This window comes from Cherax quadricarinatus, chromosome 35, assembly GCF_038502225.1.
Source record: "Cherax quadricarinatus isolate ZL_2023a chromosome 35, ASM3850222v1, whole genome shotgun sequence".
Lineage (NCBI taxonomy): Eukaryota > Metazoa > Arthropoda > Malacostraca > Decapoda > Parastacidae > Cherax > Cherax quadricarinatus.
Genome location: NC_091326.1, coordinates 32,352,230 through 32,496,408, shown reverse-complemented (window position 1 = coordinate 32,496,408; position 144,179 = coordinate 32,352,230). Strand labels below are relative to the sequence as shown.

Here is a 144,179-nt window from a genome sequence, read left to right as displayed (position 1 = left end):
TTATCCACACCAATAACCGTCTCTCAACATTTTCTAACACTTGCGGTCGCTGTTTCGTAATCACAGTTGCACCTTTTGCAAGAACAGCTTCCTTGATTGCTGTTTTCCTGCTCACTATAGTAGAGATGGTTGATTGGGGTTTACTATACAACCTGACCAGCTCCGACACATGCACTACACTTTCGTACTTTGCAATTATCTCTTTCTTCATTTCAATAGCCATTAGCACCCTTGGTCTCGAAGGGTTGGCACTAGAAGCTCTCTTGGGGCCCATGGTGACTTATTTTGCAGAAACAAGCACCAAAAACAGTGATAATATGGATAATATGGAATGTACCGAATGTATCCTTAGATGCACGCACACTGGCTGGCTTGTAAACACTGGCACACACGGGGCAGTTCAGGCCACACGTGGACATGTCTCGTAGGAATCGCATCGCATACCGGGTTTTGTAACAGGAACCGAGGCAAATTTTTTGCGATATAATGCATCGGCTACCGGATTTATCGGATACCGATAGCATCACGAACCGGGGGTCCACTGTACTTAGACTTCAATAAATTGGTGTGAGTTGTATCTTAAGGGAGGATCTAACTTCTCTTATCCTCAGGATCCTGAGTAAACCTGGGGCATTATCCTGGGTTAATGCAATTACGTATACAGTGGACCCCCGCATAGCGACCTTAATCCGTGCAAGAGGGCCGATTGTTATGCGAAATGTTCGGTATGCGAATGAATTTTCCCCATAAGAAATAATGGAAATCAAATTAATCCGTGCAAGACACCCAAAAGTATGAAAAAAAAAAATTTACCACATGAAATATACATTTTCCTACACACAAAGAGAAGGATACATGCACAATAGTAGAGTAGTACATGCACAATATATATTGTGCATGTACTACTCTACTAAATGAAGAATAAATGACACTTACCTTTATTGAAGATGCAGCAATGACTGATGAGACACTGTGTCCTGGGAGTGCCTTTTCCTCCTGAGTACTGTAGGTCCTGTTTGGCATTTTCTTCCAGAACAGGCCTTATCACACTGTGTATGCCACTACGATTCTTAAATCTCTCAAACCAACCTTTGCTGGCTTTAAATTCACCAATATGAGCACTAGTTCCAGGCATTTTTCCCTGTTCACCTGGGTGTTAGTCGACTGGTGTGGGTTGCATCCTGGGAGACAAGATTAAGGACCCCAATGGAAATAAGTTAGACAGTCTTCGATGACACTGACTTTTTTGGGTTATCCTGGGTGGCAAATCCTCTGGGGTTAATTGTTTCTTGGTATTCTCAATAAGCCACACCAACAACAGTGCTACAGCAGCAGCAGCAGCTGACGGTGGTACAGCAGCAACAGACGATGCTACAGCAGCAACAGACGATGCTACAGCAGCAGCAGACGATGCTACAGCAGCAGCAGACGATGCTACAGCAGCAGCAGACGATGCTACAGCAGCAGCAGCAGCTGACGGTGGTACAGCAGCAGCAGACGATGCTACAGCAGCAGCAGATGATGCTACAGCAGCAGCAGCAGCTGACGGTGGTACAGCAGCAACAGACGATGCTACAGCAGCAACAGCAGCAGCAGCAGACGGTGACAGTGCAGCAGCAGCTGACGGTGGTACAGCAGCAGCAGCTGACAGTGCAGCAGCAGCTGCAGCAGCAGCAGCTGTACCACCAATAGTAGCGATGGTTGATTGGGGTTTATTATACAACCTGGCCAGCTCGGAGACACGCACTCCACTTTCATACTTATCAATGATCTTTTTCTTCATCTCTATAGTAATTCTCACCCTTATTGCTGTAGGGTTGGCACTAGAAGCTTTCTTGGGGCCCATGGTCACTTATTTTCCAGAAAAAATCACCAAAAACACTGTAATAATACGAAATGTTCCGATTGTATGCTTGGATGTTACCGCGGAGGCTGGCTGGTAAACAATGCCACCGGCGGAACATGTGAGCGTGGCTCAGGCCGCACATTGGACGCGTCTCGGACGAAGGGCGGTGAGCGGGTTTTTGGGCGGTATGCGAGGCAAAATTTTTGCGATCGAAGCGAGCGGTATGCGGATTGTACGGTATGCGATGCGTGCGGTATGCGGGGGTCCACTGTAAATGGGGCCCTACTGTATACTGATATTGTCAGGAATTCCACTAATGGTTCAGTAGTGCTATTTCAGTTAGTTTGGTTTATCACAGGATAAGTTCTTGGCACTCTTGTTGGCTGGTATTATTACATTTGCTTCTTTTCCAGATAAAGGGAAGACTTGTGGCAAAAAAAGCAAAAAAGAAAAAGGGTAAGAAATCAGTTGGACAAGTTAGTAAGGATGTGACCCATGAAGAATGTGTTGACGAGAATCTTCCTTCAAGCCCAGTAGATAAAGATACAATACCCACTCAGATGAAGATGTGTTCTACAAAGAAAAATACTCTCTTGAAAACAAAAATTGCTGTTAAAAAAACACTTTCTCAGAGAAACAGTTCAGATTCAGCTGTTGCAGTTGAAATTGTTCCTAAGAATAAAGTTTTCTCTACTGATACATCTGAGCAAAATGAGGAGCAGACGATTAAGGAAAAATCTCCAATGAAGTGGAAGCTAAACAAGAATCAAGGCCAGGCAAATAAGCTGCTCAAAAAGGCGCTAGTGGTGTCACCCATAGTAACATCAGAATCTGTGAGTAAGACAATATCTGCTAAAAGAATTTTTGAAAATAGTTCTGAGACAGATCAGTCCAATAGCATGAGTGGTATAAATGATACTTACAGTGTGTCTCCATCATTAGGAACACCATTACAGACAGTAACTCGGAAGCCAAGAAAAAATCTTATGAAAATTAAAACTCCAAAGAGCACAATCCTGACGACAGATGATTTGGCTCAGAATCAGAATATCGAGACAAGGAATATTATTAGATTAACACAAGAGGAACAGTTATCGACACCTTGTAAGAAATCTAAAATTTCTTCAACAAGCAAAAAACCTAAAGCTAAACTTCAAAAGAGTAAAATTGTAAAGGAAACTACAGAAGAAACAGAGTTTGTGGATAAGTCTTGTCCAAAAATACTGGAAGTTTTGCAGTCTGCACAGGAAGTACAATTGACCACAAATGTCAAGGAAATTAAAACTCCAAAAAAGTCTAAAACTCATATAAAGAGAATATTTTCAGAAGTGACAAGTATTTCAGAGCCTGTTCAGACAGACAAGATTATACAAGTTGCACACTCACTGGGAGAGAGAGAGCAATTCTCAACTCGCAAGAAACTAAAAATCACAAAGAAAACATTGCCTTCAGAGGTAACAGTATACCAGGTTGCACATCCTATGCAAGCTCTTGAAGAGCAAAGTACACCAACTGAGGTAACACAGTTACACTCAGAACTGAAGAAATCCAAAACCCCTAAGAAGAGGAAAGTAGACCAGGTACCTGAGGAGCTAAGTGCACTGGTTGAAGTAAAACACTTAGACAATGAGCTGAAGAAAGCCAAAACTCCTAAGAAGGGCATAACTCCTAAGAATACCTCATCAAAAATAACACACAGCTCAGTTTATACTGAGCAGACACCCAAAACAAGAAGTGGAAAAATTGTGCAGACTCCCAAAATGTCAAGCTCTGGTGAGCCAGTGTGTAAGAAGAGAAAATTTGCAAAATTCACCGTTTTACAGAATGATGATGCATCTATGAAAATAAAGAAAAATGCAATTGCTACTCCTGTACATAGAATGCAACTCAAGCAAAAGTTTAAACCTAAAATACTCAAGAGTGCTTAGCTTAATTCTACTTAGTTATTCTAGTTACAATGCAGTTTACTTAAATGGTTGAAAATTGTTTTATTTTTTACTTCAGGACATACCTTCATTTACTAATCAGACTTTCAGTTGACAGTTATGGGTAAATTAGATTTTTATACATTGTACTTTCAAATATTTGTATGTATTACTTTAAAGAAAATTTTATATTCATTGGAGAAAGGTGAAAAATTTGGTTTTATGCCAGTAAGGTTAAATGTAGCAAGAGATGTATATCTCTGTATAGTACTACATACACGCAAGAATTTATTTTAGGATTAAATTATCCTTGACTGGTAATTTACAGGTTACATGAAACATTAATAACCATGCCTCTTCAAGGGGGGCTCCTTGGCGTGGTGAAGAGGCTCTTGGTCTGAGGAATTAGACCTATCGGTCTTCTTCCTCAGACCGAACCTAATTACCCCCCAATCTCCCCTCCCCTATCCCATCCTCCCCATCCTCCCCTTTTTCCTTTCCTCCTCCTCCTCCCCACCCCTCCCTTTTGCCCTTCCTCTTTTTGTCCTTTGGGATTTCTCCCACAGGCGCGCTAGTTCCTAGGTAGGGGAAAGGACACCGGGGTCCATCCCATTCCGTTGAGGTTTCTTGGCGGTGGCGTAGTTTGCCGTGGAATCTGGATTGCCTAGGGATGTCCCGATCCCTCTCCGGTATCCCGGAGTAGCTTTGGGTGTCTTTTGGGCGACGGGTGTATCTCTGGAAGCCACCTTTCGGATTCCGGGGGTGGTGGCTGAAGGAGGTATGCTTTGTGGCGGATATCCGGCCGCCCTCTCTTTTGTCCACCGAGGTAGCTCGGCAGATGTGAGGTTGCTATCCCAGATTGCTGGTTTACTGGCATGAAGGGTAGGGTATGGCACGGGTTCCATGCTGCATCTGCGCTACTAGCGGTGTCGAGTCCTCTTGGGCGCGGAGGGAGATTTCTGGCCCTTTCATTCCTCCTAGGAACTATCCCTCCCCGGTCCCCCCTTTTTTTTTCTTTTTTTTATTTTTATTTTCTTTTCTTCTTTCTTTTTTTTTCTTAAAAACAAAAAGAAAGAAGTAACCTAACCATGGCAGCCCTAGTCCATGAACCTGGTACCCCCGGGCCCCTTCTTGATACCGCACCCCGTTCTGACCCCGCCTCGTCTTTGGACCACTCTTCAGACATTCCTCATGCCTCTGTACCTATTGCCGGTGCTGTTTCCTCACCCGCTTCAGGTACTGAGGCCTCGACTGACTCCTTCGATTTATCAGACCTTCGCTCTCCTCTGACTATGCTTCCGGCCTCTCCCTCTACGGTGCGGCAATTTTCAAATCGCCGACCCGTTCCACGTCGGACCAACTCTGGTCCCACGCCTAAACGTCAACGACAATTACCTGCTGATGATACTTCTCCACCTTCACCTTCTCGTTCTTCTCAGAAACGATCGACACGTCCTTCACTACCTTTCCACGCTCAGTTTCAGACTGAACAGTGGACTAAATTCTTCACTTTACGACCAACTTCCTCTACTGCCTATCTTTCTGACCATAGTATTGGCAAGGCACTCCTACGCCATGTTGGTAAAGATATTTCTTTTCATGCTCTTAAGAGCGGTACGCGCATCATTACCGTACAGAATGCTACCCAGGCTCGTGAGCTCTCTCGTCTTTCCCATATAGATACTGTTCCTGTCACCCTTGAAAAACATCATTCCCTCAATTCTTGTAGTGGTACCGTTATTCTGCCCCATACCATAGTTCAACAAAATTTCCAGACATGTGGCACCGACATTCTAGAACAGCTGGAACTCCAAGATCTCCCAATCCTCAAGGTAGACACTTACGTTCTTCCTGCCCGTGGGCGGAGACGATACCCTAGCAATGTGGCTCGTTTAACTTTTGACAGCCGAGAACTCCCATCCTCCGTTTATATAGCAGGACATCGGTTACAAGTTCGAAAGGTGATCCCTACACCACAACAGTGTAGAAATTGCTGGCGATTTGGCCATCCAGCGAAATATTGCAGATCTATCGCCGAATGCCCAGTCTGTGGTGCCGATGACCATTCTAATACGTCTTGCAATCGATCTCCCTCTTGCCTTAACTGTCATGAGGCTCACCCTTCGTACTCTCGCCGTTGTCAGGTCTATTTAAACGAGCGGGAAATCCGTTACCTCAAAGAGACAGAAGGTCTCCCTTATGCCATGGCAGTTTCTCATCTCCGCCTCCAAGGGAGACTCCCACGTGTTTCTTATTCCCGTGTTTCAAAACGTCCCCCCACTTCTGGTATCCCATCTTCTACACCCACCTCTGTGGTTACCTCTCCCATAATCACTCCTGTATCTAATCCTTTTGCTGTCCTCGGCTCAGACGTCCCTACTTCAACGCCTCAGTCTAATCTCGCTTCTTCGAGTTCTCTCTTACAAGCCTCAGTATCGACGAGACCTCGTACGACACCTCTTCCCAATCGTCCCTCTACTTCTCAAAAGTCAAAAAAAGGTCCGGTAACACCTCCTACCCATCTTCCACCTCCTCATTTTACCCTCCCTGTCTCTGTCCCTAGTTCTTCCCCTCTCACTGGCTCAGTTACAAGTGCAGAGGTTCACCCTCCTCCTCGTAATGTACCTTCCTCCCCTGTTCCCTCCCAAGTTTCTTCCTCTTCTGCCACCTCCCAGGTTCCTGTCTCTTCTGTCCCCTGCCACGCTTCTCCAGTTCCCTCCACCCTTTCGCCCCCCCCTACCTTGGTACAGTCCAATACAGTTCCAATCTTTACTCATCCTCCCCCTACCATTCCCAATATTGTCTCCCATACGACATCTCTGAATTCCGAAACACTTGAAGCAATCTCTGAATATATTGCAGAGACCAAACCATCAATGGACACTGATCCACCTTCCGCTCTTTCTCTCTCCTCTGCTCCATCTGCGCAACTCCTTTCTTCACAGCGCACCGTTCCTTCGCTGCTTGAACATTTTCCACTGCCTCCGCATGTGGACTTTTCTAACCCTTCTAGTCCGTAGGAACCCTTACCTGCGGATTTCAAGTATCTTTATCATTGCCAATCATGGCCTTTTTACAGTGGAATATACGCGGCCTCAGGGGTAATCGGGGTGAGCTTCAGATGTTACTCTCCCAGTTTGCCCCTGTTGGTGTTTGCTTACAGGAACCAAAATTACACTCTGCTGTTATTTCTCACATCTCAGGCTATAATTTATTGTATTCTTCAGATCCTTTTCCTGATGGGACCTTTAATGAAAGTGCCCTTCTTCTCCGCACTGATATTCCGTACCATCAGCTATTTGTTCATACTTCGCTGCATTACACAGCAGCCCGTATCCACTTACATAGGTGGTATACGCTCTGTTCTTTATATCTCTCTCCTTCTCGGGCATTATCTATTCCGGATTTTGCCTTCCTTGTTTCGTCATTACCGCCACCGATTCTGTTACTTGGTGATTTTAATGCCCACCATTTCCTCTGGGGAGGGTCTCACTGTGATTCCCGTGGAATTCAGTTAGAGGCTTTTCTTGCCACCCACCCCCTCCATGTTTTAAATACAGGTACTCACACCCATTTTGATCCTCGGACTCATACTCTCTCTTGCATCGATCTCTCAGTTTGCTCTTCCTCCGCCGCATTAGACTTTACTTGGTCTGTTCTCCCGGACTTACATGACAGTGATCATTTCCCAATCATTCTTACTTCCCCTTCATATTCGCCACCTCTTCGCACCCCACGCTGGCAATTTAATCGGGCAAATTGGAACCTTTACTCACACCTGACTGTTTTTAAAGAGGTTCCTTCTTCGTCCTCCATCGATGAGCTTTTACACCTCTTCTCGTCCTCCGTTTTCACCGCAGCTTCTCATTCTATACCCCAAACTTCGGGCAGGCATTCTCAGAAATGCGTGCCTTGGTGGTCTCCTGCTTGTGCTCGTGCAGTACGTTTGAAACGCGCTGCATGGGGCAGGTACCGGTACAATAGAACCACAGAGCGACTCCTTGATTTTAAACAGAAGCGTGCGATCGCTCGCCGTGTCATCCGTGACGCTAAACGCACTTGCTGGCGAGATTATGTCTCCACCATCACCTCTGCTTCCTCTATGAGTGCAGTCTGGAAAAAAGTACGAAAACTGAGTGGTAAATATTCTCCTGACCCGGCTCCTGTTCTGCGGGTTGCCGGTGTTGATATAGCAAACCCACTAGATGTTGCCAATGAAATTGGCAATCATCTGGTCCGTATTTCTCAGGGACTCCATCTATGCCCCTCATTTCTTTCCTCAAAGTCTGCCAGAGAGTTAGCACCCTTGGACTTTTCTTCTCTCAGAGAAGAACAGTATAATGTGCCTTTTACACTTCAAGAACTGGAGGCAACACTCTCAGCTTGTCGATCATCGGCAGCTGGGCCCGACGACATTCATATTCGTATGCTACAACATTTACATCAGTCAGCCCTTGCAGTCCTATTACGCCTTTACAATCTTATTTGGTCACAAGGAGTTCTTCCACAGCTGTGGAAATCCGCCATTGTTCTCCCTTTCCGCAAACCAGGCACTACGGGACATGAAACCTCCCACTATCGTCCCATTGCTCTTACCAGTGCAGTTTGCAAAGTAATGGAACGTCTAGTAAATAGACGTTTAGTGTGGTATTTAGAGACACACAACAGTCTCTCCACTCGTCAATATGGCTTTCGTAAGGGACGTTCTACCATAGACCCCTTACTGCGCTTGGATACGTATGTTCGTAATGCCTTTGCGAATAACCACTCAGTTATTGCCATATTTTTTGACCTTGAGAAGGCATATGACACAACTTGGAGGTATAATATTTTAGCCCAAGCCCACTCCTTAGGCCTTCGAGGCAATCTACCATCCTTCCTTAAGAACTTTTTAACTGACAGGCATTTCCGTGTTCGGGTTAATAATGTGCTCTCCCCGGACTTTGTCCAAGCTGAAGGTGTCCCCCAGGGATGTGTTCTGAGCACAACACTTTTTCTCCTTGCTATTAATGATTTGGCCTCTAGTCTTCCATCAAATATTTGGTCATCACTCTATGTTGATGACTTCGCTATTGCCTGTGCAGGCGCTGACTGTCACCTCCTTACAGTTTCTCTCCAGCATGCAGTCGACCGTGTTTCCAATTGGGCCACCACACATGGGTTTAAATTTTCCAGCACTAAAACCCACCAAATCACTTTCACTAGACGCTCTGTCATCTCTGATCATCCTTTGTACCTCTATGGCTCACGTATCCCTGAACGTGATACAGTCAAGTTTCTGGGCCTCCTCTTTGATCGTAGGTTATCCTGGAAACCTCACATTACCTCTCTGAAGGCAACTTGTCACAGCCGGCTGAACCTTCTTAAAACCCTTGCTCATCTTTCGTGGGGAGCTGATCGTCGAACCCTCCTTCACCTACATTCCACCCTTATTTTATCGAAACTTGATTATGGTGACCAGATCTATTCAGCGGCATCTCCTGCTACTCTCTCTAGCCTTAACCCCATTCATCACCAAGGATTACGTTTATGCCTTGGTGCTTTTCGCTCTTCCCCTGTCGAAAGCCTCTATGCAGAAGCGAACGTTCCATCCTTATCCGATCGCCGTGATGCCCATTGCCTGCGCTACTATGTACGCTCTCATGATCTCCGCAATCCTTCCATTTATAGAATGGTCACTGATATTAGTAGACATTCTTTATTTGTTCGCCGCCCCTGCTTACTCCGTCCCTTCTCTCTTCGCCTTCATTCGCTCTTGTCTTCTCTTCAACTACCACCTTTCTATGTACATGTAGCATCTCACTTTTCCCTACCCCCCTGGGAAGTTCCAGCTGTTCGAGTCTGTTCTTTCTCCCTCCCTTGCTCGAAAGCCCAACTGTCTACGGTCGCTTCCCGCTCTCTTTTTCTTGACCACTTTCACTCTCATTCTCATGCCATTGCTGTGTACACAGATGGCTCTAAGTCTTCTGACGGCGTAGGATTCGCAGCAGTGTTTCCGGACAGCGTCGTACAAGGGCATTTACTATCTTCAGCTAGTATTTTTACTGCTGAATTATATGCCATCCTTACAGCACTTATCCGTATTGCATCTATGCCTGTGTCATCATTTGTGGTTGTCTCAGACTCCCTTAGTGCTTTACAGGCTATACAAAAATTTGATACACCTCACCCCTTAGTCCTCCGTATCCAACTTTGGCTACGCCGCATCTTTACTAAGCATAAAGATATTGTTTTTTGTTGGGTCCCTGGTCATGTTGACGTACAGGGCAATGAACAGGCAGACACTGCTGCGCGGTCAGCAGTACATGACCTACCAGTTTCTTATAGAGGTATTCCATGTACGGACTATTTTGCTGTAATATCTTCCCACCTTCACACCCGTTGGCAACAACGTTGGTCTACTATGCTCGGCAACAAACTTCAGTCTATTAAACCGAGTATAGGTTACTGGCCGTCTTCTTATCACCAGTGTCGAGGTTGGGAGACTACTCTCTCCCGTCTTCGCATTGGCCATACTCGTCTTACTCATGGATATCTCATGGAGAGGCGTCTTGCTCCTCTCTGTGAGAATTGCCAAGCTCCATTATCAGTCAGCCACATTCTGTTGGACTGCCCACTTTATCAACGAGCACGCAGAATTTACCTCTGTCGTCGTCTTCGCCCCGCTGCTCTCTCTTTACCTTCCCTTCTCGCTGATGGACCCACCTTTCATCCGGACTCTCTCATTGACTTTTTGACAACGACTGACTTACTTCACAAATTCTGATACTTTCAGCCCTTTCTACTTGTATCTCTTGCTACCCTCTACCCCCGTACTATCCCCTGCCCCGCTGTTTTCTGTAACCTGCTGATCATCCCCCCTCCCTTCTGCCATCCAATTCCCTTGCTTCCTTCCCTACCCTGCAGCGCTGTATAGCCCTTGTGGCTTAGCGCTTCTTTTTGATTATAATAATAATAATACCCCTCTCTTCCCCACTCCATCTCATTTCACCACCCTTCTCCTTGTTGGGATGTGATGGTTGGAGTTAAACACACTTGTTGGATGGTAACACTATATTGCAGAGTGTGAAAAGGGGGGAGCCCAGACTGCCTGTGTTGGTCATAGACCTAAGCACAGAGAACTGAGAGCGGGACAGCGCATCCCACGCACTCGTGCGGCATCACGTGACGTCACACATGCTAGTCACTGAGGCTACTGAAAGGGAGCCTAAATATATACATGGATGATACGATCTACAATATAGTACACAAGTTTACATATAGGGGAATTCAGTAGCTATACTGACATCCCCTCTTCAAGGGGGGCTCCTTGGCGTGGTGAAGAGGCTCTTGGTCTGAGGAATTAGACCTGTCGGTCTCCTTCCTCAGACCGAACCTAATTACCCCCCAATCCCCCGTTCCCTATCCCATCCTCCCCTTTTTCCTTTTGCCTGGAGCTTTGCAGTGTCTGCAATGGAAGACACTGTCATGCAGATTTGGGTGTCATCTGCAAAGGAAGACACAGTGCTGTGGCTGACTCAATTGTAATTGCACTAAGGTTTTATATAAGTTGTTTACAAGAATTAGAGTATAACTAGATTTAAATTGACAGGATAAAATACACAAATTAAGGTAGCAAAAGAATAATAAAAAAAAATGATAAAAATAAAAATGGCAATGACTTGATTATAATATGCTAGTAAGATGGTAGACAGGATAATATAAAAGTTGTAGTTGAAAATACTAGTTTAAAAAAGTATAGAATAAAATGGTCAATAAAAGAAGTTTACAATAAGTTTGATCAATATAGTTTAAAGCAAAATTGGGCAATTGAGTATTTCTTAAAGTGAAGTAGAATTATTGAGGACAAGTTATGGCTAGTTTATAATAAAATAAGATGGATCAGTGATGTGGTAAGTTGTAAAAAAAGGAGATAGATTCTGTAGATTTTAAACAAATTAACACTATGAGGTAGAATGGTCGTTGAATACAACAATGACAATCAAAAGTAGTTGGGGTATTAAAATTTTACTCAAATCTAATTTGCTCAACTTTACTTTAAAATTGAATGAATGGCACAGTGAGTTGTCAGACTGTGATGAGAGGTGGGAGTCCAGCCTGCCGTGTTCTGTCTGTTCCTATGTCTAAAAGCCAAGTGAGAGGGAGGCAGCTCGTCTCACTCGTTCGCTGCATCCCGTGACGTCATAGTCACAGGTCTAAGGTATCTTCTATATAAAGCACATGGATGGTACTATGATACTCAACTAATCTATATAACACATTTAAGGGGATCAGTAACTATGCTGACACAGGTACCTACTTACTGCTAAATGAATATTGGCAGCAGGTAACTAACACCCAGGTACCTACTTCTAGGTGCAGAGTAACAGCAGGTAGCTAACACCCAGGTACCTACTTACTGCTAGATGAATATTGACAGCAGGTAACTAACACCCAAGTACCTACAAACATCTCTACGACATAAAGTGTTGCTTATTCAGTTGAGTATTTTCCTTTGTGAGTGAGAGTTTCCTTCCTTACAGTATGACCTGACAATTTTTATTTACTTATGCAGATTAGTTAAGCATTTTCTTCCCATTTAAGCTTCTTGTGTCATTTTCTCTAATTTTTCTTGCCTTATGTCCTTGAGTAAGTTCCCTGAGAAGATGTCCCAGTCACTTTTGAATGTTCACTTAGTGTATCATGCCAGTCAAAGTCAATATGAATCAGTCCACAGTACCAATATTCCGTTACTGGCTGAAAGACAATACCTAGCCCATGAGCAATGTGTTTGTTCTCACAGCTTGTATATGAGATTTGTAAAAGTGCTGCGAAATGTGAAGTTCAGGTTAAGTTCCTATAGATTCGTTCATTACTTATTAACGTAGCCGAGCGGTCAGGCACTAGTAATACTGTCACTCCTGTCTGGACTCCAGCCACAATATCGTGCATGCAGGATAGTGTACAGTTACCTTGGGTTTCAGAGGAACCTCAGACAACCCTGGGTGCTGAGATTACTATCCTTGCGATGGCGACTTGTTCAAGTACTCGTTCCTTCCCAGGGGACGCTTTGAGAAAAACTTTACTTGCCACAAGCCATTGCAGAAAGACGTTTCTGTGGCTAGTGTACTCACTTGAGTGTTGTTCTTGTCCCTTGTGTCCCAGATGGTGATCCCATCCAAGTTGACAGAAATTTGTGCAGTGTAAAAAGTTATTTCTCGAGTAACTTTCACATGTTGTTAACGTTTGTAAGTGAAGTTTCTTTACAGTTGATACCTCATGCCATTGTGTGCGACTCAGATTGAATATCAGTATTGTTGACCGTGTTCATTTATTTTCCCCTGTGCTTGCAGTGAGAGTTAGTAGATTCGTTCTCCCTTGCTCATAATGCGTGTTATAGCGTTATTTTTTTCAACCAGGGAGAGTCATCCACTCCACCGAGTTTGTTCATTCCTCCACTAAGAAAGAACCGATCCCTTGTGTTCAGGTGTGATTCGATTCCTGCTCCAGGAAGATCTTATTCTGACTGTGAAGCCACCAGCACCCATTAGCGAATTTGTAATGAGCCAAGAATTACTGTATCAAACAGTCGAGTTGAGTACTCCTAGCAGAAGAGTTAGCAATTCCACAGTCACTAGTGAATGTTGCTGTATCTTTTGTAGATACTCGTTCAGACTGTCCTCAGTCAAGGCTTTATTCAAATTCAAATTCAAAGTTTATTCTCTATAAAGATTACAATGTTGAATTTACAGAATTTGGTTGTTGTGTGGTTTACATGTAGTTAAATAATGATTACAGAGTGTACCACTAGAACGCCTAGCATGGCTAGGCATTTCGGGCAGACTTAGTTTAATTCTTTATTTTAAAATATTACAAATTATGAGGTAAGTTGGTATTATGGCTAAGTGACTAAATACTAGTTTGTGAGTTTAGCAATGTGAATGCTTTTGTTTTGGCACAGTACATAGTTTCAGTATTGGAGTATCATAGGATTCATTATTTTAAGATTGAGATTAATATTTCTGTTTATGGTCAAATGGGTGAGTGAGTGTAAGTGTGAACCACCAGGTGGTATTCGTGTAGTTAGTTGATGGGGTGTATCAGGGAGATAAGATGTTTTCTAATGGTAGTTTTGAAGGTGATGAATGTGTCTGCAGTTCTAGAGTTCTCAGGTAGGGTGTTCCAGATTTTAGGGCCTTTGACATACATTGAATTTTTGTAAAGGTTTAGTCGGACACGGGGAATGTCGTAGAGATGTTTGTGTCTGGTGTTATGCCTGTGGGTTCTGTCACAACTATCAAGAAAGCGTTTTAGGTCAAGGTTGATATTGGAGTTTAAGGTCCTGTAGATGTAGATTGCACAGTAGTAAGTGTGGATGTACTGAACAGGGAGTAAGTTTAGATCTATGAAGAGTGGGGGGGGGTGTTGCCAGGGATGGGATTTAGTGATTATTCTTACTGCAGCTTTTTGTTGGGTTATTATTGGCTTTAGGTGTGTTGCTGCAGTTGATCCCCAAGCACAAATAGCATAGGTGAGGTATGGATAAATAAGTGAGTGGTATAGTGTGAGAAGGGCATTTTGCGGCACGTAGTATCGTATCTTGGAGAGGATCCCAACCGTTTTGGATACTTTTTTGGTTATGTGTTGGATATGGGTGCTGAAATTCAGGTTGTTGTCAAGGTATAGGCCTAGGAATTTGCCCTCATTATGTCTGGTAATTAGAGTGTTGTCGATCTTAATGTTAATTTGTGCATCTCCTGCTCTGCTACCAAACATAATATAGTAGGTTTTGTCAGTGTTAAGCGTAAGTTTATTGGCTGTCATCCAAGTCGATATTTTGATCAGCTCCTCGTTAACAATGGTGTTGAGGGTGGCAAGATTAGGGTGAGAGATGACATAAGTCGTGTCGTCAGCAAAGAGAATGGGTTTCAGGTGTTGGGATACGTTTGGAAGATCATTGATGTATATGAGGAAGAGCAGGGGACCAAGGACACTTCCCTGCGGAACTCCAGTATCAAGTGGCCGTGTTGTTGATGCTGTGTCTTTAATGGTGACATACTGATACCTATTAGTAAGGTAAGATTTGAAATAAGCAAGCGCATGGCCTCTTATACCGTAATGGTCAAGTTTGTGGAGTAGGATGTCGTGGTCTACTGTGTCAAAAGCTTTTCTTAGGTCAATAAAAATTCCTAGTGGATATTCCTTATTTTCCAATGCTGTGTAAAGCAGATCTAGCATTTTTATGATTGCATCATTAGTGCTTTTATTTTTCCTAAATCCAAATTGGCAGGGGTTGAGTATGTTTTGTGCTGTTATAAATGAATATAGTCTCCTGTGCACGAGTTTCTCAAAGATTTTGGATAGCAATGGTAAGTTTGATATTGGCCTATAGTTGTTTAAGTCTGTAGGGTCACCACCTTTATGTATTGGTGTAACCCTTGCCATCTTGAGTAGTTTCGGGAAGGTGCTAGTTTCTAGTGACTTGTTAAAAAGTAATGAAATAGCATGCGAAAGGATATGGGCCGCTCGCTTGTACAGTAATGGTGGGACATGAGACAGATTCCCTGAGTTATTTTTAAGTGACTTTATAATCTCGGTGACTTCCGAGGGCTCAGTTGGTGCAAGATAGAAGGAATTTGGGAAATTCCCATCTAGGTAGTCCCCGGCATGGGCATTGGTATGTGGGATTTTATTGGCGAGATTAGATCCTATGGTTGAGAAGAAGTCGTTTATCTTGTTAGCTGTGTCAGTGGGATGTAGTGGTGTTTCATTAGGTTTAGTTAGGACAATATTCTTGTTTTTTTCAGTTTGTGGGTCCCTAGAATCTGAGAGAGTGTTTTCCAGGTCTTTTTTATATCTCCTCTAGTGTCTGTGAATCTACTGGAGTAGTATAGTTGTTTGGCTTTCTTTATTACTTTGGTGAGAACTGATGAATAGTGTTTAAGAATATCTTTGTGTATTAAGCCCTGTCTATATTGCTTTTCATATTGGTGTTTCTTGTCAATGGATTTCAGAATGGTGCTGGTTAGCCATGGGCAACCAAGCCGTTTGTTTGTGATCTGTTTCGTTTTTATAGGACAATGTTTGTTGTATAGTCTAAGTAATTTGTTAAGAAAAATGTCTGTCCAGTCATCAATACCATTGGCCTTGGAGAATTCTGTAGGCCAGTCAACAGTCTCTAGGTCAGCTGTGAACTTCCTTATTGAGGCCTCGTCATGGAGTCTAAATGAGACTTTGTTGTATTCAAGTGGTGGTTTACTAATGTTTGTCAGGAGGAAGGTAGGGTAGTGGTCTGTAGTGCTATCTGTGATTATCCCTGATTTAAGGGGGGCTAGTATATTGGTCCATATGTGGTCTATTATGGTTGCACTTGTCTCAGTGAGCCTGGTTGGTTTAGTTATTGTTGGTATGAGAAGTGTGTTGTTCATATTGTTGATGAAATCAGTTACAGGCTGATCATCTAGTAAGCCAAGGTTGATGTTGAAGTCTCCAGCTAAGAGAAGGTGGTGCTTATTCATTTGTCTGTTTGTTATTAGTGACTTTAATTTCTCACTGAAATTTGGGATGTTTGTGTGAGGTATCCGGTAAATGGCACCGATTGTTATAGGTGTCTTAAGGTTTTTTACAGTAAAATTAGCAAAAATGTATTCCCCATATTCATCACTAAAGCAAGTGGTGCTAATACAAGATAATTGGTTAGAGTAATAGATTGCAATACCACCCCCAACTTGGTTTGGTCTGCAGTTGTGAATTGCTGTGTATCCTGGTAGAGGGTAGATATCTATTGTGTCCTGCTTAAGCCAGGTCTCAGTAAGAATAATGCAGGAGAAGGGTGTCTTTAGTGATTCAAGGAGTGCCAGGAGGTCATCATAGTGTTTGCTTAAGGACCTGATGTTGTAGTTAAGTACTGATAGACTTTTAGCATTGTTTAGGATAGTGCTGGCTTGTGATGCTGTGTAATAAAGGCAGTTACTTTCCAATAGGTTTTGATTGGGTGTCAGATTATGGAGGTTTAGATCAGGGTCAACGTGATCAATCATCTTCTAGGTTTAAATTATGGTTATTTATATCCTGAGTTGTGTGTTGAGTTCTAGTACTGATATCTGTAGTGGTGGGAAGTTTGGACAAGTATATAGCTAGAGTATTTTGGTCATATAGAGTATAGTCACTACTACACATAATGAAGTTGATGTTGTCTATGTGTTGTGCTGGAATGAACTAAAGTACAACTAGGTATAAACTAGTAATATAAAAATACAAATTAAAAATAGAACAAGACTCTCACTTGTAATTGCACTAAGGTCTAATATAATGACTTTTGTGGAGTCTATGTTTTGAGCTAGAATGAGCTATAGTACAACTAGATTTAATCTAATAATATAAAAATACAAATTAAAAATAGCACCAGTCTCTCACTAGTAATTGCACTATGGTCTAATATAAATTTGGTATTGACTATGTATTGAGCTATTGACTATAGTACAACTGAGTTTAATCTAATAATATAAAAAAGGCACAAGACTCTCAATTGTAATTGCACTAAGGTCTTATATAAGTTGTTTACAAGAATTAGAGTATAACTAGATTTAAATTGACAGGATAAAATATACAAGTTAAGGTAGCAAAAGAATAATAAAAAAAAAATGATAAAAATAAAAATGGCAATGACTTGGTTATAATATGCTAGTAAGATGGTAGACAGGATAATATAAAAGTTGTAGTTGAAAATACTAGTTTAAAAAAGTATAGAATAAAAATGGTCAATAAAAGAAGTTTACAATAAGTTTGATCAATATAGTTTAAAGCAAAATTGGGCAATAATAGGGATTTTAGAATAAAATTGGGCAATTGAGTATTTCTTAAAGTGAGGTAGAATTATTGAGGACAAGTTATGGCTAGTTTATAATAAAATAAGATGGAACAGTGATGTGGTAAGTTGTAAAAAAGGAGATAGATTCTGTAGATATTAAACACAATTAAGACTATGAGGTAGAATGGTCGTTGAATACAACAATGACAATCAAAAGTAGTTGGGGTATTAGAATTTTAGGGGGGCACAAATTTATGACAATATAACACTAACTGTGGACTGTGGGTATTATCTGCACTTTACTCTGATTCTGTTAGTCCAGCCTCACTTAGGAATGTTTTAATGTCATGTTCTGTGGAGATGAAGTATCTCTTCCCAGTGGGCTGTTTCCTAACTGCGATTTTTCCATCCCTCACAAAGCACTGGTGGATTTTTTGGGCATAGCGTAATTTTCTTAGCCGATAAAGAAGGTTTTGTCTTGTTTTGGTAAGGCACTCATTGACGTAAACATCAGTTTTCATAGAAATAGATGTTTTTAGTAGGTTGTTTCTTTGTAGGCTAGTTTGGAATTTTAACAGCACTGTTTTTTTACCTGCTTGGTAGCCCATCAGTTTGCAATCCTTTAGGTCATCACTACGTATGTTAAGGCGAAGGTGGTCCTTGATAAGCTGTAGGGTGGTCTCCATGCAGGTCTCTTGGGTGACTGTGGGTGGGAGATGTTTGCTGTTAACTACAACAGCGTCAGATAGCTGCTGTTGGTCATTATGGTCTTGGAAGTTGGTTATGACATTGGCAAGTTGTTGGTCCACTCTTGATCTTTCCTCTGTAATGTTGGTAGTAAGTAGGGTGACTTGGTCTTTTAGAGTGTTGATGGTGTCTAGGGACTGGGTGTGGGTGTTGCTTTGTTGTTCCAGAGTGTCTAGTTTATGTTCAAGAGCAGTGATCTTGTTGAGGTAATCTGCATTGCTAGCTTTTAGTTCCTGCATTTCTTGAGTTAGTTTGGTGATCGTTTGGTTCTGAATCGTAAGGAGTTTAGCTATTTCTGGGTCGGTGATCTTCTTGACATCAAATACTGGGAAGGAGTTATCTTGGACTGTGGCGGCGGCCATGTTTGTTGTTGTCTGTCGTGTGTTGTGGTGGTGCCGGTGGGTGATGAGGGTTGTGTCCTGGCTGGCAGTACAACAAGTTTTCCTCGTGTTATTACTGCTCTCACGTTTGATGTTAGGAGTCCTTAGCTGGTTACTGGATCTTCTTTTATTGCTCTGACCCTTGTCCATTGGCTGTGGCTTCGGGTGAATAGTAGGCGATGGGTGATGGATGAATGTTGTGGAGTATCACTTCAGTGGCAGCGGGGTAGGAGGTGGTAGTACGAGTCCTATTAGTTGGTAATTTGTGAACTTTTGGGTGATTTCTGCACTTGATTTATGTCATTCTGGGTATCCACACATGTTAGTGTTATGTGGGTCTTGATTAGGTCATCACTGGGCTGCTGGGAACCTCAGGTAGAAGTAAAAACAGAGGACAAGGTTCCTGTTACCGCTGCCGCTGCCACTGCCGTATCTCCTTAAGAACCCCTACGACACCTGGGTGTTAGTTACCTGCTGTCAATATTCATCTAGCAGTAAGTAGGTACCTGGGTGTTAGTTACCTTCTGTTACTCTGCACCTAGAAGTAAGTAGGCACCTGGGTGTTAGTTACCTGCTGTCAATCTTCATCTAGCAGTAAGTAGGTACCTGGGTGTTTCCTGCTGTCAATATTCATCTAGCAGTAAGTAGGTACCTGGGTGTTAGTTATATGCTGTCAATATTCATCTAGCAGTAAGTAGGTACCTGGGTGTCAGTTACCTGCTGTAACTCTGCACCTGGAAGTAAGTAGGTACCTGGGTGTTAGTTACCTGCTGTCAGTATTCATCTAGCAGTAAGTAGGTACCTGGGTGTTAGTTACCTGCTGTCACTCGTCACCTATCAGCAAGTAGGAACCTCTTTGTTAGTTACCTGCTTTCTCACTTAATCTAGCAGTAAGTAGGTACCTTTGTGTTAGTTACCTGCTGTTACTCTTCACGTAGCAGGAAGTAGGTACCTGAGAGTTAGCTGCTGTCACTCGTTACCTAGTAGTAAGTAGGTACCTGGGTGTTAGTTACCTACTGTTACTCTGCACCTAGAAGTAGGTACCTGGGTGTTAGTTACCTGCTGTTACTCTGCACCTGTAAGTAAGTAGGTACCTGGGTGTTAGTTACCCGCTGTAACTCTGCACCTGGAAGTAAGTAGGTACCTGGGTGTTAGTTACCTGCTGTCAATCTTCATCTAGCAGTAAGTAGATACCTGCGTGTTAGTTACCTGCTGTAACTCTGCAACTGGGAGTAGGTACCTGGGTGTTAGTTACCTGCTGTCAATCTTCATCTAGCAGTAAGTAGGTACCTGGGTGTTAGTTACCTGCTGTTACTCTGCACCTATAAGTAAGTAGGTACCTGGGTGTTAGTTACCTGCTGTCAATCTTCGACTACCAGTAAGTAGGTACCTGGGTGTTAGTTACCTGTTGTTACTCTGCACCTAGAAGTAGGTACCTGGGTGTTAGTTACCTGCTGTCACTTCACCTATCAGTAAGTAGGTACCTCAGTGTTAGTTATCTGCTTTCTCACTTAACCTAGCAGTAAGTAGGTACCTTTGTGTTAGTTACCTGCTGTTACTCTTCACGTAGCAGGAAGTAAGTACCTGAGTGTTAGTTAACTGCTGTAACTCTTTACCTAGTAGTAAGTAGGTACCTCTACATCACTTTTCAAATATCTGTAAGGAAGTATTTGCATGTTAGTTACATAATATCACTCTTCACCTAGCAGTAAGTAGGTACCTGGGTGTTAGTTACCTGCTGTCACTCGTCACCTAGTAGTAAGTAGGTACCTGGGTGTTAGTTACCTGCTGTCACTCGTCACCTAGTAGTAAGTAGGTACCTGGGTGTTAGTTACCTGCTGTCACTCTTCGCCTAGTAGTAAGTAGGCACCTGGGTGTTAGTTACCTGCTGTCACTCTTCACCTATCAGTAAGTAGGTGCCAATGTTTCAATCTTCACATAGCAGTAAGTCGCTGCCTATGTGTTAGTTATCTGCTGTCAATCTTCATCTAACATTAAGTAGGTACCTGGGTGTTAGTTATCTGCTGTCAATCTTTACCTTGTAGTAGGTAGGTAACTTAGTGTTAGTTACCTGCTGTCACTCTTCACCTAGTGGTAAGTATGTACCAGTGTTTAACTGGTATCAATGTTCACCTAGGGCCAGGTCACTAACAATGGCTCGAGCTGAAACAGCAGGGTCACAGTTTGTGGCCACTGGTATGGACATGTCACAGACTTGATGGTTGTAAAATAATTCTATAAAAAGTCTCATGGCTGATTGATACAGCGCTGGGCCTGCTACTCGTATAAACCACTGTTTGAATTCATTACTTGGGTTTAACAAGGTGCTGGAAACAATCTCTTAGAAGAGATTCTGGTCCATGTTGGCATGATAGTATCACGCAGTTGCTGTACATTTATCGGCTGCATATTCATGCTCCGAATCTCCCGTTCCACCACATTCCAAAGGTTTAAGTCAAATTTTGACCCTACCATTCGCATGTCGCAGCAGAAATCGCGATTCGTCAGATAAGGCGACGTTTTTCCAATCTTCTACTGTCCATTTTTGGCGAGCCTGAAAGTATGATCCCGGCACTAGTGGAAACGTTAGGAGGCCTGGTCACAGACCAGGCCGCGGGGGCGTTGACCCCCGGAACTCTCTCCAGGTAAACTCCAGGCAAACACTTTTTGCCCCAGTTCACATTAGTAGTTACCTGGGTAAAAGAACCCCAAGACTTACTGGGACATCCTGGGTTACTAACCGGGTTAATTATAATCCGAATAAATTCAGCTATATGCTTTATTTCTGTTGAGGTCTTTAATAAGCACAAGTAACTACTTTCACAGTACCATGGTAATAATCAGCTTACTGACGCCTGTCTCCATTAAAAAAAATTAATTCACATTTCTTATGAAATTTCAACGACTTAGTTCTTCCATCTTTTTATGATTATATTTTTAAGGTTTTATGTCAGCTCCCATGTGGTCTAGTGGCTAGGATACCTGGCTAGGATACCTGGCTAGGATGCCTGGCTAGGATACCTGGCTAGGATGCCTGGCTAGGATGTCTGGCTAGGATACCTGGCTAGGATGTCTGGCTAGGATGCCTGGCTAGGATACCTGGCTAGGATACCTGGCTAGGATACCTGGCTAGGATACCTGGCTAGGATACCTGGCTAGGATACCTGGCTAGGATGTCTGGCTAGGATGCCTGGCTAGGATACCTGGCTAGGATACCTGGCTAGGATACCTGGCTAGGATACCTGGCTAGGATACCTGGCTAGGATGCCTGGCTAGGATACCTGGCTAGGATGCCTGGCTAGGATACCTGGCTAGGATGCCTGGCTAGGATACCTGGCTAGGATGCCTGGCTAGGATACCTGGCTAGGATGCCTGGCTAGGATACCTGGCTAGGATGCCTGGCTAGGATGCCTGGCTAGGATACCTGGCTAGGATGCCTGGCTAGGATACCTGGCTAGGATGCCTGGCTAGGATGCCTGGCTAGGATGCCTGGCTAGGATACCTGGCTAGGATACCTGGCTAGGATGCCTGGCTAGGATGCCTGGCTAGGATACCTGGCTAGGATACCTGGCTAGGATGCCTGGCTAGGATACCTGGCTAGGATACCTGGCTAGGATACCTGGCTAGGATGCCTGGCTAGGATACCTGGCTAGGATGCCTGGCTAGGATACCTGGCTAGGATACCTGGCTAGGATACCTGGCTAGGATACCTGGCTAGGATACCTGGCTAGGATACCTGGCTAGGATACCTGGCTAGGATGCCTGGCTAGGATACCTGGCTAGGATGCCTGGCTAGGATGCCTGGCTAGGATGCCTGGCTAGGATACCTGGCTAGGATACCTGGCTAGGATACCTGGCTAGGATGCCTGGCTAGGATACCTGGCTAGGATGCCTGGCTAGGATACCTGGCTAGGATACCTGGCTAGGATACCTGGCTAGGATGCCTGGCTAGGATACCTGGCTAGGATACCTGGCTAGGATACCTGGCTAGGATACCTGGCTAGGATACCTGGCTAGGATACCTGGCTAGGATACCTGGCTAGGATGCCTGGCTAGGATACCTGGCTAGGATACCTGGCTAGGATACCTGGCTAGGATACCTGGCTAGGATACCTGGCTAGGATACCTGGCTAGGATGCCTGGCTAGGATGCCTGGCTAGGATGCCTGGCTAGGATACCTGGCTAGGATACCTGGCTAGGATACCTGGCTAGGATGCCTGGCTAGGATACCTGGCTAGGATACCTGGCTAGGATACCTGGCTAGGATACCTGGCTAGGATGCCTGGCTAGGATACCTGGCTAGGATACCTGGCTAGGATACCTGGCTAGGATGCCTGGCTAGGATACCTGGCTAGGATACCTGGCTTTCACCCAGGATGTCCGGGTTCGATTCCCGGCATGGGAATTAGTTTTGTGCAAGTTATCGCTAAAACTAGAGAAAATACATTAGAAATTTGTGCTTCTCTACACATATTAAGATTCACTTTACTTCCTAAAACTGTTAGTGATTAAAATTAAGGTATTTTTACCTAATTTTGCCACCGGTCATATGTTGATAGCTCAAGCATGTTTATATACTATAAAATACACACTAAATTTAATATTATGTATAAAATGTACACTGAAAACTGACTTGTCTCAGTTTGAACATGTTATAGCTGGGACCGATGTTTACTATGTGCTTCCCCTCAAGGAAGGTTCCTTGATGTTGGTGAGGGGCTTTTGATTTAGGGAATTAGATCTGTGCTCCAGTTCCCCAAATTAAGCCTGAATGCCTTCCACATCCCCCCCCCCAGGCGCTGTATAATCCTCCGGGTTTAGCGCTTCCCCCTTGATTATAATAATAATATAATTACTATGTGCTTCGAAAAATTAGTTCAAGAGATCTTCGGTATCACCCCCCCCCCCTTTTTTTTACCTGAATTGTTTATATTGTAAAACCTACCTTCCTTGTTAAGAAAAAAGGAGACCTTTCTTTTATACACACATTATATAATATATATATATATATATATATATATATATATATAGGGAGCCACCCCAACTATGCAGATCTGATGGCAGCCAGAAGCGTCCAGATGGTATCACCCTTCAAGCCTGGACAGATGGGAAGCAGGTGGTGTGGGACTATACATGTGCATCTACCTTGGCTGATACCTATCTCCAATACACCAGGGAGGAAGGAGGGGCAGCTGCCAGCTTCAGGGAGTCCCAAAAGTCTAGAAAATATGGAGAACTTGCCCATCATTATATGTTTGTTCCCATAGGCTCAGAGACCCTTGGCTCATGGGGAAAGAGTGCATCTAAATTCCTTAAGGAGCTGGGAAAAAGACTCATCAGGGTAACTAGGGATCCCAGGGCAGCTAGTTTTCTGTTCCAGCGGCTCAGTGCGGCTGTTCAAAGGGGTAATGCCTGCTGTATTTTGGGCACACGCCCCAGCTCTGAGGAGCTGGATGAGATTTTCACCTTATAATCGGTGATACACACGTAACAACATGTACCGTATATGACACCTTTATATCAATAATGTATCTCTTAAATCTTCTGTACCATATGATGTAATAAAATATTCCTATTAGTAAAAAAAAAATAAATATGAAAAGATGGGGTGGTAGGGGAAGTGGAATATTCAAACGGCTTCAGGAAGAAATCCAAATATTTTTCCTTGAAGCCTTTTTATCCACTTCTCCGAGGCTATGGGTCCCACAATTTACACCAGAGGTGGACCCCATCTATATATATATATATATATATATATATATAATATATATATATATATATATATATATATATATATATATATATATATATATATATATATATATATATATATATGCGCCAAGCAGATAAGCTGTTTGTGCGTTTTGACGGTTTGGAATGTGAATATAATGTATATAAAGGGATTCGGGAAAACAGGTGAGCTAGATTTGAGTTTTGAAGTTGTGAATATTAAGGTTTTGAATTGTAATATGCATGTACTTTTAGAAAGAGAACTAGGGTGTGTGATGATGAATGTAATTCTCCTCTGAGTTGGTGGGAAATATTACACAAATATTTAAAAACTTGCAACTTATAAGCGTGTCACTATGGACTATAGTAAGATGGAAACACGAATACACGCAATCCGAGAAAGGCATCCCTGTATTACATAAGCCCAGCCCCCTTATACCTCTCTGAATGCAAACAGAATAGTACAGAGTGCGGCATGGTTTATGATGCAATTCAGTATCAAATTTTGAAGCCAAACAGAAGCAGCAGTTCTAGTTATCTTCCAGACAAATATCCCAAAATTCACCAGCACTTAGTCTGAAGCCGCTCAGAAACTGTATTCTTAAATTATTGGCGTTGAAGGTTTGAAGCCGACAGAATGAGGCATTCATAAATTATAACATGCACACCTATCCTTCAATTTTTCCAAATTTCATAAGTAAAAACGTCAAAGTAACACTTACACAGCCCCAAAGCAATAAGAACATATCTCTAAGTAATTTCCACCAGCATTTAAGGTTTAAAACAAATCAAAAAAGATAAGTTGATGTTGTGGGCGAAGTGGCAGATGATGTTCAGTGCAGACGCGTACAAGGTTGTAATCCTAGAGCAAATAACTACAGTACTTATTAGATGAATAATGTAGATCTTAGTCAAAGTGAATGTGAAAAAGATATTGGAGTTCTGGTTAGCAGAAATTAAAAGACAAGACAACGGAGTATGTGCTCACAAAGAAGCTAATATTCTTGGCTTCATTTGCAGCGCTGTATAGCCCTTGTGGCTTAGCGCTTCTTTTTGATTATAATAATAATTGGCTTCATTTGAAGAAGTATAAATAAGGCCTAAGGTTACGAATGAACTTTATATATCTTTCCTGAGACTTCATTTAGATTATGCTGCTGAGTTCTGGTCTTCATATTAGAGGATGGTCATTAATTCACTCGAAAATATGCAGAGAAGAATAACGAAAATGATTTTATGTATTAGGAACTTACGAAAATGGGCTGAAAGCAATATATTTACGCTCTTTGGAAAAGTGTTGAATTAGGGAACATATTGATATAAATGGAAAACAGGAATAAATAAAGGAAATACAAATAACATGTTGAAAATATCTAACCAAGACAGGATCTGCAGCAATGGATTCAAGTTGGAGAAATTTAGGTCTCAGACCATGAGGACTGGTCTCAGACCGAGCCGCGGGGGCGTTGACCCCCCAAAACCCTCTCCAGGTAAACTCCAGATAACAGAAAGTAATGGTTTGGCAACAGAGTTGTAGATAAGTGGAACAAACATCGGGGTAGAGCAATGAAGCAAAAACTATGGGTAACTTGAAATATAGGTTGTCCTGGTATATGGGAAAGTAGACTTGCTGCAGTGTTCCTCGGTTCTTATGTATTTAATACTCAAGTATTGACTGTAGTCTGACAAAATAATAATTATTTATTCATATTAAACTGTTTTCATAAAGTTTATTGAAAATGTCTAACTTTCAGCACCCCAGAAAAACACTGATTTTTTAATGCATATAGTTAAAGTTAGTAAACGAAGTTATGACAAATTTTGGCAAGGTTAGTTATGGTGGAACAAAATGCATTACTAGTTACGTTTTCCTTGTGAGACAAGGGAAATGAGGAATAATCTTTAGGAGATATGGTGGTGGTGGTTTATTTGTTAGGAGATAGGCCTAGTGTCTACTAACACGACTCTTAGTTAAATGATGACCCAAAAACTAGTAAAGCATCCGCTGGCTGACGCCATCCAAAATACAAGGAACACGCCTAATAGCATATCCTAAATACCCTTGGCGAATATCCAGCACTTTGATGATCCGATTAGGATAAATGAATGCTCACAAAACTATATCCTTCGAACCGGATTCGAACCAGTGACCTATGGATTTCTGTTATATTGTTTCAACTACAGTCCACCGCTCTACCAACTGAGCTATCGAAGGAACTGAGACAGTAGGCTGTTCCAAAAATACTGCTCCAGCATGAATATTTTTAGAGTAAGAGGGCTAATGCAACTTCCTTGCAATATTGAAATTTTCCAACTCAGTAGAGTATGACAGGTAAATCATCAGGCTTTTAAAGATGTGTTAAGCAAACTTAGCTTAACAAAGTAGTCAGCCACCTGCGACAAGTGTTAAGAAAGCGTTTAAATTTATTTATGTTCACTATACATATGGCTCAAGATTATGATGTTTATATAGTGGTTGCTGTATAACCCTTGTGGCTTAGCGCTTCTTTTTGATTATAATAATAATATACAGTGGTTGCAATAAGAATAAAAAGTTATCAGATTCTACAAGGCAAAAATAACTTCAAATATATTATTTGCAGGCCCCTCCGAATACCCTACAGGAAAAAATAAACCTATATCCAAACTGAATATTTAGTAGCGTACAGATCATCCTGGGCCTGGGAGACGTATGGACGTGTCCCCTCAGACCTGAAGCTCATTTTCACCAACCAGTAAATATATAGAAAGTTAGGAGTTAGTGCACGGTTGTGGTTGTGGACTGCATCCTTGGGAAGGACCTGTAGTGCTCCAATAAATTAGTAAGCAATATCAAGTGACCCTGGCTTCAGTAGGCCATCTTAGGTTAAATCATCATAAAACATATATGAGTGCCAATACCATGTGTGTGCCTTTAAAGTGATTGCCCCGGTTCGCATCTGAGACACCTGGTTTGGATTGTTTCCTTACATTTGTTGTTTGTCCAGCAAGCAGTATGCAGGTACCTGGGTGTTAGTCGCCTTCTGTGGGTCGCATTTTGGGGTAAAAAGAATCAAAGGACCCCAAATGGAAATAAACTACAGAGTTTTCACCGCATTATCCTAGGTCAGGGGCCCGAGACTGTTCAACTGCCTCCCAGCATACATAAGGGGGATTACCAACAGACCCCTGGCAGTCTTCAAGCTGGCACTGGACAATCACCTAAAGTCAGTTCCTGATCAGCCGGGCTGTGGCTCGTACGTTGGTTTGCGTGCAGCCAGCAGCAACAGCCTGGTTGATCAGGGGCTGATCCACCAGGAGGTCTGGTCACAGACCGGGCCGCGGGGGGATGACCCCCGAAACTCTCTCCAGGTAAACTCCAGGTTACTAACCCGCCGGGTATAATCTACTTTATTTAAATTGTAAAAAATTAAGGTATGCCGAGTATTGATTGCCAAAATAAAAAGACTCTTTGAACATCAAATACATTATCGGAAATATAAATAATGAGGCCAATTCATACAAAAAATGATAAATTCTGAAAACTAATTGTATTTCTCTCGCCTTAAACTTAATAATAAGGTAAAAAACATCACATCCCGTGTTGTCTAGTGGCTAGGATACGCGGCTCTCACCCGCGAGGCCCGGGTTCGATTCCCGGCACGGGAAGCTGTTTTAAAATTGTGAAGCGAAATTTTTGGACAACTTCCAGATATGATTAATTAATTCAGATCTCGACGCAAGTGCAGATCTTCAGGCGTGAGATTAGGTAACTTCCAAAGATAGTTCATGAATAAAGGGGATCACCAACAACCTCAATAGGGAACTCGACAGGTTCTCCAAAATAGTTCCTAATCAACCGGGTTGTAGACTGCAGGAGGCAGGTACGAACAGTTTGATCGATCAAGACAGCAACCAGGACTCCTGGTCTGGAACCGGGCTGGGGGGGCGGTGACTTCCGGAATTCACTCCAGGTAAACAATGCATAAAGTGAACGATAGTAAGTGTGTACCAGCAGCTCACATTCTAGGGGGAAAAATGCAACGGCAGTAAGTTATACGAATGTTTACCTTCCTTGGGTTAACAACCCAAAGAATATATTTGTTTGTATTTATTTAGCAATAAATTTGATATTTGAAAAGTAGACGGAAGTCACCATAGCCTCGATGGCGCAGTAGGCAGCGCGTGAGTCTCATAATCTCAAGGTCGTGAGTTCGATCCTCACTCGTGGCAGGTATTTTTTTACCTAGTGTATATTTCCATTCTTGAGACGTGTTATACTCAAGAGTCAAACAACGCCAGAAAATGAGTAGGTTAACAGGTTTGTAGCAAGAGCAGGAAGCTCCAATACCTTCCATCAAGACCCAGTTATTCAAATACATATTCAGTATAAGAAAATGATCAATCAGCTTCTGGAAGAAACTCATTTTTCCTTGAGGTAGTTGTGTCCTCTTCTGTCAGATACAGCTTAGTTTAATTTAGTTTAATATGTTTATTATGCACCCCATACCCATCCTGTGGGCGGTAGTCAAAAGATTACAGAGGTACATAATTGGTCCAGGGACTGGACTCCAAAGTTTTGATAGCTGAGCAAGTTACAGAGGTAATGAACTCACAATTTACAAAGGTAATGAACTCACAATTTACAAAGGTAATGAACTCACAATTTACAAAGGTAATGAACTCCAGGTAAGTCTGGTCACAATCATGACAAGTTACAAAGGTATTTACAGATTACAGAGGTACGTAATGGGTCCAGGGACTGGGCCCCCAAAGTTTTGATAGCTGAACTAGGTACAAAGGTAATGAGCTCACAAGTTACAAAGGTAATGAATTCTGTAGAATGGTTACTTACGTTTATACTTTGGCTACAATCATGAACAAATTATAGAGTAATGAGCAATTCACACTTCCACACCCGGTCACAACTGTAATGAGTTATTGGTGCAAATATTGATTGTTGAGTCACACACACACACACACACACACACACACACTTTAGTTTAATATCTTTATGCACCCCATACCCATCCTGTGGGCGGTAGTCAAAAGATTACAAAGGTACATAATGGGTCCAGTGACTGGACCCCAAAGTTATGATAGCTGAACTAGTTACAAAGGTAATGAACTCCAGGTAGATCTGGTCACAATCATGGCAAGTTACAGAGGTAATGAATCAGCTTCACTCCTATACATGGTTACAGTCATGAACAAATTACAAAGTAATGAACCACTGATACGTCCACACCTGGTCACAATTGTAATGAGTTATAAATACAAATAATAAGTGGATCATACACCCACACTAGCGCGCGCGCACATACACACACGAGGGCGCACGCACGGACATGTGCACACGAGCGTACAAATATATGCATACACACAAGGACGCACACCCACACACACACACCCACACACACACACACACCAACACCCACACACACACCAACACCCACACACACACACCCTCACACACACCCACACACACACCCACACACACACCCACACACACACCCACACACACACACCCACACACGCACACACACACCCACACACGCACACACACACGCACACACGCACACACACACACCCACACACACACACACACACACACACACACACACACACACACACACACACACACACACACACACACACACACACACACACACACACACACCCTCACACACACACACCCTCACACACACACACACACACACACACACACACACACACACACACACACACCCTCACACAACCACACACACACACACTCACACACACACACCCATACACACACACACACACACACACACACACACACACAGCTACTGAGCAACAGCAATTACGCAGTACCAGCGGAGCTACAGAATAGTAGCAGTTACAATAGGACAGCTCAGCTACTGAGCAGCAGGATTTCCTTACAGTATGACAGTACAGTAGTGGACAAAACAGTGGACAAAACAATCAGCTAAACAAGACCTGAGGTTACGATCACTGAGCCAATTATAATACAGCAGTCCGTTAAAACATTATGACACACCTATCAAAAGTTATGAATACCATTAATGACACGTACACAAATTTTAGCATACCTGAAAATCTCCGCAGGCCTAATATACATTTTTATTTAAAAGTAACTACTGGCGTAACATTATTAGCTACTGCAATGTGTACGGATAGTAAATGTACTGTATCCATATATGAAGATACGTGCGGGACATGTAGATGTAAACATCACTAAATACTTACTCCTTACTGGGCTTCTTCAGGATTCCTCGAACCTGGGGCTCACCACGAGACTGGAACACAAATACAGATGACTAATACGATGATAATAATGCTAATAATAATGTAGCCTTGAGATACACTCCAGTCGATGTCAGGATCACACTTGTGGGTCTGATATAGGTCAATGTCTCATATATGCTTAAAATGCAAACTCGGATGTACTGGTTATCAATTTATATTACTGAATTCTGATATTTTCAATCAAGGGGGAAGCGCAAACCCGGAGGATTATACAGCGCCTGGGGAGGGGGGATGTGGAAGGCATTCAGGCTTAATTCGGGGAACTGGAGCACAGATTCAATTCCCTAAATCAAGAGCCCCTCACCAACATCAAGGAACCTTCCTTGAGGGGTGATATTTTCAAGCTTATCTTGACAAACTATGTTGAAAGTCTGTGGTACATCTGGTGCGTTGTAAACTATGTCCTAGCCATTAAAAACTTTATATCATCCCACTTATTGTGTGATTTTTTATGAAATGTCACTCTTGCAAACAAAGCAGTATGGACGAATTAGCAAGTTTTTATATACATCGAGTGGTATGTGTATATACATCGACAAACTAATTTAATCCCTATTTTAGGGATTAAAGTATTCTTTGACGTTAGTGTACAAGTGAATTGCTGCCTCAATGACCAACGTGTATTATTATTATTACGGGAGAGTGCTAAACTTGTAAGGATTATACAGTACCTGTGGGGGAGGGGGATATCGAAGGCATTCAGGTTCAATTCGAGGAACTGGAGCACAGATCCAATTCCCTAGATTAGTAGACGATCTGATTGAATCCTAACAAATTATATTAGCACGGTTACATCATTCCACATTTACAAAGCTTAATGGAATTTTTTTTTTTTTAGCAGTAAGGAAGGCGAAGGTACTTGAACCTACCTGAGAGAAGGTAGCAGGTGATGAAAGTGGTAGTGGTGCTGCCTGCGTAACTCCAGCGTCCCCTAGAATACCTGATAAGTTTATGTTTATATTCTGCTGGACGCCGCCAATCCCTGTTAAGCCAACATTCACGGCTGGATTCTTATCCCAAGCCCCGTAAGTTATATGAAACTTGCCTGGACTAATTTTGTGTGTGTTCCGAGTGTCGGAGGCTGGTAGTTGGTTGCCGCAAGAGGGATCAGATTCACCACCAGCTTGCTGTGGTTCATTTGGCTTCCTTGCAACAGGTTCTTGAACCCTGTGATACAGGGACTCTAGAGCCAACATCTCTTGTTGGCGACACCACTGAAACATCTCGATGTCTCGCCAGTCGTCATTATGCTGCCGTGGTTCTTTGGACGAGACTGAACCCATAGCGCCACAGCGAAGCTCCGTTGTTGGGACAGTTGGGGTAAAAATGTTGAGCTTATTGCGGGGCCTCCCGCACTGTGACTCTGTCCACTCCTTCGTAAGATGAGAGAATGGATCATTTTTATCTTGTGTGCTTCCAGTACACTGTCCAGAGTAAGAAACTGATGGCTTTATTCCAGCGACAGGTTTTAGGTGTGAAGAATTACTGGGGTTAGAGCTGCTCTCGCACATTTCTTGTTTTGATATGTCGAAGGGTAACTCATAGTCTTGTAAGGCACTCCAGTCTTTGTAATCAGAACCTTGCGAGTAAATCTTCATCTAGAGTTTGACTTGGGTAGTTCAATCTATGAAGTTGTTCTGGCATCACTTGATCTTCCAAGCTCTGATGCCGCCGACTCACCAAATTAACATTAGATTGGTGTAACTGCTGTACAAGGGCACTTCTTCCACTGTCAGAGTTTTCACCTGTTCGTCTTCATGATGCTGGAAATTAGGAAGACTGGTGTGTGGTAAGCAAGAGGATGTAACTTGGGGATAATTTAGTGTCTGGTACTCTTATGGTATTGAACCATAGCTGCGAAAGGGTATTGGTTCTTGATGTTTCTCTTGAAAACTTGCTTGCTCAGGTTTTGAGCTTTCATTGCTAAATATATACGAAGCCGTTTGGTTCTAATTATTTGCTAGACGTGGATAATGATTTTGAGAGGTAAATTCATGCGAGTCAAGAGGCTGTGGTAATCTTTGATTTCTTATGCTCTGCACAACAGATGTCTGCTGCGGCTTCTGATAAGTATATGGTGATGACATCCTCAGGGGCGTTTTTATTTGGCTGGTTTGAGGGAATGGCGGCATAGTCCCTTCGAAATCATTAGTTGGTTCAAATGGCAGTCGCACTGGTCTTTGGCCTTGATTGGCTTGTTGCCCTAAAGGTCTTATTGGGGTTTGGATGTGCCCGGCTTGGTTTTCTTGACTTACTGTTGGTCGACTAATCTGCCTTGTCTGTAGAGCTAGAGACTCTTGGTGTGTATTTGCCTGTGCTCTTGACAAATGTGTTGAACTCTGAGGCTGCTTTGTTCTCCGAAAGTCCTCACACATCTTTCGTCGTAATTACTTTCTGTTTCTGTTGATCGTATAAATCTTTGAGGCTGCATAGCTTTCACAGCTGAAGGGCTTGAGGGCTGATGGTACCGAAATGTTTGTATTCCTAAAGGTCGTAATGACTGGGTATCGTGCGTGATATGTGTTCCGAGGGAACTCACAGTTAGCTTATTCTGACTGTCCTCTTTTAATATAGGACTCAATAATCGGTTGTTATTATTTACAGAGGATTGTGAATGTCTTTGTGCTGCCTTGTGGTTCCGTCCTTTTGCCTGACACAAAAGCCTTTGTACTTCTCTACTTTGCATCCGTGATATGTTCTGTGTTCTTTGTTCAGACTCGGGTACTGCTGAAACTTGTTGTATTTGCTGCATTTGTTTAATTTCAGGTCGATGGTCAGTGGACCGCTGGCTAGATGGTTTATTTAGCTGGATTTTTGGCGGCAACTTGGTGTACGGTGGAGGCAGTTGATTATTTGGCTCTTGGTTCTGACTTTTTGTGTGCTTCTGTCGAAACTTAAACCTATTACAAGAAGTTGACAAATTCTCCGAAACTTCTGGATTTTCTGTTCATAATGGCTTACTGAATGTGCCTTCATATGTCTCCGTCGAAGCCTTGTTCTCGCCTGTATAGTTTTCTTTTTCTAACATGAAAATATCCATTTCGGGGGAATCATCTTGGTATTCCTCATCAAAATTACACCCATTTTCAAATTCATTCAGGACATCTTCATCGATCAATTTTTCTATCTGACACTGGTTATCCGCATACGTTGGACGAGGAATGCGTCCGTGGCTGTTGGTACTATCGTGAAACACTCGGTTATTAGCATTACCACAGCTTTTATTTTCACTAGTGTTGGCCTGGTTATAAGTTTCAGTAGCGTTATATTTCAGTATCTTTTGGACGACTTTTGGTTGGCGCAAGTTATCATTGGCATGGACTTGTAAGGTGCTGGACCGTATAGGAGTAGGTACGTGCATCAAGCGGGGACCACATGGGGAATACTTGAACTTTGAAAGACTTGTTGTTCCACCACTCTCGTTCATCTGATAGATATAAATCTGAATCAAAACAAGTGGGTAATAAACATAATTTTGTTAACTGTTTGAACATCAGTAAGCTATAACACAGACAACTTTCTAAGTTACAAGCATACAAAGAGTACATATGGGGATATGTATAATTTCACGTGTGCTGCCTACCTTGATCTTCTTAACAGATGTTTGAAGCAACTGGTTGCTTCTCTTACGGATCTCCTGTAACATCTCTGGCACTCCCACGGTGCTGTTGCTGCTACACTCCAGCCGGGAGCTGACACCAACCTTCCAGCAAGAATAACTGATGTATTTACATGCTTAAATATCTCTGTGATATATACACAAATAAAGTACGGTACTGCATATCACACCTACCTATATTTGTGAGCATTTTTTTTTAATCTATGACAAATTTCGCTTTGAATAAAAAGAGATCAAGCAATCACCTACAAAGAGCGTAAATGTTTTCTAAGTTCTTGTGAACTACGAGTTTTAACTACAGTAAACATTAAACAATGAATCCAAAAATTTCATCTACAACACTTCTTCCGTAGAAAAAGGAGCCAACTAGCCCATTCTTTGCAGGTCCGGTTCACACCCAACTTAACTTTATCACTCATTTACTGTGTGTAGAGACATGGAGACCCACCTTACAGCACTTGTGGGCACATGTGAGCTTATCAACACAGGTATGTAGGCAGGCACGCCAGCCCCCTTCATTCACTGCAACAGTGTTGTTCTTGCCACCACCCTCCCTGCCTCCTGCACCCTCATAACATGGAAAAATAAATGAAGGGGACGACTGCCTCACTTTAAAGAAATTTATACACAGGTAAAAAAGAAATGATATACGTACGTTCAATTATTTAAATATTAATTTTAAATTATTTAAAAAAAAAACTCATATGTGAAGTGCTAAAAAATGAGAAAGTTATTAATTAAACGCAACAGAGGTATCTGCAGTATATTATGTTACCGTAATGAAAGACTGATGATGCAGATTGAGGAACATATATCACTTATGAGAATAACATATAACAAATTTGTACACATTCCAACTTTTCATAGGTTAACCTTCACATCCTTATTAATATTATATTTCTCTCCTGTAAGGTATATATAAATAATATATACGACAATACGAAGACGCTTAACTGTACGCTGTAATGTTTCATGATTGGCTCAATATAGAGCCTACATATAGAGCAGGTCACTATGATACATCAAACCGGTCACCACTCATTATGACCTGTTTGGTTCATCCAGCTTTTGATTATTATTATAATCAAGGGGAAGCGCTAAACCCGTAGGATTATACAGCACCTGGGAGGATGTGGAAGGCATTCAGGCTTAATTCGGGGAAACTCCAGGTAAACAGATCCAATTCCCTAAATCAAGAGCCCCTCACCAACATCAAGGAACCTTCCCTGAGGGGATCCAGCGTTTAAACACTCGGCATCATCGCCAAACATATACAACAAACATAACTGTATACAACAAACATAACTGTCGACCTTATGTCGTGTTTATTCATGAGGAATGATACTTGTATATTGGTATCCATTACGGATCGACAGACTTCATAAATGACGAAATAATGAATATATGTAACATGGGATTTAACTTGAAGTACCCTAAACCTATCATTAATAAATCTTTGAAAACTGCAAATAATACATTCAGCAATCGAGAAGACACGGAACCAAATTCTAAAACTCGCCTGCCAATGTACCTCGTTTTCTTGCCCATTAAGTGTGTGTGTGTCGTAAAGAATATGTAAAACTGGTCAATTAGCAAGAACTCATTTTAAAATTAAGTCCTTTCTAAAATATTCTCGTATACGCTTAGATATTTTTTTATTTATGTTAATGTAAAAATTAATAATTTTGTACCAAAAGAACCTTAGAAAAATTACCTACCCTTATTAAAACAAGCGCAACTTAATTTAGCCTAATCCAACTAAATATATTTTAGATAAGTTTACAATAATTTAATAATAAACAAACGTAATGAAATGTAAATATATTTCATTATGTTTATTTATTATTATTATTCGCTAAGCTCAGAATGATTTTTTGCGAAATTATTACACACAAATTTTCGCTTGCCTTATTCGACAAGAGCATTGCTACTTAAGCCAACATCGCAAGTTTTACCTATTCGGCACGCTTTTGGCTTAAATAGCAATGCTCTTCTTGCCGAATAAGGCAAGCGATAATTTGTGTATGCAATAATTCTGAACCTAACGAAAAAAAATACATTGCAGGAGTGGCATCCCCCTTTAGGGCTGCCACTCTGCGCAGAGGGGAACTCCCATAAGTAGTGGGAAATATAAATACATGGGGGAGAAATGGGAAAAAAAATGCCTGGGGAAAACACGCGGAATATATTTTTAAAATGAGGAGCTCGGGCAAATACAGAGGGATTTTCAGTCCTTTGTAACTGTTTTTGATTGTCCCAACAGTGTCCAGATCCTGTGAAAAATACTAATTCAGCTTTCTGAAGTTGGTTATAAATGGTATGGTAATACTGACAAGCTATGCATAAAAAACACTTACGTACTGTTCAGGGCATTTATTAAGGTTAAAGTTCTGCTTTCAATAATAATTTTATAGATGATAAAGTTTATTATTTGCTGGTCAGAAATTTACTGCATGCTAGTGGGTTTCTTTGTTGTCTAACAATATTTTATTACATGTAAACTACATTATCTGCGTACTGTATAAAAAAATAAAGAATTTGAATTTTGAATTCTTATTAAATTACTTATTCTATACCAGGAATCTAAATAGTTATGTAAACTACTAAACGTAATTTTTTAATTCATTTTCAGTAATAAATGGGAAAGAGGAGACTGCAAATAGGGATAAATTGGGTAACCAGTAGTTCTTCAATTTATTAGATTTATCAGGCAACCCGATCCTTTGATGCCCATCCCTGCGTTCAAGTGTTGTACCTCAGTTAGAGGATGAACATCCTAACAGAGTCACGGGCAACTATAACCCAGCTTAAAAAAGAAGCGCTAAGCCACAAGGGCTATACAGCATTGCTCGGGAACTGGAGCACAGATCCAATTCCCTAAATCAAGAGCCCCTCACCAACATCAAGGAACCTTCCTTGAGGGGTAAGCAGCTGGAACTTATCACCATTGAACGTCATGTTGTTTTCCACTGCCCACTGGAAAACCCTGTTTATGTATTCCTGTACTTTTTCAGTGTCCTCTACCGTACTGACTTTCATGTTTATTTTAGTGTCATCTACAAATGATGATACAAAAGTGTGCCGGGTGTTTTTGTCTATGTCTGCTATGAGGATGAAGAACAGCAGAGGTGCCAGGACAGTGCCTTGGGGCACTGAGCTTTTGACCTCGCTGATGCTGGATCTTGCCCTGTTCACTACTACTTTTTGTGTTCTGTGTGTTAGGAAACCGAAAATCCAACTGTCTACCATCCCCGTAATGCCCAAGGCCTTCATTTTGTGCGCTATCACTCCACGATCACATTTGTCAAACGCCTTTGCAAATTTGTGTAAATCACATCTGCGTTTTGGTCGTCTTCCAGTGCCTAGTTAAAGATGGTTATTTTATTGTTTGCACTGAGTAATGTCTTTGCTTGGTCTGCTGTGTAGTAATTACAGTTCCTGTTTGATTCGTGTAATTCATTTAGCAAAAAGTTTACATCAGGATCTATGTCTGTAATCATAGGATGAGAGTAATTTTACAAATTAGATTTTCTGAGTAAAATAATATAAGATTTATATTGAATCTACAACTAGACTTATGAATAAGACTCCGTAACTATTCTAAAACTTGTAAAAATTTAAAAGAAAAAGGGATTATTACAGAATATTATTATTATTATAATAAAAAAGAAGCGCTAAGCCACAAGGGCTATACAGCTTATTACAGAATAGATAATTCAGTTATACAAATAAGCATCTAGTAGCACCTTAATTATCTTAACAAATGTGAGTTTATGAACTATGGTAGATATTTACAGCTAAAATAAAGGAGCTGGTGAATATAATAACGAAAGAATGTATTAAAAACAAAATCAGTAGCACCTGAGGTAGTCAATAGCACCTGGAGTATTTTAATAAATGTGACTATATGAACAAGAGGGAAAAAAAAATATTAAATCTCCTGAAAGTAGCCCTTTAATTGTTGTTAGAACTAGGAGTATAGCAATTACTGAATAAAGGGCCGTACGTATTGGTATATAAAGAATTATTTCAGGAGAAATGTAAAAAGGGACTAAATTATGTAGTGGTAAAACAACCTTTAAAAAATGCTTGCTACCACCTGCAGCTCACAAGACTGCCATCCCCACGAGCCCCTTTGGGGCAGGGCAGATGGCAGACCAGAGGCCTAGCTTCTCCCTACGAGCCCCGTGAGGGCGGGGAATGTGGCTAGGCCTGGGAACAGTTGATCCCAATGAGGGGGTACTTGTACCTCCTCCCATGGGAGACTTAAGTCTCGAGACACTCCCCAGATAGGGAGCCAAGGCCGGGTCACCACTACTTGGAAAAGACCCGGGCCGGGAGAATACCGGCGAATAAAAAAAAAAAAAAAAAAAAACTTCAAATAGATTGACACTATGATATGAAATTAATCTGAGAGTAGGATTTGCCTTATAGCATAAAGTTGGAGCAATTAATATCACTAAAGAAATATTATTTGAGGTAGTTGATACTAGCTAGTGGAAGATGGTACAAGGAATTGCACAGTAGTGTAGTAGGAACTTACACTAGTTTGTTATTTGTAGTTTGAGAGCGAAGGGAAAATTAGGTAAGATTATAGAAGAATTATAACAGTGCTTAAGTAGGAATAAATGATAATACAGATATTATTAAAGAGTATCTTATTAACAAGTAATAAATTGTGAAAGGGAAATCTGGGAAGATAACACAAATTGGGTCACACAAGGAACTGTGTGGGACACATGGGATAATGAGGTAGTAAATACTATCTAGGTGATAGTACAGGGATTAGTGTGGAAAATACTGTATATATTAGGGCATCAGGTGGCAAAAGGGAGATGGATGAGTAATAGGTTACGGATAACAGCGGGGCAGTGGATGGTGAAAGGGTAAAGGGCAGCAAGAGACTGAACTAGAAAGGGCTGAGGGGAGTGCGAAAAGTATCATCAGAGTTTGTGGAGTAAATCAGTCGTTGTCAAGAAGTCAATGAGAGAGTCAGGATTAAAGGAGGGTCCATCAGCAAGAAGGGAAGGTAAAGAGAGAGTAGTAGAACGAAGACGACGTTGGAGGTAAATTCTGCGTGCTCGTTGATAGAGAGGGCAGTCTAACAGAATGTGGCTAATCGATACTGGAACTTGACACTGCTCACAGAGAGGAACAGGGTGCCTCTCCATGAGATACCCATGAGTAAGACGAGTGTGGCCAATGCGAAGGCGGGAGAGAGTGGTCTCCCAACCTCGGCACTGATGACAAGAAGACGGCCAGTAACCTATGCTCGGTTTAATAGAATGAAGTTTGTTACCGAGCAGAGTTGACCAACGTTGTTGCCAACGGGTGCGAAGGTGGGTAGCTATTGCAGCAAAATAGTCCAGAAATGGAACACCTCTATAGGAAATTGGTAGGTCATGTACTGCTGACCGCGCAGCAGTGTCTGCCTGTTCATTGCCCTGTACGTCGACATGACCAGGGACCCAACAAAAAACAATATCTTTATGTTTGGTAGAGATACGGCGTAGCCAAAGTTGGATACGGAGAACTAGGGGATGAGATGTATCAAATTTTCGTATAGCCTGTAGAGCACTAAGGGAGTCTGAGACTACCACAAATGATGACACAGGCATAGATGCGATACGAATAAGTGCTGCAAGAATGGCATACAATTCAGCAGTAAAAATGCTAGCCGAAGATAGTAAATGCCCTCGTACGACGCTGTCCGGAAACACTGCTGCGAATCCGACGCCGTCTGAAGACTTAGAGCCATCTGTGTACACAGCGGTGGCATGAGAATGAGAGTGGAAGTGATCAAGAAAAAGAGAGCGGGAAGCCACCGTAGGCAGTTGAGCTTTCGAGCAAGGGAGTGAGAAAGAACAGACCCGAACAGCTGGAACTTCCCAGGGGGGTAGGGAAAAGTGAGATGCTACATGAACATATAAAGGTGGTAACTGAAGGGAAGACAAGAGTGAATGTAGGCGAAGAGAAAAGGGACGGAGCAAACAGGGGCGGCGAACGAATAAAGAATGTCTACTAATATCGGTGACCATTCTATAAATGGAAGGATTGTGGAGATCGTGAGAGCGTACATAGTAGCGAAGGCAATGGGCATCACGGCGATCAGACAAGGATGGAACATTCGCTTCTGTATAGAGGCTCTCAACAGGGGAAGAGCGAAAAGCACCAAGGCACAAACGTAATCCTTGGTGATGGATAGGGTTAAGGCTAGAGAGAGTAGCAGGAGAGGCCGCTGAATAAATCTGGTCACCATAATCGAGTTTCGATAAAACGAGGGCTGAATGTAGGCGAAGCAGAGTTCGACGATCAGCTCCCCAGGAAAGATGAGCAAGGGTTTTAAGAAGGTTTAGCCGGCTGTGACAAGTTGCCTTCAGAGAGGTAATGTGAGGTTTCCAGGATAACCGACGGTCAAAGAGAAGGCCTAGAAACCTGACTGTATCACGTTCGGGGATACGGGAGCCATAGAGATACAAAGGATGATCGGAGATGACAGAGCGTCTAGTGAAAGTAATTTGGTGAGTTTTGGTACTTGAAAATTTAAACCCATGTGTGGTGGCCCAAGTGGAAACACGGTCGACCGCATGCTGGAGAGAAACTGCAATAAGGTGACAGTCAGCGCCTGCACAAGCAATAGCGAAGTCATCAACATAGAGTGATGACCAAATATTGGGTGGAAGAACAGAGGCCAAATCATTTATAGCAAGGAGAAAAAGTGTTGTGCTTAGAACACATCCCTGAGGGACACCTTCAGCTTGGACGAAGTCCGGGGAAAGAACATTATTGACTCGAACACGGAAATGTCTGTCAGTTAAAAAGTTCTTAAGGAAGGATGGTAGATTGCCTCGGAGGCCTAAGGAGTGGGCCTGGGCCAAAATATTATACCTCCAAGTTGTGTCATATGCCTTCTCAAGGTCAAAAAATATGGCAATAACTGAGTGATTATTCGCAAAGGCATTACGAACATACGTATCCAAGCGTAGTAAGGGGTCTATGGTAGAACGACCCTTACGAAAGCCATATTGACTAGCGGAGAGACTGTTGTGTGTCTCTAAATACCACATTAAACGTCGATTTACGAGACGTTCCATCACTTTGCAAACTGCACTAGTAAGAGCGATGGGACGATAGTGGGAGGCATCATGTCCTGTAGTACCCGGTTTGCGGAAAGGGAGAACAATGGCAGATTTCCACAGCTGGGGAAGAACTCCTTGTGCCCAAATAAGATTGAAGAGGTGTAAGAGGACTACAAGGGCTGACCGATGTAAATGTTGTAACATACGAATATGAATGTCGTCAGGCCCAGCTGCCGATGATCGGCAAGCTGAGAGCGTTGCCTCCAGTTCTTGAAGTGTAAAAGGCACATTATACTGTTCTTCTCTGAGAGAAGAAAAGTCCAAGGGTACTAACTCTCTGGCAGAATTTGAGGAAAGAAACGAGGGGCATAGATGGAGCCCTCTGGAAATACGGACTAGATGTGTGCCAAGTTCAATGGCAACGTCGAGAGGGTTTGCTATATCAACACCAGCGACCCGTAGAACAGGAGCCGGGTCAGGAGAATATTTACCACTCAATTTCCTCACTTTTTTCCAGACTGCACTCATAGAAGAAGCAGAGGTGATGGTGGAAACATAGTCTCGCCAGCAAGTGCGTTTAGCTTCACGGATGACACGGCGAGCGATCGCACGCTTCTGCTTAAAATCAAGAAGTCTCTCAGCGGTTCTATTGTACCGGTACCTGCCCCATGCAGCACGTTTCAAACGTACTGCACGAGCACAAGCAGGAGACCACCAAGGCACGCACTTCTGAGAATGCCTGCCTGAGGTTTGGGGTATAGAATGAGAAGCTGCGGTATAAACTGACGTCGAGAAGAGGTGTAGGAGCTCATCAATGGAGGATGAAGAAGGAACCTCACTAAAAGCAGTGAGGTGTGAGTAAAGATCCCAATTTGCCCGATCAAATTGCCAGCGAGGGCTACGGAAAGGTGGTGAATAGGAAGGAGAAGTAAGAATGATTGGAAAATGATCGCTGTCATGTAAGTCCGGTAGAACAGACCAGGTGAAGTCTAGTGCAGTGGAGGAAGAGCAGACTGATAGATCGATGCAAGAGAGAGTATGAGTACGAGGATCAAAATGGGTGGGAGTACCCGTATTTAAAACATGGAGGGGGTGAGAGGCAAGAAAAGCCTCCAACTGAATGCCACGTGAGTCACAATGAGACCCCCCCCCCCCCCCCCCCCCCCCCCGAGGAAATGGTGGGCATTAAAATCACCAAGTAACAGAAGTGGTGGTGGTAAGGATGAAACAAGAAAGGCAAAGTCTGGGATAGAAAATGCTCGAGAAGGAGAGAGATATAAAGAACATATTGTAAACCACTTATTCAAGTGGATACGGGCTGCAGTGTAATGCAGCGAGGTATGGACAAATAGTTGACAGTACGGAATATCATTGCGTAGAAGAAGGGCACTTTCATTAAAGGTCCCATCTGAGAAAGGATCCGAAGAATACAATAAATTATAGCCTGAGATAGGTTGGAAAACAGCCGAGTGTAATTTTGGTTCTTGTAAGCAAGCACCAACAGGGGAAAACCTGGAAAGCAACATCTGAAGCTCACCCCGATTACCCCTGAGGCCGCGGATATTCCACTGTAAATAGGCCATGATTGGCAATGAAGAAAATACCAGGAATCCGTAGGTAAAGGCACCTACGGACTAGAGGGGTTAGAAAAGTCAACATGTATGGGAGACCATATTGGAGATAGAAGGAGGAGGGTTATTATAATCAAAAAGAAGCGCTAAGCCAAGCCACAAGGGCTATACAGCGCTGCAGGGTAGGGAAGGAAGCAAGGGAATTGGATGGCAGAAGGGAGGGGGGATGATCAGCAGGTTACAGAAAACAGCGGGGCAGGGGATAGTACGGGGGTAGAGGGTAGCAAGAGATACAAGTAGAAAGGGCTGAAAGTATCAGAATTTGTGAAGTAAGTCAGTCGTTGTCAAAAAGTCAATGAGAGAGTCCGGATGAAAGGTGGGTCCATCAGCGAGAAGGGAAGGTAAAGAGAGAGCAGCGGGGCGAAGACGACGACAGAGGTAAATTCTGCGTGCTCGTTGATAAAGTGGGCAGTCCAACAGAATGTGGCTGACTGATAATGGAGCTTGGCAATTCTCACAGAGAGGAGCAAGACGCCTCTCCATGAGATATCCATGAGTAAGACGAGTATGGCCAATGCGAAGACGGGAGAGAGTAGTCTCCCAACCTCGACACTGGTGATAAGAAGACGGCCAGTAACCTATACTCGGTTTAATAGACTGAAGTTTGTTGCCGAGCATAGTAGACCAACGTTGTTGCCAACGGGTGTGAAGGTGGGAAGATATTACAGCAAAATAGTCCGTACATGGAATACCTCTATAAGAAACTGGTAGGTCATGTACTGCTGACCGCGCAGCAGTGTCTGCCTGTTCATTGCCCTGTACGTCAACATGACCAGGGACCCAACAAAAAACAATATCTTTATGCTTAGTAAAGATGCGGCGTAGCCAAAGTTGGATACGGAGGACTAAGGGGTGAGGTGTATCAAATTTTTGTATAGCCTGTAAAGCACTAAGGGAGTCTGAGACAACCACAAATGATGACACAGGCATAGATGCAATACGGATAAGTGCTGTAAGGATGGCATATAATTCAGCAGTAAAAATACTAGCTGAAGATAGTAAATGCCCTTGTACGACGCTGTCCGGAAACACTGCTGCGAATCCTACGCCGTCAGAAGACTTAGAGCCATCTGTGTACACAGCAATGGCATGAGAATGAGAGTGAAAGTGGTCAAGAAAAAGAGAGCGGGAAGCGACCGTAGACAGTTGGGCTTTCGAGCAAGGGAGGGAGAAAGAACAGACTCGAACAGCTGGAACTTCCCAGGGGGGTAGGGAAAAGTGAGATGCTACATGTACATAGAAAGGTGGTAGTTGAAGAGAAGACAAGAGCGAATGAAGGCGAAGAGAGAAGGGACGGAGTAAGCAGGGGCGGCGAACAAATAAAGAATGTCTACTAATATCAGTGACCATTCTATAAATGGAAGGATTGCGGAGATCATGAGAGCGTACATAGTAGCGCAGGCAATGGGCATCACGGCGATCGGATAAGGATGGAACGTTCGCTTCTGCATAGAGGCTTTCGACAGGGGAAGAGCGAAAAGCACCAAGGCATAAACGTAATCCTTGGTGATGAATGGGGTTAAGGCTAGAGAGAGTAGCAGGAGATGCCGCTGAATAGATCTGGTCACCATAATCAAGTTTCGATAAAATAAGGGTGGAATGTAGGTGAAGGAGGGTTCGACGATCAGCTCCCCACGAAAGATGAGCAAGGGTTTTAAGAAGGTTCAGCCGGCTGTGACAAGTTGCCTTCAGAGAGGTAATGTGAGGTTTCCAGGATAACCTACGATCAAAGAGGAGGCCCAGAAACTTGACTGTATCACGTTCAGGGATACGTGAGCCATAGAGGTACAAAGGATGATCAGAGATGACAGAGCGTCTAGTGAAAGTGATTTGGTGGGTTTTAGTGCTGGAAAATTTAAACCCATGTGTGGTGGCCCAATTGGAAACACGGTCGACTGCATGCTGGAGAGAAACTGTAAGGAGGTGACAGTCAGCGCCTGCACAGGCAATAGCGAAGTCATCAACATAGAGTGATGACCAAATATTTGATGGAAGACTAGAGGCCAAATCATTAATAGCAAGGAGAAAAAGTGTTGTGCTCAGAACACATCCCTGGGGGACACCTTCAGCTTGGACAAAGTCCGGGGAGAGCACATTATTAACCCGAACACGGAAATGCCTGTCAGTTAAAAAGTTCTTAAGGAAGGATGGTAGATTGCCTCGAAGGCCTAAGGAGTGGGCTTGGGCTAAAATATTATACCTCCAAGTTGTGTCATATGCCTTCTCAAGGTCAAAAAATATGGCAATAACTGAGTGGTTATTCGCAAAGGCATTACGAACATACGTATCCAAGCGCAGTAAGGGGTCTATGGTAGAACGTCCCTTACGAAAGCCATATTGACGAGTGGAGAGACTGTTGTGTGTCTCTAAATACCACACTAAACGTCTATTTACTAGACGTTCCATTACTTTGCAAACTGCACTGGTAAGAGCAATGGGACGATAGTGGGAGGTTTCATGTCCCGTAGTGCCTGGTTTGCGGAAAGGGAGAACAATGGCGGATTTCCACAGCTGTGGAAGAACTCCTTGTGACCAAATAAGATTGTAAAGGCGTAATAGGACTGCAAGGGCTGACTGATGTAAATGTTGTAGCATACGAATATGAATGTCGTCGGGCCCAGCTGCCGATGATCGACAAGCTGAGAGTGTTGCCTCCAGTTCTTGAAGTGTAAAAGGCACATTATACTGTTCTTCTCTGAGAGAAGAAAAGTCCAAGGGTGCTAACTCTCTGGCAGACTTTGAGGAAAGAAATGAGGGGCATAGATGGAGTCCCTGAGAAATACGGACCAGATGATTGCCAATTTCATTGGCAACATCTAGTGGGTTTGCTATATCAACACCGGCAACCCGCAGAACAGGAGCCGGGTCAGGAGAATATTTACCACTCAGTTTTCGTACTTTTTTCCAGACTGCACTCATAGAGGAAGCAGAGGTGATGGTGGAGACATAATCTCGCCAGCAAGTGCGTTTAGCGTCACGGATGACACGGCGAGCGATCGCACGCTTCTGTTTAAAATCAAGGAGTCGCTCTGTGGTTCTATTGTACCGGTACCTGCCCCATGCAGCGCGTTTCAAACGTACTGCACGAGCACAAGCAGGAGACCACCAAGGCACGCATTTCTGAGAATGCCTGCCCGAAGTTTGGGGTATAGAATGAGAAGCTGCGGTGAAAACGGAGGACGAGAAGAGGTGTAAAAGCTCATCGATGGAGGACGAAGAAGGAACCTCTTTAAAAACAGTCAGGTGTGAGTAAAGGTTCCAATTTGCCCGATTAAATTGCCAGCGTGGGGTGCGAAGAGGTGGCGAATATGAAGGGGAAGTAAGAATGATTGGGAAATGATCACTGTCATGTAAGTCCGGGAGAACAGACCAAGTAAAGTCTAATGCGGCGGAGGAAGAGCAAACTGAGAGATCGATGCAAGAGAGAGTATGAGTCCGAGGATCAAAATGGGTGTGAGTACCTGTATTTAAAACATGGAGGGGGTGGGTGGCAAGAAAAGCCTCTAACTGAATTCCACGGGAATCACAGTGAGACCCTCCCCAGAGGAAATGGTGGGCATTAAAATCACCAAGTAACAGAATCGGTGGCGGTAATGACGAAACAAGGAAGGCAAAATCCGGAATAGATAATGCCCGAGAAGGAGAGAGATATAAAGAACAGAGCGTATACCACCTATGTAAGTGGATACGGGCTGCTGTGTAATGCAGCGAAGTATGAACAAATAGCTGATGGTACGGAATATCAGTGCGGAGAAGAAGGGCACTTTCATTAAAGGTCCCATCAGGAAAAGGATCTGAAGAATACAATAAATTATAGCCTGAGATGTGAGAAATAACAGCAGAGTGTAATTTTGGTTCCTGTAAGCAAACACCAACAGGGGCAAACTGGGAGAGTAACATCTGAAGCTCACCCCGATTACCCCTGAGGCCGCGTATATTCCACTGTAAAAAGGCCATGATTGGCAATGATAAAGATACTTGAAATCCGCAGGTAAGGGTTCCTACGGACTAGAAGGGTTAGAAAAGTCCACATGCGGAGGCAGTGGAAAATGTTCAAGCAGCGAAGGAACGGTGCGCTGTGAAGAAAGGAGTTGCGCAGATGGAGCAGAGGAGAGAGAAAGAGCGGAAGGTGGATCAGTGTCCATTGATGGTTTGGTCTCTGCAATATATTCAGAGATTGCTTCAAGTGTTTCGGAATTCAGAGATGTCGTATGGGAGACAATATTGGGAATGGTAGGGGGAGGATGAGTAAAGATTGGAACTGTATTGGACTGTACCAAGGTAGGGGGGGGCGAAAGGGTGGAGGGAACTGGAGAAGCGTGGCAGGGGACAGAAGAGACAGGAACCTGGGAGGTGGCAGAAGAGGAAGAAACTTGGGAGGGAACAGGGGAGGAAGGTACATTACGAGGAGGAGGGTGAACCTCTGCACTTGTAACTGAGCCAGTGAGAGGGGAAGAACTAGGGACAGAGACAGGGAGGGTAAAATGAGGAGGTGGAAGATGGGTAGGAGGTGTTACCGGACCTTTTTTTGACTTTTGAGAAGTAGAGGGACGATTGGGAAGAGGTGTCGTACGAGGTCTCGTCGATACTGAGGCTTGTAAGAGAGAACTCGAAGAAGCGAGATTAGACTGAGGCGTTGAAGTAGGGACGTCTGAGCCGAGGACAGCAAAAGGATTAGATACAGGAGTGATTATGGGAGAGGTAACCACAGAGGTGGGTGTAGAAGATGGGATACCAGAAGTGGGGGGACGTTTTGAAACACGGGAATAAGAAACACGTGGGAGTCTCCCTTGGAGGCGGAGATGAGAAACTGCCATGGCATAAGGGAGACCTTCTGTCTCTTTGAGGTAACGGATTTCCCGCTCGTTTAAATAGACCTGACAACGGCGAGAGTACGAAGGGTGAGCCTCATGACAGTTAAGGCAAGAGGGAGATCGATTGCAAGACGTATTAGAATGGTCATCGGCACCACAGACTGGGCATTCGGCGATAGATCTGCAATATTTCGCTGGATGGCCAAATCGCCAGCAATTTCTACACTGTTGTGGTGTAGGGATCACCTTTCGAACTTGTAACCGATGTCCTGCTATATAAACGGAGGATGGGAGTTCTCGGCTGTCAAAAGTTAAACGAGCCACATTGCTAGGGTATCGTCTCCGCCCACGGGCAGGAAGAACGTAAGTGTCTACCTTGAGGATTGGGAGATCTTGGAGTTCCAGCTGTTCTAGAATGTCGGTGCCACATGTCTGGAAATTTTGTTGAACTATGGTATGGGGCAGAATAACGGTACCACTACAAGAATTGAGGGAATGATGTTTTTCAAGGGTGACAGGAACAGTATCTATATGGGAAAGACGAGAGAGCTCACGAGCCTGGGTAGCATTCTGTACGGTAATGATGCGCGTACCGCTCTTAAGAGCATGAAAAGAAATATCTTTACCAACATGGCGTAGGAGTGCCTTGCCAATACTATGGTCAGAAAGATAGGCAGTAGAGGAAGTTGGTCGTAAAGTGAAGAATTTAGTCCACTGTTCAGTCTGAAACTGAGCGTGGAAAGGTAGTGAAGGACGTGTCGATCGTTTCTGAGAAGAACGAGAAGGTGAAGGTGGAGAAGTATCATCAGCAGGTAATTGTCGTTGACGTTTAGGCGTGGGACCAGAGTTGGTCCGACGTGGAACGGGTCGGCGATTTGAAAATTGCCGCACCGTAGAGGGAGAGGCCGGAAGCATAGTCAGAGGAGAGCGAAGGTCTGATAAATCGAAGGAGTCAGTCGAGGCCTCAGTACCTGAAGCGGGTGAGGAAACAGCACCGGCAATAGGTACAGAGGCATGAGGAATGTCTGAAGAGTGGTCCAAAGACGAGGCGGGGTCAGAACGGGGTGCGGTATCAAGAAGGGGCCCGGGGGTACCAGGTTCATGGACTAGGGCTGCCATGGTTAGGTTACTTCTTTCTTTTTGTTTTTAAGAAAAAAAAAGAAAGAAGAAAAGAAAATAAAAATAAAAAAAAGAAAAAAAAAGGGGGGACCGGGGAGGGATAGTTCCTAGGAGGAATGAAAGGGCCAGAAATCTCCCTCCGCGCCCAAGAGGACTCGACACCGCTAGTAGCGCAGATGCAGCATGGAACCCGTGCCATACCCTACCCTTCATGCCAGTAAACCAGCAATCTGGGATAGCAACCTCACATCTGCCGAGCTACCTCGGTGGACAAAAGAGAGGGCGGCCGGATATCCGCCACAAAGCATACCTCCTTCAGCCACCACCCCCGGAATCCGAAAGGTGGCTTCCAGAGATACACCCGTCGCCCAAAAGACACCCAAAGCTACTCCGGGATACCGGAGAGGGATCGGGACATCCCTAGGCAATCCAGATTCCACGGCAAACTACGCCACCGCCAAGAAACCTCAACGGAATGGGATGGACCCCGGTGTCCTTTCCCCTACCTAGGAACTAGCGCGCCTGTGGGAGAAATCCCAAAGGCAAAAAGAGGAAGGGCAAAAGGGAGGGGTGGGGAGGAGGAGGAGGAAAGGAAAAAGGGGAGGATGGGGAGGATGGGATAGGGGAGGGGAGATTGGGGGGTAATTAGGTTCGGTCTGAGGAAGAAGACCGACAGGTCTAATTCCTCAGACCAAGAGCCTCTTCACCACGCCAAGGAGCCCCCCTTGAAGAGGAATTTTGGTTCCTAAGGACCAGAAAACTGGGTTAGAAACCCCTGAGTCCACTGTAAATAGGCCATGATTGGCAGTGGAAAATACCAGTTCAGGTAAGCACCTACGGACTAGAGGGGTTAGAAAAGTCAACGGTGGTGGCATTGGAAAACGTTCAAGTAGCGAAGGAACGGAGCGTTGCGAAGAATGGAGTTGCGCAGATGGAGAGAGGAGAGAGAAGGAACAGGAGGTGGATCAGTGTCCATTGATCGTTTGGTCTCTGCAATATATTCAGAGATTGCTTCAAGTGTTTCGGAATTCAGAGATGTCGTATGGGAGACAATATTGGAGAATGGTAGGGGGAGGATGAGTAAAGATTGGAACTGTAATGGACTGTACCAAGGTAGGGGGGGGGGAAAAGGGTGGAGGGAACTGGAGAAGAAGTGGCAGGGGACAGAAGAGGCAGAAACCTGGGAGGTGGCAGAAGAGGAAGAAACTTGGGAGGGAACAGGGGAGGAAGGTACAGTACGAGGAGGAGGGTGAACCTCTACACTTGTAACAGAGCCAGTGAGAGGGGAAGAACCAGGTACAGAGACAGGGAAGGTAAAATGAGGAGGTGGAAGAAGGGTAGGAGGGGTTAAAGGACCTTTTTTTGACTTCTGAGAAGTAGAGGGACGATTGGGAGGAGGTGTCGTACGAGGTCTCGTCGATACTGAGGCTTGTGAGGGAGAACACGAAGAAGCGAGATCAGACTGAGGCGTTGAAGTAGGGACGTCTGAGCCGAGGACAGCAAAAGAATTAGATACAGGAGTGACTATGGGAGAGGTAACCACAGAGGAGGCTGCAGAAGATGGGATACCAGAAGTGGGGGGACGTTTTGAAACACGGGAATAAGAAACACGAGGTAGTCTCCCTTGGAGGCGGAGATGAGAAACTGCCATGGCATAAGGGAGACCTTCTGCCTCTTTGAGGTAACGGATTTTCCGCTCATTTAAGTAGACCTGGCAACGGCGAGAGTACGAAGGGTGAGCCTCATGACAATTAAGGCAAGAGGGAGGTCGATTGCAAGACGTATTAGAATGGTCATCGGCACCACAGACTGGGCATTCGGCGATAGATCTGCAATATTTCGCTGGATGGCCAAATCGCCAGCAATTTCTACACTGTTGCGGTGTAGGGATCACCTTTCGAACTTGTAACCGATGTCCTGCTACATAAACTGAGGATGGGAGTTCACGGCTGTCAAAAGTTAAACGAGCCACATTGCTAGGGTATCGTCTCCGCCCACGGGCAGGAAGAACATAAGTGTCTACCTTGAGGATTGGGAGATCTTGGAGTTCCAGCTGTTCAAGAATGTCATTGCCACATGTCTGGAAATTTTGTTGAACTATGGTATGGGGCAGAATGACAGTACCACTACAAGAATTGAGGGAATGATGTTTTTCAATAGTGACAGGAACAGTATCGATATGGGAAAGACGAGAAATATCATGAGCTTGGGTAGCATTCTGTACGGTGATGATGCGCGTACCGCTCTTAAGAGCATGAAAAGAAATATCTTTACCAACATGGCGTAGGAGTGCCTTGCCAATACTATGGTCGGAAAGATAGGCAGTAGAGGAAGTCGGTCATAAAGTGAAGAATTTAGTCCATTGTGCATTCTGAAACTGAGCGTGGAAAGGGAGTGCAGGACGTGTTGATCTTTTCTAAGAACGAGGTGGAGAAGTATCATCAGCAGGTAACTGTCGTTGGCGTTTAGGCGTGGGACCAGAGTTGGTCCGACGTGGAACGGGCTGGCGATTCGAAAATTGCCTCACCGCAGAGGGAGAGGCCGGAAGCATAGTCAAAGGAGAGCGGAGGTCAGATAAATCGAAGGAGTCAGTCGAGACCTCAGTATCTGAAGCGGGTGAGGAAACAGCACTGGCAAGAGGTACAGAGGCATGAGGAATGTCCGAAGAGTGGTCCAAAGACGAGGCGGGGTCAGAACGGGGTGCGGTATCAAGAAGGGGCCCGGGGGTAGCAGGTTCATGGACTAGGGCTGCCATGGTTAGGTTACTTCTTTCTTTTTGTTTTTAAGAAAAAAATAAAAAATAAAAATAAAATAAAAATAAAAAAAAGAATAAAAAAAAGGGGGACCGGGGCGGGCTAGTTCCTAGGAGGAATGAAAGGGCCAGAAATCTCCCTCCGCGCCCAAGAAGACCTAAGCACCGCAAGTAGCGCAGATGCAGCATGGAACCCGTGCCATACCCTACCCTTCATGCCAGTAAACCAGCAATCCGGGATAGCAACCTCACATCTGCCGAGCTGCCTCGGTGGACAAAAGAGAGGGCGGCCGGATATCCGCCACAAAGCATACCTCCTTCGGCCACCACCCCCGGAATCCGAAAGGTGCCTTCCAGAGATACACCCGTCGCCCGAAAGACACCCAAAGCCACTCCGGGATACCGGAGAGGGATCGGGACATCCCCAGGCAATCCAGATTCCACGGCAAACTACGCCACCGCCAAGAACCTCAACGGAATGGGATGGACCCCGGTACCCTTTCCCCTACCTAGGAACTAGCGTGCCTGCGGGAAAAATCCCAAAGGCCAAAAAGAGGAAGGGCAAAAGGGAGGGGTGGGGAGGAGGAGGAGGAAAGGAAAAAGGGGAGGATGGGATAGGGAAGGGGGGATTGGGGGGTAATTAGGTTCGGTCTGATGAAGAAGACCGACAGGTCTAATTCCTCAGACCAAGAGCCTCTTTACCACGCCAAGGAGCCCCCCTTGAAGAGAAGGTGAAGTAACTTAGATTCATGGTTTGTTATTGTTGCGGGGAGAGACATATTTTCAGCACGAAGATTCAAGTTATCCGCCATTAGGGTGGTGATGTAATTCTTTAGAGTGTCAGGATCATTAGTCATACCTGGGAGCATATCTGATGGGTTAAATCCTATGAAGGTAGTAGAGGTAGAGAGGGAGTCAGTCACGGTTGTTGTTGTTGTAGTCGAGTCGCCTTGGTTGGTGGGTGAGGGGGAGTCGGCCATGTTTGTTGTTGGTGATGCGTCTCTCTGGGTGGTGAGGGGGGTGGATGGGGCACCGGTGTCCTGCTGGATCGTCTTATGGAATAGTCGATTACTAGGTGCTGCCTTGTACTCAATGAATAGAAGAAATGGAGTTCTAAAGAAATAGCTGAGTTTGGTAGACTCGAACAATGGAATTGGCAGAAAATAGGGCTCGAAGTCGGCGAAATCGCCGATGCTTATATATCGCCAAGATCGCTAACTTCGCGGTAGCATAATTCCGTAAGTTTTGCACTTTTGGTGTCATTCCCATCGGGAAAAGATTCTCTATCATTTCAGAAGAATTTTTTTTTTTTTCCAAAAATTTTTCGACACCAGGAGACACTTCAGGATTTGGGGTTGCGACAATTGAAGGGTTAAACATAGAAATCATTCAAGGACAAACTGGACAGGGAGATTTTTATTTCTTACATTATAAGACAGCTTTCGACAAGGTTCCTCTGAAAGATACTAATCTCGAAACTAAAAACACAGCTGGCATAAAAGGCCAACTATGTATAACATGAGTAACAGTGAAGAGCATCCCTATGTAAGCCAGCAGGGCTTTAGCAGTTGTTCAGAGTGACAATAAACACCTGGTGGTGTATCATCAATTTGGAACTAAAATCTAAGTACACAAGCTTTTATGGGAAAATGCAAACAACGATGCTATATCACGTCGTCACTGGGAAATGTTACTAGTAAACCGCCACAAGGATACTTTTTTGTTCAGGTGTTTCAAATCTATAAAAGTGACCTACCAGAGAAAATTACAAAATATATGAGCATGTTAGATGATTTAAAAATTCTATGCAAGATGAGCAATAATGATTGTGGTATCCCTACAGAAAGACCTAGACAGACTGAATAAGTGGAGCAATAGATGAATAATAGAATTTAATGTAGATAAATACCATGCAACAGAAATGGGTTAAAGTAAAGATCAGGCCACACACACAATATAAGGTGCACAATAAAACACTGAAGGTGTCAAATGAAGAAAGGAATCTTAAAATTATCAATGACAAATGACTATCACCAGAAAAAAATTAGTGAGAAACTCCTATTCAAGCATTGGATATGTAACCTTTGCTGATACAAGGAACAAACATGATAACCAAAGTCAAGATTATATACAAAGATGAAAGTACTGAAAGGATAAAAACTTTCTAAGCCCTTTAGGGCATAACAAAAGGCCATAACTACAACCTAAGGGAGAAGGGCTGCCAAAATGATACCTCAAAGTTTTTCTTCACAGGACTGGAATGGAATGCTCTGTAAGCAAAGGTAGCAAGTACCATAACCACTGGAAACTTCAAAAGCTACAATACACAAGATACTGAAGATGGGACAGCAGCACTAGTGTAGCTCTGCTCCTGCAACTACAGAAAAATAATTACAGTACACATTTCTGGGATATACTCCAGAAGTACCCATTATCATTTGTGTGGCACATACTTATAATCATTTTACAAGTATCACAATACTGACCATCTCCACACTTGCATGAATTTCATATGGAAAAACCTAATCCCCAAATTCATCATATTCCAGAAGTCTGGAACCATGGTGAAAAATATAGTTACATTTACTGTTTTCCTCCATATATTACTAAATTTAAAAAGAAGAAATGCTTTGTGAAAGCATTTCTTTTTTGGGTCACCCTGCCTTGGTGGAAGACAGCTGGTTACAAAAAAAAAAAAAAAATTACTTTCTTGAACAAACTACACTCACCTAAGTGAGTGTATGTATAAAATTACTCAAAATTGTCACTGCCTTATTAATCTTAAGTTAGTCTTAAGTTTGCCTGAAATGCTCTGCATATTAAGGGGCTTTCTGCATGCACACCTAAATGTTATTCACCATTGTAACAAACATTGTATCATGCTGAAGTACAGTGGAAGCTCTGCTTGTGAGTGCATCCACGTGCGAGTTTTGCCAAATACGAGCAGTCAATGGGTCGATTTTTTTGCTTCCATATGCGAGCGAAATTTCTATAAGCAAGCAGACTTTAAGGGAGGTTCCTTGATGCTGGTGAGGGGCTCTTGCTCTTGTTCTAGGAAACTGGATCTCGTTTGCTGGACTATCTTACTGAAACTTGGACAATGTATGATGGAAAGATGCTTCTTAATGTACGCCAAAAATGAAAGAAATTGGAGAATAAATAATGGAGTTCACTTCTCAGCAATTAGCCACCCCTTAGCGGTATTTTCGTATGGTTTTTATCGTTGTATTCTCGTTTTTTGGTCTTATTTGATAGAATGGAAGATATGTTACAGAAATAGATATAATTTTGATTGCTTTCACTATGAAAACTACCTAGAAATTGGCATTTTAGTTGCCTCTTACAACACGCATGGCTTATGGAGGAAGTATTCTGTTCCACTTCCCCATGGAGATAACAGGAAATAAACAAGAACAAGAACTAGAAAGAAAATGCAGTTGACCCCCGGCTTACGATATTATTTCATACCAGAAGTATGTTCAGGTGCCATTACTGAACGAATTTGTTCCCATAAGGAATATTGTGAATTAGATTAGTCCATTTCAGACCCCCAAACATACACATACAAACGCACTTACATAATTGGTCGCATTGGGAGCTGATCGTAAAGCGGGGGTCCACTGTAGAAGACAACCCAGAATGTGGGGCAGAAGTTTGTGGTTATAGGAGGGTGGGTGCAGAAGGTAAGAGGAGTGATTGGTGGAATGATGAAGTAAAGGGTGTGATAAAAGAGAAAAAGTTAGCTTATGAGAGGTTTTTACAAAGCAGAAGTGTTATAAGAAGAGTAGAGTATATGGAGAGTAAAAGAAAGGTGAAGAGAGTGGTGAGTTACTATTGTCTTGGAATATATAGGAAGTATTTATATGTCCCAGCAATGTTTTGGATATGTGGAAGTATACAATAACGAGGAGGAGGAGGAGGAGGAGGAGGAGGAAGAGGAGGAGGAGGAGGAGGGGGAGGAGGAGGAGGAGGAGGGGGAGGAGGGGGAGGAGGAGGGGGAGGAGGGGGAGGAGGGGGAGGAGGGGGAGGAGGGGGAGGAGGAGGGGGAGGAGGAGGAGGGGGAGGAGGAGGGGGAGGCGGAGGAGGATGGGGAGGAGGACGGGGTGGAGGAGGAGGAATGGGAGGAGGAGGAGGAAGGGGAGGAGGAAGGGGAGGAGGAGGAAGGAAGGAGAGGAGGAGGAGGAAGGGGAGGAGGAGGAGGAGGGGGAGGTAGAGGAAGAGGAGGGGGAGGAGGAGGAGGAGGGGGAGGAGGAGGGGGAGGGGGAGGAGGAGTTGGGGGAGGAGGAGGAGGGGGAGGAGGAGGGGGGAGGAGGAGGAAGAGAATACCTAATAATAATAATAATAATAATAATAATAATAATAATAATAATAGGTAATAATAAGTTGCCTTGAAGCATGAAAAACCAAGTCCACCCCTGACAGTGACATGATACGATGAGACAACATCTGATAATTATTATTATTATAATCAAGGGGGAAGCGCTAAACCCAGAGGATTATACAGCGCCTGGGGGGGGGGGGATGTGGAAGGCATTCAGGCTTAATTCGGGGAACTGGAGCACAGATCCAATTCCCTAAATCAAGAGCCCCTCACCAACATCAAGGAACCTTCCTTGAGGGGAACATCTGATAAGAGCTGATGTTTGATGAGCATACACGAGGGTAGAAGGGGGGTGCAGCTGATAAGAAAAGATTAGAAGTGACGTTTGATGAGCATCGCCCTCACTTTGTTTTCACTGGTACACAAACATTTCTGTCTATTTGTCTGTCTGTCAAGCTCCCTGTCTGTCTATCCATCTAGCTCTCTGTCTCAGAGAGAGCCACAAGATTGCGTCATCACGTTTACTCACATCTTCAAGCAGAGTAAAGCAATTTGTCTGGATTATCTGGATTATCCTAGGTAATTTATACTACATTTTTATTTATTTATTATCACACTGGCCGATTCCCACCAAGGCAGGGTGGCCCGAAAAAGAAAAACTTTCACCATCATTCACTCCATCACTGTCTTGCCAGAAGGGTGCTTTACACTACAGTTTAAACTGCAACATTAACACCCCTCCTTCAGAGTGCAGGCACTGTACTTCCCATCTCCAGGACTCAAGTCCGGCCTGCCGGTTTCCCTGAACCCCTTCATACTACATGTAGTTGTATTTATGTGTACCTGTGAGACAGAGATAGACAGAGACAGACTGAAAGAGATGGACAGAGACAAAGGCAGAGTCAGATAGACAGACAGATGGACAGAGACAGATATAGACAGAAATAGACAGAGATCGACAGACCCTAAACATGGGGCTAATATCACTTTCCTCTTAATAGGGGAGTTAATATGACATTACATCAGTGAATCCTTGGTGTTTGCCGCACTGTTTGCTCTAGCTGGGGCTCAATTTAACTGGCGCTCCCACAAGGTACTAAGTGGTCCCAGATTTTTTTAATACTGAGCACACCGAGTGTTAAGACCCATTCTATGCTGACCAGGCATCTCAGACCAATCATGCCAGATTTGGTGGTAGGAAAATTAAAACATATACAGTGGACCCCCGCTTTACGATCAGTTCCCAATGCGACCAATTATGTAAGTGTATTTATGTAAGTGCGTTTGTACGTGTATGTTTGGGGGTCTGAAATGGACTAATCTAATTCACAATATTCCTTATGGGAACAAATTCGTTCAGTAATGGAACATGAACATACTTCTGGCATGAAATAATATTGTAAGCCGAGGGTCCATTGTATACATTTGGGGCGCTATGCGTAAGGAAGTACAGTGGACCCCCGGCATATGATATTAATCCGTTCCTGAGAGCTCATCGTATGCCGAAATTATCGTAAGGCGAATTAATTTTCCCCATAAGAAATAATGGAAATCAAATTAATCAGTGTAAGACACCCCAAAGTATGAAAAAAATTTTTTTACCACATGAAATATTAATTTTAATACACAAACTGAAGAAGACATCCACATGTACTAAGCTACTAAGAATAGAATACATGACACTTACCTTTAATGAAGATCTGGTGATGATTGATGGGATGGGAGGAGGGGAGAGTGTGGAAGTTGTTATTGTTTAGAAGGGGAATCCCCTTCCATTAGGACTTGAGGTAGCAAGTCCTTTTCTGGGGTTACTTCCCTTCTTCTTTTAATGCCACTAGGACCAGCTTGAGAGTCACTGGACCTCTGTCGCACAACATATCTGTCCATAGTGACCTGTACCTCCTGTTCCTTTAAAACTTAACTAAAATGGGCCATAACACTGTCATTGTACATGTTGCCAACATGGCTTGCAGTAGCTGTGTCGGAGTGATTTTCATCCGCAAAGGTTTGCAGTTCAACCCACTTTTCACACATTTCCTTAATCTTTGAAGAAGGCAACTTCCTCAATTTCTCTCTCCCCTCCTCTGAAGCAGTTTCCTCAGGTCTGGCCTCTTGCTGTTGAAGATGATCTTGCAGCTCTTCAGTGGTTAGTTCTTCATTGTCCTCCTCCACCAACTCTTCCACATCCTCCTCACTAACTTCCAACCCCAAGGACTTCCCCAGTGCCACAATGGATTCCATAACTGGTATACGCTTCTCAGGGTTAGCCTCAAACCCTTCAAAATCCCTTTTGTCTACACATTCTGGCCACAGTTTCATCCAAGCAGAGTTCAAGGTCCCCTTAGTCACTCCCTCCCAAGCCTTACCTATAAGGTTTACACAATTGAGGATATGAAAGTGATCTTTCCAAACTCTTCTAGAGCCTTATCACACTATGTATGCCACTACGATTCTTAAATCTTTCAAACCAACCTCTGCTGGCCTTAAATTCACTCACATTACCAATAATTGCAGGTGTTTTTTCAATTAAATCCTCATGCAACTTTCTAGCCTTTTCACATATGATCACTTGAGAGATGCTATCTCCTACTATCTGTTTTTCGTTTATCCACACCAATAACAGTCTCTCGACATTTTCTAACACTTGCGATCTCTGTTTCGAAAACAGACATGCACCTTTTGCAAGAACAGCTTCCTTAATTGCCGTTTTCTTGGCCACTATAGTAGCGATGGTTGATTGGGGTTTGGTACACAACCTGGCCAGCTCTGACACATGCACCCCACTTTCGTACTTTGCAATTATCTCTGTTTTCATTTCCATAATAATTAGCACTCTTTTCCCCGCAGGGTTGGCACTAGAAGCTTTCCTGGGGCCCATGGTGACTTAATTTGCAGAAAGAAGCACCAAAAACACTGATAATATGGAATGTACCGAATGTATGCTTAGATGCGACTGCACTGGCTGGCTTGTAAACACTGGCACGCATGGGGCAGCTGAGGCCACACGTGGGACGTGTCCTGGACGAATCACGTGTGGCGTGTTTTTTAACGTGTGGCGAGGCAAAATTTTTGCATTAAAATGTATCATATGCCGGATTTAACGTATGCCGATGCCATCTTATGCCGGTGGTCCACTGTATATATAAGTTTGGACCTTTTAGGGGTGGCCTGGTGGTTAACGCTCTCGCTTCACAAGGCGAGGGCCTGGGTTCGATTCCCAGCCAGAGTAGAAACATTGGGCGTGTTTCTTTCCACCTGTTGTCTATGTTCCCCATCAGTAAAATGGGTACCTGGGTGTTAGTCGACTGGTGTGGGTCGCATCCTGGGACACTGACCTAATTTGCCCAAGATGCTCAGCATAACAAGTGGCTTTCTATGTAGTAGTATGTCATTGTTGTCAGCTAAGACTGTAGTCACCATGGGCCCCAAGAAAGCTTCTAGTGCCAACCCTGTGGTAAAAAAGGTGAAAATTACTATGGAAATGAAGAAAGATAATTGCTAAGTATGAAAGTGGAGTGTGTGTCTTGGAGCTGGCCAGGTTGTATACCAAACCCCAATCAACCATCACTACTATCGTGGCCAACAAAACGGCAATCAAGGAAGCTGTTCTTGCAAAAGGTGCAAGTTTGTTTTCGAAACAGATCGCAGGTACTCAAAGATGTTGAGAGACTGTTATTGGTGTGGATAAACGAAAAACAGATAGCAGGAGATACCATCTCTCAAGCAATCATATGTGAAAAGGCTAGGAAGTTGCATGAGGATTTAATTAGAAAAATGCCTGCAACTAGTGGTGATGTGAGTGAATTTAAGGCCAGCAAAGGTTGGTTTGAGAGATTTAAGAATCGTAGTGGCATACATAGTGTGATAAGGCATGGTGAGGCTGCCAGTTCGGGCCAAAAAGCGGCTGAAAAATATGTGAAGGAATTCAAGGAGTACATAGACAGTGAAGAATGAAACCTGAACAAGTGTTTAATTGCGAAGAAACAGGCCTGTTATGGAAGACACTGCCAAGCAGGACCTACATTACTCAGGAGGAAAAGGCACTCCCAGGACATAAGCCTATGAAAGACAGGCTTACTCTTCTGATGTGTGCTAATGCTAGTGGTGATTGCAAAGTGAAGCCTTTATTGGTGTATCACTCTGAAACTCCCAGAGCATTCAGGCAAAACAATGTCCTCAAGGCTAATTTGTGTGTGATGTGGAGGGCAAACAGTAAGGCATGGGTCACTAGGGACTTTTTCTATGACTGGTTACACCATGCATTTGCCCCCACTGTGAAAAATTACCTCCTGGAAAATAAATTGGACCTTAAGTGCCTCCTGGTATTAGACAATGCTCCTGGTCATCCTTCAGACTTGGCAGAGTGACTTTCTGGGGACATGAGCTTCATTAAGGTCAAGTTTTTGCCTCCTAATACCACTCCTCTCCTGCAGCCCATGGACCAGCAGGTCATTTCAAACTTCAAAAAACTCTACACAAAAGCTATGTTTCAAAAGTGCTTTGAAGTGACCTCAGACACTCGATTGACTCTAAGAGAGTTTTGGAAAGATCACTTTAGTATCCTCAGTTGTGTAAACCTTATAGGTAAGGCTTGGGAGGGAGTGACTAAGAGGACCTTGAACTCTGCTTGGAAGAAACTGTGGCCAGAATGTGTAGACAAAAGGGATTTTGAAGGGTTTGAGGCTAACCCTGAGAAGCGTATGCCAGTTGTGGAATCAATTGTGGCATTGGGGAAGTCCTTGGGGTTGGAGGTTACTGGGGAGGATGTGGAAGAGTTGGTGGAGGAGGACAATGAAGAATTAACCACTGATGAGCTGCAAGATCATCTTCAACAGCAAGAGGCCAGACCCGAGAAAACTGCTTCAGAGGAGGGAAGAGAGAAATTGAAGTTGTTGTCTACTTCAAAGATTAAGGAAATGTGTGCAAAGTGGCTTGAAGTGCAAACCTTTATGGATGAAAATCACCCTCACACAGCTATTGCAAGCCGTGCTGGTGACTATTACAATGACAATGTTGTGAACCACTTTAGACAAATCATAAAGGAACGAGAGGTACAGAGCTCTATGGACAGATATGTTGTGCGACAGAGGTCCAGTGACTCTCAAGCTGGTCCTAGTGGCATTAAAAGAAGAAGGGAAGTAACCCCGGAAAAGGACTTGCTACCTCAAGTCCTAATGGAAGGGGATTCCCCTTCTAAACAATAACAACTTCCACACACTCCCCTCCTCCCATCCCATCAATCATCACCAGATCTTCATTAAAAGTAAGTGTCATGTATTCTATTGTTAGTAGAGTAGTAACTGTGCATGTCTTCTTCAGTTTGTGTGTATTAAAATTAATATTTCATGTTGTAAATTTTTTTTTTTTTTTCATAATTTGGGGTGTCTTGCACGGATTAATTTGATTTCCAATATTTCTTATGGGGAAAATAAATTCGCCTTATGATAATTTCAGCTTACACTGAGCTCTCAGGAACAGATTAATATCGTAAGGTGGAGGTCCACTGTACTCATTTACCGACGACTCGGACTCACAATGGGCTCCATGACCAGTATGCATACCTTTACCTTTGATATACCTTTGAAGAATTTCGAGAGTATATCTACTCTCTGAGCCCGGCCATGGGCCAGGCTCGTCTGGTGCTCGCCTGGCCAACCAGGCTGTTGCTGCTGGAGGCCCGCTGCTCCACATATCCATCACAGCCTGGTTGATCTGGTTGGTTTAGCTGATTTCCTCTATTCTGTTTAATACAATGTACAGTACATTACTGCATAAACATTTAAAAATATACCTGAAATGTTATAAATGGTGCAAAAGTGACATTAAAAAATATCAAAGATGGTTGAAACAAACCCACTACTATTATACTGACGTGGTCTTAGGAACAGAATTGCATCGTTCAGTGAGGAGAGGCTGTATTAGAAATTGGCTGTTCTGTAAATGCAGGTTGCATAGTAGTACGAGTAAATGTTTTGTATAGTGAGTAGGTTCAGGTGTTTGACGAGTGGGGGATTGTGTTGTCTAGCAGGATTAATACCCCAAGATAACCCAAGAAGCACAGCAAGGTGGCCAATTCCTGTTGGTTCTCTTAAGCCATCTACCCTAAGATGTGGCCCAAAACAGTTGATTATCTCCTAGATATTTGTATACTGCTACATGAACAGGAGCAGCAGGTGTAGGGCACTTGCCCATATGTCTCGCCTAGCCCAGATTCTAACCTGGCATCCTTTTGGCTGTGAAATAAAAGCTCTACTTTTTATTTCTTCTGGGAGACAGCTGTGTTAAAAAATAATAAAAGCTCTACCACTGAGTTAGAAGACACCCAAAGAACTATACCACCAAGAGAATAATCACCTCTTTTATGGTGTTCATGCTTGCCACTTTACTGCCTTTTTGTATAACTTTGTACAACTTCAGTACATACTCAGCTTTGCTTATCCAGAGAGGTATCATTACTCATCGTTAATGTGGAGAACAAAATCTATATTATTATGTGGAATTTCTTCACTAAGAAATACAGTTGTACTTTACAGTGGAGAAAAACAATTTAACATCTTTACAGAAAATATTTCAAATATGTTACTGTACAGTATCTGACATATTGAAAAAATAACAAATTAACCTTCACAGTCATTAATTCTTTGCATAAATTAAAATGAAATATACCAATAGTTCCTAGGTAGTAGGTTGGTAGACAGCAACCGCCCAGGGAGGTGCTACCGTTCTGTCAAGCGAGTGTAAAACGAAAGCCTGTGATTGTTTTACATGATGGTAGGATTGCTGGTGTCCTTTTTTCTGTCTCATAAACATGCAAGATTACAGGTACGTCTTGCTACTTCTATTTACACTTAGGTCACACTACACATACATGTACAAGCATATATATACATACCCCTCTGGGTTTCTTCTATTTTCTTTCTAGTTCTTGTTTATTCCCTCTTATCTCCATGGGGAAGAGGAACAGAATTCTTCCTCTGTAAGCCATGCGTGTCGTACAAGGCAACTAAAATGCCAGGAGCAAGGGGCTAGTAACCCCTTCTCCTATATATATTACTAAATTTAAAAGGAGAAACTTTCACTTTTCCTTTTGGGCCACCCTGCCTCGGTGAGATACGGCTGATATGTTGAAAGAAAGAATACCAGTAGTTAATGGTAAATGAAAAACATAAGCCAAAATTGATTGAACTGACATCATAAACATAATAACGGAAACAATACTTTACCCCATCAGTATCCATGCATTTCCCATTTATTAATCTGTCAAATCAAATATTTTATGTTCAACTGCTTGTTATCTACTGAAGGACTCGTGAATTTGACTCACATATGCCATGGTGTCATCTGCTAGTTCAGCTCTTGGATCTGCAACTTTAGCACACTATTATGGTGTTTATGTATTTATTGTAATCAGGGGGAAGGCACTAAACCCATAGGGGTCATACAGCACTTAAAAAAAGGAGGCATTCAGGTTCAATCCAAGTTAGAGGAGGATAATTCTACATTGGATTGACAGACCCTTGATGACATCAAGGATAAAGCTGTAAGCTTGGCTCTTGAATCTGTGGCTTGTGTATGCTGTTAAGGTGCCGGCATTGAGCTGGGCTCCAGAATCACAGTTTCTGTATGGTAAATATTGTGTTAGATGACAAAGGTATACAATAGTGGTTTGGAATGCATCTTCTATTTCCCATTGAAATTTAGCATCCCTGACTCATAGACTTCATTCCTAATGGATACTGAGGGGGAGAACAATAATTATCAATATAATACTTACTCAAAAAATAATAATCAACAATTCAGTGGAAAATGGCAGCCATTTACCTATGTTACATTTAAAGCAGAATATTAAATATTTATAGATGGAGTAGTAAGAGAAGTGAATGCTCAGATGTTGGCAAGAGGTGTGGGGTTTAAAAAAAAAAAAAAAAAAAAAAAAAAAAAAAAAAAAAAGAGTAACACAAAGTAGTTGTCACAGTTGCTCTTTGCTGATGACACTGTGCTTTTGGGAGATTTTGAAGAGAAGCTGCAGAGGTTGGTTTGATGAATTTGGTAGGGTATGTAAAAGAAGAAAGTTAAAAGTGAATATAGGAAAGAGTAAGGTGATGAGCATGGAGGAGGTGAATGTGTTCAGATATTTGGGAGTGGACATGTCAGCAGATGAGTCTATGAAGGATGAGGTGAATCATAGAATTGACGAGGGTAAAAAGGTGAGTGGTGGACTGAGGAGTTTGTGGTGACAAAGAACTTTATCCATGAAAGCAAAGGGGGGAATGTATGAGAGTATAGTTATGCCAACACTCTTACATGGGTGTGAGGCATGGGTTATGAATGTTGCAACAAGGAGAAGGCTGGAGGCAGTGGAGATGTCATGTCTGAGGGCAATGTGTGGTGTGAATATAATGCAGAGAATCCATAGTTTGGAGATTAGGAGATGTGGGATTATCAAAACAATTATCCAGAGGACTGAGTAGGGGTTATTGAGATGGTCTGGACATGCAGAGAGGTTGAAACAAAATAGAATGACTTCGAGAGTATACAGATCTGTAGTGGAGGGAAGGTGGGGTAGGGGTCGGCTTAGGAAAGGTTGGAGGTTTTGTGTGCGAAGGGCTTAGACTTACAGAAAGCGTGCATGAGCGAGTTAGACAGGAGCAAATGGAGACAAATGGTTTTTAGGACCTGACTTGATGTGCTGTTGGAGTGTAAGCAAGGTAACATTTATGAAGGAATTTAGGGAAACTGGCAGGCTGGGCTTGACTCCTGGAGATGGGAAGTACAGTGTTGGCACTCTGAAGGAGGGGTGTTAATGCTGCAGTTTTATAACTGTAGTGTAGGCATGCCTCTGGCAAAACAGTGATGGAGTGAATGATGATGAAAGTTTTTCTTTTTCAGGCCACCCTGCCTTGGTGGGAAATGGCCGTGTTAATAATAAAAAATAGTTAGAAAAGGGCCCAATAACAGCTTTTGTGACAAGACAACAAATTATCAAATATACTTTGTATGCTGTAGTGTCAACACTTTTAACTTCTGATTCGTTCAGCAAAATGGTCAAGGAGCAAATTAGTTTGTTATCTAAGAGATGCAAGTCAGGGAGGAGAGAGTCAAGTTGCAACAGCTTAACTTACTTAGCCTGGCTAATAATATTTTTTTAAGTCAAACAAAACTGAAGCTTGAATGTAAGATCAAAATTGCTGAAGTGGTCAGAGTTATCTCCAATGACACATGTTCTTTCACAGCTAAATAGGTCCACCTCCCCCATCTTCCCCCCTAAAAAAAAAAAAAAAAAAAAAAAGCTGTTATACATACCATCCAGATTTTCAGGTATGAATAGACATAAGTGGAATAAGCAAAATTGTCTTTGAAAAAACTATCATAATATGCTGATAGACTAATTTGTGTTTATACAGTATACAGATTGCTTTCAAGCTTCATGGAATTATATTAACCCTTGCACCGTCGAGACCCCTGCTGCTTACAAACTTGCTCTCAGTGTCGAAGAATTAAAAAAAAAAAAATTATTTCTTTCTTATGAAATGATAATCTTTTCTCAATGGTAATGACATAAAAAGTATGAATTTTGATGGAAAACTTACAGATTTATGCTCTTGTGAAGTCAGCAGTCTCTGCAATATATGTACGCATCAGCGATTGAGCCCATTGAGCCCTATTTTCAGCCAATTCCATTGTTCCAGTCGACTAAACTCATAGCTATTTCTCTAGAACTCCATTTGTTCTATCGATTGAGTAAAAGAAATTGCCCATTTACTGATTTCAACTACCCAATAAAGAGGTCAGAAATTGGCAATTTGGCCAAACTCACACAAATTTTAAAAGATGACAATTTCAAAATAGGGTCCAGAAGAAACAATGCAGACATCCCTGGCACTAAAATAACATTTTCTCTGTTCATCAGTCACATCTCCAGGCCCCTCTTATATTACTCTTGCTTTCCATTTTGAATTTTTATTCACGCAAAAAATAGAAGACTTACTGTTATGCAGACTACTGCATTACTGTAATAATTGTGTAAATTATGTCAACCCATTTGTGACTGCATATTAGACTGGCCAGTTGTACACATAATGGACGGTGACATCATTTGTTTACTCTTGAACATCAGCAAAACTCGAACATTTCTGCTACTTTTCATCGTGAAACCAATCAAAATTATCTCTAGTTCCATAATATATCTTCCATTCTATCAAGTGAGACCAAGAAAATGAGAATACAACCATAAATACCATACGAAAATACATCTCAAAGTCGGAGTTTTAACCCAAAACCACGGTTGGAGTTTTTTTTTCTCATTATGCACTACGTGCTGCAGGAATTTTTTATACTGCGTACACTGACCATGCAGACCCATTCTCTCACATGTAGGTCTACCATCTTTCTCCTCCTAGATTTGAAGCTGCTAGAATTTTGAGGTATTAGTACGTCACCAACACTGGCTTGCATGCTGTACCTATATGTCACCGACAGTGAAAGGATTAACAAAGTTTCCCATGAATCCAGTATATATGATTAGCACAAATGCCATCTGTATAAATGTGACTTCAGATTTGAGCTCATTTTGTTTTAAAGGCCATACAGTTTCTCCTTAAATACTGCTCTAACCTCATTAATACTGACATTCATAGAAAGTCAACAAAGAAGAGATCTGTACAAAGGAAATCCAGCGGTTGCTCTTCAGTTTCTGGGTTGTGCATTAAGCCAAAACAAAATGGGCACCGAAAAAAAAATGAATACATACATGAAACTATTCACAAGAGATGTTTAGTCTAAATGAGCAAATTTAGTGTATGACATATTTATAGGGATGAGTGTACAACCTCTCACTGTAGGAAGCCATTAGTGTAACAACCAGCAGTGTATGTTGCACAAAACCTTGTAATCTCAATCACACTTCTAAGCCATACCTAGAGGTTGTATTCTGAAAATAAAAGGCAAAAATCTATGTACATTCTTTATAAAGAAGAATTTTCAGATTCCTAAGTTTGATGCCAACACCCAATAGCAGCAATTTCTGAAACAATAGACACAGTGTATATTACAATTTAAATGTTGAATTGCAAGCATACTTAATCTGCATGCCACTCAACCAACAGCCACTGTAGGAAGTTTCTTGCATACATATCTGCCAGTCAACCAACAGCCACTGTAGGAAGTTTCTTGCATACATATCTGCCAGTCAACCAACAGCCACTGTAGGAAGTTTCTTGCATACATATTTGCTAGTTGTTTTCACCTTTAGTTTTTCTTCCATGAATAAAACATTTCCATGGGCTTGTTTACTCTCCAGTATTTTTCGTTAATTTGTTCCAGGGTGAGGGAGCCAACCACAATGATGTACTGATCCGGTGTTGGTGCAATATATATACAGAAGTTGTTGAGGGATGACGGAAGTTCTGTCTCCAGCTCTCCAGTGCGATTTGCAAGAGTCAGTCTCATTGCAAGGTACTTGGACAAGTGATCAACTGTGAGGAAGAAAACTTTATTTTAGTAGCGCTGTGATACCCAGGACACCTCGACACTCACCTCTAGTATGCCCTACACATGTGTTAAATAAATAGATAAATAAGTACAGTGGACCCCCGGATTAAGACATCATTGGATTAAGTAACGTTTTTGCATCAAAATATTGGCTCGGTTAATGACAGTGAATTCGGTTCAAGTCATTCATCCCAAACATGTCCGCATGGCGTGAGCGGCCCGGACACTCCATGTACAGTCAGTGTGCCATTGTTTATAAGCCAGTGAGGACGATTCCATGAGTACATGATAAACATTTTGTATTATTCCATTGTTTTAAGTGCTTGTAACTGCTAAATAAGCCACCTTGGGCCCAAACAAAGCTTCTAGTGCCAGCCCTTTGGCAAAGAGGGTGAAAAACACTACAGAATTCAAGAAAGGGATCATCGCATAATACGAAAGTAGAGTGCGTGTCTCCAAGCGGGACAGGTTGTATAACAAACCCCATACAACCAATACAACCAGCTAGGCCAAGAAAAAGACAATCAAGAAAGCTATAGTTGCATAAACCTTATAGGTAAGGCTTGGGAGGGAGTGACCTTCAGGACTTTTAACTCTGCTTGGAGAAAATTGTGGCAACAATGTGTACAGAATTGAGATTTTGAAGGGTTTGAGGCTGACCCTGAGGAGCCTATGCCAGTTGTCAAATCTATTGTGCCCCAGTGTCCAAGAATTTTCAAAAAAAAAAAATGTTATTTTTTCTTATGAAATGGTAGAGAATCTTTTTGTGAAGGTAATAAAACAAAAAGTACGAAATTTGATGGAAAATTGACGAAATTATGCTCTCGCGAATTTTGATGTGTCAGCGATATTTACGAATCGGCGATTTTGCCGACTTTGACTCCCATTTTAGGCCAATTACATTATTCCAGTCAACCAAATTCTTAGCTATTTCACTAGTATTACTTCTATTCTATCGATTGAGCACAAGAAATCGCCAAGTCAACTGTTTCAACTACAAAATAAAGTGATCGGAAATTGGTAATTTGGCCAATTTAACACAAAGTTCAAAATATTCCAATTTCAAAATAGGGTCCAGAATAAACAATGTAGGCATTCCTGGCACTAAACTAACATTTCCTCTGTTCATTAGTTATGTTTTGAGGCTTTACAAATAAATTCCATTTTGATTTTTTATTCACATAATGAATTTTTATTCACACCAAAAAATAGAAGATTTACTGTTATGCAATATTGTAATAATTGTATAAATATCATCACCACATTTGTGAATGTATATTAGACCCACCAGCTGGCGTGTATTAGACGTGTGAGGTCGTTTGTTTACTCTTGAACATCGGCAAAAATTTAACATTTCCGCTACTTTGAGCTCAGTTTCAAGCCATTTCCAGTGCTAAAACCAATCAAAATCATCTCTATTTCTGTAATATGTCTTCCATTCTATCAAATGAGACCAAGAAATCGCAAATACAACTATAAAAAACATACGAAAAAACACTGCAAAGTCGCTGTTTTAATCGAAAAATCATGATTTCAGTTTTTTTCTCTCATTATACACAGTGTGCTGCAGGATTTGTTTTATGTGGTGCACACATACCACATAGATGTATTCTCTCATATCTAGGCCCAAATGTACCACTCACAGTTTATCAGAGTGAGCTGAGCTCATGGCGTAGATCTACGGTTTGGACCCTGAACGTAAAGCCGTAGATCTACGGGACGGACCTTGAAAGGGTTAAGGGTCCTCTTTCAGGGGTCCAAGGCCCAAATCTGAAGTCACCCCAGTGTCCAAGAATTTTCAAAAAAAAAAAAAAATTATTTTTTCTTATGAAATGGTAGAGAATCTTTTTGTGAAGGTAATAAAACAAAAAGTACGAAATTTGATGGAAAATTGACGAAATTATGCTCTCGCGAATTTTGATGTGTCAGCGATATTTACGAATCGGCGATTTTGCCGACTTTGACTCCCATTTTAGGCCAATTACATTATTCCAGTCAACCAAATTCTTAGCTATTTCACTAGTATTACTTCTATTCTATCGATTGAGCACAAGAAATCGCCAAGTCAACTGTTTCAACTACAAAATAAAGTGATCGGAAATTGTTAATTTGGCCAATTTAACACAAAGTTCAAAATATTCCAATTTCAAAATAGGGTCCAGAATAAACAATGTAGGTATTCCTGGCACTAAACTAACATTTCCTCTGTTCATTAGTTATGTTTTGAGGCTTTACAAATAAATTCCATTTTGATTTTTTATTCACATAATGAATTTTTATTCACACCAAAAAATAGAAGATTTACTGTTATGCAATACTGTAATAATTGTATAAATATCATCACCATATTTGTGAATGTATATTAGACCCACCAGCTGGCGTGTATTAGACGTGTGAGGTCGTTTGTTTACTCTTGAATATCGGCAAAAATTTAACATTTCCGCTACTTTGAGCTCAGTTTCAAGCCATTTCCAGTGCTAAAACCAATCAAAATCATCTCTATTTCTGTAATATGTCTTCCATTCTATCAAATGAGACCAAGAAATCGCAAATACAACTATAAAAAACATACGAAAAAACACTGCAAAGTCGCTGTTTTAATCGAAAAATCATGATTTCAGTTTTTTTCTCTCATTATACACAGTGTGCTGCAGGATCTGTTTTATGTGGTGCACACATACCACATAGATGTATTCTCTCATATCTAGGCCCAAATGTACCACTCACAGTTTATCAGAGTGAGCTGAGCTCATGGCGTAGATCTACGGTTTGGACCCTGAACGTAAAGCCGTAGATCTACGGGACGGACCCTGAAAGGGTTAAGTTTACATTATTATAATCAAAAAGAAGCGCTAAGCCACAAGGGCTATACAGCGCTGCAGGGTAGGGAAGGAAGCGAGGGTATTGGGTGGCAGAAGGGAGGAGGGATGATCAGTAGGTTACAGAAAACAGCGGGGCAGGGGATAGTACGGGGGTAGAGGGTAGCAAGAGATTGAAGTAGAAAGGGCTGAAGGTATCAGAATTTGTGAAGTAAGTCAGTTGTTGTCAAAAAGTCAATGAGAGAGTCCGGATGAAAGGTGGGTCCATCAGCGAGAAGGGAAGGTAAAGAGAGAGCAGCGGAGCGAAGACGACGACGGAGGTAAATTCTGCGTGCTCGTTGATAAAGTGGGCAGTCCAACAGAATGTGGCTGACTGATAATGGAGCCTGGCAATTCTCACAGAGAGGAGCAGGGCGCCTCTCCATGAGATATCCATGAGTAAGACGAGTATGGCCAATGCGAAGACGGGAGAGAGTAGTCTCCCAACCTCGACACTGGTGACAAGAAGACGGCCAGTAACCTATACTCGGTTTAATAGATTGAAGTTTGTTACCGAGCAGAGTAGACCAACGTTGTTGCCAACGGGTGTGAAGGTGGGTAGCTATTGCAGCAAAATAGTCCGTAAATGGAACACCTCTATATGAAACTGGTAGGTCATGTACTGCTGACCGCGCAGCAGTGTCTGCCTGTTCATTGCCCTGTACGTCAACATGACCAGGGACCCAACAAAAAACAATATCTTTATGCTTGGTAGAGATGCGGCATAGCCAAAGTTGGATACGGAGGACTAAGGGGTGAGGTGTATCAAATTTCTGTATAGCCTGTAAAGCACTAAGGGAGTCTGAGACAACCACAAATGATGACACAGGCATAGATGCAATACGGATAAGTGCTGCAAGAATGGCATACAATTCAGCAGTAAAAATACTAGCCGAAGATAGTAAATGCCCTCGTACGACGCTGTCCGGAAACACTGCTGCGAATCCTACGCCGTCAGAAGACTTAGAGCCATCTGTGTACACTTCAATGGCATGAGAATGAGAGTGGAAGTGGTCAAGAAAAAGAGAGCAGGAAGCGACCATAGACAGTTGGGCTTTCGAGCAAGGGAGAGAAAGAACAGACTCGAACAGCTGGAACTTCCCAGGGGGGTAGGGAAAAGTGAGATGCTACATGAACATAGAAAGGTGGTAACTGAAGAGAAGACAAGAGCGAATGTAGGCGAAGAGAGAAGGGACAGAGCAAACAGGGGCAGCAAACAAATAAAGAATGTCTACTAATATCGGTGACCATTCTATAAATTGAAGAATTGCGGAGATCATGAGAGCGTACATAGTAGAGAAGGCAATGGGCATCATGGCGATCGGATAAGGATGGAACATTCGCTTCTGCATAGAGGTTCTCTACAGGGGAAGAGCGAAAAGCACCAAGGCATAAACGTAATCCTTGGTGATGAATGGGGTTAAGGCTAGAGAGAGTAGCAGGAGAGGCCGCTGAATAGATCTGGTCACCATAATCAAGTTTCGATAAAATGAGGGTGGAATGTAGGTGAAGGAGAGTTCGACGATCAGCTCCCCATGAAAGATGAGCAAGGGTTTTAAGAAGGTTCAGCCGGCTGTGACAAGTTGCCTTCAGAGAGGTAATGTGAGGTTTCCAGGATAACCTACGGTCAAAGAGGAGGCCTAGAAACCTGACTGTATCACGTTCAGGGATACGGGAGCCATAGAGGTACAAAGGATGATCGGAGATGACAGAGCGTCTAGTGAAAGTAATTTGGTGAGTTTTGGTACTGGAAAATTTAAACCCATGTGTGGTGGCCCAATTGGAAACACGGTCGACCGCATGCTGGAGAGAAACTGTAATGAGGTGACAGTCAACACCTGCACAAGCAATAGCGAAGTCATCAACATAGTGATAACCCCCAATGCGACCAATTATGTAAGTGCGTTTGTACGTGTATGTTTGGGGGTCTGAAATGGACTAATCTAATTCACAATACTTATGGGAACAAATTCGTTCAGTAATGGCACCTTACAGTGGACCCCCGCATACCGGACGCATCACATAACATTAAATCCGCATACCGATACATTTTATCGCTAAGATTTTGCCTCGCATACCGCTAAAAAACCCGCTCAGCGCTATTCGTCCGAGACGCGTCTAATGTGCGGCCTGAGCCAGCCTCACATGTTCCGCCGGTGGCATTGTTTACCAGCCAGCCTCCGCGGTAACATCCAAGCATACAATCGGAACATTTCGTATTATTACAGTGTTTTTGGTGATTTTATCTGCAAAATAAGTGACCATGGGCCCCAAGAAAGCTTCTAGTGCCAACCCTACAGGAATAAGGGTGAGAATTACTATAGAGATGAAGAAAGAGATCATTGCTAAGTATGAAAGTGGAGTGCGTGTCTCCGAGCTGGCCAGGTTGTATAGTAAACCCCAATCAACCATCGCTACTATTGTGTCCAAGAAAACGGCAATCAAGGAAGCTGTTCTTGCCAAAGGTTCAACTGTGTTTTCGAAACAGAGATCGCAAGTGATGGAAGATGTTGAGAGACTCTTATTGGTGTGGATAAATGAAAAACAGATAGCAGGAGATAGCATCTCTCAAGTGATCATAAGTGAAAAGGCTAGGAAGTTGCATGAGGATTTAATTAAAAAAATGCCTGCAACTAGTGATGATGTGAGTGAATTTAAGGCCAGCAAAGGTTGGTTTGAGAGATTTAAGAAGCGTAGTGGCATACATAGTGTGATAAGGCATGGTGAGGCTGCCAGTTCGGACCACAAAGCAGCTGAAAAATATGTGCAGGAATTCAAGGAGTACATAGACAGTGAAGGACTGAAACCTGAACAAGTGTTTAATTGTGATGAAACAGGCCTGTTTTGGAAGAAAATGCCAAGCAGGACCTACATTACTCAGGAGGAAAAGGCACTCCCAGGACATAAGCCTATGAAAGACAGGCTTACTCTGTTGATGTGTGCCAATGCTAGTGGTGATTGCAAAGTGAAGCCTTTATTAGTGTATCACTCAGAAACTCCCAGAGCATTCAGGCAAAAGAATATCCTCAAGGCTAATTTGTGTGTGCTGTGGAGGGCAAACAGTAAGGCATGGGTCACTAGGGACTTTTTCTATGACTGGTTACACCAAGCATTTGCCCCCAATGTGAAAAATTACCTAACTGAAAAGAAATTAGACCTTAAGTGCCTCCTGGTGTTAGACAATGCCCCTGGTCATCCTACAGACGTGGCAGAGCGACTTTATGGGGACATGAGCTTCATTAAGGTGAAGTTTTTGCCTCCTAATACCACTCCTCTCCTGCAGCCCATGGACCAGCAGGTTATTGCAAACTTCAAAAAACTGTACACAAAAGCTCTGTTTGAAAGGTGCTTTGTAGTGACCTCAGAAACTCAATTGACTCTAAGAGAGTTTTGGAGAGAGCACTTTAATATCCTCAATTGTGTAAACCTTATAGGTAAGGCTTGGGAGGGAGTGACTAAGAGGACCTTGAACTCTGCTTGGAAGAAACTGTGGCCAGAATGTGTAGACCAAAGGGATTTTGAAGGGTTTGAGGCTAACCCTGGGAATCCTATGCCAGTTGAGGAATCAATTGTGGCATTGGGGAAGTCCTTGGGGTTGGAGGTTAGTGGGGAGGATGTGGAAGAGTTGGTGGAGGAGGACAATGAAGAACTAACCACTGATGAGCTGCTAGATCAACTTCAACAGCAAGAGGCCAGACCTGAGGAAACTGCTTCGGAGGAGGGGAGAGAGAAATTGAAGAAGTTGCCTACTTCAAAGATTAAGGAAATGTGTGGAATGTGGCTTAAAGTGCAAACCTTTTTTGATGACAATCACCCTAACACAGCTATTGCAAGCCGTGCTGGTGACTATTACACTGACAATGTTGTGAACCACTTTAGGAAAGTCATAAAGGAACGAGAGGTACAGGCCTCTATGGACAGATATGTTGTGCGACAGAAGTCCAGTGACTCTGAAGCTGGTCCTAGTGGCATTAAAAGAAGAAGGGAAGTAACCCCAGAAAAGGACTTGACACCTCAAGTCTTAATGGAAGGGGATTCCCCTTCTAAACACTAAGACTCTCTCCTCCTCCCATCCCATCAATCATCACCAGATCTTCAATAAAGGTAAGTGTCATGTAACTGTGCATGCCTTTTTCAGTTTGTGTGTATTAAAATTAATATTTCATGTGGTAAAAAAAATTTTTTTTTTTGGGTGTCTTGCACGGATTAATTTTATTTCATACTTTGGGGTGTCTTGCACAGGCCCTCTTGCATTAATTTGATTTCCATTATTTCTTATGGGGCCTCGGAAAATTCATTCGCATAACGATAATTTCGCATAACAATGAGCTCTCAGGAACGGATTAATATCGTTATGCAAACTGCACTAGTAAGAGCAATGGGACGATAGTGGGAGGCATCGTGTCCCGTAGTACCCAGTTTGCGGAAAGGGAGAACAGTGGCAGATTTCCACAGCTGGGGAAGAACTCCTTGTGACCAAATAAGATTGAAAAGGCATAATAGGACTGCAAGGGCTGACTGATGTAAATGTTGTAGCATATGAATATGAATGTCGTCAGGCCCAGCTGCCAATGATCGGCAAGCTGAGAGTGTTGCCTCCAGTTCCTGAAGTGTAAAAGGCACATTATACTGTTCTTCTATGAGAGAAGAAAAGTCCAAGGGTGCTAACTCTCTGGCAGACTTTGAGGAAAGAAACGAGGGGCATAGATGGAGCCCCTACGAAATACGGGCCAGATGATTGCCAATTTCATTGGCAACATCTAGTGGGTTTGCTATATCAACACCGGCAACCCGCAGAACAGGAGCCAGGTCAGGAGAATATTGACCACTCAGTTTTCGTACTTTTTTCCAGACTGCACTCATAGAGGAAGCAGAGGTGATGAGGGAAACATAATCTCGCCAGCAAGTGCATTTAGCATCACGGATGACACGGCGAGCGATCGCACGCTTCTGCTTAAAATCAAGAAGTCTCTCATCGGTTCTATTGTGCCGGTACCTGCCCCATGCAGTGTGTTTCCAACCTACTGCACGAGAACAAGCAGGAGACCACCAAGGCACGCATTTCTGAGAATGCCTGCCTGAAGTTTGGGGTATAGAATGAGAAGCTGCGGTTAAAACTGAGGACGAGAAGTGGAGGACGAAGAAGGAACCTCACTAAAAATAGTTAGTTGAGTAAAGGTTCCAATTTGCCTGATCAAATTGCCAGCATGGGATACGAAGAGGTGGTGAATATGAAGGGGAAGTAAGAATGATTGGGAAATGATCACTGTCATGTAAATCTGGGAGAACAGACCAGGTGAAGTCTAATGCAGTGGAGGAAGAGCAGACTGAGAAATCAATGCAATAGAGAGTATGAGTCTGAGGATCAAAATGGGTGCGAGTACCTGTATTTAAAACACGGAGGGGGTGGGTAGCAAGAAAAGCCTCTAACTGAGTGCCACAGGAATCACAGTGAGACCCCCCCCAGAGGAAATGATGGGCATTAAAATCGCCAAGTAGCAGAAGTGGTGGCGGTAATGACGAAACAAGAAAGGCAATACCTGGGATAGATAATGCCCGAGAAGGAGAGAGATACAAAGAACAGATTATATACCACCTATGCAAGTGGATACGGGCTGCTGTGTAATGCAGCGAAGTACGAACAAATAGCTGATGGTACGGAATATCAGTGCGTAGAAGAAGGGCACTTTCATTAAAGGTTCCATCAGGAAAAGGATCTGAAGAATGCAATAAATTATAGCCTGAGATGAGATAGATAACAGCAGAGTGTAATTTTGGTTCCTGTAAGCAAACACCAACAGGGGAAAACTGGGAGAGCAACATCTGAAGCTCACCCCGATTACCCCTGAGGCCGCGAATATTCCACTGTAAATAGGCCATGATTGGCAACGATAAAGATACCTGAAATCCGCAGGTAAGGGTACCTACGGACTAGAGGGGTTAGAAAAGTCCACATGCGGTGGCAAAGGAAAACGTTCAAGTAGCGAAGGAACGGTGCATTGTGAAGAAAGGAGTTGCGCAGATGGAGAAGAGGAAAGAGAAGGAACAGAGGGTGGATCAGTGTCCATTGATGGTTTGGTCTCTGCAATATATTCAGAGATTGCTTCAAGTGTTTCAGAGTTCAGAGACGTCGTATGGGAGACAATATTGGAGATGGAAGGAGGAGGAGTTTGAGTAAAGATTGGAACTCTAATGGACTGTACCAAGGTAGAGGGGGCGAAAGGGTGGAGGGAACTGGAGAAGTGTGGGAGGGGACAGAAGAGGCAGAAGAGGAAGAAACTTGGGAGGGAACAGCTGAGGAAGGCACAGTATCAGGAGGAGAATGAACCTCCACACTTATAACAGAGCCAGTGAAAGGGGAAGACCCAGGTACAGAGACTGGGAAGGTAAAATGTGGAGGTGGATGAAGGGAAGGAGGGGTTAAAGGAGATTTTTTGGACCTCTGAGAAGTAGAGGGACGATTGGGAGGAGGTGTCGTACGAGGTCTTGTCGATACCGGGGTTTGTGAGGGAGAACACGAAGAAGTGAGGACAGACTGAGGTGTTGAAGTAGGGACGTCTGAGCCCAGGACAGCAAAAGAATTAGATACAGGAGTGACTATGGGACTGGCAACCGCAGAGGAGGCTGCAGAAGATGGGACCCCAGAAGTGGGGGGAAGTTTTGAAACACGAGAATAAGAAACACGGGGTAGTCTCCCTTGGAGGCGGAGATGAGAAACTGCCATAGCATAAGGGAGACCTTCTGCCTCTTTGAGGCAACGAATTTCCCGCTCATTTAAGTAGACCTGGCAACAGCGAGAGTATGAAGGGTGAGCCTCATGACAATTAAGGCAAGAGGGAGGTCGACTGCAAGACGTATTAGAATGGTCATCGGCACCACAGACTGGGCATTCGGCTATAGATCTGCAATATTTTGCTGGGTGGCCAAATCGCCAGCAATTTCTACTGTTGGGTGTAGGGATCACCTTCCGAACTTGTAACCGATGTCCTGCTACATAAACAGAGGATGGGAGTTCACGGCTGTCAAAAGTTAAACGAGCCACATTGCAAGCATATCGTCTTCGCCCACGGGCAGGAAGAACATAAGTGTCTACCTTGAGAATTGGGAGATCTTGGAGTTCCAGCTGTTCGAGAATGTCATTGCCACATGTCTGGAAATTCTGTTGGACTATGGTATGGGGCAGAATAACAGTACCACTACAAGAATTGAGGGAATGATGTTTTTCGATAGTGATAGGAATAGTATCGATATGTGAAAGAAGAGAAAGATCATGAGCTTGGGTAGAATTCTGGACTGTGATGATGCGCGTACCACTCTTAAGAGCATGAAAGGAAATATCTCTACCAACATGGCGTAGGAGCGCTTTGCCAATACTATGGTCGGAAAGATAGGCAGTAGAAGAAGTCGGTCTTAAAGTAAAGAATTTAGTCCATTGTGTGGTCCGAAACTGAGTGTGGAGAGGGAGTGCATGACGTGTCGGTCTTTTCCGAGTAGAATGGGAAGGTAACAAAGTAACATCATCAGGAGATTGTCGTTGGCATTTAGAAGTGTGACCAGAGTCGGTCCAACGTGGGACAGGCTGGCGATTCGAAAATCGCCACACCATAGAGGGAGAGGCCGGAAGCATAGTCAAAGGAGGGTGGAGGCCAGACAATTCGAAGGAGTTAGTCGAAACCCCGGCACCTGAAGTGGGTGATGAAACAGCACCAGGAAGAGGTACAAGGGCCTTAGGAATGTCCAAAGAATGGCCAAAAGACGAGGCGAGGTCAGAACAGGGTGAGGTAACAATAAGGGGCCCGAGTGTAGTGGGGTCATGGATTTGGGACTCCATGGTTAGGTTACTTCTTTCTTTTTGTTTTTAAGAAAAAAAAATTAAGAAGAAAAGAAAATAAAAAAAGGGGGGACCGGGGAGGGATAGTTCCTAGGAGGAATGAAAGGGCCAGAAATCTCCCTCCGCGCCCAAGAGGACCTCAGCACCGCAAGTAGTGCAGATGCAGCATGGAACCCGTGCCATACCCTACCCTTCATGCCAGTAAACCAGCAATCCAGGATAGCAACCTCACATCTGCCGAGCTACCTCGGTGGACAAAAGAGAGGGCGGCCGGATATCCGCCACAAAGCATACCTCCTTTGGCCACCACCCCCGGAATCCGAAAGGTGGCTTCCAAAGATACACCCGTCGCCCGAAAGACACCCAAAGCCACCCTCCGGGGTACCGGAGAGGGATCGGGACATCTCGAGGCGATGCAGATTCCATAGCAAACTACGCCACCAACAAGAACCTCAACGGAATGGGATGGACCCTGGTACCCCTTCCCCTACCTAGGAACTAGTGCGCCTGTGGGAAAAATCCCAAAGGCCAAAAAAGGAAGGGCAAAAGGGAGGGGTGGGGAGGAGGAGGAAAGGAAAAAGGGAAGGATGGGGAGGATGGGATAGGGAAAGGGGGATTGGGGGGTAATTAGGTTCGGTCTGAGGAAGGAGACCAACAGGTCTAATTCCTCAGACCAAGAGCCTCTTCACCCCACCAAGGAGCCCCAATTGAAGAGGCACAAATTTCAAAAGGCCAATTTTCGAATAGGGTCCAGAATAAACAAGAAAGACATTCCTGGCACTAAAATAACATTTCCTCTGTTCATTAGTCACGTCCCCATGCCCCCCTTACATTCTTTTGCTTTCCACTTTGAATTTTTATTCTCACAAAAAATAGAAGATTTACTGTTATGCAGACTACTGCATTAGTGTAGAAATGGTATAAATAATATCAGCGCACTTGTGAAAGAACATTAGACTCACCAGTTGACGTGTGTTGGACGCAAAGCATGATTTGTTTACTTTTGAACTTTGGTAAAAATCGAACATTTCTGCTACTTTGAGCTCAATTTCAAGGTACTTTTCATTGTAAAACCAGTCAAAATCATCTCAATTTCTGTAATACAGTAGGGCCCCACTTATATGGGAGGTTAGGTTCCAGGCTACCGCCATAAAGCAGAAATCGCCGTAAAGTGGAACACCCTTTTTTTCCCCTTATAAATGCATACAAATACACTAGATAACAAGTTTACACTAACATATATTAAGTTAGCAATAGAACTAGGCATCAAAAAACAATAAAAAACTACAATACACACATAGTGCACTCATTAACTTAAAATATTTATAGTCTTAATCTAAGGTGAGACAAGTAGTATTTATTGTAAGAAATCAAGTGTGGTATGTATGGTAGTCAGCCGGGCTAACATACCAGGCCACCCTACCTACACATAATATTCTATTACATTTAAGCATCCCAGTGATAAAATGCAAATACAGTTTACTCATTACTTACCTTAAAATATTTGTAGTCTTAATGTAGGGTCAGGAGTGAGTAAACGAGATAAAACAAATATATATATGAGAGAGAGAGAGAGAGAGAGAGAGAGAGAGAGAGAGAGAGAGAGAGAGAGAGAGAGAGAGAGAGAGAGAGAGAGAGATAGAGAGAGAGAGATAGAGAGAGATAGATAGAGATAGAGAGATAGATAGAGAGAGATAGAGATAGATAGATAGAGAGAGATAGATAGAGAGAGATAGAGATAGAGAGAGATAGAGATAGATAGATAGATAGAGAGAGATAGATAGAGAGAGATAGAGAGATAGAGAGAGAGAGATAGAGAGAGATAGAGAGAGAGAGATAGAGAGAGAGAGATAGATAGATAGAGATAGATAGATAGATAGATAGAGATAGATAGAGAGATAGAGATAGATAGATAGATAGAGAGAGAGAGAGAGAGAGAGAGAGAGAGAGAGAGAGAGATAGATAGATAGATAGATAGATAGAGAGAGAGAGAGAGAGAGAGAGAGAGAGAGAGAGAGAGAGAGAGAGAGAGAGAGAGAGAGAGAGAGAGAGAGAGAGAGAGAGAGAGAGAGAGAGAGAGAGAGAGAGAGAGAGAGACAGGCGCAGAGTTATGTAAACAAACCAGGCGAATGTAAGTTTTGTAAACAAAGTGTACACGTCTGGTTTGTGTACAAGTTACATTGTGTACAAGTTGTCTCTACATTGATACGGTAGAATAAATAAAGAACAACACTCCCATTCTCATGTAACACCATTTTTAGAAGAAATGATGCTCTGAGTGAAGGTAGTGGAAATAAGTCACTCTGATTTTTTTTGGGTTATCCCAGGTTCTCTACACATATGCTGATATGTATGATAATCTATGTAACTGTATTTGTGTATACCTGAATAAACTTACTTACATACATACGAAAGGAATAATTTTCTGCAGTTACCCCCAGTAACACATTTTCTCTTATGTTAGACTAGAGAAAATGTTATTCTTGCCGTCACTTGTACAAGTTATCTGGCTACGACATCTCATATTTATGTTTATTTATTCTGTTGCGAGGTGTATTTATCATCTTTTTATGTTATGTATCATGTTTATTATATAATTTTGAAAAAAATATCATGGATGGATTAATGAAAATGTGTATATTAATGTAATATACGACATTTAATGAGACTCGGTGATTATTATTATTATTTCTAATATGGTGTCACTTGTGAAAGTCGTCTGCTACCACATCTCGTATTTTTTTTTTTTCAACAAGTCGGCCGTCTCCCACCGAGGCAGGGTGACCCAAAAAAGAAAGAAAATCCCCAAAAAGAAAATACTTTCATCATCATTCAACACTTTCACCACACTTGCACATTATCACTGTTTTTGCAGAGGTGCTCAGAATACAACAGTCTAGAAGCATACACATATAAAGATACACAACATATCCCTCCAAACTGCCAATATCCCAAACCCCTCCTTTAAAGTGCAGGCATTGTACTTCCCATTTCCTGGACTCAAGTCCGACTATATGAAAATAACCGGTTTCCCTGAATCCCTTCACTAAATATTACCCTGCTCACACTCCAACAGATCGTCAGGTCCCAAGTACCATTCGTCTCCATTCACTCCTATCTAACACGCTCACGCACGCTTGCTGGAAGTCCAAGCCTCTTGCCCACAAAACCTCCTTTACCCCCTCTCTCCAACCCTTTCGAGGACGACCCCTACCCCGCCTTCCTTCCCCTATAGATTTATATGCTTTCCATGTCATTCTACTTTGATCCATTCTCTCTAAATGACCAAACCACCTCAACAACCCCTCTTCTGCCCTCTGACTAATACTTTTATTAACCCCACACCTTCTCCTAATTTCCACACTCCGAATTTTCTGCATAATATTTACACCACACATTGCCCTTAAACAGGACATCTCCACTGCCTCCAACCGTCTCCTCGCTGCTGCATTTACCACCCAAGCTTCACACCCATATAAGAGTGTTGGTACTACTATACTTTCATACATTCCCTTCTTTGCCTCCATAGATAACGTTTTTTGACTCCACATATACCTCAACGCACCACTCACCTTTTTTCCCTCATCATCATAAATCCATCCGCCGACACGTCAACTCCCAAGTATCTGAAAACATTCACTTCTTCCATACTCCTCCTCCCCAATTTGATATCCAATTTTTCTTTATCTAAATCATTTGATACCCTCATCACCTTACTCTTTTCTATGTTCACTTTCAACTTTCTACCTTTACACACATTCTCAAACTCATCCACTAACCTTTGCAATTTTTCTTTAGAATCTCCCATAAGCACAGTATCATCAGCAAAATCATCTCGTATTTATATTTATTTATTCTACTGTGGGGTATATTTATCATCTTTATATGTTATGCATCGTGTTTATTATATAATTTTGAAAAAAATATCACAGATGGATTAATGAAAATGTGTATATTAATGTACTATACGACATTTAATGAGACTCGGTGATTATTATTATCATTACTAATATGACGTCTCGAGATATAAGAGACTTACAGATTTTAATATGTACCTGCACGCTAGCACAGTATGTAAGTTTATTTAGGTACAGGTATACATAAGTATAATTATCAGAGTACATATAAAATATGAAATAACTTTTAAAAACACTTGAAATTTTGGAGTTTCTGGACATAATGGAGAGACTTAGTGCTTACAGATCTCACAGAGAATGTAAACAAACCGGGTGGGGTGGGGCGCGGTGACCGTATTAGAAAGTAAGGTGGGGGGAGCTGTACAGTGAGTTTTGGTCATAATTTGAAAAGACCGTATTAGCGGAACGCCGTAAAGCGAAACGCCGTAAAGCAGGGCCCTGCTGTATGTCTTCCATTCTATAAAATGAGACCAGGAAAACTAGAATACAACAATAAATACCATACGAAAATACAGTGCAAAGTCGCTGTTTTAATCCAAAAACACGGTCAAAGTTTTTTTTTTCTCATTACGCATTGTGTGCTGCAGGATTTTTTTATACTGCGCATACTGACCACATACACCCATTCTTTCATATGTAGGCCTACCAGCTTTCTCTCACTAGATTTGAGGGCGCTAGAATTTAGGCGTATTAGTATGTCATGGACACTGGCGTGTAAGCCAGACTAGTATGGCCGAAACCCTGAAAGGGTTAAATTATGGGGAATCAAATACAAAATGGGAGTTGACACAGTTACTTTTTTGCTGATGATACTGTGCTTATGAGAGATTCTAAAGAAAAGTTGCAAAGGTTAGTGGACGAGTTTGGGAGGGTGTGTAAAGGTAGAGAGTTGAAAGTGAACATAGATAAGAGTAAGGTGATGAGAGTATCAAATGATTTAGATAAAGAAAAATTGGATATCACAATGGAGAAAGGGAGAATGAAAGAAGTGAATGTTTTCAGATATTTGGGAGTTGACATGTCAGAGGATGGGATTATGGAGGATGAGGTTAATCATAGAATTGATGAAGGAAAAAAGGTGAGTGGTGCATTGAGGTATTTGAGGAGACAAAACACATTATCCATGGAGGCAAAGAAGGGAATGTATGACAGTATAGTGGTACCAACACTCTTATATGGGTATGAAGCTTGGGTTGCAAATGCTGCAGTGAGGAGGCAGCTGGACGCAGTGGAGATGTTCTAAGGGCAATGTGTGGTGTAAATATTATGCAGAGAATTCAGTGTGTGGAAATTAGGAGGAGGTGTGGAGTTACTGAACGTATTAGTCAGAGGGCTGAAGAGGGGTTGTTGAGGTGGTTTCATCATTTAGAATGGAACAAAGCAGAATGACTTGTAAAGCATATAAATCTGTAGGGGAAGGAAGGCAGGGTAGAGGTCATCCTTGAAAAGGAGGTTTTGTGGGCCAGGAGCTTGGACTTCCAGCAAGCATGCGTAAGCATGTTAGATAGGAGTGAGTGGAGACGAATGGTTTTTTTGAACCTGATGAGCTGTTGGAGTGTGAGCAGGGTAATACTTTGTGGAGGGATTCATGGAAACCGGTTAGCCGGACTTGAGTCCTGGAAATGGGAAGTACAATGCTTGCACTTTAAAGAAGGGGTTTGGGATATTGGCAGTTTGGAGGGACTTTGAAACTGTCATACCTTAGCACTTCTGCAAAGAGTGATTATGTATGAGTGATGATGAAACTATTGAATGATGAAAGTTTTTTCTGTCTTTTTGGGTTTTTCTTTCATTTTGGGTCACCCTGCCTCGGTGGGAAACAGCTGACGTGTTAAAAAAAAAGTGTAATATTTTTTTTCCTTTTAACATAATGGCTCTCTCTCACTGAGGTAGGGTGACCCAAAAAAAAAAAAAAAAGAAACACTCTTATCCTCATTCACTCCATCACTGACTTGAAAAAGGCAATAAGATGATGAGTTTAATATGCAAAATACTGATTTTAAATGCTGTGAAAATTATAACAATACAGAAAATATTTTCTTATAAATAAAAGAATACCATAAAGAAATCTGAGAAAAATATTCTTTAATCGCAGTTGGGTAATACTGGAGAGGTAAACTCCAGGTTTTATAAAGTATTGCCCACTGGGTAATTTAGCAAGTTGAATATAAAAAATTCCTGATAGCATTATGAATTAGTTGCCAACATACAGACATCCCTTGAGTTACGATGGGCTTGATTTACAATAATTTTGAGCTACAATTTACCCTCATACAGGAATTCATGTTTGAATCAAGATAAAAAAAACTGAGGTATGTATGAAGGTTGGTATGCATGGGAGTGCCTCAGCCCACAGAGAAGACAGTGTGATGAAAAGGTTTTAAGTGGAGTAAGAGTGGAGGATTTGTTGGAGGTGATAGGGAGAGGTGGGGTGGTGGGTGGGTGTGAAGGAGAGAAGTGGGGTGGTGGGTGTGAAGGAGAGAGGGGGGTGGTGGTGGGGTGGGATTGAGAGAGGTGGGGGTGGGGGGTGAGGGAGAGAGGTGGAGTGAGTGAGTGAGTGCATGAGTGAGTGAGTGAGTGAGTGAGTGTGTGTGTGTGTGTGTGTGTGTGTGTGTGTGTGTGTGTGTGTGTGTGTGTGTGTGTGTGTGTGTGTGTGTGTGTGTGTGTGTGTATGTATCCAAAACAGTTGGCATCTTCTCAGAGATATGTTATTATGTACCACAAACAGCACTACTTACACTATACTATTCACTGATCTACCTCTACCTCTATCTCACCTATGCTATTTGTACCTGGGGATTCACAACAGCAATTCACTTAAAGCCAATAATAAACCAACAAAATGTCACAGTGTGAATGATCACACAGTCGACTGCTAGACAACACCCCCCCCCCTCTTCAAAGACCTAAACCTACTCACTATACAAAACATCCAATCTTACTACTGTGCATCCTACATTTACAGAACAATAAATTTTAATATTAATCCCAACCTAAAGCACTTTCTTGATAGTTACAACAGGACCCACAGACATAACACTAGTGCCGTAGATCTACAGCTTGATGTTCAGAGTCCAAACCGTAGATCTACGCCAAAATTCTAGCGGCGTCAAATTTAGCGTGAAAAGGCTGGTAGGCCTACATGTGAGAGAACGGGTCTGCATGGTGAGTGTGCGCTGTAAACAAAAATTCTAGGTGCCCACATAGCATTGTGGGAATGCCGGCTCAGTTACCATTGTTCACCATGCCTCGTCGCAAGGCAGCTCTCACTCCAAGGAAAACTGGGACTCTCCTCTTCCTATCTGATAGTTCTGACTCTGATGGAAGTGGAAATGAAGACGAATTCTTTGGCTTTGATCAGTTAGTGACCGAAAGGAATGACCATGATATCGATAATAGTGCAGAAAACCCTGATGATCCTCAACCTTCTACCTCGGGTGTGGGCACTCCTCAGTCATGTTCAGTTGTACCCCATCGCAAGAGAAAACTATTATTTTTGTGTGGCCAGGCCTCTGACTTCAGTAATGATGATGATAGTGACGCTGATTGTGATTTTATTGCTCTTGACGAACATTCGAGTAGTGATAATGAGGAAATATATTCACCAGTGAAACAACGGTATATACGCCGCCACATGCGCTCGGGTAGTGTTCCCTATGCAGTGCCCAGGGGACGGAGTACATCCCAAAGTACATCCCGTGGCCCTACACCAGGAATAGACAGTGAAAGTGAGGATGATGTGGCTACACTCGGCATGGATACACCACAGGCATCAGTAGGTGGTGGTAGTGGTGACGGTAGTGCCACGGACATGCATGACTCACCAGCCCAGGCTGGGACCCACGCTGCTGACTCCTCAGTTCAAGGACAAAGCGGAGCGTCAGCCACCAGCCCACCATAACCACAACTACCAGCACAACCAGCTTATGATGTCCAGTATCCACCAGCAAACCGTATCTGGGATTAGCAGCAAAATCCCAATTTTGTTCCCACTCCCCACCAGCTTGATGACTCTCAAAGTGGAATTCTACCAACTTGTCCCCTTGCAAACACTTCAAATGAACTGGAATTTTTTGAACTATTCTTTGACCAGCCCTTGATGGAAATTATTGTCAGGGAAAGTAATAAGTATTTTGAGTACACCATGGCAAACATGATGATATCACCACAGTCAAGACTACACAGGTGGAAAGAGACAACTGTTGCAGAAACGTATTTGCTTTTTGCAACAATAATGCTTATGCCTCATGTCTATGAGCATAATATAAAATCATACTAGTCCACAGATCCGCTAATTGCTACCCTGGTCTTCAGTGAAATCATCCCAGTGAACAGGTTTATCTTACTGTTATGTATGTTGCACTTCTCTGACAAAACCAGGCCTGACAGAAGTGACAGGTTATACAAGATTAGAAATGTTTTTATGTATCTGAAACAAAAGTTCAACATGTACTTTTATCCATTCAAGAATCTTGTACTTGACGAGTCTTTGATTTTGTTCAAAGGTAGACTGTCGTTCAAACAGTATATACCGAGCAAGAGGAAACGCTTTGGTATAAAACTGTTTGTACTCTGTGACTGTGACAGTGGCCTGGTATTGGATATTGTTGTATACACGGGAAGTAAAACATTGAAAGATACCAGGATGTTATTGGGTATCTCAGGTGACAGTGAGAAGCATGATGGCACCTTATCTTGGTAAGGGGCATACATTATATACTGATAACTGGTACACAAGCCCTTTACTCAGTGATTTCTTGCGAGTGAACATGACAGATGTGTGTGGCACAGTACATTCTAATCGTAAACATATGCCCAGGTTCAATGCAGACACTCATGGTGAAGAGGTGCAGGTGTTTACTGCCAATGACATCATGGCATTACGGTGGCATGACAAACGAGATGTCACATTGTTGACAACCATTCACCCTAACGAAATGCAAGACAGTGGCAAAGTTGATAGAGTGACTAATGAACGTATTCGAAAACCAGTGACAGTGATTGATTATACACAAAACATGCACTTGGTTGACAAATGTGACATGAATATTGGCTTTGTTGATTGTGTTCGTAAGTTACAAGTGGTACATGAAACTCTTCTTCCATCTCATGGACATTTCAATGCTCAATGCATATAATATGTACCAAGTGAAGACTGGCAACAAACCACCGTATGGTGAATTTTGTTTGTCTATTTGCAGACAACTCATAATGAAATATCAGGTAACAAAACCATCCTCGAACTCCTCAGGATATACCCAAGTGTTTGAGGAGGGAAGGTGATCACTTCATAATACAGCTTCCTGCAACTAAGCAGAAATTTGCTCAGAAGAGATGTGTTGTCTGTGCACAAACAAAACGACGGGAACAAAGACGCAAAGACAGGCACACATAACAGGAAAGGCACCGCAATGGATCAGAGAATACCTGACAGGGAGGCAACAACGAGTCATGGTACGTGATGAGGTGTCAGAGTGGGCGCCTGTGACAAGTGGGGTTCCACAGGGGTCAGTCCTAGGACCTGTGCTGTTCTTGGTATATGTGAACGACATAACGGAAGGGATAGACTCAGAAGTGTCCTTGTTTGCAGATGATGTGAAGTTAATGAGAAGAATCAAATTGGATGAGGATAAGGCAGGACTACAAAGAGACCTGGACAGGCTACAAGCCTGGTCCAGCAACTGGCTCCTTGAGTTTAACCCTGCCAAATGCAAAGTCATGAAGATTGGGGAAGAGCAAAGAAGACCACAGACACAATATAGTTTAGATGGCCAAAGACTGCAAACCTCACTCAAGGAAAAAGATCTGGGGGTGAGTATAACACCGAGCATATCTCCTGAGGCGCACATCAATCAGATAACCGCTGCAGCATACGGGTGCCTGGCAAACCTACGGATAGCGTTCCGATACCTCAGTAAGGATTCGTTCAATACTCTGTATATCATTTACGTCAGGCCCATACTGGAGTATGCAGCACCAGTTTGGAATCCACACCTAGTCAAGCATGTCAAGAAACTAGAGAAAGTGCAAAGGTTTGCAACAAGACTAGTCCCAGAGCTACGGGGATTGTCCTACGAAGAAAGGTTGAGGGAAATCGGCCTGACGACACTGGAGGACAGGAGGGTCAAGGGAGACATGATAACGACATATAAAATACTGCGCGGAATAGACAAGGTGGACAAAGACGGGATGGTCCAGAGATGGGACACAGACACAAGAGGTCACAATTGGAAGTTGAAGACTCAGATGAATCAAAGGGATGTTAGGAAGTTTTTCTTCAGTCATAGAGTAGTCAGGCCGTGGAATAGCCTAGAAAGTGACGTAGTGGAGGTGGGAACCATACATAGTTTTAAGGCAAGGTATGATAAAGCTCATGGGGCAGGGAGAGAGAGGACCTAGTAGCAATCAGCGAAGAGGCAGGGCCAGGAGCTATGACTCGACCCCTGCAACCACAAATAGGTGAGTACACACACACACACACACACACACACATGCATGCACATACAACAGGCCTAGTGTCTAATCGACATGTGCCTAGGACCAAATGATAACTAACTCGGTTTATGTGCGAGGAATGTAAGGTGCCTCTGTGCATGATACCTTGTTTCAAGGACTTCCACAAGCTCCAGCAGTTATAAAAACATGTCCAGTGATTGTACATATGTAAATATATGATAGAACATTAGTATTATACAAGATTTGTGCATTTTTATTAAATAAACAAAATCTGGTAAACAATATTATAATAATAACTTTAGTGCGGTTATCGTGTTCAATACAGTGAGTGTATATATATACATTATATACAGTATTGGTCTTACAGGCCACAAATGATACTAGGAAAAGAAAAAAATTAGAAAAGAAAAGAAAAAAGTATAAAAAATGTAAAACAGAGAAATGCCAGTTAGTGGAAATCGCCGATGTTGCCGCCACCCAGTCATTTTGGGTCAACTTCTCCCCTCTGTATCTCGGTAAGTACTGATCAGAATTTTTTTTTTTTCATTACCTTCACAAAAATATACTCTTTAACCCTTTGAGGGTCGACAGGCCCTCTCCGAAACTCGTTCTCAGGGTCGGCCAAATTTAAAAAAAAAAAAAATTATTTTCTCTTATGAAAAGATAGAGAATCTTTTCCCGATCATAAGGACACCAAAAGTTTGAAATTTGATGGAAAACTTACGGAATTATGCTCTCGCAAAGTTAGCGGTCTCGGCGATGTTTACGCATCGGCGATTTTGCCCACTTTGAGCCCCATTTTCGGCCAATTTCACTGTACTAGTCGACAAAAAACATGAATATTTCGCTAGAACTCCATTTTTTCTAACGAATGGGTGCAAGAAACCACCCATTTATGAAATTCAACTATCCAGTACAGTGGTCAGAATTTAGCAATTTTGCCAATTTCACACAAATTTCAAAAGATGCCAATTTCCGAATAGGGTCCAGAATAAACAAGAAAGACATTCCTGGCACTAAAATGACATTTCCTCTGGTCATTAGTCACGTCTCAAGGCCCCTCTTATATTCTTTTGCTTTCCACTTTGAATTTTTATTCTCACAAAAAAATATAAGATTTACTGTTATGCAGACTACTGCATTAGTGTAAAAAATGGTATAAATATTATTGGTGCACTTGTGAAAGAATATTAGACTCACCAGTTGACGTGTATTGCACGCTTGGCACAATTTGTTTACTTTTGAAATTTGGTAAAAATCGAACATTTCTGCTACTTTGAGCTCAATTTCTAGGTACCTTTCATTGTAAAACCAGTCAAAATCATCTCAATTTCTGTAATATGTCTTTCATTCTATAAAATGAGACCAAGGAAACTAGAATACAACAATAAATACCATACGAAAATACAGTGCAAAGTCGCTGTTTTATTCCAAAAAAATGGTCAAAGTTTTTTTTTTTCTCATTATGCATTGTGTGCTGCAGGATTTTTTTTAGACTGTGCACACTGACCACATAGACCCATTCTTTCATATGAAGGCCTACCAGCTTTCTCCCACTAGATTTGAGGGCGCTAGAATTTAGGCATACTAGTACGTCAAAAACCCTGGGTCGTAAGCCGTACTAGTACGTCCGAAACCCTCAAAGGGTTAATTCTGTAAGAAAAAATAATTTTTTTTTTTCAAAATTTCTTGGACACTGGGGCACCCCTTCTGATTTTGGCCTTGGACCCTGAAAGGGTTAATATTGGTAGAATTACCGACAATATGTTAAGTACACAAATGCGACTAATATGACATTTTATTAAGGCAACATTTTGCTCTCCAAGAGTTCCATCAAGCTGTTACAAAGAATACATGGACACAGAGGGCATATATAGGTGCAGAGTGAGGTGTAATACTAGTGGTAGTAGTAGTAGTAGTGATGTAAGTTGTAGTAGTAGTAGTAATACAATATGGTAGAACAATCAACTTGCATACGAGTAAAGGTATAAAAGCTATTACACTTGGGTAGCATAAAAATAGGTTAGACAAATATTGGTGGTTGGATTCAAGAAGATCTCTTTCAGCATTCCTCCTCTGTAATGTGCTTGAGTAGTATTAGCAGCAGAGACTATGTGATGGCAGGGTATACTGTTTTCAGGAGGATTCTCACTAAGACTTCAGAGATGGTGAAGCTGCCTTTCTTTTGTTTAATTGTGTTAGAAACGGTGATTAATGCTGATTCAAGGCACTTATATCTGCGGAAGGGGAGGGGGAGGAGGAATACGTAATAATAATAAAATAATAAGTTCCCTTGAAACATGAAAAACAAAGTCCACCCCTGACAGTGACGTGATGAGATAATGAGATAACATTTGATAAGAGCTGATGTTTGATGAGCATTCGCATGGGTGCAGTGAAAAGACTTGATAAGAAAAGATTAGGGCCTGCTTTGTTTTTGCTGGTGCACAAACATGTCTGTCTGTTTGTCAAGCTCCCTGTCTGTCTATCCGTCTAGCTCTCTGTCTCAGAGAGAGCCACAAGACTGCGTCGTCATCACGTTTACTCATCTTCAAGCAGAGTATGGCACTTTGTCTGGATTTTTTGGGTTATCCTAGGTAATTTACACTACGTATACTTGTATTTATGTGTACCTGTGAGACAGAGATAGACAGACAGAGAGAGATAGAGACACAGGAATAGACAGAGACAGAGAGAGATAGACAGAGACAAATATAGACAGAGACAGACAGACAAACGGAGATAGAGCCAGGCCGCCAGCAGCCAACCAGCCACACAAATGATTGCAACGCAGCTGGCTAGCCAGCCAATCAGCCAGTCAGTCAGCCAGCCAGGCAACCAGCCTGCCAGCCAACCAGAATTGTTTCACTTTACTTAGGGCATAGGTTATAAGACATTCTGAAAGGGTGTTGCACAAATATTGCACATGGGTTATTATCGAGGTGTTTTGATATTTCCTCGACCACTTGTGGCCATATCCACCTCAAAGCCACTAAACTCAGGGTCAAAATCACTTTCCTCTTAAAATGGGAGTGTTAATACTACACGACATCATTGAATCCCCAGGTGTCTGCTGCGCTGTTTGCTCTAGCTGGTGCTCATTTGAACTGGTGCTCCCACAAGGTACTAAGTGGTCCCAGATTTTTTTAATAGAACCCATTCTATGCTGACAAGGCATCTCAGGCTAATCGTGCCAAATTTGAAGACAGGAAAAATAAAACGTATATATACGTTTGGGGCACTAGCGGTAAAAACGTATACAGTGGTCCCTCAATAATCGTCCGGCCTGAAAGTCGTCCATTTCGGAAATAGTCCTGTTTTTTCGTCAAAATATTGGCTCGGAAATGGTCCGGTAACTCGCTAATAGTCCTTCGTCCCGGACGCGTACTCACGGTCTGAGCGGCCTCGAGCCGCCTCGGCCTTTAATTCCCAGCCAGCGTGCCATTGTTTACCAGTGAGCGACGGTCCCCTCACGTGCTCCAGCGAAATATTTCATATTTCATTTATTTTAGTGCTAAATAAGCTACCATGGCTCCAAAGAAAGCTCCTAGTGCCAAGCCTTTGGTAAAGAAGGTGAGAAATACGATTGAATTTAAGAAAAACATCATTGAACAATATGATAGTGGCGTACGTGTGGGCGAACTGGCCAGGAAGTATAACAAATCCCGTACAACCATATCTTCCATCATAGCCAAGAAAAAGGAAATCAAGGATGCTGTTGTTGCAAAGGGGGTAAATATGCTGACAAAAATGAGATCACCAGTACTCGAAGATGTTGAGAAGTTATTATTGGTGTGGATAAATGAGAAACAATTAGCAGGAGACAGTCTTATGACATCGTTTATTTGTGAAAAGGCTAGGCAGTTGCATGACGATTTGGTAAAGAAATTGCCTGCAACTAGTGATGATGTGAGTGAATTTAAGGCCAGCAAAGGCTGGTTTGAGAGATTTAAGAAGCGTACTGGCATACACAGTGTGGTAAGGCATGGTGAGGCTGCCAGTTCGGACCACAAGGCGGCTGAAAAATTATTTTATATTTTATTATCACACTGGCCGATTCCCACCAAGGCAGGGTGGCCCAAAAAAGAAAAACTTTCACCATCATTCACTCCATCACTGTCTTGCCAGAAGGGTGCTTTACACTACAGTTTTTAAACTGCAACATTAACACCCCTCCTTCAGAGTGCAGGCACTGTACTTCCCATCTCCAGGACTCAAGTCCGGCCTGCCGGTTTCCCTGAACCCCTTCATAAATGTTACTTTGCTCACACTCCAACAGCACGTCAAGTATTAAAAACCATTTGTCTCCATTCACTCCTATCAAACACGCTCACACATGCCTGCTGGAAGTCCAAGCCCCTCGCACACAAAACCTCCTTTACCCCCTCCCTCCAACCTTTCCTAGGCCGACCCCTACCCCGCCTTCCTTCCACTACAGACTGATACACTCTTGAAGTCATTCTGTTTCGCTCCATTCTCTCTACATGTCCGAACCACCTCAACAACCCTTCCTCAGCCCTCTGGACAACAGTTTTGGTAATCCCGCACCTCCTCCTAACTTCCAAACTACGAATTCTCTGCATTATATTCACACCACACATTGCCCTCAGACATGACATCTCCACTGCCTCCAGCCTTCTCCTCGCTGCAACATTCATCACCCATGCTTCACACCCATATAAGAGCGTTGGTAAAACTATACTCTCATACATTCCCCTCTTTGCCTCCAAGGACAAAGTTCTTTGTCTCCACAGACTCCTAAGTGCACCACTCACCCTTTTCCCTCATCAATTCTATGATTCACCTCATCTTTCATAGACCCATCCGCTGACACGTCCACTCCCAAATATCTGAATACATTCACCTCCTCCATACTCTCTCCCTCCAATCTGATATCCAATCTTTCATCACCTAATCTTTTTGTTATCCTCATAACCTTACTCTTTCCTGTATTCACTTTTAATTTTCTTCTTTTGCATACCCTACCAAATTCATCCACCAATCTCTGCAACTTCTCTTCAGAATCTCCCAAGAGCATAGTGTCATCAGCAAAGAGCAACTGTGACAACTCCCACTTTATGTGTGATTCTTTATCTTTTAACTCCACGCCTCTTGCCAAGACCCTCGCATTTACTTCTCTTACAACCCCATCTATAAATATATTAAACAACCACGGTGACATCACACATCCTTGTCTAAGGCCTACTTTTACTGGGAAATAATTTCCCTCTTTCCTACATACTCTAACTTGAGCCTCACTATCCTCGTAAAAACTCTTCACTGCTTTCAGTAACCTACCTCCTACACCATACACCTGCAACATCTGCCACATTGCCCCCCTATCCACCCTGTCATACACCTTTTCCAAATCCATAAATGCCACAAAGACCTCTTTAGCCTTATCTAAATACTGTTCACTTATATGTTTCATGCGTGAGCGTGTTTGATAGGAGTGAATGGAGACAAATGGTTTTTAATACTTGACGTGCTGTTGGAGTGTGAGCAAAGTAACATTTATGAAGGGATTCAGGGAAACCGGCAGGCCGGACTTGAGTCCTGGAGATGGGAAGTACAGTGCCTGCACTCTGAAGGAGGGGTGTTAATGTTGCAGTTTAAAAACTGTAGTGTAAAGCACCCTTCTGGCAAGACAGTGATGGAGTGAATGATGGTGAAAGTTTTTCTTTTTCGGGCCACCCTGCCTTGGTGGGAATCGGCCAGTGTGATAATAATAATAAAAAAATTATATGTTTCACTGTAAACACCTGGTCCACACACCCCCTACCTTTCCTAAAGCCTCCTTGTTCATCTGCTATCCTATTCTCCATCTTACTCTTAATTCTTTCAATAATAACTCTACCATACACTTTACCAGGTATACTCAACAGACTTATCCCCCTATAATTTTTGCACTCTCTTTTGTCCCCTTTGCCTTTATACAAAGGAACTATGCATGCTCTCTGCCAATCCCTAGGTACCTTACCCTCATCCATACATTTATTAAATAATTGCACCAACCACTCCAAAACTATATCCCCACCTGCTTTTAACATTTCTATCTTATCCCATCAATCCCGGCTGCCTTACCCCCTTTCATTTTACCTACTGCCTCACGAACTTCCCCCACACTCACAACTGGCTCTTCCTCACTCCTACAAGATGTTATTCCTCCTTGCCCTATACACGAAATCACAGCTTCCCTATCTTCATCAACATTTAACAATTCCTGAAAATATTCCCTCCATCTTCCCAATACCTCCAACTCTCCATTTAATAACTCTCCTCTCCCATTTTTAACTGACAAATCCATTTGTTCTCTAGGCTTCCTTAACTTGTTAATCTCACTCCAAAACTTTTTCTTATTTTCAACAAAATTTGTTGATAACATCTCACCCACTCTCTCATTTGCTCTCTTTTTATTAACCCTTTGACTGTCGAAGGGCCCAATCCTGAAGTTGCTCCTGGTGTCGCAAAATATTTGAAAAAAAAAAAAAAAAAAATTATTTTTTCTTATGAAATGATAGAGAATCTTTTCCCGATTGTAAAGACACCAAAAAAACGAAATTTGATGGAAAACTGACGGAATTACGCTCTCGCGAAGTTAGCGACTTCGGCGATATTTAAAAATCGGCAATTTCGCCCACTTTGAGCCCTATTTTCGGCTAATTCCGTTATTCCAGTCAACCAAACTCATAACTATTTCTTCAGAACTCTATTTTTTCTATCGATTGAGCACAAGAAACTGCCCATTTACCGATTTCAACTACCCAATAACATGGTCAGAAATTTGCAATTTGGCCAATTTCACGAAAATTAAAAAATACGACAATTTCAAAATAAGGTCCAGAATGAACAATGCAGACATTCCTGGCTCTAAAATAAGATTTTCTTTGTTCATCAGTCATGTCTCCAGGTCCCTGTGATATTACTCTTGCTTTTTATTTTGAAATTTTATTCAAACAAAAAATAGAAGATTTACTGTTATGCAGACTACTGCAATACTGTAATAATTGTAAAAATTACATCAACCCATTCATGACTGCGTATTAGAATGGCTATTTGGACATTTATTGGACAATGACATCATTTGTTTACTTTTGAACATCGGCAAAAATCAAACATTTCCTGTACTTTGTGCTCCATTTCCAGGTTCTTTTTATAGTAAAATTAATCAAAATCACCTCCATTTCTATAATATAGTTTCCATTCTATCAAATGAGACCATGAAAACGAGAATACAACCACAAATACTATACGAAAATAGACCACAAAGTCGGCATTTTAATTAAAAAAAACGGTCGGAGTTTTTTTTTTCTCATTATGCACTGCGTGCTCCAGGATTTTTTTTATGTGGTGCACACTGACCACACAGACCCATTCTCTCACATGTGGGCCTACTAGCTTTCTCCTGCCTGATTTGAAGCCGCTAGAATTTATGAGTATATATACGTCAAACACGGTACCTCACAAACGTATATATACGGCCGCGACAGTCAAAGGGTTAATAGGGAAGTTTTCATAGAGGAATAGCTTACTCAGTATACCAGGAAAAGTGTACGGTAGGGTTATAATTGAAAGAATTAGAGGTAAGACAGAATGTAGGATTGCGGATATTTTAGAGTGGGTAGATGTGTAGATAGGGGAGCAATGTGGCAGATGTTGCAAGTATATGTGAATAGTATATGGAATAGGTAAGTTACTAAATGCTGTAAAGAGTTTTTATGAGGATAGTGAGGCTCAGGTTAGGGTGTGTAGAAGAGAGGGAGACTACTTCCCGGTAAAAGTAGGTCTTAGACAGGGATGTGTAATGTCACCATGGTTGTTTAATATATTTATAGATGGGGTTGTAAAAGAAGTAAATGCTAGGGTGTTCGGGAGAGGGGTGGGATTAAATTATGGGGAATCAAATACAAAATGGGAATTGACACAGTTGCTTTTTGCTGATGATACTGTGCTTATGGGAGATTCTAAAGAAAAATTGCAAAGGTTAGTGGATGAGTTTGGGAGTGTGTGTAAAGGTAGAAAGTTGAAAGTGAACATAGAAAAGAGTAAGGTGATGAGGGTATCAAATGATTTAGATAAAGAAAAATTGGATATCAAATTGGGGAGGAGGAGTATGGAAGAAGTGAATGTTTTCAGATACTTGGGAGTTGACGTGTCGGCGGATGGATTTATGAAGGATGAGGTTAATCATAGAATTGATGAGGGAAAAAAGGTGAGTGGTGCGTTGAGGTATATGTGGAGACAAAAAACGTTATCTATGGAGGCAAAGAAGGGAATGTATGAAGCACCAACACTCTTATATGGGTGTGAAGCTTGGGTTTTGAATGCAGCAGCCAGGAGGCGGATGGAGGCAGTGAAGATGTCCTGTCTAAGGGCAATGTGTGGTGTAAATATTATGCAGAAAATTCTGTGTTTGGAAATAAGGAGAAGGTGTGGAGTTAATAAAAGTATTAGTCAGAGGGCTGAAGAGGGGTTGTTGTGGTTTGGTCATTTAGAGAGAATGGATCAAAGTAGAATGACATGGAGAGCATATAAATCTGTAGGGGAAGGAAGGCGGGGTAGGGGTCGTCCTCGAGAAGGTTGGAAGGAAGGGGTAAGGGAGGTTTTGTGGGCGAGGGGCTTGGACTTCCAGCAGGCGTGCATGAGCGTGTTCGATAGGAGTGAATGGAGACGAATGGTATTTGGGACCTGACGATCTGTTGGAGTGTGAGCAGGGTAATATTTAGTGAAGGGATTCAGGGAAACCGGTTATTTTTATATAGCCGGACTTGAGTCCTGGAAATGGGAAGTACAATGCCTGCACTCTAAAGGAGGGGTTTGGGATATTAGCAGTTTGGAGGGATATGTTGTGTATCTTTATACGTATATGCTTCTAAACTGTTGTGTTCTGAGCACCTCTGCAAAAACAGTGATTATGTGTGAGTGAGGTGAAAGTGTTGAATGATGATGAAAGTATTTTCTTTTTGGGGATTTTCTTTCTTTTTGGGTCACCCTGCCTCGGTGGGAGACGGCCGACTTGTTAAAAAAAAAAAAAATTCCTCATGTGCAAGTTGAATGTTCTACCATACTGTATTACTACTACCACTAGCATTACACCTCACTCTATGCCTATACATACCCTCTGTGTCCATGTTTTGTTTTTAACGGCTTGAAGCTCCTGGAGAGCAAAACGTTGCCACAATAAAATGTCACATTAACTGCATTTGTGTCCTTTTACTTAACAAAATCAGAAACTCTCTGCCAGAAATCTCCAGTACTGTCTCAGCCAGTATTTTCAAAACTATCATTAAAAAACGCCTTCTCTTCCTAACGTATCCCAGTATCAGCTAAATATACGAAAACTACATTTCAATTTTCCCAATGTCATGAACACATGTAAAACAATATAATCTTATTCTCAATATTGGTAACCCTCCCAAACATAAACACAGACTGTGTCCACTTTATGTTAATATGCTAAAATGCTCATCACCTATAATCATAATCAAACCTGTAATTCCTTATCCCTTTGACTGTCACAACCACAAATCCTGAAGTGTCTCCTGGTGTCGAAAAATTAAAAAAAAAAAAAAACAAAAAAAAATTCCTTAAGAAATGATACAGAATCTTTACCCGATGGTAATGACACCAAAAGTAGGAAATTTGATAAAAAAATTTACAGAATTATGCTCCCGCTAAGTTAGCGATCTCGGTGATATATACGCATCTGTGATTTCGCTGACTTTGAGCCCTATTTTCAGCCAATTCCATTGTTCCAGTCGACCAAACTCATAGCTATTTCTTTAGAACTCCAATTTTTCTATCAACTGAGTACATGAAACTGCCCATTTACCAATTTCAACTACCCAATACAGTGGTCAGAAATTGGCAATTTGGCCAATTTCACGCAAATTAAAAAAGATGCCAATTTCAAAATAGGGTCCAGAATAAACAATGCAGGATTTTTGGCACTTAAATAACATATCCTTTGTTCATCAGTTATGTCTCCAGGCCACTCTTATATTACGCTTGCTTTCTATTTTGAATTTTTATTCATACAAAAAATAGAAGATTTACTGTTATGCAGACTACTGCATTATTGTAAAAATGGTATAAATAATATCAGCACATTTGTGAAAGAACATCATACCCGTGTGATTTGTTTACTCTTGAATATCGGCAAAAATCGAACATTTCTGCTATTTTGAGCTCAATTTCAAGGTACTTTTAGTCGTAAACCATTCAAAATCACCTCTATTTCTGTAATATATCTTCCATTCTATCAAATGAGACCAAGAAAATGAGAATATGACTATAAATACCGTACAAAAATACACTGCAAAATCTCTGTTTTAAACCAAAAACACAGTCGGAGTTTTTTTCTCATTATGCACTGCGTGCTGCAGGATTTTTTTTATACTGCACACACTCACCACTCAGACCCATTCTCTCATAAGTAGGCCTACCAGCTTTCTCCCGCGAGATTGGAAGCCACTAGAATTTTGGCGTAGTATTTACGGGACTGACACTGGCTTTCAAGCTGTAATATTACAGGACCGACAGTGAATGGGTTAATAGCGTAGGTCTGATGGCTGAATGGGAGGTGAGAAGACATACTTGCAAATTACAGCAGCTATGAATTGGCACAAAATAGGATTTAAAGTGGGCAAAAGTGCAATTGCATAAAGTGCTCCCAACTTCCAACTATGAGTTTTGAGTAATTCTTCACGTTTTATGTTAAATTTTGATTTTTTCTGTTGTTACCTTCAGAAAAAATGTTCTTTAGAAAATAAAATTATTTTTTAAACAAAATGCCAACAGAGAAGGGGCTTTCACTTTGGGGGTGCTAACAATTTAACCCTTTCAGGGTCCGTCCCATAGATCTACGGCTTTACGTTCAGGGTTCAAACTGTAGATCTACGCCATGAGCTAAGCTCACTCTGATAAACTGTGAGTGGTACATTCGGGCCTAGATATGAGAGAATACATCTATGTGGTATGTGTGCACCACATAAAACAAATCCTGCAGCACACTGTGTATAATGAGAAAAAAAAAATGAGACCATGATTTTCGATTAAAACAGCGACTTTGCAGTGTTTTTTCGTATGTTTTTTATAGTTGTATTTGCGATTTCTTGGTCTCATTTGATAGAATGGAAGACATATTACAGAAATAGAGATGATTTTGATTGGTTTTAGCACTGGAAATGGCTTGAAACTGACCTCAAAGTAGAAGAAATGTTAATTTTTGCCGATGTTCAGGAGTAAACAAACAACCTCACACGTCTAATACACGTCAGCTGGTGGGTCTAATATACATCACAAATGTGGTGATGATATTTATACAATTATTACAGTATTGCATAACAGTAAATCTTCTATTTTTTGGTGTGAATAAAAATTCATTATGTGAATAAAAAATCAAAATGGAATTTATTTGTAAAGCCTCAAAACATAACTAATGAACAGAGGAAATGTTAGTTTAGTGCCAGGAATACCTACATTGTTTATTCTGGACCCTATTTTGAAATTGGAATATTTTGAACTTTGTGTTAAATTGGCCAAATTACCAATTTCTGATCACTTTATTTTGTAGTTGAAACAGTTGACTTGGTGATTTCTTATGCTCAATCGATAGAATAGAAGTAATACTAGTGAAATAGCTAAGAATTTGGTTGACTGGAATAATGTAATTGGCCTAAAATGGGAGTCAAAGTCGGTAAAATCGCAGATTCGTAAATATCGCTGACACATCAAAATTCGCAAAGCATAATTTCGTCAATTATCCATCAAATTTCGTACTTTTTGTTTTATTACCTTCACAAAAAGATTCTCTACCATTTCATATGAAAAAATAATTTTTTTTTTTTTTGAAAATTCTTGGACACTGGGGCACCACTTCAGATTTTGGCAGTGGACCCTGAAGGGGTTAATAGTTAAGGGCTAATATACTAGTGCAATGTTGAAGCTAGGGCAGATTATAAAACAAACCAGAGAGGGCATTCAAGGTAATACCCAGCAAAGATAATTCTATGAATATATTTAATAGTTAAGTATCTGGTTAGATACATAACTGATTCATACTTACTAGTTGCATTAGCTGTTGTTTTAATGTAGCGTATGGAAGAATCCTTCAGTTCTCTGATAAGTTCATTATCTTCATTCATTTCAAGTGGATGTGGTCTGAATACTAGCTCTATCTCACCAGATTCACTGGGTCCTTCAGCTTCTTCCCCTGGGTTACCATCATTACTCGAGCCTGCCCCAGACTCATTTTCAGACGTTCTCCGAGGCTTTTTCACCCTGGGCCCGACAGTTGAAGATGCAGCATTTGTTGGAGCAGTGGCATTAGTAGCTGCTGCAGCATTCGTTGGAGTTGTGGCATTTACACTGCTAATATTAGTAGTTGTCGGGGTACTTGGAGGTTCACTGGGAGTGGGAGTAGAGGGTGCTGATGGAGTGGGTGTCGGTGTGGTGCCTTCATCTTGCATGGCTTTACGATTCTTCTGGCGACTCTGGATCTGAAGCTTGATGCCTTCTTCAATTGACGTAATCAGAGAGGCATGATTATGATTTTTATTAAGCTTGGCAAATACTCGTTCCTGATGTTGCTCGTATTCATCACGACTTGGGTATATCTTGGAAATCAGTGTGTCAAAATTTGGATCAGGTCGTAATGACCTCTTCGATACTAGTTTTTTACGGCACGTTGGACATTCTTTGTTACCCGATCTTAATGCTGTGATGATACATTCCTGAAAGTGAAAATATTTTATTAAAACCATGTCTTTAACAACCTAGTACAGTACAGCAGACCAATCATAAAATTACTCCTAAAGTAATAACTGTAATCTACATATATAGCGGGTGAATAGTGCTGACTGAATTCACAAATTGACGTTATCCTGTTTCAGATATTGAGTTGATAGTGTGAATGATGAGTGATATCTGAGCACCTCTGGCAAGACAACTACTGAATGATTGATGGTGTGTGTGTGTCCACTGGGCCACTAGTACAGTGGACCCCCGGTTAACGATATTTTTTCACTCCAGAAGTATGTTCAGGTGCCAGTACTGACCGAATTTGTTCCCATAAGAAATATTGTGAAGTAGATTAGTCCATTTCAGACCCCCAAACATACACGTACAAACGCACTTACATAAATACACTTACATAATTGGTCGCATTCGGAGGTAATCGTCATGCGGGGGTCCACTGTATATGGTTTCTCTGAAAAGTTCTTACTGAACAAAGCACAGAAAGTTTATCGTAAAATTCAATTACCAAGGTCAATACAAAACCGGATCAACCAACCTGACAAAAACGGTGAAGGCATTCCTTTGTGGTCATAGTATTCTTTAGCATGTCGAGGCATATTGGACACATGAGTTCCGAGTGAAGGGAGCGTGGGGAGACGGCGATTTCTGTATTGTCAGTTATAGCTTCTTGCGGTGTTCTGTGTAGTTCATACAACGAGAGTTCCCAGGATTTATTAACAGCATTTTGTTCTGTAGTTGTCATGACTTGTACTGAAATCCTCACCAAAATTAAATAATCTAGTTTATGGCCATACTCCTGTGCCTTGAAATTACAGCAAGCAACCAAACTTCTGAAATATATTAAACCTATTAGCATCAATATAAAAAAAAAATTCTGGTAAAATAATGAGTTTAAGACCCTCATTTTTCATGAATATTACAACTTTTGCTGCATGAGACAAAATTACAGAACTAATTTTACAATGTGGATGGTTATTATCCTGCATACAGATGAAAAACACTAAACCCATGTGGGTTACTGTGATAAACACCAGTATACTCTATCCTATTCAATGTAACTTCATTTGACTTATGTAGCTGCACCTTTTTTTTGTAAATATAATTTATTCATATTGGTGGAACAAGGAATGGCAGCATCAAGAGTAAACTGGATCACTACCTCTGTGGAGTGGTAGATCATCCAGACTGTGATGGATATGTGGGCCAGCTGGCTGCCAACAGCAACAGTCTGGCTGACTTAGCAATCAACAGAGAAACCTGGCTGTGAGAGTAGCAAAGCTCTCTAAATTGGTCACATTTATATAACAGGTATATTAATCTAAGTGTTTAATTACAATAATATTTCAAGGAGTTTACCCACTCTGCCTCATGGGAGTGTAAACTGCTGTTTAAACTACTAGTGAAATAATCCAACATGACATGTTAAATGACTAGTACAAGTGATGTCAATGTGTCCTACATACTAGTTTGCTTTTGACAATTTTCTATGCCTTTAAATAAACCAGCAGTCAGTATTTTTGACCTTAGCACAACTCATTGGGTCTTCTACAATCTTTTCAAGCCTTTGAAAAACTCTAAGGCCAGATGGGTCCACACAGTCCATCATGGTTAACTACACAGGTGATAACTTTGTGTTTGATGTACTAGTATGTCTAATTACCAAGCATAAGTAAACAATGAAGCCAGAACCTGATGTTTCATCACCAGCTGCCCTACCAGCAGTATGTAGAACTGCATGGGAAATGACTTATTCAGTCCAAATTTATTACAATTTCATAATATTAACAGTGGAATTCAGCTACAAAGCACACTATGTAGATTTAACCAAGAATAACCCAATGTCAAACAATCTGACTTATTTCCTTGTTTCAAAGAGAGCATTCCTTGAAACAATTGTAATATCATAATATTTTCTTGTAAATATATGTGGCCTTCAAGGTACACAGGTGTTATAGCCTGGGTGGAGTCAGAGGAAAACCTAATATTAACTTGAATACAGAAGTGCCTCTAAGACAAAATATCTTAATGGAAAAAAGATAGATTGCCTCAAAGGCCCAAGGAGTAAGCCTGGGCCAAAATATTGTAACACCAGATCATGAGATCAAAGGAAACCATAATAATTGAGTGATTATAGCAAATATATTGTGAACATAGGCACCCCAGTGCATTAAGGGGTTGATAGTAGAATGACCCCTACAAAAACCAAATTGACAAGGGTAAACATAATTATCGGTTTCTAAATACCATAATAAAAGTATGGTAACTAAATGTCCTAACAACTTACAAGCTGCACTATTAGGAACATGGGTCTGTAGTGAGAGGTGTCACAGCTTGAAAAGCCTGGATAATGAAAAGGAAGGAAGGACAAGGGTGATTTTCCAATGAAGGAGAACTCCTGAGAGTCAAACCAGACTGAAGAGACATAAGAGGATGATAAGTGTTTTGGGGTGGGTTGAAACATACAGACACTGATGCCATGTACCACTTGCCCAAACAGACATGGGCTGCAGTATAAGAGAGAATACGAATAAGACAGCTGAGAATAAGCTTTGCATATACAGCAGACTGTTGATTAATAAGTAATCTCTATGACGTTTTCTCTATACTATGGTTGCACACAAGAGGTGCATTCTTGTTAAATGTCTCACTGGGAAAAGTGACTGCAATAAAACATAGCCAGAGACAGGAAAGCCAACAGTGGAATGTAATTTTGGTTCTTGTACACAGATACAAACAGGAGAAAACTGGAAGAACAACACTTGGAGCTGCCCTTTTCCCCAATTTCCCTTGTATCCTCTGATATTCCAATGTAATGAAACCCTAATCAGGAATAGTAAGACACTGGCAACAGAAAGTAGGAGGTATGGGTTCTAGAAGAAGAGGTAGGAATGTCAGAGGTGACTATAGAGGGAGATCCAAGGATGCCAAGCTACTCTGAAGTAGGAGAGTTGTGGAAGTCTTCTAGGAGACGGAGTTAAGTTGTTGCAACAGAATGAGGCTCTCCTTTTCCTGAAGGTGTGCCTAGCAAAATTGTATGGATAACATCTCTGGCCTCAGGCAGAGAGGACACAAGTTTCCACTCTGATGACTGGGAGGTTCTGGAGGTTCTGCATAAATCCGTGTTGGACTATGTTATGTGAGGCGAGGACTGTACTGAAGCTAGAATTAGAAAAATTTCTGCGTATCGTGACAAGGGTGTCGGAATATTTATGGTAGCATCACTAGGGCATTGGTAGAGAGAGCCGAGACATTGAAAGAAGCAAAACCCAGTACGTTTTTATGGCCTCTTTAAGATACACAAGCCTGGCATCCCACTACCTATCATTTTGAGCAGAGAAAGTACCCCACACAGATTAGCTGGCCACCTTGTCAAAATACATCTCAGCAATACTAGCCACCATTAGTCATGAACACCTCCAACACTCAGGTGACCTTCTCTCTCGCATTTCTCACATTTCCAACATGAATATCAAAAAACAAGAGAATGGCTACCTTTGATGCCACAGCTCTTTTTACCAGTATACCTACTGATAAGATTTGGTCAGATTTTTAACCTGGAGGGTTAGCCATCCAGGATAGCCCAAGAAAGTCAGTGCATCATACAGGATTGTCTTATTTCCACTGAGGTCCTTCAATCTCGTCCCCCAGGAAGTGACCAACTCCAATCTACTAACACCCAGGTGCCTACTTACTGCTATGTGAACAGGGGCAGCAAGTATAAGGAAACATGCCCAACATTTCCACCCTTGCCGGGGACTGAACCATGGACACTCAAGTGTGTGGAGCGAGTGCACTGCCTACCAGGCCACCTGATGCTGCCATAAATATCCAGAGGCGGAAGCTCACTGATGACCATGACCTCCCATTACCTCTTCTGGACTTTGTCAGTCCAGTGGATCTCTGTGTTAATTTTAACCTCTTCAAGTATCAGGATAACTGCTTTCATGGAGAACCTAGAGATCAAGAAATTCAGCACCCTTATTCCCAACACTGTTTCCTGGATAAGATACACCAATATCTTGGTGGTCTATCCCAGATGTTTTAATATCCAAAGCCTCTTCAACAAAATCAATGCTGACAAGCCATACACAAAATTTACAATGGAACTCGAAAAAAGATGGCAAACTTCCTTTCCTCGATGCCCTCCTGTGCAGGTCTCCTGACAGGGACATTTCTTTCTTCAAAGTGTATAGAAAACCTATCAACAAGGATGATCTTATGTATTTTTATTCACACCATGACACCCACACTGAAACAGGTGCTCTTACAGGCTTCTTCTTGAGCTATTTGCATGTCCAATCTTTGTTTCCTTGAAGAGGAATGCACTCATATAACACAAGACTTTACTTGTCTTCAATTTCCATTTTTCTTCATCCAGGACTGAAGATTCAAGGCACAAGCTATCCTCAACAAATTTCCCTTTGGAACATTCCTCTAAACAGTTCAGAGATTCTTGTGTGGTGATTTTGCCAGGAATACACACCAGGTGCTTGCCAGAAGGAATATCAATGTTTCCACCACTAATACAGCACATCCTCATACAAAGACCTTACAGGTGCTCCTCGGCTCACGATGGGGTTACGTTCCAACAAACTTATCTTAAGTCTAATATGAATAGATGCTAAATAAATAAGTAAATAAATATCTATCATTACTGAATAAGTAAATGAAAAATTATTGTAACTAAATATCAGTACTGAAAAAAAAAAAAGTATACAAGTTATGGACTTGCTGCCTTCATGCTGGGTAATTAAGTTTCATCTCCAAAGTAATTGCTTTTGCACCATCATAAAGTCAAAATAGCCTAAGTGAAACCACCATAAGTCGAGGAGCACCTGTACTACGAAGTGAAGTCACACACCTCTAATTTCCACAAAACAGTCCCAAAGTACTGGACACCGTGCCATGAAATATCTACGGAAATCAGGCAGAAATGTTTTGGTCTGCCTAGATGAACATCAAAGCATTTGCAACAGGGATGACTTGAAGAATGCCTGTGTCCTCCACAGGAACTCTATGGGGCATTTGATGAATTGGAATGAGGTCCCAGAACCAAAAAAGTTTTATAATAAATACAGTGGACCCTCAGTTAACGATATTAATCCGGTCCAGAGAGCTTGTCTTTAACTGATTTTTATCGTTACCTGAATTAATTTTCCCCATAAGAAATAATGGAAATCCAATGAATCCGTTCCAGACACCCAAAGTATTAAAAAAAAATAATTTTTTCACATGAAATACACATTTTCCTACACAGAAAACAATGAGACAAGCAGAATAAATACATAAATAAATACTAAAATGACACTTATCTTTATTGAAGACTTAGTGATGAGATGGGAGGAGGGGAGAGGATGGAGGTGTATTATTGTTTGGAAGGAGAATCCCCTTCCATAAGGACTTTAGGAAGCAAGTCCTTTTCTGGGGTTACCTCCCTTCTTTGTTTTTTAATGCCACTAGGACCAGCTTGAGAGTCACTGGAACCCTGTCGCACCAAAAAGCTGTCCAGAGAGCTCTGTTTCTGGCGTGTCTTAAAGATTTCCCTAAAATGGGACACAACATTGTCATTGTAAAGGTCACCAGCAAGGCTTGCAACAGCTGTGTCAGGGTGATGTTCATCCATAAAGGCTTGCACCTGTGTCCACATTGTACATATTTCCTTAATCCTTGACGAAGGCAACTTCCTCTGTCTCTCTTCCTCCTGCTCTGAAGCACATTCCTGACTGTGATCTGTTGCTGTTGCACATCAAGCTCTTGCAGGTCTGCAGTGGTTAGTTCTTCATCGTCGTTCTTCAACTCTTCCACATCCTCACCACAAGCCTCCAACCCCATGGACTTCCCCAGTGACACAACAGCTTCCACTACTGGCATAGGCTCCTGAGGGTTAGCCACAAACCCTTCAGAATCCCTCTCTTGTACACATTGTGGCCACAGTTTCCTCCAAGCAGAGTTCGAAGTCCTGCAAGTCACTCCCTTCCAAGCCTTACCTATAAGGTTTATGCAACTGAGGATATTGAAGTGATCTTTCCAAAACTCTCTTAGGGTCAATTCAGTATCTGAGGTCACTTCAAAGCACTTTTGAAACACTTTTTGTGTAGAGTTTTCTAAAGTTTGAAATGACCTGCTGGTCATGGGCTGGAGGAGAGGAGTTGTATTAGGAGGCAAAAATTTAACTTTAACCTAAACTCCCCCACAATTTGCTCTTGCAAGTCTGAGGATGAGGAGGAGATTGTCCATTACCAGGAGGTACTTGAGTTTTTTTTTCAAGGAGGCAATTTTTCACAGTGGGGTCAAACACACCATAAAACCAGTCCATGAAAATTCCCTAGTGACCCATGCCTTAGTGCTTGATCTCCACATCACACACAAATTACCCTTGACGATATTGTTTTTCTTGAACGCTCTAGGAGTTTCAGAGTGATACACCACTAAAGGCTTCACTTTGCAAGCACCACTAGCATTACTACACAACATTAACCCTTACCGGGTCCACAGGCCCTCACAGAGACTTGTTCTCAGGGTTGCCCAAATTTCAAAAAAAAAAAAAAAAAAAAAAAAAAAAAAAAAAAAAAAAAAAAAAAATCTTATGAAAAGATAGAGAATCTTTTCCCAATCATAATGACACCAAAAGTATGAAATTTGATGGAAAACTTACAGAATTATGCTCTCATGAAGTTAGTGGTCTCGACGATGTTTACGCATCGGCGATTTTGCCCACTTTGAGCCCTATTTTTGGCCAGTTCCAGTTTACTAGTCGACAAAAATCATAACTACGCTAGAACTCAATTTTTTCTATCGAATGAGTATAAGAAACCACCCATTTACTGATTTCAACTATCCAATACAGTGGTCAGAATTTAGCAATTTTGCCAATTTCACACAAATTTCAAAAGATGCCAATTTCCAAATAGGGTCCAGAATAAACAAGAAAGACATTCCTGGCACTAAAATAACATTTCCTCTGTTCATTAGTCACGTCCCCACGCCCCTCTTACATTCTTTTGCTTTCCACTTTGAATTTTTATTCTCACAAAAAATAGAAGATTTACTGTTATGCAGACTACTGCATTAGTGTAGAAATGGTATAAATAATATCGGCGCACTTGTGAAAGAATATTAGACTCACCAGTTGACGTGTATTGGACACTTAGCATGATTTGTTTACTTTTGAACTTTGGTAAAAATCGAACATTTCTGCTACTTTGAGCTCAATTTCAAGGTACTTTTCATTGTAAAACCAGTCAAAATCATCTCAATTTCTGTAATATGTCTTCCATTCTATAAAATGAGACCAGGAAAACTAGAATACAACAATAAATACCATACGAAAATACAGTGCAAAGTCGCTGTTTTAATCCAAAAACACGGTCAAAGTTTTTTTTTTCTCATTACGCACTGTGTGCTGCAGGATTTTTTTTATACTGCGCACACTGACCACATAGACCCATTCTTTCATATGTAGGCCTACCAGCTTTCTCTCACTAGATTTGAGGGCGCTAGAATTTAGGCGTACTAGTACGTCAAAAACCCTGGTGCGTAAGCTGTACGTACTAGGTGCGTAAGCCGTACTAGTACGTCCGAAACCCTGACTAACATCAGCACTAGTTCCAGCCATTTTCTTAATTAATATGCCTTTTCACATATTATTGACTGTGAAACACTATCTCCTGATAATTGTTTCTCGTTGCTCCACACCAACAACAGTCTCTCCACATTTTCAAGTATTTGCGATATTTGTTTTGTAAGCACATTTGCACCTTTTGCAACAACAGCTTCCTTGATTGCCTTTTTGTTGGCCAAGATAGTAGCGATGGTTGACTGGGGTTTGTTATACAACCTAGCCAGCTCGGAGGCACACACTCCACTTTCGTAATTTGCAATTATCCTTTAAACTGTCCAAACATAGATCTACGTTTGCGCGCGTAGCGCTTCGACCTTGATTTTCTCCATAATAATGTAAAAAAAAGTAGGTCTACGCTCGGAGTGCTATGCAAGTGAACATAGATCTATGTTTGGACAGTTTAAGGGTTAAATCCCACTTAAGTGAAGATCAATGATTCAGTTCTAAGTATTAATACATACTTAAATTTTGCCATTGTTCATTTAGCTACCTCTCATTTTTGTATATTTAAAAACTCCTACTTAATAACAGATGTCTAGTTCTTAAGTAGTCTTTAAGCATTAAGATTAGCCTGCTCAAAATGCACAGGATGCTACTGGCTTTCTTTTGTGCTCGACAATATTTTATTACATACATACGTACATATAAACTACATTGCCTGTATACTGCAGAAAAGAAATTTATCATTATCATAAAAACCAACCTAGAGAACACCTCAAATAGTTAATTTACACCAAACACAAGAGTTTTGCTTTTCCCAGCACGCACCATGTGAGGCATGATTTTCTTTTATCATGTGCACACTATCCGCACACATCCAATCTCTCATTCTAAGCCAAAATCTACTGCTCACAGCTTATCTAAGTGAGCTGAGCTCTTGATGTAAATCTACATGATGAACCCTGGCACCAATAACATAGTCTGACATAACAGACAGTGAAAGGATTAAAAGTTACAATTATTCCTTATGTTACAATGGTTTTATATTTTATATACTTACATTATAAATATTTATTGTTACATATTTTATGTGAAGCTTTATCACTATTCAACTGTCAAAAATAAGAAGAACCTCAGAGGAAATATTTATAAAGAAATCTAAATGAAATGCTGCAAGAGATATGTATGTGTAAAATTTTAAGAAAAACTCAAATATTAGCTGTGCTCAGAGTACATTATTATACTAAAATGATGAATTAATAAAAGCAACAAGGTCTTGTGTGCACAGTGACCTGCTGAGTGAGGCAGGAAGCAGAACCAGTCAGCAGCAGCACCAGTCACTTGTACTACTGCCGTATGAACCAGGCAGCAGCAGCAGTAGTCACTTGTACTACTGCTGTATGAACCAGGCAGCAGCAGCACCAGTCACTTGTACTACTGCTGTATGAACCAGACAGCAGCAGCACCAGTCACTTGTACTACTGCCGTATGAACCAGGCAGCAGCAGCAGTAGTCACTTGTACTACTGCTGTATGAACCAGGCAGCAGCAGCACCAGTCACTTGTAATACTGCTGTATGAACCTGGCAGCACAGCAGTCACTTGTACTAATGCTGTATGAACCAGACAGCAGCAGCAGCAGTCACTTGTACTACTGTTGTATGAACCAGACAGCAGCAGCAGTCACTTGTGCTACTGTTGTATGAACCAGACAGCAGCAGCAGTCACTTGTACTACTGCTGTATGAACCAGACAGCAGCAGCAGTCACTTGTATTACTGCTGTATGAACCAGGCAGCAGCAGCACCAGTCACTTGTAATACTGCTGTATGAACCAGACAGCAGCAGCAGTCACTTGTACTACTGCTGCATGAACCAGACAGCAGCACCAGTCACTTGTACTACTGCTGTATGAACCAGACAACAGCAGCAGTCACTTGTACTACTGCTGCATGAACCAGACAACAGCAGCAGACACTTGTAATACTGCTGTATGAACCAGACAACAGCAGCAGTCACTTGTACTACTGCTGCATGAACCAGACAACAGCAGCAGTCACTTGTAATACTGCTGTATGAACCAGACAACAGCAGCAGTTACTTGTACTACTGCTGCATGAACCAGACAACAGCAGCAGTCACTTGTACTACTGCTGTATGAACCAGACAACAGCAGCAGTCACTTGTAATACTGCTGTATGAACCAGGCAGCAGCAGCAGCAGTCACTTGTACTACTACTGCATGAACCAGACAACATCAGCAGTCACTTGTAATACTGCTGTATGAACCAGGCAGCAGCAGCAGCAGTCACTTGTACTACTGCTGTATGAACCAGGCAGCAGCAGCAGCAGTCACTTGTACTACTGCTGTATGAACCAGACAGCAGCAGCAGTCACTTGTACTACTGCTGTATGAACCAGGCAGCAGCAGCAGCACCAGCAGTCACTTGTACTACTGCTGTATGAACCAGACAGCAGCAGCAGTCACTTGTACTACTGCTGTATGAACCAGGCAGCAGCAGCAGCACCAGCAGTCACTTGTACTACTGCTGTATGAACCAGACAGCAGCAGCAGCAGTCACTTGTACTACTGCTGTATGAACCAGACAGCAGCAGCAGCAGTCACTTGTACTACTGCTGTATGAACCAGACAGCAGCAGCAGCAGTCACTTGTACTACTGCTGTATGAACCAGACAGCAGCAGCAGTCACTTGTACTACTGCTGTATGAACCAGGCAGCAGCAGCAGCACCAGCAGTCACTTGTACTACTGCTGTATGAACCAGACAGCAGCAGCAGCAGTCACTTGTACTACTGCTGTATGAACCAGACAGCAGCAGCAGCAGTCACTTGTACTACTGCTGTATGAACCAGACAGCAGCAGCAGCAGTCACTTGTACTACTGCTGTATGAACCAGACAGCAGCAGCAGCAGTCACTTGTACTACTGCTGTATGAACCAGACAGCAGCAGCAGCAGTCACTTGTACTACTGCTGTATGAACCAGACAGCAGCAGCAGCAGTCACTTGTACTACTGCTGTATGAACCAGACAGCAGCAGCAGCAGTCACTTGTACTACTGCTGTATGAACCAGACAGCAGCAGCAGCAGTCACTTGTACTACTGCTGTATGAACCAGACAGCAGCAGCAGTCACTTGTACTACTGCTGTATGAACCAGGCAGCAGCAGCAGTCACTTGTACTACTGCTGTATGAACCAGGCAGCAGCAGCAGCAGCACCAGCAGTCACTTGTACTACTGCTGTATGAACCAGACAGCAGCAGCAGCAGTCACTTGTACTACTGCTGTATGAACCAGACAGCAACAGCAGCAGCAGTCACTTGTACTACTGCTGTATGAACCAGACAGCAGCAGCAGCAGTCACTTGTACTACTGCTGTATGAACCAGACAGCAGCATCAGCAGTCACTTGTACTACTGCTGTATGAACCAGACAGCAGCAGCATCAGTCACTTGTACTACTGCTGTATGAACCAGACAGCAGCAGCAGCAGTCACTTGTACTACTGCTGTATGAACCAGACAGCAACAGCAGCAGCAGTCACTTGTACTACTGCTGTATGAACCAGACAGCAGCAGCAGCAGTCACTTGTACTACTGCTGTATGAACCAGACAGCAGCAGCAGCAGCAGTCACTTGTACTACTGCTGTATGAACCAGACAGCAACAGCAGCAGCAGTCACTTGTACTACTGCTGTATGAACCAGACAGCAGCAGCAGCAGTCACTTGTACTACTGCTGTATGAACCAGACAGCAGCAGCAGCAGCAGTCACTTGTACTACTGCTGTATGAACCAGACAGCAACAGCAGCAGCAGTCACTTGTACTACTGCTGTATGAACCAGACAGCAGCAGCAGTCACTTGTACTACTGCTGTATGAACCAGACAGCAGCAGCAGCAGCAGTCACTTGTACTACTGCTGTATGAACCAGACAGCAGCAGCAGCAGCAGTCACTTGTACTACTGCTGTATGAACCAGACAGCAGCAACAGTCAGGTATAACATTGCTTCTCTAACATAAACCAACTATATATCGACATAATTAACAAGGAGGAAGCATTACCTGCCTGGTGATGGCGTCGAGGCTGCGTCTCTGGCTCTCTTACGAAGTTAATTTGGGAGAAATAAGACCTCCTGTGAGAGACGCGAACACTTGTTTACGAGTGAGACAGTTATAAACGACGGTATGGTGACGGTGGCGGCCACAACCTCTCAACTCTACTCTTAACCTCTTTGTATCGTTTATATTATTTATCGTCGATCCTCACTTGTTATCTTCCTCTTTCATGTTTATTGTCCTTATTGTTTTAGTTTGTGATTTCTCTTTCATTAATTAGTTTTTATTTAGGTTTCTTGATTCATTTGAAACTTTTGCAGTGCCTGTTATGGTAAATTATGTCGGATGTAATGTAGGTTAAGCCAATAAAGTGAAATAATGTAAGATAGGGTAACGTGTGAGGGTTTGTTTGATGGTAAGAGGTGATTACTGCCATCGCTCATTTATTTGATAATTTTACCCTCACAAAATTCGTCTGTACATTTTATCCCTCAGTGTGAGCAACGGACAAAGAACCAACATGATTACTGTCACTCGTGAACAAGCATAAAGCGGAACTGCTCAAGATATAGACTGTTCCTAACTAACAAGGTTCTCCCAGCTGACTCTTCTTACTATCAACAATAATAAAAAATTCTGCCAGGCCATAATACAGTTATTACAGACCTAGCTGACTTCATTGACATACTATACAGAAAGTCCATGGTTATGTAGAGGATTTCTGGCAACTTAGGTTAGCTTGTCCCCAGGATGCCACCCACCACGGGAGGGGAGAGAACCCACGATCAGTCATAAAACTCCAGATCGACACGTTATCCACAGGGTCAAACAAGTTGATTACCTCCTAGGTACCTACTGACCGGTAGGTCAGCGGGCAGCAGGTGTAAGGAAACATCCAACGTTTCACTCGTGCCGGGGTCAGATTCTTTACCTATTATCAGGTGCAGCCGCAGCAAGCAGCAACCAGGCTGCACCTACCTAAACATCGAAGTGTACCTACCCCCTAAACGTAGGTGTTACAAATGCCAGCACTATGGCCATGTTGCAGTAGACTGTGGAATGCTACATTCTTGGTGTGGTAAGTGTGCTGGGAAACATTCCACTAGAGAATGCACAGTAGGCCCTGACAGCCAAAAATTTAAGTGTATTAACTGTAAAGAAGTTGGGGTTACAGTTTCCCACAAGGACTGCAGTCAGAACCCAAACAACCTTCGATGTAAACCTGATAACAGTCCTTTAATGGGGCCATCCAGTCTACCACAGCCAGATCTGAGACTGAACCTCTGCAAAGTGTGCAAGAACCCCACCTCACTGCAAAGGATTCTGGTGATACCAGAATGCCATCACACACACCAGCTGTGGAGCTAGCCATCCCTGCTAGCACATATGGAACTACTGGTCTGCCACTACAGATACCTATGGCTACACCTGAATATGGGGATGAGTTTGTCATTTCTCCCAATACACACAACTACAACAGTCAGACGGATACCACACAGGTAACCTCCCTGGAAATTGGAGATGAGTCAGATGCACAGGACCTACCTGCAATGAATGATGAAACAGAGAACACTAATGTAACCATGGTACCTGTTAAGGTGATAGGTGTTAAAGAAAGCACTAACCCAGAAGTGCCATCCTCCGGAGAGGCATTGGATTCGCCTGACCTTCCTCATATTATAACAAATTTCCGGAAAAAAATTGAGCATCTTGAACAGATCCTGACAAGTTTAATAAATATATGTAATCAGGATGATGCTCTTGAGCATGGTGATGATGTCAAAAGTGCAGCAATCCCCGTTCAGCTTCCAGCAATTTGTAAGAAAGAAGCCCATGACTCTTGCCTTCAAGACTTGCCTTGGAACTGGCTGCCAATATGCCGAAAAATGCTTAAAAATAAAGGTCCTGAAGATAAAGATGTACAAACTATGCTATTTGCTCTTAAGTGCCTGCACACTGTAGTCAAAGCATAATAGTTTTACCATCTTATGAGCAAGAGATTGTAATAACTCACTACAATGGATACATTACAAATCTTTTCATGGAACATTGCTTCCATCAGGAAGCGGTTGCCTGACTTACATCATATTAGTGCAACCAAGAATATTGATGTCATCTGTTTGCAGGAATGTAGATTGAAAGATGGAGCACCTCCACCAAACTTGCCTGGATATGCAGCTTATAACCTAAGGTCAACCAACTGTTGTGTGATGTATGTCAGAAAGAACTTGCCACATTCACTCCTTTCCTTGCAGAGTCGAGTTAACATGCAGTATCATGGTGTCAAAGTATACGCAGGCGATTTTTCCATAAACATTTTTAATCTCTATGCCCCAGCGAACCAGCTTCGACCTGATGCTTTACCAGATCGCATCAATAGTGAACCTACCGTCATTCTTGGAGATTTTAATGCCAGACATAAGAATATTGGTGGGTCTATAACAAACACCAATGGAACTAAACTAGTGAGATTGGTAAATGAGCATGATAATGTTCGAATTGTGGGCACTACTGAGCCTACTCACATATATGGTGGCATACTAGATCTGTGTCTTGGATTTAATACATCATATACGATGCATGACTCTGTCATAGTTGATGATCTTCTATCTGATCACTTCCCAAGACTAACAACTGTCAATCTTGATCACATCTCCAGCAATCAAGGAGCTAAATACAGAAGGAGGAAACTTATTCTCAAACCAGAACGTGACGGTAAGCTGTCCAATATACAAAAACAGTTAGAAACAGAAATACAAATAGCTAGAGCTTCATTTAAGGTTATTAATAGAATATTCAAGAGGTTGCTAGTAGAATTGCAGTAAATCATCCATTCAAATCATTATGAAGCTGTGCGTAGTCTGTGGTCAGTCAAACAAACGGGCTTCCACATGGATAAATTGTCATTTTTGTGGAAATTGGTGTCACGCCCCTTGTGCAGATATTCAAGAACTAGCTACAAGCAGTATTAAAACAGAGAAGTGTTTTTGGGTATGCCCAAATGAGGAAAATCTGTGGACTAAAATCACAAGGGTATTAAAAGAGGACAACATCAAAGCTGCTTTCATAGAAAACCTGGAAGCTTTCGACAACAGATGGGAACATAAAAAGTCTGGGCTGAATGGTACTGCCCTTGATACTGGCCATGTAGTCACAAACTGTAAGGCTGGAGATGATGTCCTGGTAGTCAGTAAATGTGGGGCTGATAGTGCTGTCCTGGGAGACAGTAATGGTGAAGCTGGAGGTGCTGTCCTGGGAGACAGAAATTGTGAAGCTGGAGATACTGTCCTGGGAGACAGTAATGGTGAAGCTGGAGATACTGTCCTGGGAGACAGTAATGGTGAAGCTGGAGATTTTGTCCAGGTAGTCGGGAATTATACGCAGGAAGGAATACATATAAATGACCTCATAGGGGACAGGAGCCATAGTAGGGAAACAAGTGTAGTCAAAGATAAGATAAAACCAATATTGCAAACTAGAAATACCGCAGGAAATAGCAAACAAGAGGACTCCAATAGCAATAGTGAGGATAAATTACCAAAAACAACTGGTGGGAGCTCCATTGTTGGTGCTAGGGAGGATAGAAGTAAGACAGGGAAACATGCACCAACAGGGAATACAGTCACAGAAACCCAAGGCAAGCGGAAACCAAGCCTGTGCACATACTATGCACTTGGTATCTGCTGGCATGGGAAATCTGGAAAAACAGATGGGACATGCAACTATGACCACCCTAGAAAATGCCATGCCCATATGACAACAGGAAAATGCAAACTCCCTTCCTGTAAGCTTTTTCACCCTGAAATGTGTACCTCTTCAGTACAGGAAAGACTGTGCTATAACTTAAATTGCCAGGCATACCATCTAAAGGGGACAAAAAGATACAAAACATCCAGGCCATGGGAAAACCTGGGTAGCCACAGCCACTCAAGAGGGAGAGGTTTTTTAGTGCCAGGAAGGAAAAAAAACTGGCAGGAAATGGCAGAAATCGTACACCAAATCCAGTCATTCCTGGAGTGGAACCACAGTCGATGGCCTCCACTCCAAACCAACAGATACAGATACTAATGCCGGAAAAAAAATCCCCCCCCAGTACCAACAATACCACCAGTCCGATAACATTCTTCTTTGCAAATATACAGGGTCTAAAGCCAGCAACAAACAACAAAATACCTTTCATCCGTGGACTGCTTGCAGAGGCAAAGGCAATGTTTGCGACTTTCACTGAGACCCACATAAAGGATCACTTGGACAACGAAATATGGATCCCAGGTTACAACCTATACAGATGTAACAGAGTGAACAGGCAAAAGGGGGGGGGGTTGGCCTGTACATTGCAGAGTCACTTGTTTGCACAGAACTGCTTAATGCCTCAAATGATGTAGTGGAAGTTTTAGCAGTAAAGGTCGAGAACCAAAACCTAGTCATTGTGGTAGTCTACAAGCCTCCGGATGCAACATCCCAGCAATTCCAGGAACAGCTGTTAAAAATTGACCACTGTCTGGAAAATCTTCCAGCTCCTGCACCCAACATCTTGCTCCTGGGGGATTTCAACTTAAGGCACCTAAAATGGAGGAATATAGCAAATAATATTGTTGCAGTAATAACACCAGGAGGCAGCTCTGATGAAAACTCACACTCACACGAGCTTTTAAATCTCTGCACAAAATTCAATTTAAACCAGCAAATAATAGAGCCTACTAGACTGGAGAATACACTAGACCTCATCTTCACTAACAATGATGATCTGATAAGAAATGTCACCATATCAAAAACAATATACTCAGATCACAACATAATTGAGGTTCAGACATGTATGCGTGGAGCCCCAGACCGACAAAATGAGACTAGTCACGAGGGAGCATTCACCAAATTCAACTTCAATAACAAAAACATAAAGTGGGACCAAGTAAACCAAGTCCTAACCGATATAAGCTGGGAAGATACACTAAGCAACACAGACCCCAACTTATGCCTAGAACAGATTAACTCGGTGGCACTCGATGTATGCACAAGGCTTATTCCTCTAAGAAAAAAGAGGAGTAGATGTAAAATAGAAAGAGACAGGCGCTCCCTTTACAGGCGACGGAAAAGAATAACAGAGCGGCTAAAAGAGGTCAATATATCTGAAATGCGTAGGGAGACACTGGTCAGAGAAATAGCAAGCATCGAACTTAAGCTAAAAGAATCCTTTAAGAGTCAGGAATCGCGGGAAGAACTAAAAGCCATAAATGAAATCGAAAGAAACCCAAAGTATTTCTTCTCCTATGCCAATTCAAAATCGAGAACAACGTCCAGTATTGGGCCCCCTACTTAAACAAGATGGGTCCTACACAGATGACAGCAAGGAAATGAGTGAGCTACTCAAGTCCCAATATGACTTTGTCAATGGTCCAAGTCGGACCGAAACGTCGTCGTAAGCTTCTGTCTTTTATGTGCGGGTTATTTGTGTATCGTTCCAGTCACGGTATTGTGCCTTTTTGTTATTTATCTACAGATGCCTTAGTAAACCTAATATTAGTGTACTAACAGTAAAACTACCTACTCCTTCCCTGAAGAGTAAATCTATAAATTAAATAAATGCCTACCAACAATCCACCGCCAACTAAAGAGAATGCTGTTTGTTTGGGAGGGTTTTAAGGGCCATCCAGCTCAGCTGTTCCATCACGGCCATGCTGGATCTGTCCTGTGGAACTTTAGGGACCAAATAAATTTTCACATCACTGGATCACACGTTTAATTCAGCTGTCATCACACGTATATCCTAACACCTACTAACTACACTGAACCTTCCCTTGTTTACATCTAAGCCATATGCCCACACACACACACACACACACACACACACACACACACACACACACACACACACACACACACACACACACACACACACACACACACATACACACACACACAAGATTGGACCTTGTGTTCACCCTGGGCAGCTCAGATATTGAGGACATCAAGTATGAGAGTCCCCTAGGAGCTAGCGACCATGTGGTTCTGTGCTCAGGAAGCAGAGAGGGAGAGGACCTAGTAGCGATCAGTGAAGAGGCGGGGCCAGGAGCTGAGTCTCGACCCCTGCAATCACAATTAGGTGAGTACACACACACACACTCTCTCGATGGCGAGCCCATTGGAACCCCGGATGACATTCTCAATCCTTGCCCCAGCCATGACAACCCCCCTTCACTACAAAGCTAGTAAGATCCTGATAGTTAAACCATGATAACCTGCAGGGAAGGCTCCCTCCCACCGCGATCCATATATTTCCCTATTCCTGCAAACCATCCTGTAGAAAGTAACTGCCATTACCCATTTCCTCACAACCCAATCCCCATTCCCACGCATACCCCATGACACGTACACAAAATCTACCATTAAATATGCCAATACTCATTGTGTACTCTCTGGCACCCCTCCCACATCCAAAACGAGCACTCTCAGCACCGGTATCCCCCCTCCCACTAGCCTCACTATCCTACTCATCCAATCCCGAACATTCCCCAAACATTCACAGAAATACACCGCATGATATGCTGTATCCTCTCCACCACACACTCCACACCCACTCTCCTCCACTACTCACCTCGCCTGCAGAACTGCTCCTGATGGCAAAATGCCATGCAGGAAATGGAACATAACCACCTGCACCCGAGGTCTGAGCTTCAACTTACGAAAACGACACCAAATATCTCCCCATCTATACATGGGGTATATTCCCTCCACCGGCACCACCACCCAGCTCCCAATCACTCTTACCAAAACCCCTACGCGGATCTTGCCAGGCTCCCAAAGGACCATGAGGGTACGCAGCACCTCCTCACATTCCCTCAACTCTGCACCCACATACCACCTCTTCACTCCCTCATACAGAAGCTTTAATCCCCCCCACACCTCCTGACTCATACATACTCCCTTCGTAAGTAAACACATTTTACCCAACGCTGCAGATCCAATAACCCTAACCCCCCCCCTGACGTACCGGTAGCATTACCACCTCCCTCCTCAGCCAATCACACCCAGAACCCAATATAAACCTAAACACCCTCTTTAAGATTCTCGTAATTCCCTGCCCCATTAAGGGGTAAACTGCCGCCATGTGCCAAACCTTACTCTATAGTAACATGTTTACCACGATGGCCCTCTGCAACAATGTCAAATGATATGGGCGCAAACTCCCCAATATATGCTGCACCCGTTTCACAATACACTCGGAGTTCACCTCTCTCGACCGCACTTGATCCTCCATAAACACTATTCCATATATCTTTAAGCTATCCACCACCCTCCGCTCCACACCAGCATCCCAATCCCCCTGCCAGTTCCAATTTCCCAGCCTTAATAAACATGATTCTCCACATTAACCCTCATCCCTGTAGCCTCCCCAAACGTACGAATGACCTCTCCCACCTCTCTCAAACTCTTTCCCTCCCGCACAAGTACCGTCATGTCGTCGACATATCCTACGATCCCTGGCCTACACCCCACCTCCCCTGTCCCCACCCCCCCACAGATGCGTGCCTCATTGAGTCTATAAAATGGGTCTTGAACACAGGCAAACAGAATTTGAGATAGTGGACATCCTTGCCTGAGGCCCCGCCCCATACACACTGCTTCCCCTATGCAACCATTAATTTGCACACACACCCACGCCCCTCGATACAATGTCTCCACCCATTCCACAACGTCCTCCCCAAATCCCTGCTTTAGAAGGATCTGCCGCAATGCCTCCCGTTCCACATAGTCATATGCTCCCTGCCAATCCAAAGCAAGTAAGCTCCCCCCTTTCCCCCCCAAACCTTCCACAAAACCCTTAAGACATCCATGGGCCTCGTCCATAGATCTGCCAGGCAACCCATATTGCCCTCCAGATACGACATGCCCCACGACACATTTCAGGCAATTTCCCATTTTTTTGCAAACAATTTATAATCCACACAAAGTAAAGATATCGCCCGGTAATCCTTTAGGGTATTCTGGACCTCTTCCTTTGAGACCAGAACAACCACAGCTGTGGCTTGCAACTCCCCCAATACCCCCTTCTCCTTCATGATATTCATTAACTCCACCAGGAATCCATGCATTAACTTCCAATTCTGCAGGTAAAATTCACAGGGCAATCCATCAATCCCCAGAGCCTTTCCCGTACGCATACTCACCAATGCCTGCCTAACCTCTCTCTCATCTATCTCCCCACCCTGCACTACTCGATCACTACGCCCCAATGAACATGGCACTAGCTCGCAGATGCTACGCAGTGCCACACCTTCCACTACACTACTTCCCAAATACTGCTCATACCATGCATCCGCATAACCACTCATCCCCTTTGTCGTCCGCAACACTTGCCCCTCACAATAACCCCCCACTTCAGAGTGGACGACTAACCTACCAACCTCAGTGGCCTTTCGATGGCGCTGCTGACCCTGTAAAACACATGCCGACAGTCGATCACCCCACAACACCTCCTCATCCCCCGTCCCTGCACATGCACTGCATTAAAACGTTCATTTTGCAGCTCACAAATCCTTCCCTTCAACATTTCTATCTCCTCCACAGGATATACTCCCCTGTGCCCACCTCTTCCATAGCAGTCCCTCAACCTATCCTCTAGGTACTGAAGGAGCCCATACGATTGTTGCATTATGCGTTTCCCCTCCCTCACATAAAACTGATGTATTCGTCCCTTAGCCACCCCGTCCCACCACCCCAGTAAATCCTCTACACCCTGCCTTTCCTCACTGAGCTCTGCCCACAATGTCTCGAATCCTCCCTGCCCCTCCTCATCACCCAGGATCCTCGTATTTAGTTTCCAATAACTCTTACACCTCCTGGCCAGCCCATCCCACCCCAGGTCTACCACAACTGCCCTATGATCAGAATATTCCACCTCCACCGTACACAAGGACTCCACTCTTACCTGCTTTGTGATGTACACCTGATCTAGCCTCGCCGCATATCCATGTCTAACAAAAGTGTGCTCCACCGCCCAAGCCCCACCCCCAAATACGTCATGTAGACACACATCTCTCAGAAGATCACCTAGGATAGTTGAAAAATGCCCTACCCCACGTGGCTCAACATCTGCCCTGCGAATAATGCAATTCCAATCCCCTCCCACAATAGCAACAGGTGGTAAAGAACAGAAATAATAAACGAGCTCATCCCTCACGAAATTCGCTTTCAGATATGCATCACTCTCTGCAGGTGCATACACACACACTAATGCCACTCGCTCGCCCATCCACCGTCCATCCACTCTGATAATATGCCCCTCACCCCCCCTTCACTTCTACTAACCACAAATGGGCTCACCTCCCGGAGTAGGACTCCCACCCCTCCCTTCAAGCGTCCCGTTTGCATCACAAAAGCCCTATATCCATTCACCTCCAATGCACGCCCCACCTTGATATTGTGCTCTTGCACAAATACAACATCCACTCTATGCCGGCACAAGAAACTTGCAAACCATGCACGCTTCACGTCCTGACACAAACCATTAATGTTAACTGTCATACACCTTAGGCCAGCGGTGGTTTCTTCTCCCTGTGCTTCGACACCTTCCTCACAACGCCACCATGTCCTTTCAGACCTCCTTTACGCATGTCTCTACTGGCAGCCCTAACCCCTCCCCGGTCCAGCTCCAGGTCCGAAGTCCCCTAGGGACCACCACCATCCTCTTCCACCACCACTACCTTGCCAGTCCTCTGTGCTGGAATCAGGACATCATCTGAATCCGATGTCAATCTGCTCATTTTGCTGTCCACACAGGTCTGCAGCAATCCTCACACCAGGCCTTGTCGCTGACTCGCCCTCCCCATCTGACTGGGGAAACAGCGAGGTGAGCACCGTCTCTAGGACCTCATCTATGGCTTCCTCCGCCAAACCATGCCATCCCCCACCATCAGGCAAAATGGGTCCCACAGGGCCCCCAGCCACAGGGGGCGTCAGGTCCAAACCTACCACTGCCTCTGCTCGCTCCACCTCCTTGCTCCACAGACGACCAGGCCCACGTCCTTCCTGTAGCTCCAGAGCACGTCCAACTTGCCCAGATTCCCCCACGGCAGTACATTCTAGACCATGAAGTTGAGTCTGTCGTTCACAATATGCAGTAGTATGATCAAAACCACCACAACGCCTGCAAGTCCTGCATTGCCCAGCATAGGACACCATGAGCTGAGTCCTGAAGGTCTCCAACATAACATATGATGGTATGGGGTGTCACATCATTATTTCCAGTGAAAACGTGCCCTCTGGGAATCCAATGTATGCACCTTCTACCCACTTGCTGGGCTGTGCCAGGTGAATGGTCCCGTAGTCCTTGAAAACATTGCGTATGTCCGTTTCATCTGCCTCAAACGGTACATTTCGCACTCTAACCCATGTATAATGCCTGGAGACGTCATGAAGGCGGACACTCATCATAGAACTGACGTCCACTCGCACATTTTTTATTATTATTATTATCACACTGGCCGATTCCCACCAAGGCAGGGTGGCCCGAAAAAGAAAAACTTTCACCATCATTCACTCCATCACTGTCTTGCCAGAAGGGTGCTTTACACTACAGTTTTTAAACTGCAACATTAACACCCCTCCTTCAGAGTGCAGGCACTGTACTTCCCATCTCCAGGACTCAAGTCCGGCCTGCCGGTTTCCCTGAACCCCTTCATAAATGTTACTTTGCTCACACTCCAACAGCACGTCAAGTATTAAAAACCATTTGTCTCCATTCACTCCTATCAAACACGCTCATGCATACCTGCTGGAAGTCCAAGCCCCTCGCACACAAAACCTCCTTTACCCCCTCTCTCCAACCTTTCCTAGGCCGACCCCTACCCCGCCTTCCTTCCACTACAGACTGATACACTCTTGAAGTCATTCTGTTTCGCTCCATTCTCTCTACATGTCCGAACCACCTCAACAACCCTTCCTCAGCCCTCTGGACAACAGTTTTGGTAATCCCGCACCTCCTCCTAACTTCCAAACTACGAATTCTCTGCATTATATTCACACCACACATTGCCCTCAGACATGACATCTCCACTGCCTCCAGCCTTCTCCTCGCTGCAACATTCATCACCCATGCTTCACACCCATATAAGAGCGTTGGTAAAACTATACTCTCATACATTCCCCTCTTTGCCTCCAAGGACAAAGTTCTTTGTCTCCACAGACTCCTAAGTGCACCACTCACTCTTTTTCCCTCATCAATTCTATGATTCACCTCATCTTTCATAGACCCATCCGCTGACACGTCCACTCCCAAATATCTGAATACATTCACCTCCTCCATACTCTCTCCCTCCAATCTGATATTCAATCTTTCATCACCTAATCTTTTTGTTATCCTCATAACCTTACTCTTTCCTGTATTCACCTTTAATTTTCTTCTTTTGCACACCCTACCAAATTCATCCACCAATCTCTGCAACTTCTCTTCAGAATCTCCCAAGAGCACAGTGTCATCAGCAAAGAGCAGCTGTGACAACTCCCACTTTGTGTGTGATTCTTTATCTTTTAACTCCACGCCTCTTGTCAAGACCCTCGCATTTACTTCTCTTACAACCCCATCTATAAATATATTAAACAACCACGGTGACATCACACATCCTTGTCTAAGGCCTACTTTTACTGGGAAATAATTTCCCTCTTTCCTACATACTCTAACTTGAGCCTCACTATCCTCGTAAAAACTCTTCACTGCTTTCAGTAACCTACCTCCTACACCATACACTTGCAACATCTGCCACATTGCCCCCCTATCCACCCTGTCATACGCCTTTTCCAAATCCATAAATGCCACAAAGACCTCTTTAGCCTTATCTAAATACTGTTCACTTATATGTTTCACTGTAAACACCTGGTCCACACACCCCCTACCTTTCCTAAAGCCTCCTTGTTCATCTGCTATCCTATTCTCCGTCTTACTCTTAATTCTTTCAATAATAACTCTACCATACACTTTACCAGGTATACTCAGCAGACTTATCCCCCTATAATTTTTGCACTCTCTTTTATCCCCTTTGCCTTTATACAAAGGAACTATGCATGCTCTCTGCCAATCCCTAGGTACCTTACCCTCTTCCATACATTTATTAAATAATTGCACCAACCACTCCAAAACTATATCCCCACCTGCTTTTAACATTTCTATCTTTATCCCATCAATCCCGGCTGCCTTACCCCCTTTCATTTTACCTACTGCCTCACGAACTTCCCCCACACTCACAACTGGCTCTTCCTCACTCCTACAAGATGTTATTCCTCCTTGCCCTATACACGAAATCACAGCTTCCCTATCTTCATCAACATTTAACAATTCCTCAAAATATTCCCTCCATCTTCCCAATACCTCTAACTCTCCATTTAATAACTCTCCTCTCCTATTTTTAACTGACAAATCCATTTGTTCTCTAGGCTTTCTTAACTTGTTAATCTCACTCCAAAACTTTTTCTTATTTTCAACAAAATTTGTTGATAACATCTCACCCACTCTCTCATTTGCTCTCTTTTTACATTGCTTCACCACTCTCTTAACCTCTCTCTTTTTCTCCATATACTCTTCCCTCCTTGCATCACTTCTACTTTGTAAAAACTTCTCATATGCTAACTTTTTCTCCCTTACTACTCTCTTTACATCATCATTCCACCAATCGCTCCTCTTCCCTCCCGCACCCACTTTCCTGTAACCACAAACTTCTGCTGAACACTCTAACACTACATTTTTAAACCTACCCCATACCTCTTCGACCCCATTGCCTATGCTCTCATTAGCCCATCTATCCTCCAATAGCTGTTTATATCTTACCCTAACTGCCTCCTCTTTTAGTTTATAAACCTTCACCTCTCTCTTCCCTGATGCTTCTATTCTCCTTGTATCCCATCTACCTTTTACTCTCAGTGTAGCTACAACTAGAAAGTGATCTGATATATCTGTGGCCCCTCTATAAACATGTACATCCTGAAGTCTACTCAACAGTCTTTTATCTACCAATACATAATCCAACAAACTACTGTCATTTCGCCCTACATCATATCTTGTATACTTATTTATCCTCTTTTTCTTAAAATATGTATTACCTATAACTAAACCCCTTTCTATACAAAGTTCAATCAAAGGGCTCCCATTATCATTTACACCTGGCACCCCAAACTTACCTACCACACCCTCTCTAAAAGTTTCTCCTACTTTAGCATTCAGGTCCCCTACCACAATTACTCTCTCACTTGGTTCAAAGGCTCCTATACATTCACTTAACATCTCCCAAAATCTCTCTCTCTCCTCTGCATTCCTCTCTTCTCCAGGTGCATACACGCTTATTATGACCCACTTCTCGCATCCAACCTTTACTTTAATCCACATAATTCTTGAATTTACACATTCATATTCTCTTTTCTCCTTCCATAACTGATCATTTAACATTACTGCTACCCCTTCCTTTGCTCTAACTCTCTCAGATACTCCAGATTTAATCCCATTTATTTCCCCCCACTGAAACTCTCCTACCCCCTTCAGCTTTGTTTCGCTTAGGGCCAGGACATCCAACTTCTTTTCATTCATAACATCAGCAATCATCTGTTTCTTGTCATCCGCACTACATCCACGCACATTTAAGCATCCCAGTTTTATAAAGTTTTTCTTCTTCTCTTTTTTAGTAAGTGTCTACAGGAGAAGGGGTTACTAGCCCATTGCTCCCGGCATTTTAGTCGCCTCATACGACACGCATGGCTTACGGAGGAAAGATTCTTTTCCACTTCCCCATGGACAATAGAAGAAATAAAGAAGAACAAGAGCTATTTAGAAAAAGGAGAAAAACCTAGATGTATGTATATATATATGCATGTGCGTGTCTGTGAAGTGTGACCAAAGTGTAAGTAGGAGTAGCAAGATATCCCTGTTATCTAGCGTGTTTATGAGACAGAAAAAGAAACCAGCAATCCTACCATCATGCAAAACAGTTACAGGTTTCTGTTTCACAGTCATCTGGCAGGACGGTAGTACTTCCCTGGGTGGTTGCTGTCTACCAATGTTGCATCGTCTGCCAAGTCTTTTGCTTTTGTAGTGAGTGATTTTCGTGTGCAAGTTCGGTACTAGTCCCTCTAGGATTTTCCAGGTGTATATAATCATGTATCTCTCCCACCTGCATTCCAGGGAATACAGGTTCAGGAACCTCAAGCGCTCCCAGTAATTGAGGTGTTTTATCTCCGTTATGCGCGCCGTGAAGGTTCTCTGTACATTTTCTAGGTCAGCAATTTCACCTGCCTTGAAAGGTGCTGTTAGTGTGCAGCAATATTCCAGCCTAGATAGAACAAGTGACCTGAAGAGTGTCATCATGGGCTTGGCCTCCCTAGTTTTGAAGGTTCTCATTATCCATCCTGTCATTTTTCTAGCAGATGCGATTGATACAATGTTATGGTCTTTGAAGGTGAGATCCTCCGACATGATCACTCCCAGGTCTTTGACGTTGGTGTTTCGCTCTATTTTGTGGCCAGAATTTGTTTTGTACTCTGATGAAGATTTAATTTCCTCGTGTTTACCATATCTGAGTAATTGAAATTTCTCATCGTTGAACTTCATATTGTTTTCTGCAGCCCACTGAAAGATTCGGTTGATGTCCGCCTGGAGCCTTGCAGTGTCTGCAATGGAAGACACTGTCATGCAGATTCGGGTGTCATCTGCAAAGGAAGACACGGTGCTGTGGCTGACATCCTTGTCTATGTCGGATATGAGGATGAGGAACAAGATGGGAGCGAGTACTGTGCCTTGTGGAACAGAGCTTTTCACCGTAGCTGCCTCGGACTTTACTCTGTTGACGACTACTCTCTGTGTTCGGTTAGTGAGGAAATTATAGATCCATCGACCGACTTTTCCTGCTATCCCTTTAGCACGCATTTTGTGCGCTATTACGCCATGGTCACACTTGTCGAAGGCTTTTGCAAAGTCTGTATATATTACATCTGCATTTTTTTTATTTTCTAGTGTATTTAGGACCTTGTCGTAGTGATCCAATAGTTGAGACAGACAGGAGCGACCTGTTCTAAACCCATGTTGCCCTGGGTTGTGTAACTGATGGGTTTCTAGATGGGTGGTGATCTTGCTTCTTAGGACCCTTTCAAAGATTTTTATGATATGGGATGTTAGTGCTATCGGTCTGTAGTTCTTTGCTGTTGCTTTACTGCCCCCTTTGTGGAGTGGGGCTATGTCTGTTGTTTTTAGTAATTGTGGGCGACCCCCGTGTCCATGCTCCCTCTCCATAGGATGGAAAAGGCTCGTGATAGGGGCTTCTTGCAGTTCTTGATGAACACGGAGTTCCATGAGTCTGGCCCTGGGGCAGAGTGCATGGGCATGTCATTTATCGCCTGTTCGAAGTCATTTGGCATCAGCATAACATCGGATAGGCTTGTGTTAACCAAATTTTGTGGCTCTCTCATAAAAAATTCGTTTTGATCTTCGACTCTCAGTCTGGTTAGCGGCTTGCTAAAAACTGAGTCATATTGGGACTTGAGTAGCTCACTCATTTCCTTGCTGCTCTGGTGGCCTGGTGGTTAACGCTCTCGCTTCACACGGCGAGGGCCTGGGTTCGATTCCCAGCCAGAGTAGAAACATTGGACGTGTTTCTTTCCACCTGTTGTCTATGTTCCCCATCAGTAAAATGGGTACCTGGGTGTTAGTCGACTGGTGTGGGTCGCATCCTGGGACACTGACCTAAGGAGGCCTGGTCACAGACCGGGCCGCGGGGGCGTTGACCCCCGGAACTCTCTCCAGGTAACTCCACACACTGGCCGATTCCCACCAAGGCAGGGTGGCCCGAAAAAGAAAAACTTTCACCATCATTCACTCCATCACTGTCTTGCCAGAAGGGTGCTTTACACTACAGTTTTTAAACTGCAACATTAGCACCCCTCCTTCAGAGTGCAGGCACTGTACTTCCCATCTCCAGGACTCAAGTCCGGCCTGCCGGTTTCCCTGAATCCCTTCATAAATGTTACTTTGCTCACACTCCAACAGCACGTCAAGTATTAAAAACCATTTGTCTCCATTCACTCCTATCAAACACGCTCACGCATGCCTGCTGGAAGTCCAAGCCCCTCGCACACAAAACCTCCTTTACCCCCTCCCTCCAACCCTTCCTAGGCCGACCCCTACCCCGCCTTCCTTCCACTACAGACTGATACACTCTTGAAGTCATTCTGTTTCGCTCCATTCTCTCTACATGTCCGAACCACCTCAACAACCCTTCCTCAGCCCTCTGGACAACAGTTTTGGTAATCCCGCACCTCCTCCTAACTTCCAAACTACGAAATCTCTGCATTATATTCACACCACACATTGCCCTCAGACATGACATCTCCACTGCCTCCAGCCTTCTCCTCGCTGCAACATTCATCACCCACGCTTCACACCCATATAAGAGCGTTGGTAAAACTATACTCTCATACATTCCCCTCTTTGCCTCCAAGGACAAAGTTCTTTGTCTCCACAGACTCCTAAGTGCACCACTCACTCTTTTTCCCTCATCAATTCTATGATTCACCTCATCTTTCATAGACCCATCCGCTGACACGTCCACTCCCAAATATCTGAATACGTTCACCTCCTCCATACTCTCTCCCTCCAATCTGATATTCAATCTTTCATCACCTAATCTTTTTGTTATCCTCATAACCTTACTCTTTCCTGTATTCACCTTTAATTTTCTTCTTTTGCACACCCTACCAAATTCATCCACCAATCTCTGCAGCTTCTCTTCAGAATCTCCCAAGAGCACAGTGTCATCAGCAAAGAGCAGCTGTGACAACTCCCACTTTGTGTGTGATTCTTTATCTTTTAACTCCACGCCTCTTGCCAAGACCCTCGCATTTACTTCTCTTACAACCCCATCTATAAATATATTAAACAACCACGGTGACATCACACATCCTTGTCTAAGGCCTACTTTTACTGGGAAAAAATTTCCCTCTTTCCTACATACTCTAACTTGAGCCTCACTATCCTCGTAAAAACTCTTCACTGCTTTCAGTAACCTACCTCCTACACCATACACTTGCAACATCTGCCACATTGCCCCCCTATCCACCCTGTCATACGCCTTTTCCAAATCCATAAATGCCACAAAGACCTCTTTAGCCTTATCTAAATACTGTTCACTTATATGTTTCACTGTAAACACCTGGTCCACACACCCCCTACCTTTCCTAAAGCCTCCTTGTTCATCTGCTATCCTATTCTCCGTCTTACTCTTAATTCTTTCAATTATAACTCTACCATACACTTTACCAGGTACACTCAACAGACTTATCCCCCTATAATTTTTGCACTCTCTTTTATCCCCTTTGCCTTTATACAAAGGAACTATGCATGCTCTCTGCCAATCCCTAGGTACCTTACCCTCTTCCATACATTTATTAAATAATTGCACCAACCACTCCAAAACTATATCCCCACCTGCTTTTAACATTTCTATCTTTATCCCATCAATCCCGGCTGCCTTACCCCCTTTCATTTTACCTACTGCCTCACGAACTTCCCCCACACTCACAACTGGCTCTTCCTCACTCCTACAAGATGTTATTCCTCCTTGCCCTATACACGAAATCACAGCTTCCCTATCTTCATCAACATTTAACAATTCCTCAAAATATTCCCTCCATCTTCCCAATACCTCTAACTCTCCATTTAATAACTCTCCTCTCCTATTTTTAACTGACAAATCCATTTGTTCTCTAGGCTTTCTTAACTTGTTAATCTCACTCCAAAACTTTTTCTTATTTTCAACAAAATTTGTTGATAACATCTCACCCACTCTCTCATTTGCTCTCTTTTTACATTGCTTCACCACTCTCTTAACCTCTCTCTTTTTCTCCATATACTCTTCCCTCCTTGCATCACTTCTACTTTGTAAAAACTTCTCATATGCTAACTTTTTCTCCCTTACTACTCTCTTTACATCATCATTCCACCAATCGCTCCTCTTCCCTCCTGCACCCACTTTCCTGTAACCACAAACTTCTGCTGAACACTCTAACACTACATTTTTAAACCTACCCCATACCTCTTCGACCCCATTGCCTATGCTCTCATTAGCCCATCTATCCTCCAATAGCTGTTTATATCTTACCCTAACTGTCTCCTCTTTTAGTTTATAAACCTTCACCTCTCTCTTCCCTGATGCTTCTATTCTCCTTGTATCCCATCTACCTTTTACTCTCAGTGTAGCTACAACTAGAAAGTGATCTGATATATCTGTGGCCCCTCTATAAACATGTACATCCTGAAGTCTACTCAACAGTCTTTTATCTACCAATACATAATCCAACAAACTACTGTCATTTCGCCCTACATCATATCGTGTATACTTATTTATCCTCTTTTTCTTAAAATATGTATTACCTATAACTAAACCCCTTTCTATACAAAGTTCAATCAAAGGGCTCCCATTATCATTTACACCTGGCACCCCAAACTTACCTACCACACCCTCTCTAAAAGTTTCTCCTACTTTAGCATTCAGGTCCCCCACCACAACTACTCTCTCACTTGGTTCAAAGGCTCCTATACATTCACTTAACATCTCCCAAAATCTCTCTCTCTCCTCTGCATTCCTCTCTTCTCCAGGTGCATACACGCTTATTATGACCCACTTCTCGCATCCAACCTTTACTTTAATCCACATAATTCTTGAATTTACACATTCATATTCTCTTTTCTCCTTCCATAACTGATCATTTAACATTACTGCTACCCCTTCCTTTGCTCTAACTCTCTCAGATACTCCAGATTTAATCCCATTTATTTCCCCCCACTGAAACTCTCCTACCCCCTTCAGCTTTGTTTCGCTTAGGGCCAGGACATCCAACTTCTTTTCATTCATAACATCAGCAATCATCTGTTTCTTGTCATCCGCACTACATCCACGCACATTTAAGCATCCCAGTTTTATAAAGTTTTTCTTCTTCTCTTTTTTAGTAAATGTATACAGGAGAAGGGGTTACTAGCCCATTGCTCCAGGCATTTTAGTCGCCTCATACGACACGCATGGCTTACGGAGGAAAGATTCTTTTCCACTTCCCCATGGACAATAGAAGAAATAAAAAAGAACAAGAGCTATTTAGAAAAAGGAGAAAAACCTAGATGTATGTATATATATATATGCATGTGCGTGTCTGTGAAGTGTGACCAAAGTGTAAGTAGGAGTAGCAAGATATCCCTGTTATCTAGCGTGTTTATGAGACAGAAAAAGAAACCAGCAATCCTACCATCATGCAAAACAGTTATAACATTCTTCTTTGCAAATATACAGGGTCTAAAGCCAGCTACAAACAACAAAATACCTTTCATCCGTGGACTGCTTGCAGAGGCAAAGGCAATGTTCGCGGCTTTCACTGAGACCCACATAAAGGATCACTTGGACAACGAAGTATGGATCCCAGGTTACAACCTATACAGATGTGACAGAGTGAACAGGCAAAAGGGGGGGGTTGGCCTGTACATTGCAGAGTCACTTGTTTGCACAGAACTGCTTAATGCCTCAAATGACGTAGTGGAAGTTTTAGCAGTAAAGGTCGAGAACCAAAACCTAGTCATTGTGGTAGTCTACAAGCCTCCGGATGCAACATCCCAGCAATTCCAGGAACAGCTGTTAAAAATTGACCACTGTCTGGAAAATCTTCCAGCTCCTGCACCCAACATCTTGCTCCTGGGGGATTTCAACTTAAGGCACCTAAAATGGAGGAATATAGCAAATAATATTGTTGCAGAAATAACACCAGGAGGCAGCTCTGATGAAAACTCACACTCACACGAGCTTTTAAATCTCTGCACAAAATTCAATTTAAACCAGCAAATAATAGAGCCTACAAGACTGGAGAATACACTAGACCTCATCTTCACTAACAATGATGATCTGATAAGAAATGTCACCATATCAAAAACAATATACTCAGATCACAACATAATTGAGGTTCAGACATGTATGCATGGAGCCCCAGACCGACAAAATGAGACTAGTCATGAGGGAGCATTCACCAAATTCAACTTCAATAACAAAAACATAAAGTGGGACCAAGTAAACCAAGTCCTAACCGATATAAGCTGGGAAGATATACTAAGCAACACAGACCCAAACTTATGCCTAGAACAGATTAACTCGGTGGCACTCGATGTATGCACAAGGCTTATTCCTCTAAGAAAAAGGAGGAGTAGATGTAAAATAGAAAGAGACAGGCGCTCCCTTTACAGGCGACGGAAAAGAATAACAGAGCGGCTAAAAGAGGTCAATATATCTGAAATGCGCAGGGAGACACTGGTCAGAGAAATAGCAAGCATCGAACTTAAGCTAAAAGAATCCTTTAGGAGTCAGGAATCGCGGGAAGAACTAAAAGCCATAAATGAAATCGAAAGAAACCCAAAGTATTTCTTCTCCTATGCCAAATCAAAATCGAGAACAACGTCCAGTATTGGGCCCCTACTTAAACAAGATGGGTCCTACACAGATGACAGCAAGGAAATGAGTGAGCTACTCAAGTCCCAATATGACTCAGTTTTTAGCAAGCCGCTAACCAGACTGAGAGTCGAAGACCAAAATGAATTTTTTATGAGAGAGCCACAAAATTTGACTAACACAAGCCTATCCGATGTTATCCTGACGCCAAATGACTTCGAACAGGCGATAAATGACATGCCCATGCACTCTGCCCCAGGGCCAGACTCATGGAACTCTGTGTTCATCAAGAACTGCAAGAAGCCCCTATCACGAGCCTTTTCCATCCTATGGAGAGGGAGCATGGACACGGGGGTCGTCCCTCAGTTACTAAAAACAACAGACATAGCCCCACTCCACAAAGGGGGCAGTAAAGCAACAGCAAAGAACTACAGACCAATAGCACTAACATCCCATATCATAAAAATCTTTGAAAGGGTCCTAAGAAGCAAGATCACCACCCATCTAGAAACCCATCAGTTACACAACCCAGGGCAACATGGGTTTAGAACAGGTCGCTCCTGTCTGTCTCAACTACTGGATCACTACGACAAGGTCCTAAATGCACTAGAAGACAAAAAGAATGCAGATGTAATATATACAGACTTTGCAAAAGCCTTCGACAAGTGTGACCATGGCGTAATAGCGCACAAAATGCGCGCTAAAGGAATAACAGGAAAAGTCGGTCGATGGATCTATAATTTCCTCACTAACAGAACACAGAGAGTAGTCGTCAACAGAGTAAAGTCCGAGGCAGCTACGGTGAAAAGCTCTGTCCCACAAGGCACAGTACTAGCTCCCATCTTGTTCCTCATCCTCATATCCGACATAGACAAGGATGTCAGCCACAGCACCGTGTCTTCCTTTGCAGATGACACCCGAATCTGCATGACAGTGTCTTCCATTGCAGACACTGCAAGGCTCCAGGCGGACATCAACCAAATCTTTCAGTGGGCTGCAGAAAACAATATGAAGTTCAACGATGAGAAATTTCAATTACTCAGATATGGTAAACATGAGGAAATTAAATCTTCATCAGAGTACAAAACAAATTCTGGCCACAAAATAGAGCGAAACACCAACGTCAAAGACCTAGGAGTGATTATGTCGGAGGATCTCACCTTCAAGGACCATAACATTGTATCAATCGCATCTGCTAGAAAAATGACAGGATGGATAATGAGAACCTTCAAAACTAGGGAGGCCAAGCCCATGATGACACTCTTCAGGTCACTTGTTCTATCTAGGCTGGAATATTGCTGCACTCTAACAGCACCTTTCAAGGCAGGTGAAATTGCCGACCTAGAAAATGTACAGAGAACTTTCACGGCGCGCATAACGGAGATAAAACACCTCAATTACTGGGAGCGCTTGAGGTTTCTAAACCTGTATTCCCTGGAACGCAGGAGGGAGAGATACATGATTATATACACCTGGAAAATCCTAGAGGGACTAGTACCAAACTTGCACACGAAAATCACTCACTACGAAAGCAAAAGACTTGGCAGACGATGCACCATCCCCCCAATGAAAAGCAGGGGTGTCACTAGCACGTTAAGAGACCATACAATAAGTGTCAGGGGCCCGAGACTGTTCAACTGCCTCCCAGCACACATAAGGGGGATTACCAACAGACCCCTGGCAGTCTTCAAGCTGGCACTGGACAAGCACCTAAAGACAGTTCCTGATCAGCCGGGCTGTGGCTCGTACGTTGGTTTGCGTGCAGCCAGCAGCAACAGCCTGGTTGATCAGGCGCTGATCCACCAGGAGGCCTGGTCACAGACCGGGCCGCGGGGGCGTTGACCCCCGAAACTCTCTCCAGGTAAACTCCAGGTAAACTTCCTTTAAAGTGCAGGCATTGTACTTCCCATTTCCAGGACTCAAGTCCGACTATATGAAAATAACCGGTTTCCCTGAATCCCTTCACTAAATATTACCCTGCTCACACTCCAACAGATCGTCAGGTCCCAAGTACCATTCGTCTCCATTCACTCCTATCTAACACGCTCACGCACGCTTGCTGGAAGTCCAAGCCCCTTACCCACAAAACCTCCTTTACCCCCTCTCTCCAACCCTTTCGAGGACGACCCCTACCCCGCCTTCCTTCCCCTATAGATTTATATGCTTTCCATGTCATTCTACTTTGATCCATTCTCTCTAAATGACCAAACCACCTCAACAACCCCTCTTCTGCCCTCTGACTAATACTTTTATTAACTCCACACCTTCTCCTAATTTCCACACTCCGAATTTTCTGCATAATATTTACACCACACATTGCCCTTAAACAGGACATCTCCACTGCCTCCAACCGTCTCCTCGCTGCTGCATTTACCACCCAAGCTTCACACCCATATAAGAGTGTTGGTACTACTATACTTTCATACATTCCCTTCTTTGCCTCCATAGATAACGTTTTTTGACTCCACATATACCTCAACGCACCACTCACCTTTTTTCCCTCATCAATTCTATGATTAACCTCATCCTTCATAAATCCATCCGCCGACACGTCAACTCCCAAGTATCTGAAAACATTCACTTCTTCCATACTCCTCCTCCCCAATTTGATATCCAATTTTTCTTTATCTAAATCATTTGACACCCTCATCACCTTACTCTTTTCTATGTTCACTTTCAACTTTCTACCTTTACACACATTCCCAAACTCATCCACTAACCTTTGCAATTTTTCTTTAGAATCTCCCATAAGCACAGTATCATCAGCAAAAAGTAACTGTGTCAATTCCCATTTTGAATTTGATTCCCCATAATTTAATCCCACCCCTCTCCCAAACACCCTAGCATTTACTTCCTTTACAACCCCATCTATAAATATATTAAACAACCATGGTGACATTACACATCCCTGTCTAAGACCTACTTTTACCGGGAAGTAGTCTCCCTCTCTTCTACACACCCTAACCTGAGCCTCACTATCCTCATAAAAACTCTTTACAGCATTTAATAACTTACCACCTATTCCATATACTTGCAACATCTGCCACATTGCTCCTCTATCCACTCTATCATATGCCTTTTCTAAATCCATAAATGCAATAAAAACTTCCCTATCTTTATCTAAATACTGTTCACATATATGCTTCAATGTAAACACCTGATCTACACATCCCCTACCCACTCTAAAACCTCCTTGCTCATCCGCAATCCTACATTCTGTCTTACCTCTAATTCTTTCAATTATAACCCTACCGTACACTTTTCCTGGTATACTCAGTAAGCTTATTCCTCTATAATTTTTACAGTCTCTTTTGTCCCCTTTCCCTTTATATAAAGGGACTATACATGCTCTCTGCCAATCCCTAGGTACCTTCCCCTCTTTCATACATTTATTAAACAAAAGTACCAACCACTCCAACACTATATCCCCCCCTGCTTTTAACATTTCTGTCATGATCCCATCAGTTCCAGCTGCTTTACCCCCTTTCATTTTACGTAATGCCTCACGTACCTCCCCCACACTTACATTCTGCTCTTCTTCACTCCTAAAAGATGGTATACCTCCCTGACCAGTGCATGAAATTACTGCCTCTGTTTCTTCCTTAACATTTAAAAGTTCCTCAAAATATTCTCGCCATCTACCCAATACCTCCATCTCCCCATCTACTAACTCCCCTACTCTGTTTTTAACTGACAAATCCATATTTTCCCTAGGCTTTCTTAACTTGTTTAACTCACTCCAAAATTTTTTCTTATTTTCATTAAAATTTCTTGACAGTGCCTCTCCCACTCTATCATCTGCACTCCTTTTGCACTCTCTCACCACTCTCTTTACCTTTCTTTTACTCTCCATATACTCTGCTCTTCTTATAACACTTCTGCTTTGTATATATATATATATATATATATATATATATATATATATATATTTATATATATATATATATATATATATATATATATATATATATATATATATATATATATACTGGTCAGTCTCTGTGTATTAGTGTTTATCTGCTTATTTGCATTACCTCCAAGGGGTTGACCCAGGTTTGCAATGTAAGCCAAGCCACTTAAGCCAGTCTGTGGTGGGGAGTCAGCCCAAGCCCAGTCCAGCCAGCCTTACACCATCCAGCCTTGCCTGCTAAGCCAGCTTTCCACCTCTGCTGTGCTCATCGTTACAAGTTATCAAGCCAGTCTGCGTGAAGGGTTAAGCCAAGCCAGCCAGCAACTAACCCAGGTCACTTAACCCAGTACTCAAGCAAGCCACGTGGGTACAGTCTTCTCCATCACTTTGTGCTTCGAGTTCTAGCTGTTCTGAGCGTTTTATCATCCCTGTGGTGTTGTGGTATTTTGTGGGTATTTTTTAAGCCAGCCGGCTTAGAATATTTTCGTGCCTAGTGTGGGTGTCCCCAGAGTGGCTTACGCAGTTCATCCCATAGGCCCAGTCACCACACAGTGTCTCACCACACTGCCTCAAGCACTCACCACCACTACCACTGTAATTTTTACCCTTATCACGAGTTCTAGCACCATATTTTATGGACCACATAGGGGGTCAAGAGACAAGAGTGTTCCTTCGACCCTGTGCGCCTACATAAAAGCCTCCTGTGTGAGTCTATTGTCGATTTAAGCTCAAATTCATTGAGGCATCAACGTGTGGAGTAGCTGAACGCCGCCAGCCACGAGACTCCACCACTACCACCATCCACCTCATTCTACAACGTCGCTACAGTGAATAATAATATTTTTTTCATAGAGACATTTGCGAGTGTTGAGACAATTTTTTTGATTTCTTAGTGTTTCCAGTGATTTCTTAGTGACATTCAGTGACTCTTGATCAGTGTTCATTATATCCTGTTTGCAATATTTTTTTTTTCTCTTTCTTCAGTGTTAATTTTCGTGCTTTATTTTGTCTGTTGTGTTGTGTTCATTTTTTTATATACTTGAAGTAAGTACTTTAATGTTTTTTCCTTGTTGTGTGCAATATATAAGCAGTATAAATTTGTGTTTACACTTCACAATTATCTTGTGTTCACAGTATTGTGTTCCTTGCCTAGTAATTTATGCAGTGAAGTAATTCAGTAACTTTTTACCTTATATTCTGCATCACAACTCAGCGTTGTCTCAGTTTTTTTTTTTTTTCTCCCAGCATTTGTGTATTCTTGCTCTTTTTGTTTTCATTCATTTGCCATTTTTTTCTCTCTGTGTGTTGAACATTCTTGTGTTAATTCCCTTCATTTAGCCAGTTTCTAATTTGTCTTATCTCCACAGACAATAGTGCCATTATTTTGTTTGAAGCAAGAAAATTATTTTCCAACTTTTCACACCCCAAGCTTCATTGCAAGAAAATTCTCATAGTATTGTGCATATATTGATGTGTTGTGTTGCTGCATCACTGTGAGTGTTAACCTTTCTCTGTTTTATGTTTATGCATCTATTATTTTTCATATTTCATTGAACAAATTCGCTCTTAGTGCAATTTTTAACTTTTTTTAAAGTAAATTATTCTTTTGCTTGTTCAGTAAGTGTTGCTTAAGCTGCAATTAAGAGTTAAAGTGTTCACTCAGTTCATTCCTTGATAATATTTTTTTGTTGTTGCTCTTGTAAACTGCCTTTTCTTGTGTGTGTAATTTTTTTATTATTGCAATATTGACTCATTTTGCAAAAATTCTTGTGTAAGCATTGTGCTGCCATTAATATTTTTTCTTTCAGAAATTTTTATGTAGTGTTGTGTTGTGCAGTACTTTTGATTAGAAATTGTTATTTGCAATATTGTGATTTCAGTTTTACATTTCTTGTTCTGTGCATAATATTTTATTTTTGTGTGTCATTTTCTTTCCTTTTTAGTGAATTGCTTCCCCAGTCCATTTTAATTTTGCACAAGATTTATTGATACCATTTTATCATTTTTTTTTTATTGATTTACCATTTATTGTTGAATTTCTTTATTGAATTGAGAGTAAAGACAACTCATTGTGCCATTAATTCAATTTAAATTAAAATTGAGTAAATTTTATTTAAGTAAAGTACAAATTTTCTTGATTTTCAAAGTGTTGCTTATCCAGTTGAGTAATTTTTTGTTTCTCATGTGAGTTTTCCTTGAACTAGAGTGTGACTTATTTTTTTCTTTACTCATGCAGAATAGTTAAGCATTTTTTCCACATTTAAGCTTACTGTGTCATATATTCTCTATTTTCTTGCCTTTATGTCCTTGAGTAAGTTCCCTGAGAAGATGTCCCAGTCACTTTTGAATGTTCACTTAGTGTATCATGCCAGTCAAAGTCAATATGAATCAGTCCACAGTACCAATATTCCCTTACTGACTGAAAGACAATACCTAGCCCTTGAGCAATGTGTTTGTTCTCACAGCTTGTATCTGAGATTTGTTAAAGTGCTGCGAAATGTGAAGTTCAGATTAAGTTCCTATAGATCCGTGAATTACTTATTAACGTAGCCGAGCGGTCAGGCACTAGTAATACTGTCACTCCTGTCTGGAATCCAGCCACAATATCGTGCACGCAGGATAGTGTACAGTTACCTTGGGTCTCAGAGGAACCTCAGACAACCCTGGGTGCTGAGACTGCTATCCCTGCGATGGCGACTTGTTCAAGTAGTCGTTCCTTCCCAGGGGACGCTTTGATAAGAACTTTACTTGTAATGTGTTATGCTATCTCTTGCTGATGTCACAAGCTGTTGCAGAAAGACGTTTCTGTGGCTAGTGTACTCACTTGAGTGTTGTTGTTCCTTGTGTTCCAGATGGTGATACTATCCTCGTTGACAGTAATCCGTGCAATGTAAAAAGTTGTTTCTCGAGTAACCTTCACATGGTGTTAACGTTTGTAAGCGTAGTTTCTTTACAGTTGATACCTCGTGTCACTGTGTACGACTCAGATTGAATATCAGTATTGTTGACCATGTTCATTTCTTTTCCCCTGTGCTTGCAGTGAGAGATAGTAGATCCATTCTCCCTTGCTCATATTGTGTGTTATAGCATTACTTTTTTCAACCGGGGAGAGTCATCCACCCCACCGAGTTTGTTCATTCCTCCAGTAAGAAAGAACCGATCCCTTGTGGTCTGGTGTGATTCGATTCCTGCTCCATGAAGACCTTATTCTGACTGTGAAGCCACCAGCACCCATTAGTGACTTTGTAATGAGTCAAGAATTACTGTATCGAACAGCCGAGTTGGGTACTCCAAGCAGAAGAGTATACCAGTTAGTAATTCCACAGTCACTAGTGAATGTAGCTCTACAGCTAGTTCACGATGCACCAGGTGTTGCACACCCTGGTATGGATCGTTCTGTGAAACAAGCCAGAATGAAATACTTTTGGCCACGTATGGCAACTGACATTTCCGAGTATGTTAAGAAATGTAGTGTCTGTATGCAGCATAAAGGAAATGTCAATGGTCCTAATCCAATCCAGGTGTATCCAACTACTAGCGAACCGTGGGAAAGAGTTGCGCTTGATTTGTTAACCAATTTTAAATGTTCCCTCCAAGGCAACAAACATCTGTGTGTTATGGTAGACCATTTCACCAGATATTGTGAGTTAGTTCCTATTGCAGATAAGACTGCCGAGACAGTAGCTAAAGCGTTTAAAGAACGCATTATCTGCAGGCATACCACCCCTAAGTCCTTAGTAACAGATAATGGAGGTGAATTCTGTAATGAGATTCTTGAAAATTTGTGTACCTTGTACAAGATCTCTAAATCCACCATTGTTCCTCATCATCCTGCCAGCAATGGGTTAGCAGAACGAACCAATAAGAAAGTACTTGATGTCTTGAGAGCCACTATCAACCCCAATAGTGAAACTTGGGATGAAGTTATACCAGATGTTCAATGTGCCATAAATTCTGCTTACAATGCTTCCATAGGTGACACTCCACATTATGCATTGTACGGTGTAGACAAGCGTTTACCTTATGAGTTGTTATATTCCACTCCGAAACCCAATTATAACCCTGATGATTTCATAGCAACTCGTACCAGCATAGCTCAAAGTGTTTTTAGAAGAATCCGTGAAACACTTCATAAATCAACAGCAGAATTTACTAGAGTAACTAATAGCCGTGCTAAGCCGACAAAAGTTAAAGTGGGTTCGAGAGTAATGCTGACTAATTTCAACAAAACATCCGCAATGCCTAAGCTCGATCAAAAGTTTGTTGGCCCTTATCGAGTAGTTGAACATATCAATGGCAATAAGTATAAGGTTAGAGAAATTAGTACTGGTCAGTATAAAGAATCGCATTTAGATCATATGAAATTAGTATGCGATGTTGATATTGCTACCCAGACTAATGTGACAGTCGCTGACAATCCTCTTGACTCTGTACCCTCTACCTCTAATACTCACCCAGATAATCAACCTGAATGTTGCTATTCTTTGCATACACGACAAGTAATGAGAAACCCACAAGTATCTTTTGTAGATACTTGTTCAGATCTCCCTCAGTCAAGGCATGTGTTAGCCATTGCAAAGGAATTCGATCCTCCCAAAGACGATAACCATTCTGCATATGTAAATCTTACCCTCACAGAGTTGGGTTTAAATGTACATAGTCTGTACAATTAGATGTCCAAGATGAATGAAGTTGTCAACTGTGTGTTTTGTTATTAGCTGATCAGTTTTTCAGAAAAAAATTTTTGTGTTCACGTTCCCTCCGAATTCTGAGAATTTAGCAGTAATGATCTGTGTGCACCAGATCTGCCTTTGCTGTTAATTTACTTTCACCTTTGTAAATATGTATTTATTCTTCCTCAGAATCCGTAGAGTGCATGAATACAGATCGATCGATCAATTCCATCCTTTATTATACCATGATTTGTTCTTATAATTCATAATGCATTACATTAAAACTCATTATGTTAAAACTCATTATGTTAACACCCATTACGATACCATCCATTAGTTCTAAGTTACATATGTCTTTGTTATTGTATAGAATCAGCCCAGAGCCACCTGCCTGTTCAGCCTATAGCATAGTATTGAATGTTGAGACGGCATACGTAACACGACCGAGCTGTCAGCATTGTTGCTGATCCCCTACATGTGTTGTATAGCTTATCTGAGTATCATAGTAGTGCTGAGGGTGCTAGTGCTGTCCTGGAAGATAGTGCTGAGGGTGCTACTGCTGCCTTGGAGGATAATGGTGAGGGTGCTAGTGCTGTCCTGGAGGATAGTGCTGAGGGTACAAGTGCTGTCCTGGAGGATAGTGCTGAGGGTGCAAGTGTTGTCCTGGAGGATAGTGCTGAGGGTGCTAGTGCTGTCCTGGAAGATAGTGCTGAGGGTGCTACTGCTGCCTTGCAGGATACTGGTGAGGGTGCTAGTGCTGTCCTGGAGGATAGTGCTGAGGGTACAAGTGCTGGCCTGGAGGATAGTACTGAGGGTGCTAGTGTTGTCCTGCAGGATAGTGCTGCAATGGAGGATATTGCAGGATACTGGTGAGGGTGCTAGTGCTGTCATCGAGGATAGTGCTGAGTGTGCTAGTGCTGTCCTGGAGGATAGTGCTGAGGGTGCTTGTGTTGCCCTGGAGGATAGTGCTGTGGGTGCTAGTGTTGTCCTGGAGGATAGTGTTTTCCTGGAGGATAGTGCTGAGGGTGCTAGTGTTGGCCTGGAGGATAGAGCTGAGGGTGCTAATGTTGTCCTGGAGGGTAGTGCTTAGGGTGCTAGTGTTCTCCTGGAGGACAGTGTTGAGGGTGCTAATGTTGTTCTGGAGGATAGTGCTTAGGGTGTTAGTGTTGTCCTGGAGGATAGTGCTGAGGGTGCTAATGTTGCCATGGAGGAATGCTGAGGGTGCTAGTGCTGTCCTGGAGGATAGTGCTGACGGTGCTAGTGTTGCCCTGGAAGATAGTGCTAAGGGTGCAGGTGTGGTCCTGAAGGATAGTGCTATCCTGGAGGATAGTGCTGAGGATGCTAGTGCTATCCTGAAGGATAGTGCTGAGGGTGCTTGTGCGGTCCTGGAGGACAGTGCTGACGGTGCTAGTGTTGTCCTGAAGGATAGTGGTGAGATTGCAAGTGTTGTCCTGGAGGATAGTGCTGAGGGTGCTAGTGCTGTCCAGGAGGGAAGTGCTGAGAATGCTTGTGTTGCCCTGCAGGATAGTGCTGAGGGTGCTAGTGTTGTCCTGGAGGATAGTGCTGAGGGTGCAAGTGCTGTCCTGGAGGATAGTGCTGAGGGTGCTAGTGCTGTTCTGGATGATAGTGCTAAGGGTGCTAGTGCTGTCCTGGAGGACAGTGCTGAGGGTGCTAGTGTTGTCCTGGCGGATACTGGTAAGGTTGCTAGTGTTGTTCAGGAGGATAGCGCTGAGGGTGCAAGTGCTGTCCTGGAGGATAGTGCTGAGGGTGCTAGTGCTGTCCTGGAGGATAGTGCTGAGGGTGCTAGTGTTGTCCTGGAAGATAATGCTGAGGGTGCTAGTGTTGTCCTGGAGGATAGTGCTGGGGTGCTAGTGTTTTCCTGGAGGATAATGCTGAGGGTGCTAGTGCTGTTCTGGAGGATAGTGCTGAGGATGCTAGTGCTGTTCTGGAGGATATTGCGGAGGCTGCTAGTGTTATCCTGGAGGGCAGTGCTGAGGGTGCTAGTGTTGTCCTGGAGGATAGTGCTGAGGGTGCTAATGTTGTCCTTTAGGAGTGCTGAGGGTGCTAGTGTTGTCCTGGAGGATAGTGTAGAGGGTGCTAGTGTTGCCATGGAGGATAGTGCTGAGGGTGCAGGTGTGGTCCTGGAGGATAGTGCTAT

General features: G+C 42.6%; 4 protein-coding genes and 3 non-coding genes across 8 annotated transcripts in view; 3 read left to right on the top strand and 4 right to left on the bottom strand.

The window, feature by feature from the left end:
- LOC128695057 (ion-translocating oxidoreductase complex subunit C-like) overlaps positions 1-4,121 on the top strand; it is a 36,815-nt gene extending 32,694 nt beyond the window's left edge. The window contains exon 3 of the mRNA XM_053785445.2: positions 2,260-4,121. Coding sequence (XP_053641420.2) covers positions 2,260-3,774 — 1,515 coding nt within the window. The 3' untranslated portion in view covers positions 3,775-4,121. The remainder of the gene's footprint in view (positions 1-2,259) is intronic.
- A 22,419-nt stretch (positions 4,122-26,540) lies between these two features.
- Positions 26,541-26,632, bottom strand: TRNAY-GUA (transfer RNA tyrosine (anticodon GUA)). The gene is given in 2 exon segments: positions 26,541-26,576; positions 26,596-26,632. It is a non-coding gene; the product is annotated as a tRNA-Tyr (tRNA).
- A 1,361-nt stretch (positions 26,633-27,993) lies between these two features.
- On the top strand, positions 27,994-28,065 carry TRNAE-CUC (transfer RNA glutamic acid (anticodon CUC)). The gene has a single exon. It is a non-coding gene; the product is annotated as a tRNA-Glu (tRNA).
- A 491-nt stretch (positions 28,066-28,556) lies between these two features.
- Positions 28,557-28,629, top strand: TRNAM-CAU (transfer RNA methionine (anticodon CAU)). Its single transcript has one exon. It is a non-coding gene; the product is annotated as a tRNA-Met (tRNA).
- Positions 28,630-30,327: 1,698 nt separating this feature from the next.
- On the bottom strand, positions 30,328-32,306 carry LOC138853626 (uncharacterized). Its single transcript, XM_070091522.1, has 2 exons — positions 31,578-32,306; positions 30,328-30,698 (listed from the first exon to the last, which is right to left on the bottom strand). Exons 1-2 carry the CDS (start codon positions 32,304-32,306, stop codon positions 30,645-30,647), a joined length of 783 nt encoding a protein of 260 aa, XP_069947623.1. The 3' UTR covers positions 30,328-30,644.
- A 756-nt stretch (positions 32,307-33,062) lies between these two features.
- Positions 33,063-34,484, bottom strand: LOC138853628 (uncharacterized). The gene is made up of 2 exons (XM_070091528.1): positions 34,292-34,484; positions 33,063-34,135 (listed from the first exon to the last, which is right to left on the bottom strand). The coding sequence occupies exons 1-2, from the start codon at positions 34,352-34,354 to the stop codon at positions 33,656-33,658; spliced, it is 543 nt and encodes a 180-aa protein (XP_069947629.1). The 5' UTR covers positions 34,355-34,484; the 3' UTR covers positions 33,063-33,655.
- A 32,509-nt stretch (positions 34,485-66,993) lies between these two features.
- Sce (E3 ubiquitin-protein ligase Sce) lies at positions 66,994-113,151 on the bottom strand. Of its 2 annotated transcripts, XM_053785416.2 has the most exons (5): positions 112,995-113,090; positions 102,514-102,615; positions 101,890-102,184; positions 100,663-101,329; positions 66,994-67,517 (listed from the first exon to the last, which is right to left on the bottom strand). In XM_053785416.2, the coding sequence occupies exons 3-5, from the start codon at positions 102,094-102,096 to the stop codon at positions 67,291-67,293; spliced, it is 1,101 nt and encodes a 366-aa protein (XP_053641391.2). In that variant the 5' UTR covers positions 102,097-102,184; positions 102,514-102,615; positions 112,995-113,090; the 3' UTR covers positions 66,994-67,290. The 2 variants fall into 2 exon arrangements, with proteins under 2 accessions (XP_053641391.2, XP_069947593.1); XM_070091492.1 differs by lacking the exon at positions 102,514-102,615 and having other exon boundaries at positions 112,995-113,151.
- Between the last annotated feature and the right edge of the window lie 31,028 nt (positions 113,152-144,179).

Bases quoted from the DNA above. Each gene is read 5' to 3' on its own strand.
- LOC138853626 (XM_070091522.1), bottom strand. From the start codon at position 32,306: ATGAAGATTTACTCGCAAGGTTCTGATTACAAAGACTGGAGTGCCTTA. The intron at 30,699-31,577 runs GTAGGTTCAAGT...TTTGTGTTCCAG, and splicing joins CACCTGCTACCTTCTCTCAG to TCTCGTGGTGAGCCCCAGGT.
- LOC138853628 (XM_070091528.1), bottom strand. From the start codon at position 34,354: ATGTTACAGGAGATCCGTAAGAGAAGCAACCAGTTGCTTCAAACATCT. The intron at 34,136-34,291 runs GTAGGCAGCACA...TATATCTATCAG, and splicing joins CATCTGTTAAGAAGATCAAG to ATGAACGAGAGTGGTGGAAC.
- Sce (XM_070091492.1), bottom strand. From the start codon at position 102,096: ATGACAACTACAGAACAAAATGCTGTTAATAAATCCTGGGAACTCTCG. The intron at 101,330-101,889 runs GTTGGTTGATCC...TTTCACTTTCAG, and splicing joins GCCTTCACCGTTTTTGTCAG to GAATGTATCATCACAGCATT. The intron at 67,518-100,662 runs GTAAGTATGAAT...TCTTCCTCACAG, and splicing joins AACAACAGCTAATGCAACTA to TTGATCACTTGTCCAAGTAC.